At 44.0% G+C, this 144,179-nt stretch overlaps 1 protein-coding gene across 1 annotated transcript; it reads left to right on the top strand.

The window, feature by feature from the left end:
• The first annotated feature begins 101,731 nt into the window (after nt 1-101,731).
• LOC133159913 (uncharacterized protein K02A2.6-like) lies at nt 101,732-105,285 on the top strand. Its single transcript, XM_061287319.1, has one exon. The coding sequence runs from the start codon at nt 101,761-101,763 to the stop codon at nt 105,268-105,270; it is 3,510 nt and encodes a 1,169-aa protein (XP_061143303.1). The 5' UTR covers nt 101,732-101,760; the 3' UTR covers nt 105,271-105,285.
• The last annotated feature ends 38,894 nt before the right edge of the window (nt 105,286-144,179 follow it).

Below are 144,179 nucleotides of genomic sequence, written 5' to 3'. Positions count from 1 at the left end.
CTCTCTGCAGAGTATCCACCACCGTAGGGTCCACAGGAGAGTGCCGTCCATCCTTAAAGACCCCACCCCCAACATGGACTGTTCACACTTCTCCCCTCAGGCCGGAGGTACAGAAGTGTATAATGTATAATCTCCCGTTTCAAGAACTCTTTCTTCCCCACGGCCATTAGACTCTTAAACAGCTGACCAGATCACTACCTCAGTCACTGATCTGTACTTTACTGTACCCTGTTTACACTCACTTTGTTTTGCACTGCATTCTCCCCAGTTTAACAGTACATTCACTATAACTCTCACAACTGTAGCACAATGCCATTTTTGCACTATCCTATATTGGACATCCCTCACCTTCGTAGTTGTATACACTGTGTATATATTGTGGTTTTTGTATTTTTTTTTGCATTTTAACATTCTTTTAATCTCCTTACCTTGTCTGGCACTTTAACGGACAGCGAAAGAATTTCATTGCACAAAGAAAAAGTGCTTTCCTTTTGTACATATGACAATAAACGCTTTGAATCTTGAATCATAAATTGGGGTGAAAAACATCATTTGGTTCCATTTAGATTTACTTGATTCGGACATATACTAGGTTACAAACTACCGTTTTTTTTTCATGTTTAGTGCGCGAAATTTAACCAATTTATTGTCCTAAAATCTGGGGTGCGCATTATACATGGGTACAAAAAAAATTATTATTATTATTTATTTTATTTTTTTTTAAAGAAAGTCATGGTACAACAAAACCAACAACAGGACTGACCGACAAAGTCGTGGAACAAAAAGACAGGGTGACATTACCAAAGACAGGAACAGAAACCAAACAGACATCATGACAGTAACACATGCAATGATCCGACGGTGAGCGAGGGGCAGACAGGACTTAAATACAAAACACGTTACATCGATTGAGGTGACACAGGAAGAGAGGGGCGACGCGAACAGAAACTATGGCAACCTAGACACATAGCAAAACTGGGGACGAGACATGACAAATCTCCCTCGAAATAAAACTTGAAATCACCTCTCTTCTTGTTTGTTGTCAATCGCGCATCGCATTCAGCCATCCTGCCCAACATACTTAGTAAAATTCATAATTGACGACACATCGTTTGATGCGATGGTGCAATCCTTGATGGTGTGTTATTGTCAAATAGATTTAGTTTTTTAATCTCCATCGCGGACCGGACGTCATACGGAGGCCGCCATTACAGATGCGCAGAATGGATGCGCAAGACACGTCAGCTATATAAAGAGCGAGAGTTCAGTTCTCCACCTATTAGTTTCAATTCACAGTTTAATTTGCAGTTTCAATCAGCAAATAACAAAATGCGTATTACATGTAATATTTTATTTCACAACAGTTTGCCTTGATCCTTTCGTCTCTGCTGTTCACTTCAAACACGCTCCATACGACCGCAATGCTCTCGTATCAGACGCTTGCTCGATCACCTGCTCGTTTGCTGTCTGTCACAATGTACCCTACACAAATCCGAAACATTTGTTGCGGCTCCGAGTCATGACGAGGGGCAAGTTTTGGTTTCCAAGGGTGTTTTTATTCCTCTTCAACGTCTCTCCCATACAGAGCCGCCTTTTTCACGTCCGCACGCCTTTTTCACATGCGCGCACGGAGCGTGGTGGTGCGTTTACGCGCAGTCGGAGAAATCAACGCCAACAAAAGAAATTACACCCAGCCTAGTTAAGACCATACCAAAGACTATAAAAATGGGACCCATTGCCTCCCTGCGTGTGTGACGATCATTGGGACTTAACAAAAAAAAAAGAAAAATTAAAAAAAATTCATAAGAATTGGGTGCGTATTATACATGGGTACAGGCTTTTTTCCAGCATCAGCATGCCATTTTTAGGGTGCGTATTATACATGGGGGCGCACTATACACGGAAAAAAACGGTAATAGATAATTTGAATATTTTAGAGTTGAGTACTTTTTAATCATATGAAACCAAAGTTTAAGTATTTGTTTCAGGGATAGATGGCCGTGCTTCTGATACACAATTTGAATAGTTTTGTAATCTTGTCCTCAGCTCAAGATGGCGTGCATAGTTTGCAAACAAAATACAAAAGACTAACCTAAAACAAAATAACCTGATGTTTACTGGTGCGTGACGATGTATAGACAAAAGAAAGATTATTCACGCAGACTAGTTTTATGAGTACTGTTGTATTGGCAGACAGGATGGGATTTTGCATATATATGTACATATATAAATTGTCAAATGAGCTCTTCTGGCTCCAACTGTGCTCCGGTTTAGTGCACTGTGGTGCGCTGGGCACATGAAATGAAAAAATCAGGCCAAAAACCGCTTCCCTTTCTTTGCTCACACTTTACCATATCTGCACTGATGCGTATGATTGGCTGGAGGTAAGGTTTATTGAATGGACACACACGCATGCTCTAAATAAGAACAAATCACAAGAAAGTATTTGTGTCATTAAATTGGACTCCTGAGGTAATCTGTAGGTCCTTACTGAACAAAATTGTCCTTATATTTAACTGCTCATACAAAGTCAGACATCACAAATCATCACGCCCCACTTGAGCTTTTGGTCAGCAGTGGTTTCAGGAATTTTTACCTAGTAGCTTCCTCATTGTTGATTTGTTGATCATGACTGACCTTAACTGAGTTGCTCCGTGTGACCTCCTGGTTGGGTTGTTGTCGTGCTCTTGGGTTAATTTCTGTAGGCAGGCCACTCCTGTGGGTAATAGATCTCAATGTGGTTCACTTGAGTCATACTGTCACAGAACGGGGTGGAAATGGAGCAGGGCGACCAAGTGCAGCTTGGACCAAGGTTTATTGGCGGAACTCAAAATACAGACTCGGTAAACTGACATAACTAACTAACACCAACAACAGGACTGACCGAAAAAGACGTGAACCATAAAGACAGGGTGACATTACCAATAACAGCAACAATGATCCGACAGGGAGAGATACACAGACAGGACTTAAATACGCGACAGGTAACAAGAGGCAGGTGAGAATGATCACACTAATCATGGGCACACAGGAGGGGTGGGGCGAGCACACAGACAGAAACCACGGACATGAGCACACAGGAGGGGAGGGGCGAGCACACAGACATGATCGGGGACGAGTCGTGACACATACAGGTTTAGAAATGACTTTGTAAGACTTTCTAGAGACTGATCAATTATCTATCTTTTGTACTTTGGATCATGAAATTTTGTTGCAGCTTTTTGAGTACTTGTGGCCAACTTCATTTTGTCAGACAGATTAATGAGGTGATTTCCAAGATGGAATAGAACAGCTCAGGACATAATCAAGCTTGTTTTTAGAGAAAATGATTTCGCCTTTCCAATTTAATGTGATTAGCTACGGTTAATTCATGATTTAACAAGGAGGCAAATACTTTTTCATGCAGGGCCAGTTAGCTGTATTATTTTTTTCCTTAAACGAAATCAACTTTTAAAAAGATGCATTTTGTATTCACATGTCGGACATTTGCATTTCTTTGATAATCTTAAATAAATAAATAAAACTGTGGAAAAAGAATTGGGAAGACGGCAAATACCCGGCATTATAAATGCTCTGGTGCTTTATTATCGGTTTGTTAAAGAGCTGGTTGATTACCGTATTGTCCCGAATATAAGACAATGTTTTTTTGCATTGAAATAAGACTGAAAAAGTGGGGGTCGTCTTACATTCGGGGTCTAGACATTATCTCCACTCATATGTGCGCAGCGGTAAGTTAAAGGTTGCTGGTATCGACTGAGTATGTTGCTGTGATCGTGTGCGTCTTTGACACAAAGTGAGTATATACATTTCATTGATACTAATGTCTACTGTTGTGCCGTTTGTCTGATCGCGGTTTGTTTCGTGTGTGCGCGGTTTGATTGATAGCTTCGGCGCGCTCCTTTAAGTTTGCCTCGCATCGTACGAGTAGCCGTTACGCAGCGGCACGGCAACGAACGGTCGTAAGCAAATTTATTTTGTTGTCTTGATGACTTATGTTTGGTGTGTTGCCGAGAGTATTTCATTTATGGTTATTTAGTATAGTGGAACCGTTACACACAGTTACCGTTTTTTTCCGTGTATAGTGCGCAAAATTTAACTAATTTATTGTCCTAAAATCTGGGGTGCGCATTATACATGGGTACAAAAAAAAAAAATAATTTTTTATTTTATTTTTATTTATTATTATTTTTTTTTAAGTCCCAATGATCGTCACACACGCAGGGAGGCAATGGGTCCCATTTTTATAGTCTTTGGTATGGTCTTAACTAGGCTGGATGTAATTTTTTTTGTTGGCGTTGATTTCTCCGACTGCCCGTAAACGCACCACCGCGCTTCGTGCGCGCACGGGACAGCAAACGAGCAGGTGATCGAGCAAGCGTCTGATACGAGAGCATTGCGGTCGCATGGAGCGTGTTTGAAGTGAACAGCAGAGAAGAAAGGCAAAGTGTTGCGAAATAAAATGCACAGAACGGATGCGCAAGACACGTCAGCTATATAAAGAGCGAGAGTTGTTTTCTTCCTATTAGTTTCAATTCACAGTTTAATTAGCAGTTTCAATCAGCAAATAACAAAATGCGTATTACAGGTAATATTTTATTTCACAACACTTTGCCTTGTTCCTTTGGTCTCTGCTGTTCATCCTAAAACACAAAGGCGCTCTTTAAGCAATGCGACAGTGAGCGCCCGGCGCGCTGCGGTTGCGCGACCGCACCAAATTAAGCTCCCTGCGCAGTGCGCACTGAGGTCCACTTAAATTTTAGAAAGTACATCAGGACTTTAAAAATATCTTCTAAATTTCAGCGACGGCTCTGTCACAATAATCGACCAGCCCGGTGCAGTTGGGCGGTCGGCGGCGCGCTACGGTTGAGCGTTCTCTCGCGCGCTCTCTCTCTCTCTCTCTCTCGCTCTCGCACACACGCAAACCGGATATCATACGGAGGCCGCCATTACAGATGCGCAGAACGGATGAGCAAGACACGTCAGCTATATAAAGAGCGAGAGTTCAGTTCTCTACCTAAATCCGTATTACAGGTAATATTTTATTTCACAACACTTTGCCTTGTTCCTTTCTTCTCTGCTGTTCACTTCAAACACGCTCCATGCGCACGGAGCGCGGTGGTGCGTTTACGGGCAGTCGGAGAAATCACCGCCAACAAAGAAAATTACATCCAGCCTAGTTAAGACCATACCAAAGACTATAAAAATGGGACCCATTGCCTCCCTGCGTGTGTGACGATCATTGGGACTTAAAAAAGAAAAAAAAAAAAAAAAAATTAAATTTTTTTTTTAAAAAAATTCATAAAAATTGGGTGCGTATTATACATGGGTACAAGCTTTTTTCCAGCATCAGCATGCCATTTTTAGGGGTGCGTACTATACATGGGGGCGCACTATACACGGAAAAAAACGGTAATTATGTAATGTGTGCCGTCGTGTTGTGTGACGTCAGAAGTTGAGCGTTGACTTACGTGCTGTGCTGTATTTCTGTCTGTTGCAGAACCATACACACCCCACACACACGCACACACACGCACACACACACACACCCCACACACAACCTTCACACCCTTCATACAATAATCACACACACAAGAATCACATTCACACACCCAAAGACTCACCCATGTACACTACACACACCTGCTCATATATTCTTACGACCAAATGTGTGCCTATACCCTTTTGCCAGTTTGCCTGTATGCCACAGTGCCTGTTACCTTTATGCCATTCATTCAGTAAAGCAATCAAAACAGAACCACGTCTTCCCTCCTGTGTTCTGACCGACAACCGGGGGCGGAAAGAGCATAACCATCCGATTAAAAAAAAGTCTCTTTTCAAACTTGAGTCTTGAAAAAGAGGGGGTCGTCCTATAATCAGGGTCGTCTTATATTCGGGCCAGTACGATACATATCCTGCTAACCATTGACTTTCACATTTTCAGAATTTGACCATGAAACTGAACTGTTTTGCTGTGACTTAAAGCTCATCATTTTACAGTAGGACCCCGGAACTTGACGACCTCGGTACTCGACGCAAAATGACAGGAAACCTTTGCCTCTGATCTCGAACAAAGCTTCTGAATCCGACATTAGTTGGCATCGTTTTGCGGGTTTTAAACCATTGTCACGCTCGACTGCGGAAGTGTGCGATACGGTTCTGGAAAGGTGCACTGGCTTACGGGGTTTATGCTGAAGACTTGAGTTCACGCAATAACTGTGTAAAAAGAGAGCTACTGTATTTGCCAACAATAGTCATCCTTTTGTTCATATTGATTTGTACTTCCGTAGATTTGCTTTCGGGACATTATTTCTGGGAGTTTGGCTCTTCTACCATGGGTAAGTAAGTTTTGTGTTTAAATGGTGTTATTTTGTCATGTTCAATTATTTCAAGCTCATTGTTTGTCTTTTAAATGTCTGGCTCGTGTCAAGCGCTGAATACGGACCACGTACGGCTGTGCTCCAAGTTTTCGCTGTACTGTATTTGCATTTCTTTTGTGGTTTTAAGTACTGTTTTAGCCCAAACTAGACAAATTGCTGCGGAACTCGACGGTTTTACTTCTCAACGCTGCTTGCGGAACGAATTAGCGTTGAGTTCTGGGGTTCTATTGTATTATGTCACGGTAGGGAGGTAAGGTCGGTCAATCAATGTTATAAACGAAATTTTGAAAATATGTTTCATACAAAAACATTTGTTCGACAACTATAACAGGGCATCAGGACTAAATCTATTTCTGTCAAGCTGCCCTATATTAACATATCTTGGTGATCATAAAGAATTAACTCAATAAAATTGCAAATGAATATATATATGCACTTATACTGTCACTTTTACGAAATGATCAGCAAACATATGTAATTATCAAAAAATGTGTTGTACAACGATAACAAGGAATCAAGCCAAAATCTAGTTCTGTCAAACCGCCCTAAATTAGCACATCCTGGTGGTCTAAAAGAATTAACAAAATAAAGTTGCAAATTAGTATATGCACTTTTACTGCAGATGGTAATTTCTTACCAAACATATATGTATATGTACCTAAGGATGTGGGTTTGTGTGGGTGTATGTAAATGTATGCAGGCAGATGAACTTTAAAGAGGATTTATTATGAGCACAGTGTAGCCATATGCTTTGCACCGGCATTTTCTTCTGCATAGGTAGAGCAACATCTTTATATCTTGCCAAAGAGCTACATATGTATACATAGCACATCGCAGTCTGCATGCCTATGCCAAATAACTATCCAGGAATAAGCAAGATTGAAGCTTGCTATTGGAGCGTGTGACTTTCTGATTGAGTATATGCTCCATCACTCTGGACAATCCATGTTTATGTATGCTGTAAAGTGTAAAGTGATGTTTAATACGAGTGGTTCTGTGTCACAGGACTAAGTTTATTGTGGTGAACAGATAAGATGACCTCTAAACAATGGTCCCCTTTCTGAGCCAAGATGTTTGTCTGAACCTGTAAGCTGATCTGCTGCAGCACCCTGGAGCATGAAAAAGCCTTCCGCGTCTCTAACCAAGCGAAACAAAGTGACTCCAGACCCACTAACAAGAGCCAGAACTTGTTTCGCTGCACAGGGACATGTTTAGTAAAGGAGTAGGGGTCTTTCTTTTGATGATGGGGTAAATTATGTATATGTGTTTGTGTCTCATTCAATTAGCTATAATTGAGACTTGCTAAATACTCAAAAATATTAACTATTGGCATTCTTCAGTGGCATCCTAAGGTGTTTGTGATCTTGTGGCTTTTTTCTGAAGGCATACAGGATTAAAAGGAGAACCTTCAGCAAAGTAGTGGTATCTCAAAAATCTAAATTTGCACCCCTTGTTATAACACTTGCCTGTTTAGTTAAGATTGTAATTATATTCAGAAGTTAATTTTGTCATAAAGATATATGATTGTCATTCACAGTAATACCATACATCTGTCCCCATTATGAAAGTGTAGCAGAGACTGAAAGGTTTTGTGCTTTGGAAAAGTATCACTTTCTCTTATCATTTTGTTTTTGTGGGAACATTTTTAACTGTTTTTTTTCACTTGCATGACCATTAGGAATGTTAAAATGGAATTTATTCATTGACTGGCTGGTGCAGAAAACTTAGATAAAGGGCCACAAATGTTTTATGTTTCTTTTGTCATGCTTTTTTCAGGCTTTTACCATACTTCCCTTTGAGGGCTTTGTGAAACTCCAGCACAAAACTAATAAACCGCCAATGCTCAAAAAGCCTATGACTATGTGAAAATGTCAGAGTAATAGATTAATGTATGCTTCCACGTACTCCTTGCAATGTGCTCATGTACTCATTGCTTTTTGGTGCAATTCACGAGTTTTCGGACTGTGTGAGTGGTCATTGAAGGCACCTCACGCACAACGCCTCCGTCGGTCATGGTTGACCATGGATTCATCCTAGGTTTGGCTGTCTGATCGCCTGGAGCAGCGTATTTTCTGACTGTAGAGACCAATGTGGGAGTGACAGTCCCTGTCGCAGCGGTCGCATTTGTGGGTGGTCTACTGGCCCGTTGGAAACGTTGCGCTCCTTTCTGCGCGCTCGCCTGTTAGCCACTTTGTTTAACAGTTTCTCCTCCCCTGACTTCAGGTGTTTATGCAGGGCATCTCTCAGACCCTCCGAGTACTCAGTGCTGAAGGCTCTCAAGTCTCTCTTGCAAACATCATAGAATCTGCAAGAGAGACCCAAGCGTCTTTGGGTTCTTGAAAAGCGCTATACAAATTTAATGAATTATTATTATTATTATTATTATTAGAATCGCAGATATGGGTGGCCGGTGCTTCTCCTCTCGGTTATCAGTTCTCCGTAGATGTCTTTAGGGATGCAGCCATCCTCCATGCGGTGCCTGTGGCCGAGCCAGCGTAGTCTGCATTGCCTGAGGAGGGTTTACATGCTGGGAATGTGAGCAGTAGACAACACCTCTGTGTTGGCTACTTTCTCTTGCCACAATATGTTCAGGATACGGCGGTAGAAGGTATTGAGTCTTTTCTCCTGCCTTGGCATATGTGGTCCATGTCTCACTGCCGAAAAGAAGTGTACTGACAGCGCAGCCGTTGTACACTGCCATCTTGGTCTTCACGGTTAGCTTGGGGTTTGTCCACACTCTGGGTGTGAGGTGTGCAAATGTTGTAGCTGCCTTCCTGATTCTCTTATAAATCTCAGTGTCCAGGGAGAGGATGGGGAAGTCAATGTAGGTGAACTGACAGACGACGTCGAGTTTGTAGTCGTTGATGGTGATGATAGGCGGTGCTGCTCTATCCTGTCCGAGGATGTTGGTCTTCAGACTGATGGTCAACCCAAAGTCATAGCGGGCCTGGGAAAATCTGAAAATCAGCGACTGCAATTCCAGCTGGGCATGGGTGGTAACTGCTGTTTCATCAGCAAACAAATGTCTGATGAGTACTTCCCAAACCTTGGTCTTGGCTCTGAGGCGGGCGGTGCTTGACTAGGTCCGGGGGTATCCCGTTGTTGCCTGGGCCTTTGCCTATGGTCAGGTTGTCGATGGACCCCCTGAGCTCTTCTACAGTCGGCTCTGCATCTAGTTCTTTTATGGCTGGGAGACATTCGATCGCATCAAGGGCCAACGGGGCAAAAGTGTTCTCCATGGAGTAGCGATTGGAGTAGTGCTCCACCCATCTCTCCATCTGCTGGCCTTTGTCCATGATCACTTCAATGGAGGATTTGAGAGGGGCCGTCTTGCTCTGGACTGGACGAGCCTTCTTGATGCCATCGTACATTCCCCGGATGTTTCTTGTTGCAGCAGCTGTTTGGATTTTCACGCTCAGTTGAATCCAGTACTCGTTGGCACAGTTTACTGGACCCCGCTTGTCAGGTTTAATTTGCTGACTGAATAACTATTAAGAGAAGAGCAACAGCAAACAAACCACAAGTGAGACGGAATATTAATTCTTTTCTCGCGAGGAGTGCAGTACAGATCGCTTACAACAATCTCACTACACTAACTATCTGTATGAACTCCTGCTCTTTTTATTTGGATTTGCCCTACCCACAAAATGAGACAAGCCCCTAAAGGGGAGGTGGAAAGCACATGGGCTTTGTCTCGTAAGCAGAAAAATCACAAGGTGTTACATACTGATATGGAACAGTATGAGGAAGAGTATGAGTGATGAAATCAGGAAACATGAGTGATCAGCAACCATTATTTGTGTCTGTGATGAAATCAGGAAACATGAGTGATCACTTGTAGGTTCATTGGGGGGTGCGAGATAGCGATGAGGCATGTTGCTTATCAGATCAAAAGGGTCTTTGTTAAAAAGGAACTGTCTTGGTAGATGTCTTCATTTTGCTGAGTTGTCAGCTGCGACCTGTCTGACCCAGCTGTAATCTTTCTCTTCTGTGGTACATAAAAACAGCATGGCCAAACAGCAAGCATATATTGCAGTAATATTGCGGTAAAGCATTGATTAGAGAACGCATGATAACATATATATATATACATTTTTCTACCACCGCTTCTTGCATTCCTGAGAATATGCAGGTTTTTTTCCCTGGGTGAATGCTTGTATTACGCAAGAGCAATGTGGCCTCAATCCAATCTTGTGTTTCTTGGAGGTTTGATTTCCGAAGGTGGCCAAGGCTGTGCGGCGCATGGTGTCTTGCAGGGCTTCCCAGTTCTCCGTGCCAGAGTCTCCTGGCTGTGAAGCGCTGAGCTTTTGCTCGAAGGCTTCAGCAAACAGTTCTACTAGGTCCGGCTGAGACAGCTTGCTGAAGTCGATGCAAGGGTTTTCCCATTTCTTGGTGTGGTGAAACCTCTTCAGTCGCATCTTTAGCTTGCAACTAGAGATGCACCGATCCGACTTTTTCAGTTCCGATACCGATGCCGTGGCTTTGCGTATCGGTCGATACCCGATACCGATCCGATATTATGGTTGACTTAACAAGCTACATAACTCTACATGTGGAACAGAAAAGACCAAAGGCAATGGCATCAGGCAGACTACACAGTTCTTTGCTCTAAATTAGGGGTGTCCAAACTAACGGTCCAGTTTTTATTGGCCCGCAGCAAATTCTGAAAACATAATTGAATATGGCCCGCACAAGAAGCTTGAGCTCAGCTTCTCAGTTTCCACACTAGATGGAGCCCGCCACACAAAGCGTTTGACGTCCCATTAACACCCCCCCGGAAGAGAAGCGAACACGCAGCGTTTGACATCCGATTAGCCTCCGCCCCCCCCCCCCCATTCGGGAGAGAAGCGAACGCGCAGGGTTTGACGTCCGCTTAGCAACCCGGGGAAGAGAAGCGAACGTTCGCTCCATGTTTGCGTTTGTTTAGAAAACTCTCGTGGCATGCGGCACACGTGCTGCTGACGTATGACGTAGCCCGCGTCCCAATAGATTAAGGAAAGTATCGGCTCACAGATCGGCTGTATTTTCCGATACCCGATCCATCTATTTTGTTGATATCGGGGCCGATATCCGATCCAGATATCGGATCGGTGCATCTCTACTTGCAACACATCAAGAAATGGTCTGTGTCGCAGTCCGCGCTGTGGTAGGAGCGTGTGTGGAGAACTTTCTTGATGGTGGTACATTTGACCCGGACAAGATCCAGTTGATGCCAGTGCTTGGAGTGTGAGTGCCTCTAGGAAGCTTTGTGTTGTGGCTTGTATTGTGGCTACCAAATCCCAAAAAATGTTCTGAAGCCGCGGTGGGCCAAGCTGGGGAAAACAGTTGTAATCTTCGCACTTAAGGATACAATGTCCACACGATCACTAAAGTTTAGGCATTTTATTGCTCTCTCTATTCCGATCTACCAACAGTTGATTCGCGGTGCAGAGAAAAAGGATTCCAGGTGGCGATAAACATGCCATGTGCGTTGTGCTTATGTGCGGGGTTGGTGCGGTACACATAAGTGTAGCGTTCCATGTACTCAGACCAAACGGAGCACAGGTGTCAAGTGAGACTAATTAAGGCTCCTCTTGTGAACCGCCCACGCCCAACACCGTACCCATGTCCACCAGTATCCAATAAAATAAAAACAGAAAGTAAAATAAACCATCCATCCATTTTCTATACTGCTTGTCCCCACAGGTGTCGTGGATGTGCTGGAGCCTATCCCAGCAGTCATCGAGCAGTAGGAGGGGGGACACCCTGAACCAGTTGCCAGCCAATCGCAGGGCACACAGAGAAGAACAACCATCCACACTCGCACTCACAGTGAGGGGCAATTTGGAGTGCTCAGTTGGCCTACCAAGCATGTTTTGGGGATGTGGGAGGAAACCTGATTGCCCGGAGAAAACCCATGCGGAGACGGGGAGAACATGCAAATTCCACACAGGGAGGGTTGGAGGTTGAATCGAACTGGCACCCTCCTAACTGTGAGGCGCACATGCTAACAAACGTACAAACCAATATCCGAAAATTTTACTCAATAATGAAAAGCAAAAAAAAATAAAAGTATTTATGGCTCCTACAGCTTGGTTTTGAAGCAGGAGTTTGTGATGCATGATGTAACTGCACATCTCCAGCAAACGCTGTCCATTCAGATTCATTTTGCCCACAAACTGGCCGAGGCATGAAGGCCACGAGTTGTGGTCTGCATCCACTCTGGTGTTTAAGTCGCCTAGGAGAACAAGTTCCTCAGCGCTGGAGATGTTCCTGATAGTGGATGTGAAGTTCTCGTCAAACTCGTCCTTTGCATCTGGAGTGGAGGTCAGCGTTGACGAGGGTGAAGGGTCATCGGCGGTATCAAGGCGGAGAGTCAGAAGTCGCTCTGTGCCGCTGCCTAGTTCTACCGTCCTCAGCAGCCTGTTCTTCACTGTGAAGCCTACTCCATGAACTCTGTGTTCGTCAGAGCTCTTTCCCTGCCAGTGGTAAGTATAATCTTTCCCCTTCAGGCTACCGGAGGCGGCTAGCCATTTTTGTAAAGGGAAGCTATGAATATCCACGTTCAGTCTCTTGAGCTCGTTGTTAATGACAGCCATTTTTCTGGTGTTGCTGATGTCATGTATGTTTTCACAAAAGCCGGTCAGCATTGTTAGAACGTTCCAATTTCCCAGTTTAAGGCCTGGTCTTTTATGTTGTGTTCTTTTGATACTTGGTGCGATAGTTGCGGTCTGCCGTTTGGACAATTCCTGATCTCCATGCACCCAATGAAGAAAGCAAACAGTGACGGGACAGCAACTTACTGACTGGACCCAACTTAAGGCGGGTGGTAGCTGTCTATTGAGATCCGAGAAGCTCTCCCGTCGTCAGGAGGTACGCCATGCTCTACACCAATTGAGCGCTAGCTTTTTGCCGGTACTCCCCGTGTTGTATCGACGCCGAAGGCCTCTCCAGGTTGTGGGTTTAATTATGTAGTTGTGTGGGGGTGTTGGGGTGGTGGGATGTAAGCCTGGGCGGTGTGATATGGGGAACGGCTTGTTGCCCCAATTATCTTTTCTGCAGTCCTGATTGTCCGTTGCAGTCTGTGCTTGTCTTGTTTGGAGGCCGATCCAAACCAGGATAGACTGGATGATGGCAGTATAGAAGGCCTTCAGCAGCTCCTGTGGCAGGTTGAACGTCCTGAGCTGTCTCAGAAAGTACAGCCTCTGCTGGGCCTTCGTCCGGACAGAGTCTATGTGGCTGGTCCATTTCAGGTCCCGAGAGATTGTAGATCCCAGGAACTTGAAGGAGTCTGTGGAGAGAATAGTATTACTGCGGATAGTGAGGGGTGAAAGTGGTGAAGGGTCTCGCCTGAAGTCCACTGTCATCTGTACGGTCTTGAGCGGGTTCAGCTCCAGGTGGTTTTGGCTCTACCAGTGGACCAGCCCCTCCACTTCCTGTCTGTACGCAGTCTCGTCACTGTCCCGGATCACTCCGATGAGAGTGGTGTCGTCTGCATACTTCAGGAGCTTCGGCCGAGGAGCAATCGTTAGTGTAGTGAGAGAAGAGCAGTGGGGAGAGGATGAACCCCTGAGGGGCTCCAGTATTGGTGGTCCGGGTGTCAGATGTGATGCCCCCCAGCCTCACACGCTGTCTCCTGTTGGTCAGGAAGCTGGTGGAGCTCCACTGACAGGTGGAGGCGGGCACGGCGAGCCGGATGAGCTTCTGTTGGAGCATGTCAAGAGCGATGGTGTTGAACGCCGAGCTGAAGTCCACAAACAGGATCCTGGGGTACGTTCCTGGGGTGTCCAGGTGGTGCAGGATGTAGTGCAGTCTCATGTTGACCGCATCGTCCACCGACCTGTTTGCCCAGTAGGCAAACTGCAGGGAGTCAAGCAGGGGGGTTGTGACATCCTTCAGGTGGTTCAACACTAACCTCTCGCAAGATTTCATGACCACAGATGTCAGGGCGACAGGTCTATAGTAATTCAAACCTGTGATGGCGGGCTTCTTGGCCACTGGTAAGATGGTGGAGCTCTTGAAGCACGAGGGCACCTTACACAGCTCCAAGATCCATGCAAAGGTGGGTGCCAGTTGTTCAGCACAGACTTTCAAGCAGGAAGGGGACACACTGTCTGGGCCCGGTGCCTTCCTGACCTTTTGTCTCCGGAACATCTGGCACACCTCCTCCTCGCGTCAGTTTATGAAAAAGGTTTCTAGGAGAGGGCTGCAAGACAACACCGTGACATCAGTACACCAACGTTTATTAATATAGAAATATAGAACACCCCCCTTTGATTTTCCGGTCTGCCCACATTAGCCGAAACCCAGCTAGCTCCACGGCGTGGTGAGGGTGCGTCCGTCAAGCCACGTTTCAACAAACCACAGCGTGACTTCAGATCTGCTGAATTCCGTGTTCCTTGAAGTGAGAAACAGCAGTTCGTCCATTTTGTTCGCCAGGGAGCAGACATTCGCCAGATGAATTGATGGTAGGGGAGAACGGAACCCTCTCTGCCTAAGCTCCGTCGCGTTTGCCACACCGCCGTCTTTGGTATGCTAGCTTGTATAGCACCGCCGCTCCGGCTAAAATCTCCGTCAAACAGTCTGGATCAGAGAAAACTGGTGAGAAAATACCAGGAGAAGACTGTCCGATGTGTAACAGTTCTTCTCTTGTAAAAGTGATCCGGGATGGACGGCAGAAGACACAGAAAACACACAAAATAAGACAAAGTAGCAGAGAGCGACTCACCGAGGCGGCCGTCCGCGGCGCCATCAAGATTGCACATATAAAATAATAAATATATATATAGCAAATAAATATTAATATTAAATAAATATTGATATTAAATAAATAAATAAAAATAATAAAATGAACACACAAAATTAAATTTTCTGGTGCAAAGACAAAGTCTCAATCAAAATATGTACTTTCACAACTTTTTTTCCAATTAATACTGTGGAGTGGAATTAATTAAATTAAATACAACTGCTTCAAGTAACATTCACCTACCATTTTTAATTTTGGCAAGAAGAGTTTTGACACCGTTTAATTCACCTTGGTGTCTCAGTTGACACCCATGTAATGTACATAAAAAAACTTCCCAATTTTTTCGGACTATAAGTCGTGTTTTTTTTCATAGTTTGGGTGGGGTGGGCGACTTATCCTGAGGAGCAACTTATATGTGAAATTTTTCACAAATTTTCAAAATAAAAAAAAAAAAAATAAACAACGTGACACCGCGATAAACGAACCGCGATGTAGCAAGGGATTAGCTTCATTTGAAGTCCAAGTGACGTCAGCGGCGCGGCGGTTGTTTACATAAAGGACACAAGGATTCGATCACGGGATGACAAAGATGATGAAGGGCCCCACGTACTACCGGCATCATTAGAGAGAGTGAGCAGCACCAGCTTCCTGGGGGTGCACATCAGTGAGGATCTCTCCTGGTCCATCAACACCGTATCACTGGCAAAGTGTCAGGAATGAGTTGAGCCAGGGCGACCAAATGCAGCTTGGACTAGGATTTATTGAAGGGGAAGGGAGTCAGGTGGGGAAACGAAGACACAAACGGGATAGAGACTCACGGCCAGCAAACAGACAGAAGTCTTCTTGGACACTTGGATACATGGACACTTGGACAAGGATAAAATTCTGACCGTGAGCCTCCAGACAGACCGTGGAAAACCAAACGACAGGAACACTGGGCGCGGACAGGGACGGATCACAACAGTAGACACCGACAGGGAGAAATACACGGGCAGGGCTTAAATACACAGGGTAACAAGAGGAACCAGGTGACAGACATTACGGTAATGAAAGGGGTGTGGCCGAGGGAAGTGCAGGCAGCCCGTGCTCTGGCACGGTTGTGACAGTACCCCCCCACAAGGGACGGCTCCCGACGTCCCAAAATCCAATCCCTCACGACGGCACGCGGGGGGGGCGGGGGGCAGAGAGCCGCACTCGGGGGGCGGCGCCTAGGGGCAGAGAGCCGCACTCGGGGGGCGGCGACTAGGGGCAGAGAGCCGCACTCGGGGGGCGGCGACTAGGGGCAGAGAGCCGCACTCGGGCGGCGGCAACTAGGGGGACAGAACTGCACTCAGCGGAGGTCAGGGGCCCAGGGCCACACTCGCGGCCTGACGCGCAATCGGCAGCAACTTGGGGGACAGAACTGCACTCAGCGGAGGTCAGGGGCCCAGGGCCACACTCGCGGCACACACTGGGGGCCTGACGCGCAATCGGCAGGAACTTGGGGAACAGAACTGCACTCAGCGGAGGTCAGGGGCCCAGGGCCACACTCGCGGCACACACTGGGGGCCTGACGCGCAATCGGCAGCAACTTGGGGGACAGAACTGCACTCAGCGGAGGTCAGGGGCCCAGGGCCACACTCGCGGCACACACTGGGGGCCTGACGCGCAATCGGCAGGAACTTGGGGAACAGAACTGCACTCAGCGGAGGTCAGGGGCCCAGGGCCACACTCGCGGCACACACTGGGGGCCTGACGCGCAATCGGCAGGAACTTGGGGAACAGAACTGCACTCAGCGGAGGTCAGGGGCCCAGGGCCACACTCGCGGCACACACTGGGGGCCTGACGCGCAATCGGCAGGAACTTGGGGAACAGAACTGCACTCAGCGGAGGTCAGGGGCCCAGGGCCACACTCGCGGCACACACTGGGGGCCTGACGCGCAATCGGCAGGAACTTGGGGAACAGAACTGCACTCAGCGGAGGTCAGGGGCCCAGGGCCACACTCGCGGCACACACTGGGGGCCTGACGCGCAATCGGCAGCAACTTTGGGGAACATGAACATGCACTCGGGCGGCGACTTGGGGAACATGAACAAGCACTCGGGCGGCGACTTGGGGGACATGAACCGCACTCGGGTGGCGACTTGGGGGTCCGATGGCGTCGCAGATGGGGCTTGGCTTGGCTCGGCTCGGCTTTGGTTGCGGCTTTGGTTGAGGCTTTGGCTTTGGTTGCGGCTTTGGCTTTGGTTGCGGCTTGGCTCGGCTCGGCTTTGGCTTGGCTCGGCTCGGCTGTGGCTGTGGCTTTGGCTCTGGCTCGGCTCGGCTCGGCTGTGGCTTTGGCTCGGCTCGGCTGTGGCTTTGGCTCGGCTCGGCTTGGGGCTCGGCTTGGGGCTCGGCTTGGGGCTCGGCTTGGGGCTCGGCTTGGGGCTCGGCTTGGGGCTCGGCTTGGGGCTCGGCTTGGGGCTCGGCTTGGGGCTCGGCTCGGCTTTGGTTGCGGCTTGGCTCGGCTTTGGTTGCGGCTTGGCTCGGCTTTGGCTTTGGCAACGGAAGCTGGTGGTGGAGGAGGGTCCAAGCGCTGGTCGCTGTGCTGGTCAGTGTCTTCTGTCAGGAATGAGTTGAGCCAGGGCGACCAAATGCAGCTTGGACTAGGATTTATTGAAGGGGAAGGGAGTCAGGTGGGGAAACGAAGACACAAACGGGATAGAGACTCACGGCCAGCAAACAGACAGAAGTCTTCTTGGACACTTGGATACATGGACACTTGGACAAGGATAAAATTCTGACCGTGAGCCTCCAGACAGACCGTGGAAAACCAAACGACAGGAACACTGGGCGCGGACAGGGACGGATCACAACAGTAGACACCGACAGGGAGAAATACACGGGCAGGGCTTAAATACACAGGGTAACAAGAGGAACCAGGTGACAGACATTACGGTAATGAAAGGGGTGTGGCCGAGGGAAGTGCAGGCAGCCCGTGCTCTGGCACGGTTGTGACACAAAGAAAGCTCAGCGCCGTCTGTACTTCCTGCGGAAGCTCAGGCGAGCTAGTGCTCCTCCGGCCGTCATGACTACATTCTACCGTGGCACCATTGAGAGCGTCCTCTCCAATTGTATCGCTGTTTGGGGTGGTAGCTGCACTGAATACAACAGGAAGACCCTGCAGCGCATAGTGAACACGGCTGGTAAGACTATTGGTGCTTCACTCTTCTCCCTGAAGGAAATTTACACCTCCCATCTCACCCACAAAGCGACCACGATTGTGAGCGATGTGAGTCACCACGCTCACTCTTTGTTTGATCTTCTGCCCTCTGGGAAGAGGTACAGGAGCCTGCGCTCTCGCACCGCCAGGCTCACCAATATCTTCATACTCCAGGCTGTTAGGATCCTGAACTCTCTCCCCCCTTCTGCGTAGCGTCCTGTACTTTTGCGTGTGATTCTGACTGTATGCTGTATGCACACTTGCTCCATTTTTGCTCCTCTTATTTGTTATGTTATTTGTTTATTTATTCATCACTCTTATTTATTCACTGTTTGTGCCTTCTTGTTTTTATTTGTTTGTGTTGTTTACTTGTATGTACGTATATTGTGTACTATGTCTTGTCACCGTGGGATAGTGGGAACGTAATTTCGATTTCTTTGTGTGTCTTGGCATGTGAAGAAATTGACAATACAGCAGACTTAGACTTAGATTAGCGGCTTTGTTTGTAAGTGACACGGAGGACGAAGAGTTTGAAGGATTTAATGATTTGGAGTGACACAGAAGGTTTGAAAAACTATTATGGCTTTTATGCACGCCCGGTCCTACTCTACGGAGCTCTCTTTCACGTCCGTGGTTGGAAGTCAAGGGCCGGCGCTCGGCCGGGTGGCTGTTCGGGGCTGGTGGATGGGGCTCGGACATGTTTTTTACGCACGCCCGGTCCTTCTCTACGGAGCTCTCTTCCACCTTCGTGGCTGGAAGTCGGGGGTCGGCGCTCGGCAGTTGGCTGGCCGGTGACGGTGGATGGGGGTCGGACACTGCTCCTACGCACGCCCGGTCCTACTCCCAGCCTCCTCCGTGGCTGCAAGTTCCACCTCCGGTGATGGAAGTCCACGCTGCCACACGCTGCCACACGCTGCCACACGCTGCCACACGCCTGGAAGTCGACGCCGGTGCTTGGGGCCATGTGACGGTGAACTATTTGTTATAATTATTTGATATATTTTATTTCGTGTAGCAACTTGTATATGTTTTTATCATTACAGTTCAGTAGTTGTTGGCTCGTTGAACTCTTGTTTTGTTAAATAAAGAGCCGTTTACCAAACCCACGTCTTTCCTAGTACTTTGTTAACGCTGCAATATAGTTGTATACTATATCTGTGGAATAACGACGAGGCTGACGTCAGCGGCGCACGCGCAGCGTTGTTGACAAAGGACGAGGATTTTGATCGATGGATTTAATGATTTGGAGTGACACAGATGGTTTGATCATATTGTAGGGGTGTAACGATACATCGATACACATCGATTAATCGATATAATGCTCTACGATTTATTGGCATCGATGCTAAAGGTAAACATCAATTTATATCGCCGTGTTTGACCTCGGACATTAGACGCGACTTTATTTTGAAATCCAGTTCATTGTTGCTTGCTTCCTCTCTCCGGGAGCAGTGCGCCCGGCGTTGTTGTGTTGTGAGCAGAGCACGCGCGTGAAAGGGGAGGCGACAACTAGTACGCTAGTAAAATTTGAAGAGCGATTTAGATCCTGGCGAGGTACAGACAAATATTGCGATTTAGATTCAAGTTACGATTTTCTTGAAATCAAGCATCGGGTCCCCTAGCACTATCCACAATGTACATCTACTAACCGACAGTGAATGAGATCATAACTACTATTAAAATATATTTAAATTTACTAAAACGTAACTACTTCAAACAGAAGCTGAGGGTTTAGTCCAGTGGTTCTTAATTAGGGGTGCGAGAATGCTTCCTGTGGGGTGCGAGGATAACCTGGGGGAAATTTACAATTTTTCGGGGATAATACTCGGGTAACCGAAAAAAGTGAAAAATTCTGGAAATTAAGAAGTCATTGTGTTAATTGGCATTAGGGATAATGCTAATTAATAGGGGTGTAACGATACATCGATACACATCGATTAATCAATATAATGCTCTACGATTTATTGGCATCGATGCTAAACGTAAACATCGATTTATATCGCCGCGTTTGACCTCGGACATTAGACGCGACTTTATTTTGAAATCCAGTTCATTGTTGCTTGCTTCCTCTTTCCGGGAGCAGGGAGCAGTGTGCGGCGTTGTGTTGTGAGCAGAGCAGGCACGTGAAAGGGGAGTCGACAACTAGTACGCGGCTCCTGGGCTGGTGCTATGGCTAGTGTCCAAAGAGACGAGGAAATTTGCTCCCCTTTAGGCTTCAAGTCATTCGTTTGGAAGCACTATGGATTCCAAAGAAAAGATGGCTCAACGGACAAGACACGTGCAGTTTGTAAATCCTGCCATGCGGTGATCAAATATTCAGGGAGCACAAAACTCGCCGCACATTTAAAGAAAAAACACGACATCAAAGTTCAGTGTTAAAATAAGCACTTTGTATACTACAATACTCTTGTAATTTCCTAAATAAAGAGTTTGCAGTACCTTGTTGATTTTGCGTATGAATTGTTATAAATCAGGATATTGTTCTATATTTTTTATTAAAAAAAAAAAGATCGATCGTAGAGCACTATATCGCGATATATCGTGAATGAATCGCAGCAGGCTTTAAGATATCGGCAAATATCGTATCGTAGTTCTTTATATCGATATTGTATCGTATCGTGAAAAAACCCGCGATTTACACCCCTATCATATTGTTGTTTATATGATAGGTATTTGATATATACATACTTTATATGTCGTTATATGGGTCTGTGGAATATTTAGAACTGCAACTCACGACGAGGCGGACGTCAACGGCGCGGCGCATACGCGGCATCGTTTACATAAAGGACGATCGATGGATTTAATAAATTGGAGTGACACAGATGGTTTGATAAACGTGTTATTTGTGTAAAAGTTATTTGAATAACTCTGAATGTTACGCCAGGCCCGTTCTCAGCTCCTAGTTTGTGTATATGCCACTCTTAGCATACCGTATCGTTTAGCCTGTTGTTGCTGGTTCATGTCTGTTCTTGGTGTTGGATTTTGACAAAAAAAATTGCCCCAAAAGTGCGATTTAGAATCCGGTGCGATTTATATATGGTTTTTTTTCACTTTATTGTGCATTTTATGGCTGGTGCGATTTATAATCCTGAGCAATTTTTAGTCAAAAAAATACGGTACATAAATTAGGAAGAAAAATAGGCACCAGACTTCATGCACTTTCTGTCCTGAAAATAATCTCAATTTAAAAAAAAAAAAAAAAAGAGACTTATTGGTGAGAATTACCACACTGAACAAATGTGAATGTCTGGTATAAAAATGACCCCTTTCCAACTAGTGGCGGCAATCGAAGGCTTGCACTGATAGGAAATTAGACGCTTTTGTAAGCCACGGTCTATCATGTCAATGATCGGCAAGCTTTTGACTTGTTACAAAAGCACACACGTGTCAAACTACTGTGATATGACACACAGTCGCAGCCCAGCTCAGCAACACATGGTGCCCTAACCCTTCCTTCAAAGAAAATTCAAATATGTTGAAAATAAGTTATAATATGCTCAATTTTCAACTGATTTTGCGGAAGCTTACTTTCTTGTCAAAGCCAATGTGTATTCTATCAATACAGAAAATACATTTTTAAGCTTCTTCCTTCGGCTGCTCCCATTAGGGGTCGCCACAGTAGAACTCACTCTGTCCTCTGTATCTTCCTTTGTCTCACCAACCACCTGCGTGTTCTCCCGCAACACATCCTTAAACTTCCTCTTTGGCCTCCTTCTTCTCCTCTTCCCTGTTGGCTCCATCTTCAGCACCCTTTTCCCTATATCACCTAGGTCCCTCCTCAGCACACATCAAAACCAACTCAATCTCGTCCCTCTGATTTTGTCTCCAAACTTTGTACCACCTGAGCTGCTCCTCTGAAATGGATTTTTTAATATTTGGTTTTTATGCTGTTTTGATTTTTATGATGTTCTATAAGCTTTAATGTTGCCAGAGGCACAGGCATCATTGTTATAATAACAGTGCTGTTCTCATCAACTTCATCCTTTTTGTACCTTTATTTAACCATCTCAAGTAAAAGCATTCTAAGCGCAAAAGTTAAGGTTATTTGCAAAATCACCGGCGGATTCAGGACATGTGCGCACCATCCAATTATTGGAAGATTAGTATCGTTGGAAAGTTTGCTAAGAAACAGAACTTGACAACGTCTGATGATCAATTTTTAATTCATTTTTAAATACGAAAATCAAAACACAGAAAAATAAATTATGAAGTGATCAATAAACAAACATTATAAAACAGTATACTCAGATTCAGTACAGAAGCACATCTTAAGACTTGGACGGAACCAGGGTGAACGTAATAAGGGTCCCTTTTAGTCAACTAAGTTTTTTTTATTTTAGTAACCACTTTTAAAATTATGATTACCGTATTGGCCCGAATATAAAATCAAAGTCAAAGTCTGCTTTATTGTCAATCCCTTCATATGTCAAGACACACAAAGAAACCGAAATTCCGTTTCCTCTATCCCACGGTGACGAGATAGACATACAAGTAGATGACACAAAATAAAAACAAGAAGGCACAAACAATAAATAATAAATAAATTATATGAGTGATGAATAAATAAACAAATAACACAATAAATAAGAGGAGCAAAACTGAGCCAGTGTGCAAACAGCAGACAGTAAGCATAGCGCAAAGTACAGGCCGCTACGCAGAAAGGGGGAGAGAGTTCAGGGTCCTAACAGCCTGGAGTATGAAGCTGTTGGTGAGTCTGGTGGTGCGGGAGCGCAGGCACCTGTACCTCTTCCCAGAGGGCAGAAGCTCAAACAAAGAGTGAGCGGAGTGACTCACATCACTCACAATTGTGGTCGCCTTGCGGGTGAGATGGGAGATGTAAATGTCTTTTAAGGAGGAGAGTGAAGCACCAATATTCTTACTAGCCGTGTTCACTATGCGCTTCCAGGGCCTTCAAGTTGTAGTCAGTGCAGCTGCCACCCTAAACAGCAATACAGCTGGAGAGCACGCTCTCAATGGTGCCACGGTAAAATGTAGTCATGACGGCCAGAGGAGCGCTCGCTCGCCTGAGTTTCCGCAGGAAGTACAGGCGGCGCTGGGCCTTCTTCGCCAGTGATGCGGTGTTGGTGGACCAGGAGAGATTCTCACTGATGTGCACCCCCAGGAACCTGGCGCTGCTCACTCTCTCCACCACAGCACCGTCGATGGTCAGCGGCAGGTGTTGGGTGTGACCCTTCCGGAAGTCAACAACAATCTCCTTGGTCTTGTCGACGTTCAGCAGGAGGTTGTTGTCCCTGCACCACGTGGTCAGAAGGTCAACCTCCAACCTGTATTGGGTCTCGTCTCCCTTGGTGATGAGACCCACCAGAGTCGTGTCGTCAGCAAACTTCACTATGCGGTTGTCGCTGTAGGTTGCAGTGCAGTCATGCATCAGGAGGGTGAAGAACAGCGGACTGAGCACGCAGCCTTGGGGAGCCCCTGTGCTCTGCGTGATGCTGGCGGGGATTTTGTCGCCAACACGTACCACCTGTGGCCTCTGACAGAGGAAGTCCACTAGCCAGTTGCAGAGGTAGGTACTGATTAAAGGATGTTTTTGCATTGAAATAAGACTGAAAAAGTGGGGGTCGTCTGGCATTCGGGGTCTAGACATTATACCCATTCACTTGTGCGCAGTGGTAAGTTAAAGGTTGGTGGTATCGACTGAGTATGTTGCTGTGATTGTGTGCTTCGTTGACACTTTCAAGTGAGTATATACATTTCGTTGATACTAATGTCTACTGCTGTACCGTTTGTCTGATCGCGGTTTGTTTCTGTGCGCGCCGTTTGATTGATATCTTCAGCGCGCCCCTGTAAGTTTGCCTCGCATCGTACGAGTTGCCATTACGCAGCGGCACGGCGACTAACGGTCGTAAGCAAATGTATTTTGTTGTCTCAATGACTTATGTTTGGTGTGTTGCCGAGAGTATTTCATTTATTGTTATTTGGCATAGCGGAACTGTCAGAAGTTGAGCGTTGACTTATTGTATTTCTGTCTGTTACACACACACACACGCACACGCACACGCACACGCACACGCACACGCACACGCACACGCACGCGCACGCGCACGAAGCGCGGTGGTGCGTTTACGGGCAGTCGGAGAAATCAACGCCAACAAAAAAAATTACATCCAGCCTAGTTAAGACCATACCAAAGACTATAAAAATGGGACCCATTGCCTCCCTGCGTGTGTGACGATCATTGGGACTTAAAAAAAAAAAAAAAAAAAAAAAATTTTTTTTTTTTTTAAAAATTCATAAAAATTGGGTGCGTATTATACATGGGTACAAGCTTTTTTCCAGCATCAGCATGCCATTTTTAGGGGTGCGTACTATACATGGGGGCGCACTATACACGGAAAAAAACGGTATATCGCCGTGTTTGACCTCGGACATTAGACGCGACTTTATTTTGAAATCCAGTTCATTGTTGCTTGCTTCCTCTTCCGGGAGCAGGGAGCAGTGCGCGGCGTTGTTGTGTTGTGAGCAGAGCAGGCACGTGAAAGGGGAGTCGACAACTAGTACGCGGCTCCTGGGCTGGTGCTATGGCTAGTGTCCAAAAAGACGAGGAAATTGGCTCCCCTTTAGGCTTCAAGTCATTCGTTTGGAAGCACTTTGGATTCCAAAGAAAAGATGGCTCAACGGACAAGACACGTGCAGTTTGTCAATCCTGCCATGAGGTGATCAAATATTCAGGGAGCACAAATCTCGCCGCACATTTAAAGAAAAAACACCACATCAAAGTTAAGTGTTAAAGTAAGCAATTTGTATACTACAATACTCTTGTAATTTCCTAAATAAAGAGTTTGCAGTACCTTGTTGATTTTGCGTATGAATTGTTATAAATCAGGATATTGTTCTATATTTTTTATTAAAAAAAAAAAATCGATCGTAGAGCACTATATCGCGATATATCGTGATTGAATCGCAGCAGGCTTTAAGATATCGGCAAATATCGTATCGAAGTTCTTTATATCGATATTATATCGTATCGTGACAAAACCCGCGATTTACACCCCTAGTATTTACCATTTAAACAAGCCTCAGTCCAGCAGATGAGATGTTTCTTCGGGCCTTCTTAATGTTCCACCCTTCTCCCAAACATATGCAGATCAAGATGGCAACTTTCCCTGTTAGAACATCCAGAAATAGCTCACCCTTTGGGCTGTTAGTTCCAGTCCAATGACTGATAGTAGCTGGGGACTTTTTTCCTATTCTTTGAACTTCTAAACATCAGTAGTATGGCATAATATGACCTAGATTGCAAAAGTTATTCTTGACCGTCACCAAGTCAAGTTTCTCTTGCTTATAAACATATTTTCTTCAAATTATCCTCTTCCATTATTTTATTTAGAACTATTGTAATAGTGGCATTTAGATTGTTGAAAAAGCATCCAAAGCAATGAAATCAAATGGAAATGATCCATAAATACCATAGCTCCATATCATAACCAAAAGTCATACTCTTAAAAAGCAATGCAATCATGAAATTGTCGTGTTTTTTTTTTTTTGTGGGTGTTGTTTTTTGTTCTTTGCTGGCTGTATACTTGAGCAATGAATTCTATATGTGATTTTATTACTTTTATGATATTGCCTGGCTATCTCTCAATCTATTACAAATGTCTTTGAACTGCCCTAAGAGCTCACTCATTTTATGCCTCCCTCTTCCACTTTGCACAAATGACACCCTTTTCTGTTGAGCAAAATGCATTTAAACTTTTACTATTCAGAAATGATTGCATTAAATATTCTACCTTAGTATTTTCAAAACTTCTCCATTGTTTCTTTAATACCATAACCCCTTTCCAACAATATTAGGCTTTATACGAGACCTTCATTGTTGCATGTGCATTATCTTGGATTCATTGTTTACATTGATGGACATTCTGTACATACATTGAAAACAGTGATTGTAGTGAGGGACATAATGTGAAAAATTACTCATCCATGAGTCATAAAGTATACAGCAGGGGTCTCAAACTCCAGTCCTCAGGGGCCACATTCCTACATGTTTTCCAAGTTTCCCTCGTTAAACACACCTGATTCAATTATCAGGCTCCTGCAGAACGTGAGGATAAACTGATCATTTGAATCAGGTGTTTAACGAGGGAAACTTGGAAAACATGTAGGAATGCGGCCCCGAGGACTGGAGTTTGAGACCCCTGGTATACAGTATCTCACAAAAGTGACATTTCTGCAATGTTTTAATTATATCTTGTCATGGGACAACACTGAAAAAATGGCACTTTGAGACAATGTTAAGTAGTCCCTGTAGAGCTTGGATAGCAAAGTAAATTTATTGTTACTTCAAAGTAACTCAAAATATAATGATGAATGTGTAAAATGCTGGCAACAAAAGTGAGAACACCCTAACTGAAAATGTCAAAATTAGGTTTTGTGTGGCCACCATTATTTTCCAGCACTGCCGTAACCCTTTTAGGCATGGAGTTCACCAGAGCTTCACAGGTCGCCGCTGGAATCCTCGTCCATCCTTCCATGGACATTACGGAGCTGGTGGATGTTGGAGACCTTGCGCTCCTCCATCTTCTGTTTGAGGATGCCCCGCAGATGTTTAATAGGGTTTAGGTCTGGGGACATGCTTGGCCAGTCCATCACCTTCACCCTCAGTTTCTTTAGCAAGGCAGTGGTCGTCCTGGAGGTGTGTTTGGGGTCGTTATCGTGTTGGAATACTGCTCCGCGGCGCAGTGTACAGAGGGAGGGGCTCATGCTCTGCTTCAGTATTCCACAGTACATGTTGGCATTCATTGTTCCCTCAATGAACTGTAGCTCCCCAGTGCCAGCAGCATTCATACAGCCCCAGACCATGACGCTCCCACCACCATGCTCGACTGTAGGCAAGAATAATTTGTCTTTGTACTCTTCACCTGGTTGCCGCCACACACGCTGGACACTATCTGAACCAAATAAGTTTATCTTGGTCTCATCAAACCACAGGACATGGTTCCAGTATCCCAGTGCTTCTCAATTATTTCCTGTGACGCCCCCCCTAGGAAGAAGAAAACATTTTGCGCCCCCCCCCCCAAGTTATTAACATTAAAGGAAAAACAAAAAATAAATAAAAAAGAAAGATCAACTTACAATAAAGAATAACTTTATTAATAACAGTGTTTTTTAGTCTGTAACAGAACAGATTCAAAGTGCTGCTGTAGAGCAAATACTCTTCCAGTGATACCGCCACCCCCACCTACTGCAGTGGATGTGTAATTACCCTTTAATCTAATTCAGCCAAAAGAAAAACATGTTCCCGCGCCCCCCTTGGTATCGCACTACGCCCCTCTTCTCCGGCAGCCTCTCATGCGACTGAGCACCTTCTCCATGCTCACCCTGAATAGGGAGGGGCCTAGAAAGGGTGCCCTAAAAATGGTCTGTTCTGCTCAACCCGGGCAGCCTGCCGGAGTTGCCGGGTCATCCCTCTATGCCAGGGGTGGGCAATGTTTTTGACTCGCGGGCCGAACTGGGTTCTAAATTTGGACCGGAGGGCCAAACCAGGAGCAGATGGACGTAGTGTTTGTGTGAAGTAATATAAGCGACCTGTAAAGGCCATTGCATAAAAGATTTTAGCCTTTAGTAGGTACTAAAGCATGGATATTCCAAACAAGTTTTTTGAAAACAAATGCATTTATTAACAGCATTAAAAATAATAATAATAATAATTCACTAAGAAACTGCTATCAGTGATTCTCATAAAATACCACACTGTTATTTTGAATAACAGTCTCCATCACTTCAGTGCCTGCAGGTCAGATTAATGAAAGATGTTTATCTTATGAGATCACATTAAACGGCAAACATTCTGACCAAATATATCATCTTGAAGAATCGGTGAAAGCATACATCCAAATAAAGTAATCAAAACAGCAGCACAGTGAGGGGTATCTGAAAATTTTAACTCGCAAACACCTGGTAACAGAGGTGAGGAAACGGGAAACACTTAAGAACTTTACAGGTTAAGATTAGTCGCAAACAGGTGGTGTATCAATGTCCTTGAGCATCCTGCATTGTTTGAAAATGAGAATGGTCGCTAGTTTCAATCCCTGCTATGTGTACAAATCATATTCAAAATGCATTTTTTTACAATAAACTTGAGAGCCTCCCGTTCTTTTTCAGTGGGAACAGTGTTGTTGGTCTCCCTTTTTTACTAGTGCGTCATAGTCTGGAGTAAAATTTGTTGTGGCAATTCTTAGGAGAGATCCGAGGTGTTGGTCCGTTTACCTCGATCTGTGACGTGTTGATGTTCATGTGGCTGAACGTCACGTCGCATACGTCGAGCCAAATTGGCCACTCTTTTTTAAACACTCGGCACTGTGTCCACCTTGCTTTTCCTTGGGCGACTCATTTTAATAGAATGATTCCAGGGGAAGGTTTGTGGGTGGCTTTAGCATAAAACTGTATCTGAAAGCTCAGCGCGCGAGTTACAAGAATGCTGTCGTCACAGCCCACGCTCTAAATTCGGGACTGATAGAAATAGAGCGCGAGTGCGGCATGTCCGTACTACTGAATACGTACACGCACTTTCTGACACGGCTTCCGGTAGTAAATGCGCAGGCGAGCGGTTTCCCATCTACTTGGGAAACGCAGTCATTGCAGGCAAAATGACCCAAAAAAAAGTTTAATAATACAATTTATTCAGGGTTGGCGGGCCGGATTAAACGGTCCCGTGGGCCGGATGTGGCCCGCGGGCCGTAGTTTGCCCACCCCTGCTCTATGCGGTCGAAAATATAAGAATAGTAAAAGCCATGTCAATCTCATTATTGCAACCTGGAACATCCGCACACTTTTGGATGCGAGTGACGACTCTTGTCGCCCCCGAAGAAGAACAGCGCTGGTTGCCCGTGAGCTGCAAAGATACAACATCGATATTGCAGCTCTCAGCAAAACCCGCTTCCATGGAGAGGACTCTATAACATAGGTGGGAGAAGGTTACACCTTCTTCTGGCAGGGGCTACCGGAAGGCTCCCGCCGTCTCCATGGTGTAGGTTTTGCTGTGCGATCAAGCCAACATCAGAGGATCCCTGAATCTCCCGTCGACATCAGTGAAAGACCTGGCGGATTTCCCTCACAAACAACCGATATGCCACCCTCATCAGTGCATATGCTCCAACATTGGATGCTGACCCTGAGTACAAGGAACTCTTCTACGCCTCCCTGCACACCGCCATAAATAAAACGGCTCCCACCAACAAGCTCATTCTACCTGGCAATTTCAACGCGAGAGTGGGCTCTGACGGTGTTTTATGGAAGGATGTGCTTGGGCAATTGGCAAGCTCAATGTGAATGGTCTCCGCCTCCTCACTTTTTGCTCTGAGTATCAACTGGTGATCACAAACACCATGTTCCAGCTGAAGAACAAGTTCAAGACCTCCTGGCAACATCCTCACTCCAAACACTGGCATCTCCTGGATTACAACGTTGTCCGCCAACCTGACAGGAAGGAGGTGCGAGTCACCAGAGCCATGCGTGGAGCTGACTACTGGACAGATCACCGTCTAATCAGAGCCAAACTCACCCTGGAACTATATATATATATATATATATATATATATACGCATTTTTTTTATTGTCGGACTCGGTGGACTCAGTCAAAATCAGCACAGAGTCCGAGTCCGGCAAAAATGACCGAGTCCGACCGAGTCCGACCGAGTCCGACCGAGTCCGAGTCCCCGGGTCCGAGTCCACAGCCCTGTTAAAGACATGTTACACCTGTTAGATATTGTCCCCGTTCTTTGTCTTTAATGCTCGCTATGCTGACAGTAATTACCAAAAGGGAGCCTTCTCAGTTTAACTATTTAATGTATGCCAGAAAGATTGATACACAGCTGTGGAGCCTTCTCTGCGAGATTGCGGAACAAGGTCTAACTTCCACCACCAAGGTTCCTGTTCTTATACTACTCTGGCCCGGCCTCCTGCAAGGGTAAAAGGTCTGTTCTTTTATTTGATTTGAACGCAGTCGCAGCAGTCACAGTTAGCGACTGGTTACCTGCCTCGCAGTTCAGAGGTCTTAAATCCATTGTTTGTGTACGTGGGTTTTCTTCAGATACTCAAGTTTCCTTCCACATTGCCATAACATGGAACATATTTACATTTATATTTATAGGTTCATTAACTCATTCATATTTTGGGAGAACCTGAATTGAACATAGTGTATTTCTGCCTGATGTTTTCTTTTTAGTGAACATACTCATTGTGGCATCTCTGAATGTTTTTTTTAAGTTCGTTTTCATTCAGGAGTGCCAGGTTTGTCAGACTTACAGGAGAAAACTAATGTAAACACTATAAATGAGCCTTCCTATGTAAGCGGATAAACTAAGAACAGCACAGCTGTATGATCTAAGGCTTGCCAAAAAAGAGCGGTGGTTACTTCAATCTTTATTAGTTGTTGATAAATAATAAGGTAAGTACATTTTTGCTATTCTCGACTTGCACTTTGCCTTTTTCTAAGGAGTTCATTTTAGAATAAAAGTGAACGTTCCTCACATCCAAAATTATAGTGGTTTTTAACATTGAGCAACGTTAAACCTTTTTACATTGTGTTTAGACTGTACAGTGGAGCCTCGGTTTTCGAACACAAACCGTTCCAGAAGGCTGTTCGAGAAGTGAATCGTTCGAATGCTGAATCATATTTCCCATTACAAACAATGGAAAAAAATTAATCCGTTCCAAGCCCCCCCCCCAAAAAAACCTTTTTTTGAAGCATTAATTTCATTTGCGCATTTTTGTCCAGTCGCGCAACTGCAGCGCACCGCCGAACGCGCAACCGTAGCGCGTCGCCCACCGCGCTGGTCGCATTATTGTGAAAGAGCGGTCGCTGAAATTTAGAAAATATTTGTAAAGTCCTGCTGTACTTTCCAAAATTCAAGTGGACCTCAGTGCGCAGGGAGCTTAATTTTGTCTGATCGCGCAACTGCAGCGCACCGCCGAACGCGCAACGGTTGCGCGCCGCCGACCGCCCAACTCCACCGCGCTGGTCGCATTATTGTGACAGAGCGGTCGCTAAAATTTAGAAAATATTTTTAAAGTCCTAATGTCCATCCATCCATTTTCTGAACCGCTTAGTCCCCATGGGGGTCGCGGGAGTGCTGGAGCCTATCCCAGCCGTCATCGGGCAGTAGGCGGGGTACACCCGAACCGGTTGCCTGCCAATTGCAGGGCACACAGAGACAAACAACCATTTGCCCTCGCACTCACACCTAGGGACAATTTGGAGTCTTCAATCGGCCTACCAAGCATGTTTTTGGGATGTGGGAGGAAACCGGAGTCCCCGGAGAAAACCCACACAGGCCCGGGGAGAACATGCACAGGGAGGGCCGGAGGTGGAATCGAACCCGCACCTTCCTAACTGTGAGGCGGACGTGCTACCCAGTGCCCCAGCGAGCCGCTCCAAGTCCTAATGTAAAATTTAAATAGACCTCAGTGCGCAGCTTAATTTGGTCCGATCGCGCAACCGCAGCGCGCCGGGTGCTCAGTGTCGCATTGCTTTAGGAGCGTCTTTGTGTTTTAGGATAGCTTTACTGCTCCCACTTGCTTCCTTTGGAGGCATGAATAGAGTTGATGCAATCCTCAGAGTAACGAGAACGTAATAACGAACGGAGTCAGTTGGCATGCGGGTCCTCTCAGCTCATCTTGCGACATCCGAAGCAAAGAAATCTCGAACTTTTCATTCGAATACCGATTTATTCGAGAACCGGGACGTTCGAAAACCGAAGCTCCACTATATATATATATATATACAATGCCTTGCGAAAGTATTCGGCCCCCTTGAACCTTTCAACATTTCGCGACATTTCAGGCTTCAAACATAAAGATATAAAATTTTAATTTTTGTCAAGAATCAACAAGTGGGACACAATCGTGAAGTGGAACGAAATTGATTGGATAATTTAAACCTTTTTAACAAATAAAAAACTGAAAAATGGGGTAAAATTACAATTTTATATCTTTATGTTTGAAGCCGGAAATGTGGCGAAATGTTGAAAGGTTCAAGGGGGCCGAATACTTTCGCAAGGCACTGTATATATATATATATATATATATATATATATATATATATATATATATATATATATATATATATATATATATACATATATGTGTATATATATAAATATATATATATATATATGTATATATAGTTGAAAGGTTCAAGGGGGCCGAATACTTTCGCAAGGCACTGTATATATATATATATATATATATATATACATATATGTGTATATATATAAATATATATATATATATATGTATATATAGTGGAGCTTCTGATATATAGTAGGGATGGGCGATACCAATGATTTTGGATTCGATCCGATACCAAGTATTTCCTGCCCAAAATACCCGATATCGATCCGATATCGATACCGGAAGTGTAATTCCCCGCCAAAAAACCCAATTTAAATGCAGTGGCATTCTTGCTCTTGGAGAGTCATCTATTGAATTTTGTAGAATAAAGTATTACGTCATGTACATGAATTATTAACCTTTTTAGAAAAACATTAATGGAAGATGCATATTAATAGTATAACTTTAATTAAAAGGAGCTATTCTTTACTTTTTTCTTTCTCTCTCTGTTGTTGGGAAAAAGTTTTGTCTTTTAGTATATTGTAAAAAGAGACATGGTACCAACAGAGATGCAGGGCTTAATCGTCATGAGCAGCAAAACTATCAATTTGTAAAGCCACTGGATACTTGCATTTAATATTGTAATACTTTAGTGTTGTTTATGGGAAGTGGAGTTACAAATAAAACGTATGGCGTTCGACCACAAATTGAAAAGGGGAAAACTTTATTTATAAATGACTGACTAAAGCGCAGTAATTATTGCTTCAAATAGCACATCAACCACAAGTGCTTACGATTTTTGGTTAGCACCAGATACCTGGATATGTCTTGCCTTTCTGAAACGCTGCTTCTAAGGTACTTTGGTACCTTAGCCTCGGTGTGGCTGCAGGGTTTTCCGTCGCTGCCTTAGTGTCTGCGGCACGTTTCAACTGCAGCTCTTCATGAACCGTGGGGTGAATTTTACTTAAATGTTTTGTTAAGTTTGTGGTGTTGCCACAATATTTAATCGTTTTGTGACATATTTCACATCTTGCCTCGTTGTTATTAATTAAAGTATAATACCTCCAAACCAGTCTTCTCTTACGTTCGGACTGGCCCGCCGCCGTGGCCATGATTGTTTGTGTTTGGATTGGAACGGGAGGCGGAGGAGGAGGGCTTGGCTTGGGAGAAAAGGGGGCGGGAGCAGAGCAGGACACGCCGGTGCAGCAGGCGGAAGGAAAAGTAGTGCTAGCATGAGTGCAAGTCGTCAAATTGGAGCAGAAAAAAATGAGGAAAAATATAATTAAATAATTGTAAGTATCGATATTTTAGCTAGGTAGATCGATACTCAAAAATGAGCAACCTGGATCAATATATCGATATTTTGGTATCGATCCGCCCATCCCTAATATATAGGGTGTTTCATAAAGTACGCAGTTTTTAAAAATGCAATGAATCAGCCAAAATCGATTTTATTTAATTTCATTCAACATATACTTCAATTTAATAATAAAAAATGATATCGAGCATATGTCCACCTCCACTTTCTCTGCAGGCAGTCATCTGATCGTTGAAATTAACGATAACTCTTTTGCAGACGTCCCTGTCAATTTCGCCGATTACCCGTTGAATTTCCATCTTCAGTTCGGTAATCGTTTGAGGTTTGTTCACGTAAACTTGTGACTTCACATATCCCCATAAAAAAATGTCACAAGGTGTGAGGTCACATGACCTAGGAGGCCATTCTTGGTCGCCGCCGCGAAGTGAGATCAGACGCTCAGGGAATTTTTCACGAAGCAAGGTGATTGTCTCCCGGGATGTGTGGCAGGTAGCCCCGTCCTGCTGAAATCACATTTCATCAATTCCGTCATCCTCCATTTCTTCCAGAGCAGGCCACAAAAAGTTAGTGATCATGTCCCGATAAAGGTTGCCATTTACAGTAACTGAATCTCCATCATCATCTTCAAAAAAGAAGGGGCCAATCACGCCTCCTGCCCAAAAACCACACCAAACCGTGGCTCTTGGATCACTCCATGGTTTTCGTCACCCCAAATGCGGCAGTTTTGTTTGTTGACATACCCCGAGAGATGGAAATGTGCCTCGTCACTGAAGATTTTTTTTTTTGAAAAATTGTAGTCCTCTTGTTGTCTTGTCGAAATCCAATCGGCGAATCTTCGCCTTTTTGCATGATCTGCTGGTTTCAGCTCTTGTGTCAACGGAATCTTGTAGGGGTGCATATGAAGATCTTTTCTCAGTATTCGATGTACGGAAGATGTTGACATACCCAACTGTTGCGAACAACGGCGAAGCGACTTCACAGGGCTCACATTCACACTGCCTTGCACTACCGCAATGTTTTGTTGCGTTCGAACATTACGGTTTCGATCGATTTTCTGGTTGCAACTGACCCAGATTCTTCGAATTTCTGTACCAACCTCGAAATTGTTGTTGCGGTCGGGGCATTGTCACGTCCAAAGATCACGCGAAGTTTACGGACCGTCTCTGCGTAGCACTCCCCTGTTTTTTTAATGAGTTTTCACAATAAGAATGTGTTGCTCGATACTGAACCGCTCAATGGCTACAAAATGGAAAAACGACAAATCGTCTTCTAATCGGAGTGATAACGAAAATGATGGGAACAGTGCTGACAATCTTCAAACAAAAAAATCCAGCGCAATTAAAAAACTGCGTACTTTATGAAACACCCTTTATATAAAAATTCCCCTCTCACCCTCCGCGGGTGGTCTCCCACTACAAGCTCGGGTCCTCTACCAGAGGCCTGGGAGCTTGAGGGTTCTGCGCAGTATTTTGGCTGTTCCTAGCACTGCACTCTTCTGGACTGAGATGTCTGATGTTGTTCCTGGAATCTGCTGTAGCCACTCCTCCAGTTTGGGGGTCACTGCCCTAAGTGCCCCAATGACCACGGGCACCACCGAGGCCTTCACTTTCCAGGCCTTCTCAAGCTCTTCTTTGAGGCCCTGGTATTTCTCTAGCTTCTCAAGTTCTTTTTTCCTGATGTTGCCATCGCTTGGTATTGCTATATCCACTACAACGGCCTTCTTCTGCTGTTTGTCCACCACCACAATGTCCGGTTGGTTCGCCATCACCATCTTGTCAGTCTGGATCTGGAAGTCCCACAGGATCTTGGCTCGCCCGTTCTCTGCCACCTTAGGGGGTGCTTCCCACTTTCAACTTGGGGCTTCCAGTCCATAATCTGCACAGATGTTCCTGTACACTATGCCATCCACTTGGTTATGACGTTCCATGTATGCTTTCCCTGCTAGCATCTTACACTCTGCTGTTATGTGCTGGACTGTCTCAGGGGCCTCTTTGCACAGCCTACACCTTGGGTCTTGTCTGGTGTGGTAGATCTTGGCCTCTATTGCTCTGGTGTTCAGAGCCTGTTCCTGTGCAGCCATGATGAGTGCCTCTGTGCTGTCCTTCAGTCCAGCTTTTTCCAGCCATTGGTAGGATTTCTTGATGTCAGCCACTTCACTTATCTGCCGATGGTATATCCCATGTAGGGGTTTGTCCTCCCATGATGGTGTCTCTAGCCACTCTTCCTCTGTTTGCCATTGTCTGAGACATTCACTGAGCACGTCATCCGTTCGGGCCTTTTCCTTGATGTACTCATGGATCTTGGCTGTTTCATCCCGAACAGTGGCTCTCACACTCAGTAGTCCTCGGCCTCCTTCTTTACGGCTAGTGTAAAGTCTCAGGGTGCTGGACTTAGGGTGGAACCCTCCGTGCATGGTTAGGAGCTTCCGTGTCTTGACATCTGTGGTTTGCGTCTCTTCCTTTGGCCAGCTTATTATTCCTGCAGGGTATCTGATGACTGGCAGGGCGTAGCTGTTTATTGCCCGGATCTTGTTCTTGCCATTTAGCTGACTTCTGAGGACTTGCCTTACTCGTTGTAGGTATTTGGCTGTGGCTCCTCTCCTTGTGGCTTCATCGAGGTTGCCATTTGCTTGTTGGATACCAAGGTACTTGTAGCTGTCCTCAATGTCTGTTATTGTTCCTTCTGGGAGTGAGACCCCTTCTGTATGGACTACCTTCCCTCTCTTTGTCACCATGCGACCGCACTTCTCTAGTCCGAATGACATTCCAATGTCTGTGCTGTAGATCCTGGTTGTGTGGATCAGTGAATCGATGTCTCGCTCGCTCTTGGCATACAACTTTATGTCATCCATGTATAGGAGGTGACTGATGGTGGCCCCATTTTTGAGTCGGTATCTGTAGCCAGTCTTGTTGATTATTTGGCTGAGGGGGTTCAGACCTATGCAGAACAGCAGTGGGGACAGAGCATCTCCTTGGTATATGCCACATTTGATGGAGACTTGTGCAATTGGCTTGTAATTGGCCTCAAGGGTTGTTTTCCACAGTCCCATCGAGTTTGCAATGAAGGCTCTCAGGTTCCTGTTGATGTTGTACAGTTCCAAGCATTCAGTGATCCATGAGTGTGGCATGGAGTCGTAGGCTTTCTTGTAATCAATCCAGGCAGTGCACAGGTTGGTGTGTCGAGTCTTGCAGTCCCGGGCGACTGTTCCGTCAATCAGCAGCTGGTGTTTGGCTCATCTGGTATTGTAAACATAAAGATATAAAATTTTAATTTTTATCAAGAATTAACAAGTGGGACACAATCGTGAAGTGGAACGAAATTGATTGGATAATTTAAACCTTTTTAACAAATAAAAAACTGAAAAATGGGGTAAAATTACAATTTTATATCTTTATGTTTGAAGCCGGAAAAGTGGCGAAATGTTGAAAGGTTCAAGGGGGCCGAATACTTTCGCAAGGCACTGTATATATATATATATATATATATATATTTATAGTGGAGCTTCTGATATATAGTAGGGATGGGCGATACCAATGATTTTGGATTCGATCCGATACCAAGTATTTCCTGCCCAAAATACCCGATATCGATCCGATATCGATACCGGAAGTGTAATTCCCCGCCAAAAAACCCAATTTAAATGCAGTGGCATTCTTGCTCTTGGAGAGTCATCTATTGAATTTTGTAGAAAAAAGTATTACGTCATGTACATGAATTATTAACCTTTTTAGAAAAACATTAATGGAAGATGCATATTAATAGTATAACCTTAATTAAAAGGAGCTATTCTTTACTTTTTTCTTTTTACCCTTTATATATATATATATATATATATATATATATATAAAGTGGTGCCGGTGGTCATTGGGGCACTTGGGGCAGTGACCCCCAAACTGGAGGAGTGGCTACAGCAGATTCCAGGAACAACATCAGACATCTCAGTCCAGAAGAGTGCAGTGCTAGGAACAGCCAAAATACTGCGCAGAACCCTCAAGCTCCCAGGCCTCTGGTAGAGGACCCGAGCTTGGAGTGGGGGAGACCACCCGCGGAGGGTGAGAGGGGAATTTTTTTATATGTATGATATTTTCTTAGTGTTATATAATTACATTTCTTGAATCGGACAAAGTTAACAGTTCTGTGAACCGTGACTAATAAATGCCTACATAGTCAATGATGAGAATTTAGAGCTGCAGATGAAGGTTTAAGGCGGAGCAGCCAGGAGAGTGTTTTATGATAACTCCACAGACACATTGCAGGACCCACCCTATCCCAATACTACACACACAGCATGAAACGCATACACTACACTTGTTGCCATGGAGACTGGTCATGGCTGCAGATTGTGCTAATAGGATAGCAATGGGTCCAACTGAGATCAGAGACACGGCTGTTATAATTTAAGATCAATACTCCAACCTCATTGATGTTCACTGATGCAAATTTTAATGAACAAAAACATCTAATTTATTATTTATTAGTTAGCTAAATTACAGTTTATCAGTGAAAAACATGTCGTTTGTGCTCCATAAGCACCATGAAGCAAAGAACAAAAAAGCTGCCTAAACAGTCTGTAGCGTTGAATAGGAAAAAGAGGGGTAATTAGTCAAAAGTTTTCTGTCTATAAAGATGTGAAGGAACAAAACAGAAAGAATCTTTGCACATAATGAAACAAACGAGTCATTTCTTGGAATAAAAATACTACTCAATCAAAAGGATACTGTCATGTTAATTTACAATCCATAGCATCCTATCCCTTTCATGTATTTCTCTCTGTTGTCCATTTGTTTATTTTTTCATAGTTACATTGAGCAAGTCAACTGCAGTCCACCATCTACGTGGCTATTGAAGAAACCGCTAGGCAGCAATAAAGAGACTAAAACACCCCCACCCCGAAACAAAGACACCAAAGGAATAATAATGTATGCCTGGGAAAACGAGTGCTGTAATTTCAATTCATTTCCAGCCTGGGCCCCTGGGGTGCTGAGTGTGTTTGATCCCAAAGGCAAGTGAGTGGGGAGAAGGAGGGTTGCAGGCATATGTATGCAGAGGGGAAGAGAGAGAGGGGAGCCAGGGAGTTGCAGAGAAGCAGAAAGCCATTTAATATTCCAGACCATGGGTTGAGATGAGAGACTGCTCTCATACCTTCAGGTTCATGAGCATAATGAGATTTTTATTTTGCTGAGTGCAGTCTGTGTGCTTGTGTTCACTTTCTAATCACTCGTGCTTGTGAGGGTGAGTGTGGGGGAAAGAAAATCTCCCATGGGCTAACATGCCTCAATTATATTATCACAGCAGGGACTTTGTATGTATTTATTAGACAATGATTCACGTGCCAATAAGGGAGTCGGGCTCATTACTTTAACACCTCAGATAAGGTTAACCTATTACCATTGACTTAATATGACAGAAAATACACTTCTTATTAGCACACCTAGAGCACATTACTTTCAGAACACTCCCATTGGGTACTTTCCCAAACAAACATCTACAACTCCCAGACTCCTTGGGGTGAAAAAAAAGATCAGCTGAAAGTGCAAGGAAAATCTCCCTAACATTCAATACTCATACAATGTATGGGTGTGTCTTGTAGCAATCCAAAAAAAGTACCCACTCTTACTGTAAATAAGGGGAAAGAAGACCTGCACCTAAAAATGTGTATGCCCTTTCTTCAGAGCCCTTTTGTTAATCAATGATTTATTTTAAGGAGCAACACTCACATTTTGAGAAGCAGATTTTTGCAGATCCCAGGGATTCATAAAAAAATGTATATATATTTTAAATGAACAATTGCTTTTCTTTTAATCAGCAAATTTCATTTAATAAATTAATATTGTACATAGCAAACTGGGAGTGAGCGAGAGAGTGAGCGAGAGAGCGTGTAAGAGAGCGATTGAGAAAGCAAGTGAGCGCGTGAGAGATAAGAAGACAGAGATCTTTGCGTGTCATCAATCCATTGTGAAATATTGAATAAATACACCCTGTATGCATTACCCATGCATGTGATGTTTAATTCCTTGGAATGTGAAGAAAACCATTGCCCCATTGCCCAGTGTACTGGCTCAGCTCAGCTCTGTTAATCCTCAAAATGATGATCTTGTGGCCCCTACCAATTTTTTTTAGTTTTTCCTTGCCCTCCTGGGGTTAAAATCGGGAGATGTCGTTAATATTTTCCACTATTTTTTAACATTATCCACTGAGGGCACGGGAAGACTTTCATCCATCCGTTTTCTGAACTTCTTATCCTCATTGGGGTCACGAGCAAGCTGGAGCCTATCCCATCTGTCTTGGGTGGGAGGACACCCTGAGTTGGTCGCCAACCAATTGCAGGGCACATAGAGACGAACATTCACACTCACACCTACTGGCAATTTGGAGTGGTGAATTGCCCTACCATGGAAATGTGGGAGAAAACGAGAGTACCCTGAGGAAAGCCACGGGGAGAACCTGAAAACTCCACACAGGAACCTCTCAGCTCTTGACAGTGAGAAGTTTTTGTGATTAATTTGACTTAACCCAGCCGCACCTGTCTGTTCTTGGTCACTACACACCTTGCTGCCATGTGCACAAATAGATTTTTTTTAGTTAAAAGACGATTGCTTGAATGATACAGATTCTAACATATTTAGTATTCTCCTGTACAACTGTAGTATTCCACGTTTGATTTTTATTAACATTCTATGGTTTCACACACCATCCAACTATACTCAACTATACGCAATCCCGCTCTTCATCTCATTTTGCCATCTGCTCCAACGTCAGTCGTGGTTACGTCTTTTTCACGACAGGCCCCTCAGTTTCCCGTTTTCTTGTAAACATTTTGCAACGAAGGAATGTGTTTGCCACCCGAAGTGCTTTCAGCTGAGTCACCACCAGCAGATGTCCAGCACCTGTCTGTGTTTACCAAAAGTACAGTGGAGCCTCGGTTTTCGACCACAAACCGTTCCAGAAGGCTGTTCAAGAAGTGAATCGTTCGAATTCTGAATCGTGTTTTCCCATTACAAATAATGGGAAAAAAATTTGTCTGACAAAAACCCCCGCCTTTTTTAAGCATTTTTTTCATTTGCGCATATTTCAAGATTCAAGAGTTTTTATCCGCCATGTTTGAGCGTGCCAAACAACGAATTTGACTTCGGTAAATCACACCCTCTGTTCAACATTTAGGTGACTAACAACACTCAGGACATGTGAAAAATGGCACATGTTCTCAAACATCCCCTGATCTTAAACTCCCAAAAGGGCAAGGGAAAACTCAAAACTCCAGCTAGGGGAAATGAGAAACCTTGAGAAGAGACCACAGATGGGAAGCTCCCTCTTCCAGGATGACCAGGCTGCAATGGATGCAGAGAGGACACATACAGTGTAGACAAATTCAAAAAAGGTGTGGAGAGCAGGATGTTATTGCACAGTAATGACTCTGAGACTCTAAGAGTGGTGTGAGTTCATCAGAGCAACAGCCTGGGGGAAGAAGCTGTCTGCTGGTTTTGGCGTACCGAGCTCTATTACGCCGTCCGGAGGGGAGTAGTTCAAACAGACTGCAACCCGATCGTTGCCGATTTGTCCGATCGTGCAACTGCAGCGCACCGCCGAACGCGCAACCGTAGCGCGTCGCCCACCGCGCAACTGCACCGTGCTTGTCGCATTATTGTGACAGAGCCGTCGCTGAAATCTAGAAAATATTTCTAAAGTCCTGATGTACTTTCCAAAATTTAAGTGGACCTCAGTGACCAGGGAACTTAATTGGGTCCGCGCTCACTGTCGCATTGTTTCAAGAGCGTCTTTGTGTTTTAGGATGGCTTTACTGCTCCCAGTTGCTTTCTTTGCAGGCATGAATTGGGCTTAATACAATCCTCAAAGTAACAAAAATACAATAACAACGGAGTCAGTTGGCATTTGGGCCAAGCGGTCGGGTTTTCTCGGGTCCTCCGGGCTCATCTCGCGAGGTTCGACCTCCAAATTTTGTTCGACAACCGAAGCAAAAAAATCTAGAATTTTTTGTTCGAATTCCGATTTGTTTGAGAAAGCAGGACGTTCTGAAACCGAGGTTTGACTGTAAAATAAATAGATGCAGCTCACTGACAAGTGCCGCTATTTGAGCTAATTTTAGAACAGTCCTGCGGGCGACTGATGCGGTCCTCACGGGCGACCTGGTGCCCGCTGGCACCGTGTTGGTGGCCCCTGCTTTACACACTCATGTCGGTTTTTAAGGCAGTGCCGTGAGAGGATAATGTCAGGTGTATGTTAGTATTAGTGGAAAAAGGAAAGAAATATTAGAACACAAAGTAGTCTTTCTTCCTTATGTCTGTGTTTTTGTTTTATTTTAATTTATCTAGCATTGTTATTGTAAATTGAAGAAACTCTTCTGCGCCCATTGCTCTTCCTCTTCAAACATTACAGTGTTTGTCTTTTTCTGTTTGAAAAAAAAAAAAAAAACACTCCTCAAAGTCCCCTTTTTACGTAACCCCTGCCACTGAGTCTCAGCCAGACTGGAATCAGCTGTGACTGGCCGAATTTAATTTATCAGCTGTGTCAATTACACAATTACACACATTCAATTGTTAGCTTAGGTATATAGCTTTTGAACTGATACAGGAATTGCAGAAGCAGAGTTTTTTATACTGTAGCTATGGTTTGGAATATTTTTGCTATTGTGGGATGTTGTGTTAACATTTGCAAATAATACAAAAACAATCCATAATTTTGTTGGGGGTATAACTTGTCTGTTAAGGAAAGGTTTGACTGCATAGTGTCGAAATGACATGAAATGTTGAATGGTATGGCCACAAAATATCGATGCTGTGCTAAATGTGTTTTGAAAATGTGACAACTGTTTGAACAAATGCTTGTTAGCAGCTGATAAAAACTTAGTCAAAACAATTCAAGGTAGCCGCGGTGAATGACGTATACAAATGAGGCAACACTTTCCTAGGTGGCCTTATAACAATTGCACTTTTCATCGGGAGCTATATACCGTTTTTTTCCGTGTATAGTGCGCACAATTTTACTAATTTATTGTCCTAAAATCCGGGGTGCGCATTATACATGGGTACAAAAAAAAAAATTTAAAAAAAATTTTTTTTTTTTTTAATTTTTTTTTTTTTTTTAAGTCCCAATGATCGTCACACACGCAGGGAGGCAATGGGTCCCATTTTTATAGTCTTTGGTATGGTCTTAACTAGGCTGGATGTAATTTGTTTTGTTGGCGTTGATTTCTCCGACTGCCCGTAAACACACCACCGCGCTTCGTGCGCGCACGGGACAGCAAACGAGCAGGTGATCGAGCAAGCGTCTGATACGAGAGCATTGCGGTCGCATGGAGCGTGTTTGAAGTGAACAGCAGAGAAGAAAGGCAAAGTGTTGTGAAATAAAATGCACAGAACGGATGCGCAAGACACGTCAGCTATATAAAGAGCGAGAGTTGTTTTCTTCCTATTAGTTTCAATTCACAGTTTAATTAGCAGTTTCAATCAGCAAATAACAAAATGCGTTTTACAGGTAATATTTTATTTCACAACACTTTGCCTTGTTCTTTTGGTCTCTGCTGTTCATCCTAAAACACAAAGGCGCTCTTTAAGCAATGCGACAGTGAGCGCCCGGCGCGCTGCACCAAATTAAGCTCCCTGCGCAGTGCGCACTGAGGTCCACTTAAATTTTAGAAAGTACATCAGGACTTTAAAAATATCTTCTAAATTTCAGCGACGGCTCTGTCACAATAATCGACCAGCCCGGTGCAGTTGGGCGGTCGGCGGCGCGCTACGGTTGAGCGTTCTCTCGCTCTCTCTCTCTCTCGCTCTCTCTCGCTCTCGCACACACGCAAACCGGATATCATACGGAGGCCGCCATTACAGATGCGCAGAACGGATGAGCAAGACACGTCAGCTATATAAAGAGCGAGAGTTCAGTTCTCTACCTAAATCCGTATTACAGGTAATATTTTATTTCACAACACTTTGCCTTGTTCCTTTCTTCTCTGCTCTTCACTTCAAACACGCTCCATGCGCACGGAGCGCGGTGGTGCGTTTACGGGCAGTCGGAGAAATCAACGCCAACAAAAAAAATTACATCCAGCCTAGTTAAGCCCATACCAAAGACTATAAAAATGGGACCCATTGCCTCCCTGCGTGTGTGACGATCATTGGGACTTAAAAAAAAAAAAAAAAAAAAAAAAAAGAAACTAATTTTTTTTTTAAAAAAAATTCATAAAAATTGGGTGCGTATTATACATGGGTACAAGCTTTTTTCCAGCATCAGCATGCCATTTTTAGGGGTGCGTACTATACATGGGGGCGCACTATACACGGAAAAAAACGGTAGAGGTTAAAGGGTTAGGGTTTGTGAAGCACAAAACTAATGATGTTACACTGACTAACATGCACAATTGAACATTCAGGCAATATTTGTGGGAACATCTTGTTCATAAACTCATTTATGCAATAAAAACTTTTGGTGCTCTGGGTCAAACGGTACCTTAAATGTGCCATTTTTCTGACTTCACTGGTTTGGTGGTATATCTGTATATATATCTGGTGGTATAACCCGTTTTACCCCATATATATATATATATATATATATATATATATATATATATATATATATAAATATATATATATAAATATATATATATATATATTTCGAGTCATTCTCTCTCTCTCTCGACTCGAGAGAATGACTCGACTCGAGCAATCGCTACAACCACCATCACTGAAACCAATGAGTTGATATACACTTCAGCAACAGTGATCCTGGAGATGCTTGGTTACAAGAGCAATATCAAGCATGAGATACAAGACCCACCATGGAAAAGAAGGTTGGAGGCTAAGATCAAGACAGTGCGGAGAGACGTGAGCCAACTATCAGAGATCCAGAAAGGTGCAATGAAGAAACCAGCACCCAAGAAGTACAGCCAGATGAACGTACCTGAAGCACTGGAGACTGCCAAACAGAGGCTCCTAGCCCTGTCCAGTCGCCTAAAGAGATACACAAGAGAAAGTGAAGCCAGGCGAATAAACAGGCTCTTCACAACCCAACCAGGAAAAGTGTACTCTCAATGGCAGGGTAACAACAGCAGAACAGACCCACCAAGGCTGGAGACTGAGCAATACTGGAAGGGCATATGGAAGAAGGACACATCACACAACAGTGAGGCACAATGGCTAGTCTCTCAAAGAGAAGACCACAGCAACCACCCTGAGCAGAACCCAGTTACCATCACTGTGGCAGACATCCAAGAGAGAGTCTCAGGTATGAAGAACTGGACAGCACCCGGGCCAGATATGATCCATGCCTACTGGATTAAGAAGCTCACTGCACTCCATGAGCGCCTAGCAGAACAAATGAACCAGCTACTAAAAGTTGGAACTCACCCCGAATGGTTAACTGAAGGACGCACAATCCTGATCCTGAAGGATCCCACAAAGGGTACAGTCCCATCCAACTATCGGCCAATAACCTGTCTCCCTACAACATGGAAGATCATGTCAGGCATCATAGCGGCTAAGATAAGTGTACACATGGCTCAATACATGAGCACAACACAGAAAGGCATAGGCAATAATACCAGAGGAGCCAAACACCAGCTGCTGGTTGACGGAACAGTCGCCCGAGACTGCAAGACTCGACACACCAACCTGTGCACTGCCTGGATTGATTACAAGAAAGCCTACGACTCCATGCCACACTCATGGATCACTGAATGCTTGGAACTGTACAACATCAACAGGAACCTGAGAGCCTTCATTGCAAACTCGATGGGACTGTGGAAAACAACCCTTGAGGCCAATTACAAGCCAATTGCACAAGTCTCCATCAAATGTGGCATATACCAAGGAGATGCTCTGTCCCCACTGCTGTTCTGCATAGGTCTGAACCCCCTCAGCCAAATAATCAACAAGACTGGCTACGGATACCGACTCAAAAATGGGGCCACCATCAGTCACCTCCTATACATGGATGACATAAAGTTGTATGCCAAGAGCGAGCGAGACATCGATTCACTGATCCACACAACCAGGATCTACAGCACAGGCATTGGAATGTCATTCGGACTAGAGAAGTGCGGTCGCATGGTGACAAAGAGAGGGAAGGTAGTCCATACAGAAGGTGTCTCACTCCCAGAAGGAACAATAACAGACATTGAGGACAGCTACAAGTACCTTGGTATCCAACAAGCAAATGGCAACCTCGATGAAGCCACAAGGAGAGGAGCCACAGCCAAATACCTACAACGAGTAAGGCAAGTCCTCAGAAGTCAGCTAAATGGCAAGAACAAGATCCGGGCAATAAACAGCTACGCCCTGCCAGTCATCAGATACCCTGCAGGAATAATAAGCTGGCCAAAGGAAGAGACGCAGACCACAGATGTCAAGACACGGAAGCTCCTAACCATGCACGGAGGGTTCCACCCTAAGTCCAGCACCCTGAGACTGTACACTAGCTGTAAAGAAGGAGGCCGAGGACTACTGAGTGTGAGAGCCACTGTTCAGGATGAAACAGCCAAGATCCATGAGTACAGCAAGGAAAAGGCCCGAACGGATGACGTGCTCAGTGAATGTCTCAGACAATGGCAAAAAGGGGAAAAGTGGCTAGAGACACCATCATGGGATGACAAACCCCTACATGGGATGTACCATCGGCAGATAAGTGAAGTGGCTGACATCAAGAAATCCTACCAATGGCTGGAAAAAGCTGGACTGAAGGACAGCATAGAGGCACTCATCATGGCTGCACAGGAACAGGCTCTGAACACCAGAGCAATAGAGGCCAAGATCTACCACACCAGACAAGACCCAAGGTGTAGGCTGTGCAAAGAGGCCCCTGAGACAGTCCACCACATAACAGCAGGGTGTAAGATCCTAGCAGGGAAAGCATACATGGAACGTCATAACCAAGTGGCTGGCATAGTGTACAGGAACATCTGTGCAGAGTATGGACTGGAAGCCCCAAGTTCAAAGTGGGAAGCACCCCATAAGGTGGCAGAGAACGGGCGAGCCAAGATCCTGTGGGACTTTCAGATCCAGATTGACAAGATGGTGATGGCGAACCAACCAGACATTGTGGTGGTGGACAAACAGCAGAAGAAGGCCGTTGTAGTGGATATAGCAATACCAAGCGATGGCAACATCAGGAAAAAAGAACTTGAGAAGCTAGAGAAATACCAGGGCCTCAAAGAAGAGCTTGAGAAAGCCTGGAAAGTGAAGGCTTCGGTGGTGCCCGTGGTCATTGGGGCACTTGGGGCAGTGACCCCCAAACTGGAGGAGTGGCTACAGCAGATTCCAGGAACAACATCAGACATCTCAGTCCAGAAGAGTGCAGTTCTAGGAACAGCCAAAATACTGCGCAGAACCCTCAAGCTCCCAGGCCTCTGGTAGAGGACCCGAGCTTGGAGTGGGAGACCACCCGCGGAGGGTGAGAGGGGAAATTTTTCGTATCCATTCCTTCAATATATATATATATATACCGTATTTTCCGCCCTATTAGGCGCACCTGGGTATAAGGCGCACCTTCAATGAACGGCCCATTTTAAAGCTTTGTCCATATATAAGGCGCACCGGCCTATAAGGCGCATAAAATAGAAGCTTTACTGCAACAAACTGAGGTTGACTAGGGTTGCGGTATGCACCCACTAGCCAATAACCAACGAGCCCTCTGTAAACAATCGCGTTTCTCAAACGATCTCCTATAAAATGATTGGAACTGACTAAAGTTCAATCTAACGCATTGGTACTACTTACCTATGTTTCCCTTCCATATCGATCCGTAGATTTACTCGAAACATGAACAGAGCAGGCTATTTTGACATGAAATAGCCTCGCGTGTATAGCAGCTATCGTTATAGCATTAGCCATCCGCAAAAACCCATGACCCTCAGCTCGCAATCTCCCATGAGCCTCAGCAAAGTGTAAACAATCGCGTCTCTCAAACGAGCTCCTATAAAATGATCAGAACTGACTAAAGTTCGATCTAACGCATTGGTACTACTTACCTAAGTTTCCCTTCCATATCGATCCGTAGATTTACTCGAAACATTAACAGAGCAGCCTATTTTGACATGAAATAGCCTCGCGCGTATAGCAGCTATCGTTATAGCATTAGCCATCCGCAAAAACCCATGACCCTCAGCTCGCTATCTCCCATGAGCCTCAGCAAAGTGTAAACAATCGCGTCTCTCAAACGAGCTCCTATAAAATGATCAGAACTGACTAAAGTTCGATCTAACGCATTGGTACTACTTACCTATGTTTCCCTTCCATATCGATCCGTAGATTTACTCGAAACATTAACAGAGCAGCCTATTTTGACATGAAATAGCCTCGCGCGTATAGCAGCTATCGTTATAGCATTAGCCATCCGCAAAAACCCATGACCCTCAGCTCGCAATCTCCCATGAGCCTCAGCAAAGTGTAAACAATCGCGTCTCTCAAACGAGCTCCTATAAAATGATCAGAACTGACTAAAGTTCGATCTAACGCATTGGTACTACTTACCTAAGTTTCCCTTCCAGATCGATCCGTAGATTTACTCGAGACATTAACGGAGCAGCCTATTTTGAAATGAAATAGCCTCGCGGGTACAACAGCTATTCGGTGACGCCCCCTGACTACAGTTACCGTAATGCTGGGAAGCGATGCGACCTTGTAATCTACTAGTCGTACTAAAACGTACTAAAACATTTTGGCAGAGCACTGTCTACAACCAGTATGGATCAACAAATTCATCACTTGATCCATATATAAGGCGCACCGAACTATAAGGCGCACTGTTGACTTTTGATAAAAATTTAGGTTTTTAGGTGCGCCTTTTAGGGCGGAAAATACGGTACATATATATATTGAAGGAATGGATACGAAATACAAAAAGTCCTGCCTAGCTACAAAACCAGATATGCTCAAACCTCATTGAATGAAGTACATAAGCAGACACGTACGTATATTCACATATTAAAGCAATAAAAGATATATTTTAAGCATATAATTATACCTACACACCAAATCAATAAAGAAGACATAACTAGACATTTTTGATAGGTGGTAATGACAAAGGTTTTTATAACTTTATATTCTGATATTGTCACGTGCTGGCGCCACCTGTGACAGGACCACGCCCTCCCCTATCAGTGGACTCGCCGCCACCTGCCACAGGCTCATGGACAGCGCTATATCAACGCCGCCAGCGCAGACCTGAGTGTCAGTCTGTCCCGTGATGTTGCTTCGCTCTCCGGTCCACGAGAAACTGACTTCCTTAAAGATTCGAAGATCCAGCAGAATAGCCTGTTTTCCCCAGCCAGATCGCCGCTCCAGCGCCAGCTCCAGCTACTCCCACATTACCCCCGCCCGCAATAAAGTCTCTATCGCTACGCACTTGGCTGTACTGTCCAATCCCTTACAAGGAGAAGAGTACAAAGACAAGTGTGTCTTGCCTACAGTCAAGCATGGTGGTGGGACCGTCATGGTCTGGGGCTGTATGAGTGCTGCTGGCACTGGGGAGCTACAGTTCATTGAGGGAACAATGAATGCCAACATGTACTGTGGAATACTGAAGCAGAGCATGGTCCCCTCCCTCCGTAAACTGGGCCGCGGAGCAGTATTCCAACACGATAATGACCCCAAACACAACTCCAAGATGACCACTGCCTTCCTAAAGAAACTGAGGGTGAAGGTGATGGACTGGCCAAGCATGTCCCTGGACCTAAAACCTATTGAACATCTGTGGGGCATCCGGAAGGTGGAGGAGCGCAAGGTCTCCAACATCCACCAGCTCCGTGATGTCATCATGGAAGCATGGAAGAGGATTCCAGCTCCAACGTGTGAAGCTCTGGTTAACTCCATGCCTAAAAGGGTTATGGCGGTGCTGGAAAATAATGGTGGCCACACAAAATATTGACATTTGGGGTGTACTCACTTCTGTTGCCAGCATTTCACACATTCATTGTTGTATTTTGAGTTATTTTGGAGTAACAATAAATTTACTTTACTATCCAAGCTCTACAGTGACTACTTAACATTGTATCAAAGTGTTATTTCTTCAATGTTGTCCCTATGACAAGATATAATTAAAATATTGCAGAAAGGAGAGGGGTGTACTCACTTTTGTGAGATAGTGTATGTATGAGTTAGCTTAAACTGAAATTAGGGTGATGTAAATGTCTTTCAAGGAGGGGAGTGAAGCACCAATAATCTTACCAGCCGTGTTCACTATGTGCTGCAGGGCCTTCAAGTTGTAGTCAGTGCAGCTGCCACCCCAAACAGCAATACAGCTGGAAAGGACGCTTTCAATGGTGCCACGGTAAAATGTAGTCGTGACGGCCGGAGGAGCGCTCGCTCGCCTGAGTTTCCGCAGGAAGTACAGACGGCGCTGGGCCTTCTTCGCCAGTGATGCGGTGTTGGTGGACCGGGAGAGATCCTCACTGATGTGCCCCCCCAGGAACCTGGCGCTGCTCACTCTCTCCACCACAGCACCGTCGATGGTCAGCGGTAGGTGTTGGGTGTGACCCTTCCGGAAGTCAACAACAATCTCCTTGGTCTTGTCGACGTTCAGCAGGAGGTTGTTGTCCCTGCACCACGTGGTCAGAAGGTCAACCTCCAACCTGTATTGGGTCTCGTCTCCCTTGGTGATGAGACCCACCAGAGTCGTGTCGTCAGCAAACTTCACTATGCGGTTGTCGCTGTAGGTTGCAGTGCAGTCATGCGTCAGTAGGGTGAAGAGCAGCGGACTGAGCACGCAGCCTTGGGGGGCCCCTGTGCTCAGCGTGATGCTGGCGGAGATTTTGTCGCCAACACGTACCACCTGTGGCCTTTGACAGAGGAAGTCCAGTAGCCAGTTGCAGAGGTAGGTACTGAGGCCCAGCTTGTCAAGTTTGCTGATGAGACGGTGTCGCACAATGGTGTTGAAGGCAGAACTGAAGTCCACAAACAGCAATCTCACATACGAGTCCCTTCTCTCCAGGTGGGTGAGGGACGAGTGGAGGGCAGAGCAGATGGCATCCTCAGAGGACCGCTTGGCTCGGTACGCAAACTGGAAGGGGTCAATGGTGGGGGGGAGAACGGATCGGATGTGCTCCATGACAAGCCGCTCAAAGCACTTCATGATGATGGGCGTAAGTGCTACGGGGCGGTAGTCATTGAAGCAGGACGGAGCAGGTTTCTTCGACACAGGTACGATGGTGGCAGCTTTGAAACACGACGGGACGACGGCCTGCTGCAGGGAAGTGTTAAAGATATCCGTGAAGACACCCGTCAGCTCAGCAGCGCAGTCCTTCAGCGTTCGACCCGGGATGTTGTCAGGGCCCGCCGCCTTACGGATGTTGATAGCGGCAAGCGCCCTCCTCACGCTGTCGGCGTAGAGGCACAGGGGCAGCTCGTGTGAAGGGGGAGTGGCCTTCAGCGGGCAAGTGCTGTTCTGAGCGTTGAAGCGAGCAAAGAAGCGGTTAAGACCATTGAGCAGATAGATGTCGCCTTCACAGCTCTGCGGCGCGGGCTTGTAGTCCGTGATGGTGTGAATGCCCTGCCAAAGGCTCCGCGCGTCCCTGCTGTCCTTGAAGTGGGCGGTAATTTTGCAAGAGAACGCCCTCTTCGCTTCTTTGATGCCCCGGGACAGGTTGGCCCTCGCAGTCCTCAAGCCAGCCTCATCCCCCACTCTAAAGGCTTTGTAACTGGCCCTCAGCAGCCTGAAGGCAGCCGCTGTCAGCCATGGCTTCCGGTTAGCCCGCGTGACGATGGACTTTGAGTGAGTCACATCATCAATGCACTTCCTGATGTAGGAGGAAACAGAGTCAGTATACTCCTCAATGTCTGTCCGATCGTCGCAAGTGGCAGCCCTCCTAAACATGTCCCAGTCAGTAGAGCCAAAGCAGTCACAAAGCGCATCAGAGGCACCCTCAGGCCACACGCGTACCCGCTTGCGAACCGGTCTGGATGCTCTCACCATTTGTCTGTATGCGGGCAAAAGCATAACAGTGATATGGTCAGAAAGGCCAAGATGGGGGAGGGGGCGGCTTTGAAAGCTCCTTTATGCGAAGAGTAGACCAGGTCCAGGAAGCTGTCGCCACGCGTAGAAAAATTAACATGCTGGTGAAGCCTCGGAAAAACAGACTTCAGGTTAGCATGATTAAAATCCCCAGCGAAGATGGTGAAACCGTCAGGGTGCGCTTTCTGTTGTTCACACTAAGAGCCGCAATCCTGTCGCCTTCGATGTTGGAAGGCGGGATGTAAACCGCAACTAGCAGGATCGTGGTAAATTCCCTTGGCAGGTAAAAAGGACGGCACTTAATGATCACAAACTCCGCCAGTGGCGAGCAGTGCTTGCATACCACTACAGAGTCCCGACACCATTCATCACGGATGTAGACGCTTATTCCACCTCCACGAGATTTTCCCCCTTGTACAATGGCCCGGTCCGCCCGACAGCACGCTAGCCGCTCCAGATGTACAGCAGAGTCCGGAATGTTGACGGTCAACCAAGTCAGTGAACACGAGCACACAGCAGTCAGCACTGTCCGGTTTGTAGATCTCAGCAAGCGAATGTAATCCATTTTGTTGTCCAGCGATCGAACATTCGCCAGAAGAATGGAAGGCACGGCCGGGCGAGCGGGGTTGGCCGCCAGCCTGGCCCGGAGGCCCCCGCGTTTGCCCCTCTTCAGCCTCCTTGCACACCGCTTTCGACGCTTCCCAACCGGGGGAGGAATAGCAGACGAGTCCGGCGACGCTTCAGGACGTAGCAGCCCGAGCTCCATTAATGTACCCCCATCAAAGTCCAGAACTCGACAAAACTCGCTTTCGACGATGTCGAGCAGAACCTGCCTGCCGTACTTGTAGGATGACTCAGTACGAGACGAACACATAAAACTGCTGGACAAACACTCATTAGACGAACAAAACACCGTTCGGGCGGGACAGAGAGAGGTCGCTGCGTATGCACGCGCCGCCATCTTGAAATGCAATCTTACTCGCATCTCGTTTAAAAATCCTTCGATAGATACGCGCCCTGATCGACCGATTACACTTAAACTCGGTTTTGTGAATATTAAATCGCTTCATACAAAAGCAGTTCTCGTTAATGACCTCATCACGGAACTTAATCTAAACGTTTTTGGTCTTTGCGAGACCTGGTTAAAACCTAATGAACTGCTGCCGCTTAACGAGGCCTCGCCTCCAAATTTTGTGAGCTCGCATGTGGCGCGTCCTCGAAACAAGGGTTGGGGTATCGCCCTCATCTCAAATTCCGAGCTTAGATTTAGGCCTTGTTCGATCAACGTATTTAAAACCTTTGAAGTTCTCATTGTCCGATCCACCGCTTTACCGTCATTTTATCTTGCTGTTATTTACCGTCCACCCGGGGCTTACGCTGGCTTCCTGGATGAATTTTCAGAATTCGTGGCTGATCTACGTAGTGACCAATGCGGATAATATAATTAATTATCATGGACGATTTCAACATCCACATGAATTTACTGTCAGAGCCACTTACTTCGGCGTTTCAGACTTTAACTGATACGTTTGGTTTTACGGAAGCCGTACAGGCAGCAACGCATAAAAATGGAAATACCTTAGATCTGGTATTATCCCGAGGACTTGCAACCTCAAATATAGCAGTACTGCCATACACTACTGTTCTGTCTGATCATTACTTAATGCAATTTAAAATTTTAGTTCCTTGTCAAAGACGAGAGCAATCAGAATTATAGGAGCCGTAATTTTATCTCCATGACTGCGCTATCTGAGTTACTGTCGCCGGCAACCGCCATATTTCCCGCATACATCGGCTCTAATGATAATCTTACAAATGAATTCAATGCGACATTGTTAAATGTCATCGACTCTGTGGCGCCGCTACGTCTGAAAACTCGCTGTAGATTGCCTACTCTGTGGTTCACAGATGAAACTCGTACGCTTAAGGAATTATGTAGAAAGCGTGAGCGCAGATGACGTTTAACCAAACTTGAGGTTTGCCATCAGGCATGGCAGGACAGCCTCCTGAAATATAAAGATGCGCTTATCTTAGCAAAAACTCGTTATTTTTTGCAAGTTATTAATCTCAATAAAAACAATCCTAAACACCTATTTGATACAGTGGCAAAGCTGACACTACGTCAGCCGACCCCCGATAGTTCCTTCCACTCAGCTGACCAGTTCATGACATTTTTTGCTCAAAAGATTGAATCCATTAGGGACAAGATCAAGAATACCATTCCAATCGCTCAGTCGAGACCCCCGTTTACTAGCGCTGATGATCATGTAATAACCCTCTCAAATTTCAAAAGTGTGTCCCTTGAAAGGCTTACACAATTGGTTAGTGTGGCTAAACAAACAACATGTTTACTCGACCCTCTTCCAGCCAAACTACTTAAAGAATTATTTCAAATTTTAGGACCGTCCGTCTTAAATATAATCAATCTGTCTGTCTCCTCTTGTATAGTGCCAACAGCCTTTAAAACCGCTCTCGTTAAACCGTTACTTAAGCGACCAAATCTTGACCCGGACTGTCTCAGTAATTATAGACCAGTTTCAAACCTCCCATTCATAGCAAAACGTCTTGAAAAAGTAGTAGCGCAGCAGCTTATTGATTACATGGTCGCCAATAATCAATATGACTCTTTTCAGTCTGGTTTCAGAGCTAATCATTCCACTGAGACGGCACTTGCTAAAGTGACTAACAATCTCCTCTTAGCTATGGATTCAAACACTTCATCTGTATTGTTACTACTCGATCTTAGTGCTGCCTTCGACACTGTAGACTTCGATATTTTATTAGGGCGTCTTAAAAGTTGTGTTGGTAGTTCAGGGTCAGCACTAGGCTGGTTCCATTCCTATCTATCAGACAGGATGCACCGAGTGGTCCATGGCAATACGTCCTCTGAGCTCTATAATGTTACGTGTGGTGTCCCACAGGGATCGGTACTCTGACTAATTCTATTTAATATTTATATGATTCCGCTTAAGGACGTAATACGTAAATATAATATTAGTTTCCAATGCTACGCGGATGACACCCAATTAGTATATATGCCGTTATCGATGACAGATCCGCGGGATTGTTGTAATCTTGAGGCGTGCCTTGCGAAGATCAAGCAATGGATGTCTCTGAACTTCCTTCGTCTTAACCCAGATAAAACGGAGATGTTGATAATTGGTCCAACTCGTTATCAACACTTATTTAACGAAACCACTATAACTATCGATATCTGTACTATCACTCAGAGCGATACTGTAACTAATCTCGGGGTAATATTTGACCAAATGCTCTCCTTTCAAAAGCACATTAAGAATATAACCAGAATTGCGTTTTTTTCACCTTCGTAATAGTGCAAAGATTCGTCCGATCCTCTCAACCTGTGATGCAGAAACTATTATACATGCGTTCGTCACGTCGCGCCTGGACTACTGTAATGTATTATTCTCTGGTCTTCCTAAGTCCCGCATCAAAAGTCTACAGTTAGTACAAAATGCTGCTGCAAGGCTGCTCTCACGGACAAGAAAATTTGATAACATTACCCCAATATTAGCCAACTTACATTGGCTCCCGGTCCATTTAAGATGTGACTTCAAGGTTCTTTTATTAACCTATAAATCACTGCATGGCTTAGCGCGTTCATATCTCTTTGACCTAGTCGTTCCTTATGTTCTGTCTTGTAACCTTCGTTCGCAAAACGCTAGTCTTTTAGTGACACCGAGGGCCAAGAAAATGTCTGCAGGGTCTAGAGCATTTTCTATCGGGGCACCAGAGCTTTGGTATACCCTACCAATGGATATTAGAACTGCTACCTCAGTAGAAACATTTAAGACACGATTAAAGACACATTTCTATTATGTATTATTTGTGCCCTCTGTGCATCCATTGCAGCCTGGTGATCCTGAAAGGGGGATCCTTCCATCTCAAAGTCAAAGTCAGCTTTATTGTCAATCTCTCCACATGTCACAACACACAAAGAGACCGAAATTACGTTTTTCTCTATCCCACGGTGACGAGACACATAACACGATAGACATACAAGTACGCGACACAATATAAAAACAAGAAGGCAAAAATTCAAACAATCAATAGTAAGAGTGATGAATAAATAATAAATAAACAGATAACACAATAAATAAGAGGAGCAAAACGGAGCGAGAAAGCATAGCGCAAAAGTAAAAAACATCATAAACAAAAAGGCACAAACAATAAATAATAAGAGTAATAATAAATAATAAACAGATAACACAACAAATAAGTGGTCCCTTCTCAAGGTTTCTCATTTTCCCCTGGCAGTTTTTGTTTTTTGTTTTTCCTTGCCCTTTTGGGAGCTTAAGATCAGGGGATGCTTTGAGAATAATTGTCAATTTTTGTCTATGTGAAGCCCTTTGAGACTGCTTGTGATTTAGGGCTATACAAATAAACTTCACTTGACAACCTTTTAACCAGTAAAGGTTCTCCAAAAGAAGACAAGATTGCAGTGGCAGCGTGTAAAAGGGAGTTAAACAGACTGTAGAAATAAAATGCAAAGATCTTTAATGATTCAACTATTGCCAGAAAAATGTCATGTGGAATAACAGAAAAAGTGGCCTTAATTAAAAATGTCTCCTTAACAGCCAGAAGCAGCCATATTTTTCTGTCTGTTCTGACGCATCAATTTCAGGCACCACAAAACTGTATCCATCTAGTTCATCCATATATGATCTCGTCTGGTCCGATGGAATTCTCAGCTATCTTTGTTTGTGTGAATTTGTGGAAGTTTGTAACTTTTTCGTTGTAGTCGGGAGGGACTTGCTGACACACAGTCGTCCGTGCCCTGATTAACAGGCCCTTTCATAAATCTTCTTTTCGGTGGCGATTGTTTTGGCTTTCAGTCAGATCTGCAAGGTGGAAACACCTCGGCCGTCTGCTCTCTGTGTGTTCACCCAGTCTTCAACAATGTTTTCAACTTCGGGCCATCTGCTTTTATTACCTCTGAAAGCTTTTGTCGTCTTTTTGCATTGTGTCAGTTCTTCACGCTGTCGTCTCACCATCGATTCATTGATGCCAAGCCTACGTGCAGCAGCTCTAGTTCCCTCTTTGACAGCCAAATCGATTGCTTTTAACTTAAAAGCTGCAGCACATGCATTTCTTCGTGTGTTTTCCATGATGAGGGTGTGTGCATGATGCGCGAAATGTTAAAAACTCAATAAACTAGCACGTCTTCTTCGGCGCATTAACTCTTCTTCGTCTGTCTCGCTCTTGCTTCCTGCTAGAGCGCCCCCTGGAGGCCATAAAAATCCATGAATATGCCGCGCCGCCATTTAAGCCGCAGGGTTCAAAGTAACCTTCTGAATAAAATGCATTAGAAGTTCACATTCATTACAACTTGTTTTTGGTGAGCAAAATGTCAGATGAATTGAATTTAATTTTAATACAATGCAGATGGTCCAAACAGCGACACTGCTTTGTGTAATCTCTGAGTCACATGGCAGAGTAAGAGAATGGGTTTAGAGCCGTTTGACGCAGGTCACCTCGCGTGCATTCCTACTAAAGCTCATAATAGTCACAAGCAACACAGACAGAATAAACAGCAGCCATAGTAGTGTTTCAAAATAGTATTTTTGTTGTTGTTTTTTCTTCAAGATAGCGCACAACAGCAGTCCACAGCCTTTTTAGAAGTGTATAAAAGTGATCAAGTAATCACAACAATCATGGAAAAAAATCCTACATAAGCCGCACCGGACTATAAGCCGCGGGTTCAAAATTTGAGAAAAAAGTCGCGGTTTATGGTCCGACATTTACGGTAAGTAAATTAATGTAAGGAGATGTAATTAATATATATAGGCTGGAATCGAACCCCACACTTTTGAACTGTGAGAAAGTGCTAACCAAACCTGCACTGTGACACCCTTGGTTTGAATACACAAAACAACTTAAAAATAAACTTTGGGATTTGAACCCGAGATTCCAAAGAATAAAGTGAAATAAAAGTTAAAAATAAAAATAGCCGCTGCTCTTCCACTAAAGCATGTGTTTTACCTTTTATTCCACAGACAAAATAAGCGAGAATAAGTGATTTACAGTAATTAAACTCCCTTCAAAGATAGTGGCTCCAACACACACACACATGCGCGCCTGTGCAGACATTTTAACTCGTGGGATTCCATCTTTTCCAAGGGAATTTGTGTGAATTGTTGACAAAGCTCCAACCAGGATGGATAAGATGACCTTCCGCAAAGCCAGACCAGGCAAAGCACCAGCTCTACAGGTGGCCACATTATCCAATACTGACTAAACGAGAAACACCACTGAGCTGAATTTTTCTGCCTGGTCACACAGCTGTGTAATCCCCTAACCTGCCCAAAGATAGTCTGCATTCCTAGCCCTTGAGCACCATCCTTGCAATTACAATTGAGTACAGTTTGTAGTGAATGCAACACATGTTTAAAAATTAACAAACTTGTAACCCTTACACTTTTTTTATTGAAAATATTCAGGGGATTATTTTTCATCCCTCTGCCTTCATTGTGTTAAGGTTTGCAGGAAAGCTAGAGACTTTCTCAGGTGGCAAGGGGCAAAACACCCTAGATTAGTCAAATATAACAGGATGCACATTCGGTTGTTTTCAGAGCAATAGCCGTGTGTTTAATAAAGTTAGGGTCCAGCTCTAAATCATTCTATACATTGCATTGCAATTGCATTGAGAATAATGCACATTGTACACATATGTATTCCAAATCAAAACATGGATATGCAAATGCATTGGGAAAACTACACTTTTTAGTCCCAACAAAGACAGCAACAGTCTCTGGCGATGCATCCAACCCTAAGTGACTTTAAAGCTTACATATCACGTTAGTAAATTCTTCCGTTTTAATCATTCAGTTGTGGTCTATATGAAGTGGAACAGCGATGCATTTGTCTGAATTCCTTGTTTTAATAGCATCACAAGTCCCTTTTATACTTGTTCTGAGGGTTAGGGTTAGGCTCAGAGCAAGCCGTTTTGGTGCGGTCTCACATTCACACACATGCACACCGTCATATTTTATTGGTTGTTTGGTTGTATTTCAATATTGATGTTGCATTTATGACATGTCGTTGCCTTGTCGTTCGCTCAAGAAACCGAGCCAGAAGTCTAAGTTTAAAGAAACAGGTTTCTGCACCCAGTGCATTTTGATCGTCCTTTTGATCAGAACGACTTCTAGAACAATCTTGTTTATATACAGTACTATTTCTAACTTTGAAAAATGTTATTTGATATGTACAACTACCAAATACAAATACAACGTATCCAAAGGCACCAATGGGATGATTCATACTTTTACAAACAAGGCGTTTTTTTATAATCAGGAAATTCGAATTTTTTACTGATTTTTTTTTTTGTTTCATTCTTTGACAGCTGGAAGGGTATACAATAGGGGTGTAAATCGCGGGTTTTGTCACGATACGATATAAAGAACTACGATACGATATTTGCCGAAATCTTAAAGCCTGCTGCGATTCATTCACGATATATCGCGATATAGTGCTGTACGATCGATTTTTTTTTTTTTTTAATAAAAAATATAGAACAATATCCTGATTTATAACAATTCATACGCAAAATCAACAAGGTACTGCAAACTCTTTATTTAGGAAATTACAAGAGTATTGTAGTATACAAATTGCTTACTTTAACACTGAACTTTGATGTCGTGTTTTTTCTTTAAATGTGCGGCGAGATTTGTGCTCCCTGAATATTTGATCACCGCATGGCAGGATTTACAAACTGCACGTGTCTTGTCTGTTGAGCCATCTTTTCTTTGGAATCCATAGTGCTTCCAAACGAATGACTTGAAGCCTAAAGGGGAGCAAATTTTCTCGTCTCTTTGGACACTAGCCATAGCACCAGCCCAGGAGCCGCGTACTAGTTGTCGACTCCCCTTTCACGTGCCTGCTCTGCTCACAACACAACAACGCCGCGCACTGCTCCCTGCTCCCGGAAGAGGAAGCAAGCAACAATGAACTGGATTTCAAAATAAAGTCGCGTCTAATGTCCGAGGTCAAACACGGCGATATAAATCGATGTTTACCTTTAGCATCGATGCCAATAAATCGTAGAGCATTATATCGATTAATCGATGTGTATCGATGTATCGTTACACCCCTAGTATACAACTATCCCATCCCGGAGAAAAGTAAGAAAAAAGTTATTTGAAGAGATTAAACTAATTGTCATATCTGCACAAATTAATTTCTGTATGTTATTTCTGTTTCTGTGTCTCAGAGTTTCAGAAAAAAAAATTGTGGAAACTTTGGCTTCAATCCTTGAGGAACTAAAAACCCTGAATGCAAAAGATGACTGTGGAACACCGAATGGGCAGTTCCCCATTGGCTCAATGGAAATCTTCGCTATTGAGGACAGAGAATTAAAATAAAGCCACATACAACGTTAAATAAGAATGATAAAGCTTCGAATCAGTGTTTGTGAGAATTTCAGATGTTATGGTCTCTCTTTTACTCATGACGTGTTACAAAAAACTCTAAGGGGGGTCTTTTGGCTTTCAATTGTGATGTAATCCACTCATCATTCATATTATAATATCAGTTCATAATTCGTAATATACAGATTGGAAGTCACAAACTCCAGCCGAATCGGCCACCACAGGTTAATTAAAGGCCATATCATAAAAATGTGTCTTTAAACGTGTCTTAATTTTTTCTACTGAGGTAGCAGTTCTAATATCCATTGGTAGGGCATTCCAGAGCTCTGGAGCCTAAATAGAAAATGCTCTAGACCCTGCAGACCTTTTTTTGGCCCTCTGGGTCACTAAAAGACTAGCGTTTTGCGAGCGGAGGTTACGGGACGAAACGTAAGGAACAACTAAGCTGACGAGATATGAAAGCGCTAAGCCATGCAATGATTTATAGGTTAATGGGAGAACCTTGAAGTCACATCTTAAATGGACCGGGAGCCAATGTCCATCCATCCATCCATCCATCCATCCATCCATCCATCCATCCATCCATCCATCCATCCATCCATCCATCCATCTTCTTCCGCTTATCCGGGGTCGGGTCGCGGAGGCAGCAGCTTTAGGAGGGACTCCTAGACTTCCTTCTCCCCAGCCACTTCATCCAGCTCATCCCGGGGATCCCAAGGCGTTCCTAGGCCAGCTGAGAGACCTTCCAGTGCGTCCTGAGTCGTCCCCTGGGTCTCCTACCGGTGGGACATGCCCGGAACACCTCCCCGGGGAGGTGTCCAGGAGGCATCCTGATGAGATGCCCAACCCACCTCATCTGGCTCAACGTGGAGGAGCAGCGCCTCTACTCCGAGTCTCTCCCGGATGACCAAGCTTCTCACCCTATCTCTAAGGGAGAGCCTGGACACCCTGCGGAGGTAACTCATTTCGGCCGCTTGTATCCTGGATCTCGTTCTTTCGGTCACGACCAATAGCTCGTGACCATGGGTAGGAGCATAGATCGACAGGTAAATTGAGAGCTTTGCCTTTTGGCTCAGATCTCTCTTCACCACGACCTGTACATTACTGCATTACTCATTAGTCCGCATTACTGCCGACGCTGCACCGATCCGCCTGTCGATCTCATGCTCCAACCTGCCCTCGCTCGTGAACAAGACCCCAAGATACTTGAACTCCTCCACTTGGGGCAGGATCTCATCCCCGATCCGGAGAGTGCATTCCACCGTTTTCCGACCAAGGACCATGGATTCGGATTTGCTGACTCTCATCCCGACCGCTTCACACTCGGCTGCGAACCGCTCCAGTGAGTGCTGGAGATCTCGGCTTGAAGAAGGTAACAGCACCATGTCATCTGCAAAAAGCAGAGACGCGATGCTGAAGTCCCCAAACCGGTCCCCCTCAACACCTCTGCTGCGCCTAGAAATTCTATCCATAAAAATTATGAACAGAATCTGTGACAAAGGGCAGCCTTGGCGGAGTCCAGCCCTCACTGGGAATGAATCCGATTTACTGCCGGAAATGCGGACCAAACTCTGGCATTGGTGATACAGATCAAATTTTCTTCCCGTGAGAGCAGCCTTGCAGCAGCATTTTGTACGTACTAACTGTAGACTTTTAATACTGGACTTAGGAAGACCAGAGAATAATGCGTTACAGTAGTCCAGGCGCGACATAATAAACGCATGTATACCGAATTTTTTGGACTATAAGTCGTGGTTTTTTTCATAGTTTGGGTGGGAAGGCAAGTTATACTGAAGAGCGACTTATATGTGAATTTTTTCATAAATTTTCAAAATTCAAAATATAACAAAAAGTGAAACTGTGATAAACAAACAGCAATGTAGCAAGGGATTGCTGTAATTTGAATTTCAAGTGACGTCAGCAGCGCGGCGGTTGTTTACATAAAGGACAAAGATTCGATTACGGGATGACGAAGATGATGAAGGGCCCCACGCATATTAGCGGCTTTGTTTGTAAGTGACACGTAGGGCGAAGAGTTTGAAGGATTTAATGATTTGGAGTGACACAGAAGATTTAAAAAACTATTATGGCTTTTACGCACGCCCGGTCCTACTCTACGGAACTCTCTTTCACCTCCGTGGATGGAAGTCAGAGGCCGGCGCTCGGCCGGATGGCTGTCCGGGTTCGGTGGATGGGGCTCGTACATGGCTTTTACGCACGCCCGGTCCTCCTCTACGGAGCTCTCGTTCACCTCCGTGGATGGGAGTCGGGGGCTGGTGCTCGGCCGGGTGGCTGTCAGGGGACGATGGATGGGGCTCGGACATGGCTTTTACGCACGCAAGGTCCTATTCTATGGAGCTTTCTTCCACCTCCGTGGCCCGAAGTGCCACCTCCGGGGTTGGAATTCCACGTGGCCACACGCCTGGTGCTTGGGGCCGTGTGGCGGTTAACTATTTATGTTATAGTTATTTGATATACTTTATTTCGTGTAGCAACTTGTGTATGTTTTTATCGTTACAGTTCAGTAGTTGTTGGCTCGTTGAACTCTTGTTTTGTGAAATAAAGAGCCGTTTACCAAACCCACGTCTTTCCTTGTACTTTGTTAACGCTACAATATAGTTATATACTAGATCTGTGGAATAACGACGAGGCTGACGTCAGGGCGCACGCGCGGCGTTGTTGACAAAGGACGAGGCATTTGATCAATGGATTTTAGGATTTGGGGTGACACAGATGATTTGATAATATTATTGTGTGAAGGCGGTGGCCTTCACACTAGGGATGGGCGATACCAATGATTTTGGAATCGATCCGATACCAAGTATTTCCTACCCAAAATACCCGATATTCGATCCGATATCGATACCGGAAGTGTAATTTCCCGCCAAAAAACAATTTAAATGCAGTGGCATTCTTGCTCTTGGAGAGTCATCTATTGAATTTTGTAGAAAAAAGTATTACGTCATGTACATGTATTATTAACCTTTTTAGACATTAGTGCATTAGTGGAAGATGCATATTAATAGTATAACTTTAATAAAAAGGAGCTATTCTTTACTTTTTTCTCTCTCTCTCTCTCTCTCTCTCTCTGTTGTTGGGAAAAAGTTTTGTCTTTTAGTATAATCTAAAAAGAGACGTGGTACCAACAGAGATGCAGGGCTTAATCGTCATGAGCAGCAAAACTATCAATTTGTAAAGCCACTGGATACTTACATTTAATATTGTAATACTTTAGTGTTGTTTATAGGAAGTGGAGTTACAAATAAAACGTATGGCGTTCGACCACAAATTGAAAAGGGGAAAACTTTATTTATAAATGACTGACTAAAGCGTAGTAATTATTGCTTCAAATAGCACATCAACCACAAATGGTTAGCACGATTTTTGGTTAGCACCTGATACCTGGATATGTCTTGCCTTTCTGAAACTCTAAGGTACTTTGGTACCTTAGCCTCGGTGTGGCTGCAGGGTTTTCCGTCGCCGCCTTAGTGTCTGCGGCACGTTTCAACTGCAGCTCTTCATGAACCGTGGGGTGAATTTTGCTTAAATGTTTTGTCAAGTTTGTGGTGTTGCCACAATATTTAATTGTTTTGTGACATATTTCACATTTTGCCTCGTTGTTATTAAGTAAAATATAATATCCCCAAACCAGACTTCTCTTGCGTTCGGACTGGGCCGCCGCCGTGGCCATGCTTGTTTGTGTTTGTTTGGATTGGAACGGGGGGCGGAGGAGGAGGGCTTGGCTTGTGAGAAAAGGGGGCGGGAGCAGAGCAGAGCAGGACACGCCGGTGCAGCAGGCGGAAGGAAAAGTAGTGCTAGCATGAGTGCAAGTCGTCAAATTGGAGCAGAAAAAAATGAGGAAAAATATAATTAAATAATTGTAAGTATCGATATTTTAGCTAGGGAGATCGATACTCAAAAATAAGCAGCCTGGATCGATATATCGATATTTTGGTATCGATCCGCCCATCCGTACTTCACACATAGGTTATTCTACTCCAGGGGTGGCAACCAGTCAGAGACTAAGAGCCACATTTTTTACTGTGTCATCGAAAACCGTACAGCGACAACCGTATAGTGAAGTTTGCTGACGACACGACTCTGGTGGGTCTCATCACCAAGGGAGACGAGACTCAATACAGGCTGGAGGTTGACCTTCTGACCACGTGGTGCAGGGACAACAACCTCCTGCTGAACGTCGACAAGACCAAGGAGATTGTTGTGGACTTCCGGAAGGGTCACACCCAACACCTGCCGCTGACCATCGACGGTGCTGTGGTGGAGAGAGTGAGCAGCGCCAAGTTCCTGGGGGTGCACATCAGTGAGGATCTCTCCTGGTCCACCGACACCGCATCACTGACAAACAAAGCCCAGACTCTCAAACAGCTTCATACTCCAGTCGTTTACTTGTATGTCTATCGTGTAATATGTCTTGTCACCGTGGGATAGGGAAAACGTAATTTCGATCTCTTTGTGTGTCTCGGCATGTGAAGATGTTGACAATAAAGCAGACTTTGACTTTTGAAAAAAAAAAAAAAAAAGAGCCACAACATACACTTGAGCACACATGAACACCCCCCCCCACACACACACACGCACGCACAAACACACACACACACCTCTGCTCAGCCAAATTTATTGTGTGACATTATTATGTCACGCACCAACATGATAATGACAAATTGACTCCTACAGTACTAAAACCACAGACCAAAGACGACATTTTCAACAATGAACATTGTGTGCATTGTCTCACACAGACAAACTGTCAGTTCAACAAATTCCACAAACAAAAACATGCATTTTTTCACTTACTATGTGTGGCAGGACAGACCATTTGTTTTAGTTTGTCGTTTTCAGGAGACAAGATTTCAATAACGTTACTGAGGCATTTATTAACGAACTCCACTTCATTGTATGGCTTTTGTACCTATTCTTCTGCCTGACTTTTCAAAGTGTCCAAACTTGTGCTTGCGAAATTCAGTCCCTTTTGCAAAGTCCTTATCGATATTCGCATGAAGTGAGCTGAAGTGGCGCTGAACATTTGAAGCTTTTAAATGCGCTAATGACATCCGACATATCAGGCAGAATGGCTTGCCATTGCGTTCAAGAAAAAACAACTTTAACTCTGTTAAAAACGTCCTGTGTTCATCGTCATATATTCGTTTAGCTGTGCATTTTTTCCTTGCCATTTTGGCCGGGTTGGCCACCCCTGCTTAGCGTCTTGTCAGCTTTTCTGGACCTAATGGGCCCCTGTAGTCACAGTCGCCATTCATTAAAAAGCCAGCAAAACCAATCGCTCTGCCCTGTGTTCATCGTCATGTATTCGTTTAGCTGTGCATTATTTCCTTGCCATTTTGAGAGCAAAATTGACACTCCTCAAATGGGTTTGTCCCTCCTCTTTTGCGGGATTTCACTCCATTCCACTTTTGACATATTCCAAATATTCACGAGATGAGCGCTTCCATTTTTCTCGTTCCGCAAATTTTCCGTTTTCGCAAAATTCCGACAAATTTTCCCCCATTCATTCTTAATGGCACAGTCGACATTTCACATTTACGTCGTTCCAATTTGAAATTCACATCATTCAGCACATTTGAATCACATTCGGAAAGATTCTCGACATTCCCAAAATTGCCAAATTCAAAAATTTAACATTTTCCCGTTTAAAACTCAGACAGAATTTCACAAAATTTCGTTTTTCACCTCTAATTTCTACATTTTTCAACCGATTCAACCCATTCCAACTTTCAAGTGTTCATCTTTTGACTACCTATTCCACAACTTCTCACCTACCAAAAATTCCAAATTTTCAAATTTGAAATTTAACCAAATTCTCCAAAATTTTGTTTTTCTACTCTAATTTCTACATTTTCCAACCGATTCAACCCATTCCAACTTTCAACTGTTCATCTTTTGCCTACCTATTCCACAGCTTCCCACTTACCAAAAATTCCAAATTTGAAATTCAATTAAATTCTCCAAAATTTCGTTTTTCTACTCTAATTTCTACATTTTTCAACCGATTCAACCCATTCCAACTTTATTCACATTGTTCACTTTATGCTTACCACATTCACCCCCTTCACCCCCACTTCCACTATGCTTACACAATTCAACCCTTGACCCTCACTTCCAGTGTGGCGGCCATCTTGGATTGACCCTGAAGTGCCCCAATGAACCCAGAATGAACCGGTAGTGCCCCAAATCAAACCGGAAGTGAATCCAATACACCGGAAGTGACCTCGGGTAAACCGGAAGTGACCTTAAATCAAACCGGAAGTGAACTCTCGTAAACCGTAAGTGACCCAAATAAACCGGAAGTGACCCTTTTAAACAGGGAATGACCCCAAACAAACCGGAAGTGACCTCTGCTCCGAAGTGCTCCGAATAAGCCGGAATTGACCTTATTTCAACAATAAGCGCCTTAAATGAAACCAGAAGTGACCCAACATTTACTCTAACTTTTATCATTTTTGTCCGATTCAACCCGTTTCAACTTTTGAACTCCAAAGTGAACCTCTTAAACCTGTAGTTTTCGTTTTGTTACAAATTTAAAGAAAATTTTGCCGCAAATTTTTTTTAAATTCCCATTCATGATCTTCGCCTTCACACACAATTTCTCCAGAAATTGCATTTTGTAGTTGCTTATATAATAGTTATTTGATATATAATTTATATATCGTTATATGGGCCTGTGGAATTTTGTGAAGTGCAAGCGCCGTCAGCGGCGCGCACTCATTGTTGACATCAAGGACGATCGATGGATTTAATGAATTGGAGTGACACAGATGGTTTGATAAATGTGTTATTTTTGTAATAGTTATTTGAATAACTCTGAATGTTACGTCAGGCCCATTCTCAGCTTTTCGTTTGTGTTTATGTCACGTTAGCATACCTATCGTTTAGCCTGTTGCTCGTTCATGTCTGTTCTTGGTGTTGGATTTTGTCGAATAAATTGCCCCCAAAATGCAACTTATACTCCGGAGCGACTTGTATATGTTTTTTTTTCCACGTTATTGTGCATTTTATGGCTAATGCAACCTATATTCCGGAGCGACTTTTAGTCCGAAAAATACGGTAATAGTTTCCGCATCACCGGTCGAGAGAATCGGACGAATCTTAGCAATATTACGGAGGTGAAAAAACGCAATTCTAGTTATGTTCTTACCGTTTTTTTCCGTGTATAGTGCGCAAAATTTTACTAATTTATTGTCCTAAAATCCGGGGTGCGCATTATACATGGGTACAAAAAAAAAAAAAAAAAAAAAATTTTTTTTTTTTTTTAATTTTTTTTTTTTTTTAAATTTTTTTTTTTTTTTTTTTTTTAAGTCCCAATGATCGTCACACACGCAGGGAGGCAATGGGTCCCATTTTTATAGTCTTTGGTATGGTCTTAACTAGGCTGGATGTAATTTTTTTTGTTGGCGTTGATTTCTCCGACTGCCCGTAAACGCACCACCGCGCTTCGTGCGCGCACGGGACAGCAAACGAGCAGGTGATCGAGCAAGCGTCTGATACGAGAGCATTGCGGTCGCATGGAGCGTGTTTGAAGTGAACAGCAGAGAAGAAAGGCAAAGTGTTGTGAAATAAAATGCACAGAACGGATGCGCAAGACACGTCAGCTATATAAAGAGCGAGAGTTGTTTTCTTCCTATTAGTTTCAATTCACAGTTTAATTAGCAGTTTCAATCAGCAAATAACAAAATGCGTATTACAGGTAATATTTTATTTCACAACACTTTGCCTTGTTCCTTTGGTCTCTGCTGTTCATCCTAAAACACAAAGGCGCTCTTTAAGCAATGCGACAGTGAGCGCCCGGCGCGCTGCGGTTGCGCGACCGCACCAATTAAGCTCCCTGCGCAGTGCGCACTGAGGTCCACTTAAATTTTAGAAAGTACATCAGGACTTTAAAAATATCTTCTAAATTTCAGCGACGGCTCTGTCACAATAATCGGCCAGCCCGGTGCAGTTGGGCGGTCGGCGGCGCGCTACGGTTGAGCGTTCTCTCGCATGCTCTCTCTCTCGCTCTCTCTCGCTCTCGCACACACGCAAACCGGATATCATACGGAGGCCGCCATTACAGATGCGCAGAACGGATGAGCAAGACACGTCAGCTATATAAAGAGCGAGAGTTCAGTTCTCTACCTAAATCCGTATTACAGGTAATATTTTATTTCACAACACTTTGCCTTGTTCCTTTCTTCTCTGCTGTTCACTTCAAACACGCTCCATGCGCACGGAGCGCGGTGGTGCGTTTACGGGCAGTCGGAGAAATCAATGCCAACAAAAAAAATTACATCCAGCCTAGTTAAGACTATACCAAAGACTATAAAAATGGGACCCATTGCCTCCCTGCGTATGTGACGATCATTGGGACTTAAAAAAAAAAAAAAAAAAAAAAAAATTAAATTTTTTTTTAAAAAAAATTCATAAAAATTGGGTGCGTATTATACATGGGTACAAGCTTTTTTCCAGCATCAGCATGCCATTTTTAGGGGTGCGTACTATACATGGGGGCGCACTATACACGGAAAAAAACGGTAATATGCTTTTGAAAGGAGAGAGTTTGGTCAAATATTTAAAAAAATATATATATTACTCCGAGATTAGTTACAGTATCGCTCTGAGTGATCCATAGTTATAGTGGTTTCCTTAAATAAGAGGTGATAACGAGCTGGACCAATTATTAACATCTCAGTTTTATCTGGGTTAAGACGGAGGAAATTGAGTGACATCCAGTGCTTGCAAGGCACGCCTCAAGATTACAATAATCCCGCGGATTTGTCATCGATAACGGCATATATAATTGAGTGTCATCCGCGTAACATTGAAAACTTATGTTATTGGAAAGCTGTTGGAGGCAAGGATCTGCGGACCTGGACTAACAAATTCATGGACAGATTTGAATACTTATTCAAGATTAAGATATATACCATATATTAGAACAGACAACAGTGGACGGTTACAATGTGGCGGTGCATTTTTTTCTGTTGCAGACTCTTCACTATTGAACTAATAGCTTTAATATGCATAGTGGTGGCGCTCATGGAAAAAAGACCTTCAGAAAGACAGCCTTCTACGATATCGTTACAGGTAAATTTAATAAATCAACTTTTCACTTGTTATTTGCGGATCGTTCCATGTTACTGTAACTGACATGGTATGATTTTATGCATTTGTCAAGACTGAACTGGGTAATCAATATTTGTCATACTGACAGGTACATAATTAATATGGTCTTTCTTCATTTAAGTACCACAGTTAGAATCAGACTTTATTTCTTCGTTAAAAAAGTTAAAAGTTAAACTCCCAATGATTGTTAAACACACATCTAGGTGTGTTGAAATTTGTCCTCTCCATTTAACCCATCCGTGTGTGATTTTGATCCATCCCCTGGGGGAGAGGGGAGCAATGAGCAGCAGCGGTACCGCGCTCGGGAGTCATTTAGTGATCTAACCCCACAATTCCAACCCTTAATGCTGAGTGCCAAGCAGGGAGGCAATGGGTCCCATTTTTATAGTCTTTGGTATGACGCTGCCGGGGTTTGAACCCACAACCTTCCAGTCACAGGGCGGACACGCTACCACTAAGCCTCTGAGCTGGTTCGTAAGTATGATGGGTGGTGCCCGATGGCTATTGAGCCAAGTCCCTTGAAACCATGTTTAACTTTAATCTTACCTTGAAATGTTATGCATATGGGAAACATAGTCGCAAAATACCTTAAATTTCACTTTTTTAATAAAAGTATTCATTAACCTTTACTGCGCCCTGCCAAACTTCATGCATCTTCATCTAAAATTGTAAATTTACAATTTATCCTCATTCTACTCCTATGTTTAACTCCTATGTATAGACGTCTAATAGACAACTTTTAGACCGCAAAATGCTCAGTGCGAACTGAATGAGTAAAATCCAAGAGACTACTTGTCGACACTAGCTATTTTCTACCATTTTTACCAGCTAACTGTTCTGTGTGTAAGGCACCTTTGTGCATGTTGTTCCAAGTTGTATATTTGTGTTCACCACCAGTAAAATGAAATTATTAGTTATCACAGTTACACTGAACTCTATTATTTGATTGCACATTGACTGTGTGAACACAGTGAATATGGCAATTTCCCACTTCACCTTTCTGTCTTAAAGGGACATGCAAATAAAACCTGGCTGGACTGCTTGCTTCTGATGCTCTGATTGATCGGGAATGCAGTGTTTACAGCCAGTGTGAAGATCATCATCTTCAGAATCAACCCACACAAGACGGCTGGACCAAATGAATACTCAGGGAAGTGCAAGATGTCAGCACATGGCTGACATGTCTGCTCATCAGTGAGTATTTAGAGTTATTAAGCTGATAGTAGGGATGGAATGAGACAACTCCAAGAGACGAGATGTCTCACAAGAACGAGACGACCAGAGATAAATTTTTGCAAAATTTCTAATATAAAATAATGCTTTCTTTTTACTACACAATGTACTGTATAAGTTGTATTTTAACAACCTTACATTATGAAATTTTAATTTGTTATGTGGGATACACCCTAAACTGCTCGCCAGCCAATCGCAGGGTACACCTAGACCAGTCTTTACCCAAGGCCGCATTTGGCCCGTGTCTAAATTTAAACTGGCCCAAAACATTGTGTCGTAAAATCAATAATAAGTGGCCTGCTGGTACTGTCACGGCGACCTGCGCGCCCCAGAGAGAGCCACAGAAATGAAACTTGTCCTAACAGGAATGCGCACATGAGCGCTCATGATCGGTTGCGAGCTAGTTCACGCGCACACAAGTGTCCGTTTGCAAGATAATCAGTGACACAGACACTTCCTCATTCAAATGGCCACACACCAAGGACTAAGGCAATGCTAAAATCACAGATGCTGCAAGTGACGCTGCACAGGGAAAGGCAAAAAACAAACAAAACACTGACTACTGGTGAGAGCTGTCTACTTCGTACTAACTCTACACACTACTACGCGTCCGCGCCGCCCACTCACAGTGATCGCAAACAACAAAAAGACTATGGATTATTATTTTGTGATTATGAAGTAATTTGTTGCGTATGAAGTTGAAATAAAAAAGATAAAATGGAGAATGTTTTAATTTCGATTAAAAATCTGATATGATGAAACCTGGCCTGTTAACAGCAGTCACAAACACCAATATCACCCTTCTTATTTATACAACAATAACAATAAGACAAACAGAATACATTTAATAAAAACTCATTCAGATTTCATAGAATTGTTCATTTGTATTTAATTTATTATTATTTTAATCTTTAACTTTTCTAGTAGTGCAATTGACAACGGATTCTCATTTGCAATATCACCCTAACTGCAGACAGCGAAGGATATAGTTACATATTTACAAGTTCATTTACAATGGTAATAGTTCAAGGGATGTCGGTGCAAATGGTCGGCCCCTATAGATTTTCATCTAACCAAATCTGGCCCGCTTTGCAAAAAAGTTTGGACACCCCTGACATAGACTCACACCTACTTATAATTTATTGTGGTCAGTTATGATGCATGTCTTTGGAATGTGGGAGGAAACCAGTCTATGCAATCGAAGGAAAACCCATGCAGGCACAGTGAGAACATGCAAACTTCACCAGTGGGTGGGACTAGCGGTGCTAGAAGTAACGGTTATAGTTATACCGTATTGGCCCGCATATAAGACGACCCCTATTATAAGACGACCCCCTCTTTTTCAAGACTCAAGTTTGAAAAGACTTTCGACTCAAGTTTAAAAAAATACTTTTTGAACACCAAATTTAATTTTTATACAGAAAATAATTACAGTACATCTGAAACAAATGATTATAACAATATATTCAAGAGAAAAAGCATGATAGTTTAGGCCAGTGGTTCCCAAAGTGGGCGGTACCGCCCCCCTGGGGGCGGTGGAAAGCTCTGGGGGGGCGGTGAGGAAGAAAGGGGCGGTAGGGGGGCGGTAGGGGGGCGGCAGTCGATTTGTACACAACACGCACGCCGCTCTGGCCCAGTCAGATACGACAGCATAGCTACAAAAGCAAAAGCTCAGGTTTGTAATTTCAAGCTTGTAATGTTCCGAATTTTATCTTATAATAAAAACCGCATTCTGGCGGTCAACATCATCTTGAGTTCAAGTCAACATGAAATTGGGGACTCGCCAGAACGCGCCGTGTTGTGTTGTGTTGAGCTGGTTAGGGCAATGGTCCCCAACCACCGGGCCGCGGCCCGGTACCGGTCCGTGGGTCACTTGGTACCGGGCCGCCAAGCCGCACAGAATTTTTTTTTATCGACGATCAATTAATTCAGGTCAAGACGCTCGTCCCGGTCACGTGACATGTTTCCCCAGTCGAGCCCGCAAAGCTAATATGTGGCGACAGGCTAACTAACCAGGCAGTGAAGCATTCACAGTTTAATTTGCAGTTTCAATCAGCAAATAACAAAATGCGTATTACAGGTCGGTCATATTTTATTTCACAACACTTTGCCTTGTTCCTTTCGTCTCTGCTGTTCACTTCAAACACGCTCCATACGAGCGCAATGCTCTCGTATCAGACAAGGCTTGCTCGATCACCTGCTCGTTTGCTGTCTGTCACAATGTACCCTACACAAATCCGAAACATTTGTTGCGGCTCCGAGTCACGACGAGGAGCAAGTTTTGGTTTCCAAGGGTGTTATTATTCCTCTTCAACGTCTCTCCCATACAGAGCCGCCTTTTTCACGTCCGCACGCCTCTTTCCCGTGCGCGCACGGAGCGCGGTGGTGCGTTTACGGGCAGTCGGAGAAATCAACGCCAACAAAAAAAATTACATCCAGCCTAGTTAAGACCATACCAAAGACTATAAAAATGGGACCCATTGCCTCCCTGCGTGTGTGACGATCATTGGGACTTAAAAAAAAAAAGAATTTCATAAAAAAAATTCATAAAGGGAAGCCCATGCTCATCGTTGGTTAATGAGAATGAGACATGTTAATCACAGTTAGAGTAAGCTGCTATATACTTTTTTTTATTCTGCTTTAAAATATTGTATTGTTAGCAGCAACTAGAGCAGCATCATAGCACTGATGTTTCATTTACACATGAATGTATTAAGAGTTGAGTAAGGACAAGGGGTTGACAGTGATACCGTGGGTGGAAGACTGCAATCCCACGCTTGAGCTTGACCTAGAGGTCACCAGTTTATCAAAATACGTTTTGAAGATGCTTGAGTGTTGTAATCTGTTAACTAAGAGAACCCACGATCATAGTTCTGATTGTGTTAAAATGACTATTGTGAAAGTATGTGTTATTATTGTCACGATGTTTAATCAGTATCAAACGTATGTAGGGTTGCAAAATTCCGGGAATTTTCAAACTTGGAAACTTTCCATGGGAATTAACGGGAATTAACGGGAATAAACGGGAATAAACGGGAATAAACGGGAATAAACCGGGAATTTACTAAACTGAAGGTATGTTCTTATTAGGGAACTTAAATATAGTTGTGTAAAATAATATTTTAGCATAATCCTGACTAAAACAACCAGATATCATGCAGCACAGTTGAATATCTTTGCTATCACATGCTCACATAGCTGCAGGGCCACTGAGACCACGCCCCCTACATGTGCTGTTCATTCCTCCATCACATGCACAGATGATTTATACAATTCTGGACCACACTTTTGAGTCCAGAGCACACAAATTGAAGCCAGACTTTTGAGCCTGTGGACTGCATGAAGTGAAGTAAGTTTTGATGACATTATATGGTAATATATTTAGAGATATTTTTATATGTAAGTGCTATATTTAGCCTTATGGTGGAAAAAATAAAACTGGTCAAAACCAAATAAACCACAATTTATACAGTAAATATCACTTTAACAGACAGGAGTGGAACTTTGATGTTGCTAGATATCATTTGCACCTAAGTAAATAACAATAACTAATAGTTTTAAAAACATCTTGTATATTTTGGATTTTATGAGTTGTATCTCCACCAGGATACATTGGACACATCCCCAGGGATGTGTAGCTTCACAGACACATTGTTGTATTTTTTCAGAGTTGTGGGTTAAGAATTAAGAACAATAACATTTAGTTGTTTTTTTATATTAAATTATAAACAATTTAATAATTTTAATATAACTTCAACAGCTCAGGGACATCAAAGAGAGAAAAATGCCACGTGCGCCATCCGATGTGTGGAGATTTCACACAAGCTAATTTGCAAGGAAAGTCTTTGTATATCTGCAAATATTGTGAAAAGGCATACACAAAAAATGCCACAAAAATGCAGCAGCATATTGCAAAGTGCAACAAACTTCCTCAAGGCTCAACACGTGCAACAGATGGGAGTTCCACTACAGATGAAAATAAATCTGCATCAGCCGCATCAGAGTCAGATACCCTCTCATCAGCTCCTGGTCCCTCTGGCATCAGAGGATTCTTTGATCATATGGATGAACAAAGCAAGAGACGTGCAGATGAGTGTATCGCTCGTGCAGTCTATGCAACTGGCTCACCCCTGATGCTAACGGCCAATGTGTACTGGAAGAGATTTTTGAATGTTCTCCGGCCAGCATACACCCCCCCAACCAGACATGCGCTATCCACTCATTTGCTGGATGAAGAGTTTGGCAGGGTGCAGACAAAAGTCAAGGAAACTATTGACAAAGCAGACTGTATTTCAGTCATCTCAGATGGATGGTCAAATATCCGTGGACAGGGTATCATGAACTACATTGTCACCACTCCTAAACCTGTATTCTTCAAGAGTGTAGACACAAAGAACAACAGACACACAGGCATCTACATTGCTGATCAGCTGAAAGTGGTCATCAATGATCTTGGACCAGAGAAGGTTTTTGCACTTGTGACTGATAATGCGGCAAATATGAAGGTTGCCTGGGAACACGTGGAGGAGACCTTCCCTCATATAACAACCATTGGCTGTGCTGCCCATGCTCTCAATCTTCTCCTTAAAGACATAATGGCACTAAAGACAATGGACACTCTATACAAGCGAGTGAAGCAAGTTGTCAAGTATGTGAAGGGCAAACAAGTAGCTTCAGCAACTTATCTGTCAAAGCAAAAGGAAAAAAACAAAAATACCACGCTGAAGCTCCCCAGCATCACACGATGGGGTGGCGTTGTCATCATGTATGACAGTCTTTTGGATGGAAAGGAGTCCCTGCAAGAGATGGCCATATCCCAGACTGCAGGCATCGAAAGTGACATAAAGAAAGTCATGTTAGATGATGTGTTTTGGGAAAGATTGTCCAGCAGTCTGGGAATCCTCAAACCAATTGCAGCAGCAATAGCCAAGATAGAGGGTGATGGTGCCATCTTATCAGATGTCCAGTGTCTTTTTGCAGACCTCAAAGTTGCTAGAAAAGCGCAGGGAGTTCTGCATGAAGCCGTTGCATGCAGCAGCATACATGCTGGACCCAAAATATGACAGGGATTTACTCTCTGGGGAAGAGATGAGCAGTGCTTACACCGTTATTACAGCCTTGTCAGACCACCTGGGCCTTGATAAAGGCAAAGTACTTGGCAGTTTGGCAAAGTACAGAACAAAGCAAGGCCTTTGGGAAGGGGATGCAATCTGGCAGTCATGCCAGCATATATCTGCAGCCACCTGGTGGAAGGGACTTTGTGGATCGGAGGCTCTTGCACCTATAGCCTCCATCATACTCCAGATCCCACCATCATCAGCTGCCTCAGAGCGAAACTGGTCCATGTTTGGGAACACACACACAAAGGTGCGCAACAGGCTCACAAATCTGAGAGTGGAAAAATTGGTTGCTATTCGGGCTAACCTGAGGCTCTTTGAGCCTGACAAAGAGCCATCCTCCACAAGGCTGGACAGTGACTCTGAAGAGGAAGAGTTAGAGTCCGATGTTGAGGAAGTGGACATGCAGGATGTTGAGACCCACGAATGCCTACTGCCTGAAAGGGTTTAGCAAGAAAATGAGAAGCTTGAGAAGCTCTAGGGAAGCTGACTTTTTTTTATGTGCATGTGGATTGGGACTTTTTTGGAGAGATTTATTTAACATTTTGAATGGGACTTTGTTTGGATTTTTGGATTAGGGGGATGCATTTGTGTTCATTTTTGAGTAAAATTTAACTCCACGTTCATGTGTTTGTTCTGTTTGATTGTTCAACTTATAAATAAATCTGTTTTAATTGTATCTGCTTTAATTGTATTATTTTGCTTATAACTAAACAATTATTTTTGCTTAGATATGATACCTTTCCACTAAATTACCCTCAATTCCCATAAATTCCCATTAAATTCCCATGAATTCCCATAAATTCCCATAAATTCCCATAATTCCCATGGAAAGTTTCCAATTTGGAATATTTCCAAAATTCCCGAGCTTAACTTCCCATGGAAATTTACCGGAAACTTTCCGGAAATTTACCGGAAATTTTCCACCCCTTTGCAACCCTACTAGGAATTCACTGGGGAGCCAAAGGGGGCGCCAGCCTGCAAAAGTTTGGGAACCACTGGTTTAGGCTCATTCAAATCATACAAAAACTGTCTATCATATCTTAATATCGGAACATTTAAAAATGTAAACTAAAGTGCAATCACATTTGTAAATGAATGCCTTCTGGTTTTTGAAATGTAAATAAATCAATCTACTGTGATAAAACAACAAATTTGCAATAACTGCATTAACCATCAAAGTGAAGTCTAACTGTAACTAGTCTTGAAACAAATCTGGATAAGGAAAAACATTGCAATAAAATAATGCAAACTGCTACCGCTATTGTTGGGGAACCTGAGGACTGTATATGGTTGGCTCGGATGGTTATGCTCTTTTCGCCCCCGGGTGTCGGTCAGAACACAGGAGGGAAGACGTGGTTCAGTTTTGATTGCTTTACTGAATTATTGGCAAAAAATATGAATGAATAACCATAAATGAAATACTCTCGGCAACATAAAACATAAGTCATCGATCGAGACAACAAAATATATTTGCTGGCGACCGTTAGTTGCCGTGGCGCTCCGTAACGGCTACTCGTACGATGCGAGGCAAACTTTAAGGAGCGCGCCGAAGCTGTCAATCAAATGGCGTGCACGCGAAGCAAACCGCGATCGGACAAACGGCACAACAGTGGACAGTAGTAATGAAATGTATATACTCACTTTGTGTCAAAGACGCACACGATCACAGCAACATTCTCAGTCGATTATGAGCGTGCTGGAGCTGTCAATCAAACGGCGCGCACACGAAGCAAACCGCGATCGGACAACACCGATACCAGCAACCTTTAACTTACCGCTGCGCACAAGTGAAAATGGGTATAATGTCTAGACCCTGAATGTAAGACGACCCCCACTTTTTCAGTCTTATTTCAATGCAAAAATAACATCGTCATATATTCGAGTTTTCCCGAAACGAATGATCTACTCAATTACTATGTTAATTGTTATAACACTGTTACCATTATTTACAGTGAGGTGTGGCAAGCAACTTATCGTGCTTCACACCCAATTTCTTTCCTCGTGTTCCTGGTGACACTCATCCTACCTCTTAGCGGGATATGAAGTGAGTCAACGTTTGACGCGCTATGCCTCGCGTCATCCAATCAGCCTCCTTTTCAACACCAAAGATAGGTGAGCCCATTTCAGAGGCCCCCTTCCTAAAAGGAAGGTGTGTTGGTGGAAGTGAGGTCTTCTCCCAAACTAGTCTCCCTATCGGGTCACAACATACCGAGTCGAAGTCAGCAGAGCCCCATCTCCACTATAGTGTTAATGGGGTAATGTTTTCCTTCATAAGACGCCGGATGTTGAACCAAAATTTTCTCAAAGTTGTCTGGAAGTCATTTGCCATAGGTATCACACAACTACTCCTATGACCGTGTTTTTCCTTTAGAGACCACCGATGCTGCGTTCCAGTTTGCAAACCGATGATTGTCAACTTCTTCCAGAGTCCTACAGGCCAAAAAGGCCCGATAGGACTCTTCAGCTTGACAGCATCCATTACCGCTAGTGTCCACCGGCGGATTCGGGGAATGCTGCCACAAAGGGTACAAAGGGACCACCTCTGCTGGCCCACTTCAAAAATGGAGGCCGAAACATGTTCCACTCAGACTCAATGTCCGGCGCCTCCCCCGGGACATGGCTATAGCTCAGCCAAAGGTAGAAGTTAAAGCGCTTTCTGACAGGGGATTCCACCAGCCGTTCCTAATAAACCCTCACAATATATTTGGGTCTGAATAATCTTCCCCCACCATCTGAGCCAACACACTGCTGTTTAGCGAGAGCCAACTTGAACCGTGCCATAAGGTTGGCGAAGCGAAGCCACAGTAAAAAAATACAGGATTTTTTTCCACAACGCAAATAACACCAGGAGTATGTGGCAAGGCATACGGGCGATTACTGGCTACAACTTACCCCCCCCCCCCCCGGTGGGTGAGGTTGATGCTGACTTCCTGAATGGTCTGAACAACTTCTTTGGGCGGTTTGAGGCACTGAACGGCACTCCGGCAGTTAAATCTGTCCCCCATCAGGATGAGAAGGCACTCTGCCTTGACTCAGCCGACGTGTTGAAGACTCTGAGGAGAGTCAACCCACGTAAGGCCCCAGGCCCTGATAGCATACCTGGGCGGGTGTTAAAGGAATGTGCAGGTCAGCTGGCTGGTGTCATCACAGACATTTTAACATCTCGCTGGGCTAAGCCACGGTGCCTGTATGCTTCAAGGCTGCCTCCATCATTCCGGTGCCAAAGAAACCTCAAATCACCTCATTCAATGACTACAGACCTGTGGCACTGACTCCCATCATGATGAAGTGCTTCGAAAGGCTGGTCAAAGACCACATCGTCTCCAGACTCCCCCCGACATTCGACCCGTTCCAGTTTGCCTACCGGAAGAATCGCTCTACTGAGGATGCCATCTCCTCCGTTCTTCACCTGAGCCTGGCTCACCTGGAGGAGAGGAACACCCACGTGCGGTTGCTGTTCCTGGACTTCAGTTCAGCGTTTAACACCATCATTCCACAGCATCTGGTGGGAAAACTGGAACGCCTGGGCTTCGGCACTCCCCTTTGGAACTGGCTGCTAGACTTCCTCACCAACAGACCTCAGTCAGTCCGGGTCGGACAGAACACCTCAGATGTCATCACCCTCAGCACAGGCTCCCCTCAGGGCTGCGTCCTGAGCCCTTTGCTGTTCACCCTGATGACACACGACTGCGGCCCCAGGTTTACCACCAATCACATCGTGAAGTTTGCAGACGACACAACAGTGGTGGGCCTCATCAGCGATAACGACGACCTGGACTATAGAGAGGAGGTGGAGCAGTTGGTGGGCTGGTGCAGAGACAATGGCCTGATCCTGAATGTGGAGAAGACGAAGGAGATCATCGTCGACTTCAGGAAGAACCAGGCTTACCACGCTCCACTGATCATCAACAGCTCAGATGTGGAGGTGGTCAGCAGCACTAAATTCCTGGGGGTCCACATCACAGACGACCTCACCTGGACTGGGACCACCACGACACTGGTCAAGAGGGCACAGAAGCGATTGTACTTCCTGCGGAGGATAAGGAGAGCCCACCTGCCCCCACCCATCATGAGGACGTTCTACCGAAGCACCATAGAGAGCATTCTGACGAGCTGTCTCTCGGTGTGGTGTGGGGGTTGCAGCGCCTCCGATTGGAAGAACGTAAGGAGAGTGGTGAGGACAGCAGAGAGGATCATCGGGGCTCCTCTTCCCTCCATTCAGGACTTGTCATCCCAGCGCTGCGTGTCCCGAGCCCGAAATATTATTAGTGACCCATCACACCCCCACCAAGGACTGTTCTCCCTGCTACCCTCTGGGAAGAGGTTTCGCAGCATCCGCTGCAGGTCTACCAGGTTCTGCAAAGGTTTTTTCCCTACTGTCGTCAGACTGTTGAACAGTCAACCTAGCATTCCCCTGCGCACTTTGTAAATACTGTTTTTGTTTCCTTCATTGCTGCACTTTATATTTATCTTATTTATCTTATCTTATTTCATATTTATATAGAAATGTCACTTTTTATCCAGCCGAAATGTCATTCCTTTGTTGAGAGCCGTATGCAACGTAATTTCGTTTTGTGTGCACTGAGTGTTTACAAAATAACAATAAAGTCTGTCTAAGTCTAAGTCTAAGCAGTAAGGACCCGTTTCCCACTCAAAGGCAGAAGGAAGTTACCCTCCACTGGGGTGAACCGCAATTTACAGCCGGGGGGGGTAAAAAGTGTGCCCACCCCTACTTGGAGTCTCTTACTGTGGGCAACTCCAGAGTGGAAGAGAGTCCAACCCGTCTCGAGAGGACTGTTACCAGAGCCCAAGATGTGTGTGCAGACGAACCCGACTATGTCTAGTCAGAACCGCTCTGCCTCACACACCCACTCAGGCTCCTTCCCTGCCAGAGAGGTGACATTCCATGTCCCTAGAGCTAGCTTCTGTAGCTGGGGATCGGACCACTAAGGTCACCACCGCCTTTGGCAGACGCCCCGCTCACAAAGCACCCAACCCCATTGACCCTTCCCACCGGTCTTGAGCCCATGGGAAGAGGACCCACGATGCCTTTTCGGGCTGTGCCAGGCCATGGGTGCAGGCCCGCCATCAAGCTCCACCTCCAGGCCTGGCTCTAGAGGGAGGCCCTGGTGGCAAGGCAATGCCAAGCCAATTTATTTTTCTCACCTCATGTCATTTATGGGGGCTCTGGTGATCTGCGTCCAAGCAAGGCAAAATTGTTCATTTATGTTAGCAGAGCTGGCCAGAAAATCCGATGAGGAACTGCAAACATCGGCCAGATGATCACCTGCATCCAACACAGGCAGCAGCGCTGGCCAGAAAAGCCGGGTGGGTTATAGAAGGTTGAGATGCGGGCAGTGGGTCCAAGGCCGCGCTTACTGGATGAGCAGGACAGCTGGTTTGTGTCAGTCCTGACCAAGGTGTGCAGCTATCCTGACGGCTCAGGCCAAGATCAGGAAGCACACACTGAGGTGCAGGCAGTAGGACCCAGGTGGCGCAGAGTTGAAGGGATGGATGACTGGCTTGGGACGGTCCTGACCGTAGCGCGCAGCCCTGGCAGGCTGAAGGATCCGGGCAGCGCTGAGTGGTCGGGCAGGAACGCTTGTGGCGTTTTGAGCCTGGCTCACCGTCACCCTGTGAGTGGACAACCGTGGCGGAGTAGGCAGCCGTGGAGGGAGAGCATCCAGTGGGGAAACTGCGCAGCTGGTCCTTGCAAAGGTGCGCTGCAGCCATCCTTGGTGAATGGCAGGAATTAATCTGTCGTCTTTACCGACATTATGTCAGCGTCTCACCAATGTGGCACCAATGTGAGGAATACATCTTTATTCCATGGCTATCATCAAAACGACAAAGACAGCATAATGTCACAAAGGACAAGCATCTCACTTCACCCCTAACTGCAGGCCTGTTGGGTGTGAGGCCTGGTCCTGTGGTCCACCACAATATTAGAATATTATATACAAGTGTTCCTTTTCTGAGAGGGCCAACATGCTTGACTGACTTTAAACAAAGCAAACCTCTAGTAATTTAATCTTCCAATCCAACAAATGACACTCCTCCACCAATCTGGCTACAGGAATAGCCTTCTTTAGGGAAAACTTTGAGTTTCTTCATGCAAAGCTCACAGCCTGTCTTTAATAATTATACACGTATTCTTCTGCCAAAATAATGGAATCTTCAATCAACTAACGATTGAAAGATTAATATATTTTTTAACTAAATCTCTGTCTGTGTTTCTCAAGGGGACAGCAGGGCGCAGGCATTTCATCATTTACATATATTACTAGTGAAGAGAGAGCAACAGCATATTTTTGTTAGTTTATACAAATTTATATACTTTTCATACTTTTATGCTGTTGTATTTATGTCAATCAATGTGTACATATTCCTTTTCATTTCTATATTTTATCATGTCAATCAATGTGTAAATACTCTGAATAATTTGTACACACAGTTATTCAATCAGAACACTGACAGCACACAGAGCTTGGTAACTTTTCCATTACACATAAGGCACATTAGCTCATTAACTTCATGACCCAGAGATACAAAACATTCAGTAGATAACAAGACATTCACGTGATAACAGAACTAATGTATGCCTTATAAGGATATGTTTTTCCTTCTTTTCCCCTCCCTTTTCTTCTCTTCCTTATTCCCGCTTCCGGACACTATATAGCCTTCTGACCGGAACTTTGAGGTTGTTGTTTCATCTACTGAAGTGCATTGTGTACTGACTGCCGTAAAACAACCCAAGATCTTGCAAATAAAGAACCAACTATTACTCCACATCTCTGTTTTCCTTGCTCAACGACGGCATCTTGAACAAAATGCAACACTAGGTTTAATCATAACATGGTACATCCCAGTTTTCACTTCTACCTTGATGGCACAGTTGTGTACTACTGTGCATCTGTGTTAAGATTAAACATGTATCCCATCACTGACTACCAACAAGTTAGTGATGACACAAGTGAACAAAGAGAATATTACGCAACAAAGAATTTACGTATGACCTGGTCCCAATCCTCGCCACACAGCCCCTACCCTCCTCCCAAATACCCAGAAGGACACTCATAACAAAAAAACTCAAAGGGTCCAGTATCCGGCATAGAGGCAGTATTTGGTACAGAGGCAGGTGAAAGTCTGCGCTGAGCAGCTGGTGCCCACCTTTGCATGGATCTTCAACCGTTCTCTGGAGCTGTGTGAGGTGCCCTCGTGCTTCAAGAGCTCCACCATCGTTCCAGTGGCCAAGAAGCCCGCCATCACAGGTTTGAATGACTATAGACCCGTCGCACTGACATCTGTGGTCATGAAATCTTTCATGAGAGGCTAGTGCTGAACCACCTGAAGGAGGTCACGGGCCCCCTGCTTGACCCCCTCCAGTTTTCCTACCGGGCAAACAGGTCAGTGGATGATGCGGTCAACATGGGACTGCACTACATCCTGCACCACCTGGACACCCCAGGAACGTACGCCAGGATACTGTTCGGGGACTTCAGCTCGGCGTTCAACACCATCGCTCCTGACATCCTCCAACAGAAGCTCATCCAGCTTGGGGTGCCTGCCTCCACCTGTCAGTGGATCACCAGCTTCCTGACCAACAGGAGACAGCGTGTGAGGCTGGGGGGCATCACATCTGACACCTGGACCACCAATACTGGAGCCCCTCAGGGGTGCGTCCTCTCCCCACTGCTCTTCTCTCTCTACACCAATGATTTCTCCTTAGGTGACTCTCCTGTGAAGCTCCTGAAGTATGCAGACGACACCACTCTCATCGGACTGATCCAGGATGGTAATGAGACTGCGTACAGACAGGAGGTGCAGCGACTGGTCCACTGGTGCAGCCAAAACCACCTGGAGCTGAACCCGCTCAAGACCGTGGAGATGACAGTGGATTTCAGGCGAGTCCCTTCACCACTTTTACCTCTCACTACCGCAGTAATACTATTCTCTCCACAGACACCTTCAAGTTCCTGGGAACCACAATCTCTCGGGCCCTGAAATGGACCGGCCACATCGACTCTGTCCGGAAGAAGGCCAAGCAGAGGCTGTACTTCCTGAGACAGCTCAAGAAGTTCGACCTGCCGCGAGAGCTTCTGAAGACCTTCTACATTGCCATCATCTGTCACTGTCTGGTTTGGATCGGCCTCCAAACAAGACATGCACAGACTGCAACGGACAATCAGTACTGCAGAAAAGATCATTGGAATCAACCTCCCATCTATCCAAGACTTGTACCTGTCCAGGACCAGGAAACGTGCAAGGAACATCTCTATAGACCCTTCTCACCCAGGTTGCAGTCTGTTCAAACTACTCCCCTCCGGACGGCGTTACAGAGCTTGGTACGCCAAAACCAGCAGACACAGAGACAGCTTCTTCCCCCAGGCTGTTGCTCTGATGAACTCACACCACTCTTAGAGTCTCAGAGTCATTACTGTGCAATAACATCCTTTTCTCCACGCCTTTTTTGAATTTGTCTACACTGTTTGTACTATGTGTCCTCTCTGCATCCATTGCAGCCTGGTCATCCTGGAAGAGGGACCTTCCCATCAGTGGTCTCTTCTCAAGGTTTCTCATTTCCCCTAGCTGGAGTTTTGAGTTTTTCCTTGGCCTTTTGGGAGTTTAAGATCAGGGGATGTTTGAGAATATTTGCCATTTTTCACGTGTCCTGTGTTGTTAGTCACCTAAATGTTGAACAGAGGGTGTGATTTACCAAAGTCAAACTCCTTGTTTGGCACGCTCAAACATGGCGAATAAAAACTCTTGAATCTCTTGAATCTTGAATAACCTGGACAGCGCGAGTTGCCGTCTACGATGCGAGCAATTTGGCGGGGGGATGACTCTTACTGTGCCAGTTGCAGTCAATAGTGTGAGTCCATGGACTGTGGGCATCAATCCTCACAAAAACAGGAGAATGTGTTCACAGTGTCCTGGGTAGTTGGGTGGGGTGTTTGTTGATGTGCGTCTGCACCACCGAGTAGTACCTAACAGGAGTCAATATTGCGGATGTCAGGTGGAAGTGTGTTCCAAAGTTTGGGGGCAGAGCTTTCAGCTAAAGCTCTGCTCCCTATGGTGTTGAGCCGGGCATAGGGTACAGTGAGGTGGATGGAAGATGAGGATCTGAGGGAGCGGGTGGAGGTGGCTGTGTGGAGGAGTTGAAACAGGTAGGGAGGGGCAAGGTTATGCATAGCTTCGAAGGTATGGAGGAGGATTTAGAAAATGATGCAGTATTGAATCGGAAGCCAATGCAAGTTCTGTAAGACGGGGGTGATGTGATGGAAGGAGGGGGTTTGGGAATTGATTCGAGCGGCTGAATTCTGGAACAGTTGGAGCTTACGAATAGATTTCTGGGGGACACCGAAAAGGAGAGAGTTTACAGAGGGCTCATTGGTTATTGGCTTGTGGATGCATACCGCAACCCTAGTCAACCTCAGTTTGTGGCAGTATAGCTTCTATTTCATGCGCTTTTTACTCCGGTGCACCCTATATATGAAATAATTTCTAAAATAGAAAATTCAATGAGGGTGCACTTTATAATTCAGTGAGCCTTTTGGTGCGAAACATACGGTACATACATACGTACATATATACATACATACATAGATACATTTTCTGTACCGCTTGTCCCCATGGGGGTTGCGGGCGTGCTGGAGCCTATCCCAACAATCATCGGGCAGTAGGCGCAGGACACCCTGTTGCCAGCCAATCGCGGTGCAGACAGAGACGAACAATCACGCGAGTCTTGAACTGACACCTCGGGGCAATTTGGAGTGCTCAATCAGCCTACCATGCATGTTTTGGGGATGTGGGAGGAAACAGGAGTGCCCAGAAACGGGAAGAACACACAAACTCCACACAGGGAGGGCCGAATCCGCACTCTCTGAACTGTGAGGCGGACGTGCTAACCAGTAATCCACCGTGCCACCCCAGGTAGATAGATAGATAGATAGATAGATAGATAGATAGATAGATAGATAGATAGATAGATAGATAGATAGATAGATAGATAGATAGATAGATAGATAGATAGATAGATAGATAGATAAATAAATAAATGAATGAATGAATGAATGAATGAATGAATGAATGGATGAATGAATGGATGAATGAATGGATGAATGAGTGAATGAAACACTTACATTATGTCTAACATAGGCCCCTAGATAAAAATACTTAATTGCAACATCTGAAACTTGGATTATAGACTCTAATGAACTTCAAAGAATCTTGATCATTCAGACACTTGGACAAAAAAATAAATATATGAACTGCCATGTTGTTGCTGTATACAAATTAGAATGTCACTCTTGTTTTTTTTTTTTTTTTGTGGTAGCAAAAGTAACATATAGAAGTGTAATTATGGAGCTAGGGAATCTAAATTCCTGCTATGCGCTTTATTTATTGTTCTCTTATTTGTTTGTTACTCATGTGCAATGTTCTCTTTTGTACTATTTCTATGTGGGCTACCGGAACCTGAATGAGGGAGCAATCCTATGGGATGAATAAAGTTGAGTCTAAGTTTAAGTCTAAGTGCATATGCAATACAGTAAAACAAGAAGGCATCAGTGGAGTCGTGTGTTGATGAAATTAAAAATAATTAATAATAAGGTGGCATAAACAGAGTACCCATCGTACACAAAAACGACATCAAGGAAGCATCACACAAAACTGAGTTTTCATACACACCAAAAATATTATATTTTGTGACTGAAATGCACAACAGGTTGTTCAGTGATACCGGAGCATCAAGACGACAACAACATGCAAGTGTGTTGCTTTGAGACTGAGCTGGTGTGGGAGCATTTGAAGAGTCAGGTCATCTTACAATGGAGTCAGACTTCACTGTAACCTAAACCTGGCACTCCTTTTCCTTTTACTGCTCAACTCATTCTCAAATATACACACACTTTCACAAACACTTCACAATACGATAGGCAGAATTGAGGGTTTTGTTACAGGGAGAGCCTATACAGATGAGGCTGGATTTCACATTATAATTCAAGATCTCACAAAATATTTTTTTAAAGGTAAAAAAGGTAAAGACCCAATGATTGTCAGACACACATCTGGGTGTGGTGAGATTTGTCTCTGCATTTAACCCATCCCCTGGGGGAGAGGGGAGCAGTGAGCAGCAGCGGTGCCGCGCTCGGAAACCATTTGGTGATCTAACCCCCCAATTCCAACCCTTAATGCTGAGTGCCAAGCAGGGAGGCAATTACTTTTTATTTTATTTAGTTTGAAATGACATTTAAGCATATAATGAGGTTCCCTCAAGGAAAGCACCGTTTGGCTCTGGTGAAAAGCCCCCATGAATATTCATGGGGGCTTTTCAATGACAGCTTTACAAACCTTTCGTCAATATTGATGCTGCAAAATTGGGAGAGTAACTCTGATTTGTTAGAAACGGGTGTTGTCTACTGCCCTAGCGGTGTGGATTTTATTCATTATCTTATTATTATATATTATATTATTTTTATTCAAGCCGAACAACGAAGCGACAGCGAGGAGTTTACTCGGCGGCCTGCCTGGCGTACAGTGTACTTTCTATCCCATATGGCGGCTTATTAAAGTCACCTAATGAAAATATTAAAGTCACCTAGTGAAAAGAAAAAGACCATCCACTCAATAACAGGTGGTGGGTGAAAGGGACGTCTTTCTCAAAATCATGACGTGATATAGAAGAGAAAGAACATACTTAGCCTGGTTGGATTGCTTAATATTTTGTTTTTGCTGCATATAGTCATAGTCATTACAGAAGTTTCTCTCCTGCATAATAGTTATCTTATGCTCAAGCTATGTAAAGAGATACGAGACTTGTATCTCTTAATAGTGACTCTCCTGTGTTTGTAAATTGGCAAGACACTCAAATGAGCACGGGGTAAGGGTGAGGGGTCTGAAGTTATACGGACATGATTATTATAGCTGCGGCACAAACATGTCATCTATAACACTGTACAGATACCTAAGTGACAATATTGTTTGCAATAAATAACAAGCTATTTTGTTAGACAACTACAATTTGTAATTTTGTTTACCAAAGAACGCTTGAGAAATTGATCGGCTGCACAATTCAACAGAGTTGTATGCTTGTTTGTGTCTTGCTATTGAGTGTGTATGATGAAAGACAGTTCTCAACTGCTGGTGAGCATATAATGCACTTCAGAGGCTGGTTGGAGAGCAGAATTTTGGGGTAGGTCAAAGGTTGGATTGCAGCGAATCCCTGGAGGGATATTAACCTTTGAGCCCTGTCTGCATAATTGTGTGTGTGTGAAAGAGAGAGAATAGGAAAGGGGTGGGCATTGGAAATTGATGTGTTTTTGAAATATAATGATGAAAGTGATTTGGTTTATTTTCCTGTTGACTTAAAAAAATGAATTTCAGACAAGAGGCCAACATTTAAGCTTTTATTTATTTTTATTATTATATTTATATTAGATATTATTTATTTATTTATTTATTTAAGCTTTTACTTTATATTTCCATCTGTATCAGATACACACACATCGTAGACTCTAAGACTTAGAGGTTATGTGTCAATGTTTTGTAGGTAATTACAGTACCATCATTTTAAGTGAATGCAGCTGAGTATTTCGTGCCTTAATGTTTGCTTGCAGTGACTGCATTAAGTCAGTGATCTGCTAAAATCAACTTTTGCATTCTTCTTTGGAGAAGCTTTTCCTGGTTTCCAGCACAGCCTCTTTCAGTTGTTGCTTGATGTGATGTAGGAATGGGTACTGTTTTTGACACTGACATGGCCTGTTACATATTTGCCTACCTGCAAAGTGTATACATTTTAAGTGTCCTAATACACAACGTGGGCATCATCCTCAGTCCCCAAGTCAGTGGTTCTTAACCTATTTGGAGGTACCGAACCCCATCCGTTTCATATGCGCATTCACCGAACCCCTCTTTAGTATTGTGTGTGTGTGGGGGGGGGGGGGGGGATGACATACAAACTCACACCAAATTACATACCTGGAAATCAATGTGTCTTCTGGTGTTGCCTTTGAGAGATCAGTTCAGATATGCGTGGCTTCACCTTGGCAAGTGCCAGTCTCATGTCGTTTTCACAGCAAAGTCTTTTCCTTTTCTTCGTTTTTATGTACAGCATCTTCGAAAAGGTTTGCTCACAAAGATACTATGTTGTAACAAATGGCATAAAAAAATCCAGGGCTTTCTTCGCAATAACTGGATACTTGTTCATTTGTCGACACCAAAACGTTGAGAGCGTTGTTGTTCTGAAGAGTTGCTGTTGAACCTGGCTCTGCTGAATTTCAATGATTTTGTCGAGGAATTCATCATTGCTGTTTCAACAGCAAACGTGAACGGCTGTGTCACCCATCCTGGATATGACTCTATTGTAGGGAAATATCCGTCGAGAGACTTTGCAAGCTCATCTAAGTGCGTGGCAAATGTTTGCTTCAGTTCCGTGGATACAGAAATATCTCAGATTCCAGACACATCTTCGATCTTACTTGCACTTGTCCAGAAGCGGGAAGTTTGCGAAGTTATTGTTCTCTGTTCGTCGTTTCCATAACGGTAGCTTTTTTTGAAAATCCTTCAGGTGTTCTTCCGCTTCTATGATATTGACTCCACCACCCTGCATCTGCTGATTGAGATGATTGAGAGCTGCAAATATATCAGCCATGTACGCTAAAATGAGAATGAACTCAGGATTTCTGAAGCAATCTGCATGGCTGTGTTGGTGCTCTTGCAAAAACAGGGCTAATTCCACACGCATGGCAAAAACACAATTCAGCACCTGTCCCCGGGATAACCACCGAATATTAGAATGGAACAGAAGTACCTCAAATTCAGACCCCATTTCTTCACACAGCTCACTGAAGATGCGGTGCCTCAGAGCACTTTTTCGCACATAGCTCACACATTCCACCACAGTTTTTAATACTTCTGCCATTTTTGGAGGTAAGATTTTTGTTGCCAACGCATGCCTGTGCAGAATACAATGCGTCACAATGATGTGTGGTGCATCGGCCTTTACTAGCGCACCAAAACCAGACTTTCTTCCCAGCATGACTGGAGCTCCGTCCGTACAAACTGCAGAAACCATATCCCATGAAAGATTGTTGTCTCTGAAGAAGTCATCCACAAGCTTCTTCACATCGGCTGCCTTCGTTGTTGTTGTAAGAGGCTTACAAAATAAAAACTCTTCATTTATCATGTCGTCTTTCACATAGCGTACAAAAACAGCAAGCTGGCTTAGATCAGAAACGTCTGTGGTTTCGTCGAGTTGAAGACTGAATTTTGCCGGGCTTGAAATCAGATCCGCGACTACTTGAGCCAAGATGTCTTTACTCATGTCTTCTATTTTGTCACTGACGGTGTCATTTGAAAGGGGAATTTGGCATAATTTACCTTCGGCCGCTGTTCCGAGTATCAGATTTGCCATCTTTAATGCAGCTGGTTTCACAAGTGTTTCACCAATGGTGCGTGGCTTGCCCTGCTTTGCGATCAGGTGCGCAACTTTGTACGATGCTGTCAGGATCGGTTTGTTAACAGGTACAAATCCAAGAGCAGGCAGAGCGGCCCTTTCATCGAATCTGGCTCTCTTCAGCCTGAATTCAGCAAGTGTTGTGTTCTTGTATTCCTCGTCTCCATGCACCTTCAAGAAGTGTTCCTTCAGTTTTGCCGGTGCAAGACTAGAGTTGCTCAACTTGGCATTGCAAATCATGCAGATAGGACGCGCACTCCCATCACGTTCCGTGATACATGAGAATCCATGTTTTACATATTCGTCCGACCACTTTCTTCTTTTGCCCGACATAGTTAGTATGGATAAAATATTAAAGAAATCACACGACGTACGACAACAACAGTCACACGTTGACTACTGAGTACGCACTAAATTCCCCGCAGCGCTGATTGGCCAAGCAGTGTAGCATGATCATTTGCAGACGGTGATGGCCAAGCGGGCTGTGTGTGTCATCACAAATTTACACAATAATTCAAATGTGTCCGGACCTCCGTGGCGGGGGCTCTACAGAACCCCTGAGATCCACTCACTGAACCCCTGGGGTTCGATCGAACCCAGGTTAAGAACCACTGCCCTAAGTCCCCATCGTCAAACTTACTGGCACCACATTAGTTAATTAGTTAGTTAGTTAGTTAGTTAGTTAGTTAGTTAGTTAGTTAGTTAGTTAGTTAGTTAGTTAGTTAGTTAAAGTTAAAGTCCCAATGATCGTCACACACACATCTGGGTGTGGTGAAATTTGTCCTCTGCATTTAACCCATCCCCATGTGATTTTGATCCATCCCCTGGGGAAGAGGGGAGCAGTGAGCAGCAGCGGTGCCGCGCTCGGGAATCATTTGGTGATCTAACCCCCCAACTCCAACCCTTAATGCTGAGTGCCAAGCAGGGAAGCAATGGGTCCAATTTTTATAGTCTTTGGTATGACCCGGCCGGGGTTTGAACCCACAACCTTCCAGTCGGCGGACACTCTACCCCTAGGCCACTGAGGTAACTTAGTTAGTTAGTCAGTTAGTTAGTTAATTAGTTAGTTAGTTCCTATTTGAACATTGTGCGTCGAGTTGTCTCCATTTGCTATGGCGGATGAGCGTGGACGCCCTACATTGTTCCACCCATTTTACTCTTTCTGTGATGTGGAAATTAGGTTTGAAATGCTGATTGGCTCCTGCCAATGGGGAACGAACTGGAGCGACGTGGATCAAAGACCCCTCTGCTAACACATACCTGTTACAAAGTTAACATTTTTTTCAACAGTGTAACACCATAGTCGTAATAATTACATTAGATGTTTAAGAAATACTTCTACCTCTAGGCAAGGGGTTAGGAACTATGGTCGTACAAGGGCCATATACTGCCTGATTTCCATGACTCCATGCTGCAACACATTTGCCTGATCAGTTCATATGCAATTTCTGTAGAAACCTGAAATGATCCTGATCTGCAGCAGGGAAAGATGGAAAACGGGCAGGATATGGCTCTTGTACCCCGAGACCATAAACAATTCAATGATTGTGTCGTTGGGGCATGCAGTACAAGGAGGGCCTCAAACTGTTTTGTGTCATGATATTTTTAAAACAAGTTTTTCATTGCAAAAAAACCCACAGTTTTACTGAAGAGACTTACTGATTAGCTTAGTACATGCGATGTCATGCTGAGTGTACTGAATTGTACAGTCAGTTGGGTGTGTTGGCTTTGAAACATTTGTCAGCATGCTTGTCATAAGGTGAATTAGCTGTGGTCTGTAGAGTGTGATTCAAGACTCAAGAAGATTCAAGAATTTTTATTCGCCATGTTTGAGCATGCCAAACAAGGAATTTGACTTCGGTACATCACAGCCTCTGTTCAACATTTAGGTGACAAACAACACTCAGGACATGTGCGAAAATTGACAAATATTCTCAAACATCCCCTGATCTTAAACGCCCAGGAGGGCAAGGAAAAACTCAAAACTCCAACTAGGGGAAATGAGAAACCTTGAGAAGAGACCACAGATGGGAGGATCCCTCTTTTAGGATGACCAGGCTGCAATGGATGTAGAGTGGACACATAGTACACATACGTAATACAGACAATTCAAAAAAGGCATGGAGAGCAGGATGTTATTGCACAGCAATGAAACGTTAAGAGTGGTGTGAGTTCATCAGAGCGACAGCCTGGGGGTAGAAACTGTCTCTGTGTCTGCTGGTTTTGGCGTACAGGGCTCTATAACGCCGTCCGGAGGGGAGTAGTTCGAACAGACTGCAACCTGGGTGAGAAGGGTCTGTAGAGATGTTCCTTGCACGTTTCCTGGTCCTGGACAAGTACAAATCTTGGATAGATGGAAGGTTGATTCCAACTATCTTTTCTGCAGTCCTGATTGTCCGTTGCAGTCTGTGCTTGTCTTGTTTGGAGGCCGATCCAAACCAGACAGTGATGGAGGTGCAGAGGAGCTGTCTCAGAAAGTACAGCCTCTGCTGGGCCTTCTTACGGACAGAGTCTATGTGGCTGGTCCATTTCAGGTCCTGAGAGATTGTGGTTCCCAGGAACTTGAAGGTGTCTGTGGAGAGAATAGTATTACTGCGGATAGTCAGGGATGAAAGTGGTGAAGGGTCTCGCCTGAAGTCCACTGTTAACTCTACAGTCTTGAGCGGGTTCAGCTCCAGGTGGTTTTGGCTGCACCAGTGGACCAGCCGTTCCACCTCCTGTCTGTACGCTCGTCACCGTCCCGTATCAGTAAGAGTGGTGTCATCTGCATATTTCAGGAGCTTCACAGGAGAGTCACCTGAGGAGCAATCATTAGTGTAGAGAGAGAAGAGCAGTGGGGAAAGGACGCACCCCTGAGGAGCGCCAGTATTGGTGGTCCAGGTGTCGGATGTAATGATCCCCAGCCTCACAAGCTGTCTCTTGTTGGTCAGGAAGCTAGTGATCCACTGACAGGTGGAGGCAGGCACTGCGAGCTGGATGAGCTTCTGTTGGAGGATGTCGGGAGCGATGGTGTTGAACGCCGAGCTGAAGTCCACAAACAGGATCCTGGCGTACGTTCCTGGGGTGTCCAGGTGGTGCAGGATGTAGTGCAGTCCCGTGTTGACCGCACCGTCCACCGACCTGTTTGCCCTGTAGGCAAACTGGAGGGGGTCAAGCAGGGAGCCCGTGACGTCCTTCAGGTGGTTCAACACTAACTTCTCAAAAGATTTCATGACCACAGATTTCAGGGCGAGAGGTCTATAGTCCTTCAAACCTGTGATGGCGGGCTTCTTGGCCACCGGTACGATGGTGGAGCTCTTGAAGCACGAAGGCATCTCACACAGCTCCAGGGAACGGTTGAAGATCCGTGCAAAGGTAGGTGCCAGTTGTTCTGCACAGACTTTCAAGCAGGAAGGTGACACGCCATCTGGGCCCGGTTCCTTCCTGATCTTTTGTCTCCGGAACATCCGGCGCACTTCCTCCTCGCGGATCTGGAGTGCGGGCGCGTCTTCTGCAAGAGAGAGAGTAGGTGACAACGGTGATGGAGGTGTGGACAGAGCGGTTGTGGGGGAAGTGAGTATGTTGGTTGCGCTGCAGGAGGTCCTGTTGTGTTGCAGGACTGATCAAACCTGCAGTAAAACCTGTTTAGCTGGTTTGCAAGCCTTGGGCTCTCTACAGGACGGGGGGTTGGTTTCTTGAATTCTGTGATGCTCCGCAGACCTTTCCACACTGTTGAGGGATCAGGATTGGCAGAGAGGTGTCTCTCCAGGCTCTCCCCGTAACACCTCTTGGCTTTCCTGACCTCTCGGTTCAGTGTGTTTCTCGTCTGCTTGAACAGGTCCCGGTCGCCACTGCTGTAGACCTCCTCCTTGACTTTGCGCAGCCTCCTGTGGTTCGGTGTAAACCAAGGTTTGTCGTTGTTGTATGTGCAGAAGGTCTTAGTCTGCACACACAGATCCTCATAAAATCTGATGTATGATGTGACAATGTCAGTGAGTTCATGCAGGTCAGAAATTGGAGCTTCAAAAATTCCCCAATCGGTGCAGTCAAAGCAGGCTTGGAGGTCCTGCTTTGACTCCACTGTCCACTTCCTCACAGTCCTCACCACAGGCTTAGAGGTTTTTAATTTCTGCCTGTAGGCAGGGATCAGATGAACTAGACAGTAGTCCGAGAGTCCTAAAGCTGCACGAGCCACAGAGTGGTATGAATCCTTTATTACGGTGTAGCAGTGGTCCAGTGTCTGTGCCCCTCTGGTGGGACACGTTATGTGCTGTCTGTATTTGGGGAGTTCGTGTACAAGGGTCGGCCTGTACAAATCACCCAGAACAATGATTAGTGAATTTGGTAGAAGTTTCTTCATGTCTGTCACCTGGTCACCCAGCATCTGCGTGGCTTCACTCGCACGTGTGTGTGGTGGAATGTAATTAGCCGCCACGATGATCGAGGAGAATAAAACATCCGGCAGTTTATGAAAAGTGTTTCTAGGAGAGGGCTGCAAGACTCTTTCAACACCGTGACATCAGTACACTAACAATCATTAATATAGAAACATATACCACCTCCCTTTGATTTTCCGGTGAGCTCCGCGCTGCGGTCTGCACGCATTAGCCGAAACCCAGCTAGCTCCACGGCGTGGTGGGGGGTGCGTTCGTCAAGCCACGTTTCAACAAAGCACAGCATGGCGGATCTGCTGAAGTCCGTGTTTCTTGAAGTGAGAATCAGCAGTTCGTCCATTTTGTTCGCTAGGAAGCGGACATTCGCCAGATGAATTGAAGGTAGGGCAGAACGGAACCCTCTCTGCCTAAGCTTTACGAGGGCTCCGGCGCGTTTGCCACGTCGTCTTCGGCATGCTAGCTTGTATACCACCACCGCTCCGGCTAAAATCTCCATCAAACAGTCTGAATCAGAGAGAACTGGAGAGAAAATACCAGGAGAAGACTGTCCAATATTTAACAGGTCTTCTCTGGTAAAAGTAATGGACAGCAGAGGACACAGAAAACACACAAAATCAGTAGCAGAGGGCGACTCACCGTGGCAGCCATCCGTGGCGCTATTATGACGTCATCATGTGTGTTACAAAGAGCAGATATTTACTGAACTAAATCATTTTTAGTGCACTTTTCTCTGCTCAGAATGACTGATCTCAACGGTCGAATTTAAAACCTTGTATGTTGATGTTTTTCTTGATTTCATAAAAAACAATAATTGAATTCAAGGACTTATTTGGCAACAACAAATAAAAGGCATGACTTTGATTTTGTCTTCACAATACATTTTGACTTACTTCAAACACATGGCTTGAAGAATGACCACCTGTCCTGCTTTACGTTGGTGTGTACATCAATTTCACCCTTTGTCCTATGCCATGTGTCAAATCTGCACTTATTTTAGCGACCGGCTTCCCAAAGGGTTAAATGAGACGGGGGTGAAGAGACTTGTCCGAGTTGCTAACCACCTTTATTAAATTAATTCTGAAAGAATCGATCTGATCTCTTTGTGACGCCAATCCCGTTGAAGTCAAACGACGCTCGCATGCTGAGTAACTAAAATTGAGACACGTCGTCAGAATGACCGCACCCTACTGGTGGCTTCCTTCTGATTTGAGTTTTTTGTTAAATCTCGGATATATTTAGATGTCTTTGCTAAGACCTCAGGGATTTGTTATTTACACTAACGTGCATTCGCCCTAGCTGAGTTTAAGATAAGTATTTCGAACCAGATCTGACAATACCTGATGTTAAGGATTAAAGCTGTCTTCACTTTAAAAAGAATTGAGCGGATTTAAAGAATGACTATGATAGGGAAATAAAGACAATTTAAAGTTCTAGTTACTGCATATAAAACCATGGTCAACATAGTTAACACGAAATAATCGATAACCGAATTAAGGATTAAGAAGACATTTAATGAATGAGCAAGAAAAAGAATTACAAGTAAAAAAAAACAACAATAATTCCATTCACCAATCTCTGAACAAAAGAGGAGACAAAAGGTCTAAAATCCTATTTGGCTGAATAAGTCGAGTGATCGGCTCTCCTTTGTTCCAAAATCCGAATTTTGTTTAAAAAGAGGAAGGTCTGCCGATGACGAGATTAGCCAACGCTGTTACATTGGCTTCTTCTCCTTTCTGGCAGAAGCAGCTGTCTCCTCTGCTGCTGTTTCCTGTTTTGCTCATTCTTTCACTATTAACTCTTGATGTCTCCTCTCAACTTAATACATTCAGGTATGGATGGAACACCAATGTTATATACAGGTTGGCTAAAACATTGCAACATTAATAACGTATTTCTTGACTTGTAAATATCAATCTTAACACATGATCATACTTAACCATAATAATGGGTTATTCTAACTTTAACATATATATTGATATTGCTCAAACTGTTACATCTTAAAATTATGGCATAGCAAACTCATATTCCAAAATTGTGTGTTGCTACGTGTTTGAACAGGTCGTTTCCTCCCAATTGCTAACAATTTAATTCATTAGATTTGTTAGTTCCCATCAGGTCACCCCTATGTCAATCTTTAACACCATCTCCCGGTGAAATTTTGGAACTACTACATGTTTTGGGATAGCTAGTGTGCCTGGGACAAATTCGATACCCAATTTTACACCATCTTGTACCACCATGCCACTTGACACATGCAAATTGTCCCACTTTTTCATTCGACATTGTCTAAATATAAACATGAATAAAGTGGAGCCTCGGTTTTCGACCACAATCCAGCTGTTCGAGAAGTGAATCGTTCGAATTCCGTATCATGTTTTCCTATTACAAATAATGGAATAAAATTTAATCCGTTACAAGCAAAAAAAAAAAAACGCCTTTTTTAAGCGTTTTTTTCATTTGCACATTTTTGTCCGAATGCGCAACTGCAGCGCACCGCCGAACGCGCGACCGTAGCGCGTCGCCGACCGCGCAACTACACCGCGCTGGTCGCATTATTGTGACAGAGCCGTCGCTGAAATTTAGAAAATATTTTTAAAGTCCTGATGTACTTTCCAAAAGTTAAGTGGACCTCAGTGCGCAGGGAGCTTAATTTTGTTCGATCGCGCAACTGCAGCGCACCGCCGAACGCGCAACCGTAGCGCGTCGCCGACCGCGCAATTACACCGCGCTGGGCACATTATTGTGACAAAGCCGTACAGTAGCGCGTCGCCGACCGTACAACTGAAAAAAAATCTCGAATTTTTTGTTCGAATACCGATTTGTTCGAGAACCGGGACGTTCGAAAACCGAGGCTTCACTGTACTTCCATTGACACAGGCTACTGCTAGCTTATAATCAGATGAGAGGAATACACGCAGTAGTTGTTTGGCTGGGTTGTACGTCATCAAAATATTTGACGCCTGAATGATTTCTCACATTGACCCATCCATCCATTTTCTGTATCGCTAGTCCCCACGGGGGTAGCAGTCATTGGGCAGTAGGCGGGGATACCCTGAACCGGTTACCAGCCAATCACAGGGCACACAGAGACGAACAAACATCCGCACTCGCACTTCTGGGCAATTTGGAGTGCTCAATCAGCCTACCATGCATGTTTTTGGGATGTGAAAGACAATTGGAGTGCCTGGAGAAAACCCACGCAGGCACAGGGAGAACATGCAAATTCCACACAAGGAGGGCCGGAGGGAGACTCAAACCCGCACTCTCTGAACTGTGAGATGGAGGAGCCCCATCGTGCTGCTCCTCACATTAACCAGTAGTCTCAAATGGGAGAGTCAGTCATATCAGCAGCCAAAGTGCCGGGAAATTTTGTTGGCCAGAGGCTATCATCTGGATTTCTAGATGCCTTGACATAGTATAAGCAAAGTTGAGTTGTGTCGTTCGTGAGCGATTCGTTCAAAAAGAACAAATCTTTGCAGTGAACGTAAGTGAACGGATCACTTTCTGAATTGATTCGTTCTTTTCTCAGTTAATTTGAGCTTAACCAACGAGCATGTTTTCAACCTCCGACCAACGACCAGCCAGCGTCTGACTTCACCGAACTTACTGCCACGTTATTGGTTTCATTTTTCCCATCAGATTTGGACAACCATTGGTTGTAACGCCTAGCAGTCTGTACCATCTCAGTCCCAGCTCATCCATGCATGCGTTTACCTCTGTAAACAGATTACTCTGACTGTTTTTGTCCTTATCATTGAGCCCACTGCAGTCAGGTCCTCCATAATCTTTTGTTATCCCATGAAGAAATACAAGTAACTGAGCTGTGTTATAACATATAAATAATAATAGTTATTTTGTTATGTAAAACTTGGTACACTCTTATTATTCATTGTTTGTGCCTTCTTGTTTTTATTTTGTGTTGTTTGCTTGTATGTAGGTCGTGTGTCTTGGCATGTGAAGAGATTGACAATAAAGCAGACTTTGACTTTTGACTTTGACTTGTTGCTTTTGTAGTTTAGCTAGCAAAGCTTCTAATGTCTGTGCCTGTTCAGCATCAGTCAATTTTATGCGCATGCTTCATCTTGTAATGTTGAATCAAATTGTAGTCCTTAAAAATGGCAAACTGTTCTCCGCAAACTAAACACATGGCTCTATCTCTGACTCCAGTAAATAAATACTTCTTCTCAGTCCATGTTTTGTTAAAACCGCTTCATTCGGCATTGGCTTTTCGAGTTTTAGGATGGCTGGACATTTTTTATTATGAAATGGAAATAAAAAACAATCCTTGCTATCAGTAACACTGTAATAATGCAGTCATAAAGATCAAACAGCCCGACTTCTTATTATCAAATGCCTTTGAATTGGTCACGGAATTCATCAAATCACTTGCGCTAAAGTTTACGCGCAAGGCATTTAGCAACGTACATTCGATATTGTTCATTTAAAATACTACTTGAAAATGTATTTATGACAAAAAAAGTTGGGGTCCATTACCAAACAGTGTTAGACAGAAAGTCGCATAGGATCGACGCGAGTAAAAATCGAGATTTAGGTGTACTAATTAAAAAAAAGTTAAAGTTAAAGTCCCAATGATCGTCACACACACATCTGGGTGTGGTGAAATTTGTCCTCTGCATTTAACCCATCCCCATGTGATTTTGATCCATCCCCTGGGGGAGAGGGGAGCAGTAAGCAGCAGCGGTGCCGCGCTCGGGAATCATTTGGTGACCTAACCCCCCAATTCCAAGCCTTAATGCTAAGTGCCAAACAGGGAGGCAATGGGTCCCATTTCTATTGTCTTTGGTATGACCCGGCCGGGGTTTGAACCCACAACCTTCCAGTCTCAGGTCGGACACTCTACCACTAGGCCACTGATCTGGTTGCTTGTGTTGAGATGTTTCAATTGTTGGATTATTCCTCAAGAAGAATTCTCTCCAATTCACTGATGTAGTCCAGGTTATAGACATCACATGACTTACCACTGATGTAGCCACATTGACAGTGAAGTTGCTCCAGCATGCCACTGATTCAATTCACATCTCATTTTGGTGGAAATGACGAGATATACGCACAATCTGGACTGGATATTGGATATTACTGATCGACCACGAGTGCTTTTTTCAACTATGCCGACAGCAGATGGCAAGTTAGAATCCTCCTGCCGGATTGGCAGTACACTAATCTCTACAATCTTCTCTTCGGGTTTCCTCTTCACTACACAGGTGAGAGCTTGCGATCATACAAAAGCTTGGCAGTTTAAAAATTAGCTTACGGGTGGTGTGTACTTATAAGACATGCATGGCTTTATCGTTGAGAAGTATAATGCTACTACCAGGTAGCCTCGTAGCTAGAGGTAGTCTGACTTTCGGCCCGGGAGCACTGCGAGTGGGCAGCTATTTAGTCGCCAAAACATGCCCGATTAGGTTTTTCCCTGCGGAAAATATGTGGAATAACAAAAAAAAGTGGCCTTAATTAACAATGTCTCCTTCACAGCCAGAAGCAGCCATATTTTTCTGTCTGTTCTGACGCATCAATTTCAGGCAACACAAAACTGTATCCATCCAGTTCAGCACTTGCTCCTTTAAATATGCTTTAAATATGGACTGTTTAAATTTAATGAGGAACCCATTAAACTATGGAGGACCGACAATGCCATCATGAAATGATTAATTCAAAATGTCATAAATTAATAAAACGTTTTATTAATTCAATAAATAAATGTAATTAGTTAAATCCAAAAAATAAATAAATGCACCATTACATAATTAAACATGTGTTTTGTTGATTAAATTATTCATTAATTAATTAAATGTGCAAGTAAATTAATGTTAGGAGATGTAATTGATATATATAGGCTGGAATCGAACCCCACACTTTTGAACTGTGAGGAAGTGCTAACCAAACCTGCACCGTGACACCCTTGGTTTGAATACACAAAACAACTTAAAAATAAACTTTGGGATTTGAACCCGAGATTCCAAAGAATAAAGTGAAATAAAAGTTAAAAATAAAAATAGCCGCTGCTCTTCCACTAAAGCATGTGTTTTACCTTTTATTCCACAGACAAAATAAGCGAGAATAAGTGATTTACAGTAATTAAACTCCCTTCAAAGATAGTTGCTCCAACACATACACACACACACACACACACACACATGTGCGCGCCCGTGCAGAAATTTTAACTCGTGGGATTCCATCTTTTCTAAGGGAATTTGTGTGAATTGTTGACAAAGCTCCAACCAGGATGGATAAGCTGACCTTCCGCAAAGCCAGACCAGGCAAAGCACCAGCTCTACAGGTGGCCACATTATCCAGTACTGACTAAATGAAAAACACCACTCAGCTGAGTTTTTCTGCCTGGTCACACAGCTGTGTAATCCCCTAACCTGCCCAAGGATAGTCTGCATTCCTAGCCCCTGAGCACCATCCTTGCAATTACAATTGAGTAAAGTTTGTAGTGAATGCAACACATTTTTAAAAATAAACGAACTTGTAACCCATACACTTTTTTTATTGAAAATATTCAGGGGATTATTTTTCATCCCTTTGCCTTCATTGTGTTAAGGTTTGCAGGAAAGCTAGAGACTTTCTCAGGTGGCAAGGGGCAAAACACCCTAGATTAGTCAAATATAACAGGATGCACATTCGGTTGTTTTCAGAGCAATAGCCGTGTGTTTAATAAAGTAAGTCTGTTGTATATTTTGGGCTAACGCATGTTCCGTAGGGGGGAAACTCTGGGAGTGGGAGGGGCAGCTTCGGGGACGTTTAGTGTTGTGATGTACGGCCTGTGAACGGACGGTGTTGAAGAAATAAAGCAGTATTCATCACGCCGTTGCCCGAACCTTCCTTGCTACCTAAGAACCCGGAAAGTAGTAAGGACATAACAAAACTGGCGACGAGGACGTCTGGACTGACGCGTGTTGGCCGGATTCGTCTCGACGGGTGGAGTGGATTGGTGGACTGTGGCAACGTCGTGAGTAGTGTGGCGAAGAAAAAAAAAAAAAAAAAAGAGTGGCCTGCTGAGGGGAGACGTCTGTAGGGCAAGCAGTGCCATACAAACAGGAACTTGTAATGGCCGGAATGATTGGCTCAATTGGTCCCTTTGACGAAAGTGTTGAACAATGGGGCTCGTATACTGAGCGTTTCGATTACTTCGCCATGGCTAATGATATAAAGGAGGAGAAGCTGGTGCCCACGTTTTTGAGTGTAATGGGGCCGAAAACGTTTACCTTGCTACGTGACCTACTGCAACCAGAAAAGCCCGGCAGTAAAACATACCGAGAAATAGTGGATGTACTGGCAAACCATCTTTCACCGAAACCCCTGGTAATCGCAGAGAGATTCCGATTTCACAGACGCAGCCAAGAAGAGGGCGAGTCGGTCACCCAGTTTGGAGAAGGCCATTAACATCAGTGTAACAATGGAAATGGCGAAAAAGGAGGCCCAGCAACTAAGTGCTACAGAAAGAGTGCACCAACTCAACAATGATAAACCGAACGCGCAAGGGCCATGTTTTCGCTGTGGTAGATCTGGACATCTTGCATCGACGTGCTGGTGCAAAGAGATGGACTGTCGTAACTGTGGAAAAAAAGGGCACATAGAGCGGGCGTGCCGAAGTAAACAGGACATGGACAAAAGCTCAAGGGCTGGGAACAGAAGTGACAATATGAAATATAAACAAAAAAGGCATGTGCGCACCGTTTGCCATGATGATGGAAGAAATAGTGATTCTTCGGAGGAAGAAGTGCCTGTAAATACTATACGAGCGATGAATGTAGGTGAGAGCTCAGATGGCTACTGGGCTGAACCCAAGTTGGAGGGACATGTGGTGAAAATGCAGATAGACACAGGATCAAAGGCATCACTAGTGTCACACAAGATCTACAGGAAACTCATGAGGCACCTTCCACTACGTCCATCAGACACAGTGTTTAAGGCATATACGGGACATCGAGTGCACATGGAAGGGATGACGGATGTGACTGTTCAGTACCATGGGCGGACAAAAAGGCTTCCCCTTTATGTGACCAAGGGAAATCATCCTGCCATAATGGGGCGTACATGGCTACAGGGAATCCGGCTGGACTGGCAAGCGATAAGGAAACTGTCACACAGTTCCTCTCTGCTACAAGAAATACTCGAGAAACACAAAGAGGTTTTCTGTGATGAATTAGGCAGCATGAAAGATATAACCGTTAAGTTACATGTCAAACCTGGTAGCAAGCCTGTGTTTATGAAAGCTAGACCAGTACCATACGCCATCCGATCCAAGGTAGAAGCTGACTTGGACGCCCTGGTCAAGAATGGGGTTTTGGAGCCGGTGACCATCAGTGAGTGGGCCACACCCATCGTTCCCGTACCAAAAAAAGATGGGGGAATTCGGACCTGTGGAGATTTCAAGGTAACACTTAACCCGGTGTTAGCAGCGGAGCAATATCCACTTCCCCTAATTGATGACTTGTTTGCTGGACTGAGTGGGGGACAAAAATTCAGTAAGGTAGATCTCAGTCAGGCTTACCTACAAATGCATGTAGAAAAAGAGTCACGTGAAATGTTGACCATTAACACACACAAGGGTCTCTTCAGATACTGCAGACTGCCGTTCGGCATCACGTCAGCCCCGGCACTTTTTCAGCGAGCGATGGATCAGATCCTTAGTGGGTTGCCTGGGGTACAGTGCTACCTTGACGATATCCTGTGCACTGGATCTACCGATGACGAGCACCTGCGCAACTTGGATGCTACCCTTCAAAGGCTGAAGGACTACGGCTTAAGAGTCCGTAAGGACAAATGTGACTTCTTCAAGCCATCTGTGGAATATCTGGGGCATGTGATAGATGCAGAAGGACTGCACACTGCACCATCAAAAGTGGCAGCTGTCGTGGACGCGCCCCCACCCCAAAACATCAGCCAGCTACGATCTTTCTTAGGTCTGCTGAACTATTACGGACGCTTCATCTCCAATCTGTCATCACTGCTTCAACCCCTGCACGAACTGTTACGCCGAGACAAAACGTGGAAGTGGACAGCCAGCTGTCAGGAGGCTTTTGAAAAGGCTAAAGGAGCGCTGACTACGTCCAAAGTCCTGACGCACTTCAACCCATCACTTCCACTGCAGCTCGCCTGTGACGCCTCTCCTTACGGAGTAGGGGCGATTCTCTCTCATGTCCTGCCGGGTGGTGAGGAAAAGCCAATCGCTTTTGCATCGAGGACATTGAACAAAACAGAGTCTAACTATGCTCAACTGGAACGAGAGGCACTGAGCATTGTTTTTGGAGTTAGGAAGTTCCATCAATACTTATATGGGAGGAAGTTTACGCTCCTGACGGACCATCGGCCCCTCACCACCATCCTCGGTCCACACACTGGAATACCGTCTCTTGCTGCATGCCGACTGCAGAGGTGGGCTTTGTTGTTGTCGGCGCATGCATATGACATCAGGTATCGAAAATCAGACTTCCACTGCAATGCGGATGGCTTGTCCCGATTGCCCTTGCCTGTCACAAGGCCGGAGTCGGACACGGTGGACCTTTTCTACTTCAGGGAGGTGGAGAGAGCACCTGTCTCTGCGGTGCAGGTAAAAAGGGAAACTCGGAATGACCCGGAGTTATCTGCGGTCGTGGACATTGTCGTTAAGGGTCGATCTGCTGGCGATAATGCGAGTCTGAAGCCTTTCCTCGGGAGGAGATTGCAACTGTCTGTCCAGTCTGGGTGTCTACTCTGGGGTAGGAGGGTGGTCATACCACGGTCACTTCGCTCAAAAGTGCTGCAGCAACTGCATTCGGGACACAGCGGAATAGTCCGAATGAAAGAAATAGCGAGAAGCTATTTTTGGTGGCCGAACATGGATCAACAAATTGAAGAGTTGGCCAAAAGCTGTCCATCATGCCACCGAGTCAGGAACAATCCTCCACTAGCGCCTCTTCACCCCTGGGAATTCCCACAAGGACCATGGCACCGGGTGCACATTGATTTTGCGGGACCAGTGGAGGACAGGATGTTCCTTATTGCTGTGGATGCACACAGCAAATGGCCAGAGGTGGCTATCATGAGATCAACCACTGCAGAAAAGACTATCGAAAAGTTAGGGGAACTGTTTAGTCGGTTTGGATCTCCTGCCCAGCTAGTCTCTGACAATGGACCCCAATTTGTCTCACAAGAAATGGCAGTGTTCCTGCAAGCTAACGGTGTCCAACACATTAAGTCGGCCCCCTACCACCCCGCAACAAATGGGCTTGCTGAGAGATTTGTTCAAACCATGAAGCATGCCTTGAAAACATCACAAGGACAAGGAACACTACATCAGAGGCTGCACCACTTCCTACTAACCTATCGGAACAGTCCACATGCCACCACCAAGACATCTCCTGCTAGCCTGATGCTAAAGAGAGAACTGCGCACCACGTTTGACCTCTTGAAGCCCTCAGCAATGAAGGACATTGTCCAAGGTCAGCAGGAAAAACAGGTTAGGTGCAGAGGACAGGAGGGCAAAGGAAGAGTTTTCAAGCCAGGAGACTCTGTGTTGGCAAGGAACTACCGTGGCGAACCAAAGTGGATTCCTGCCACTGTTATTGCGCAAACGGGACCAGTATCTTATACTGTCCAAACGTCTGATGGTGTATGGAGAAGACATGTTGATCAACTCCTGCAGACTCAGTTAGGGCCAGCAGAGCTGTCCCTCAAAGATCTTCCTGATAGCTCTGCCCACGTCAAAACGCCGGTTCCCATACCCTCCCAAGTGCAGGACTCAATCACACTCGCGCCACCAGTCCCAGCTGAGGATGCGCATGAGACAGAGACTCTGACTTCTCCCTTTGCAGAAGCTCCTGCAACAAGTTCACCATTGATCGACCGTGGAGCTGATCCTGTGCCCCCAGATAGGAGATATCCTATCAGAGAGCGGCGAGCTCCCGCGCGCTTGGACTTATAGGTTCGCGGTTGACCCGAGTTATGGGGATGTCTAGTTCTAGGTGCGTAATTCCGTGTTGTTCATGCATGTTCATTGTAAGGGGGGAGGAGATGTTGTATATTTTGGGCTAACGCATGTTCCGTAGGGGGGAAACTCCGGGAGTGGGAGGGGCAGCTTCGGGGACGTTTAGTGTTGTGATGTACGGCCTGTGAACGGACGGTGTTGAAGAAATAAAGCAGTATTCATCACGCCGTTGCCCGAACCTTCCTTGCTACCTAAGAACCCGGAAAGTAGTAAGGACATAACAAAGTCCAGCTCTAAATCATTCTATACATTGCATTGCAATTGCATTGAGAATAATGCACATTGTACACATATGTATTCCAAATCAAAACATGGATGTGCAAATGCTTTGGGAAAACTACACTTTTTAGTCCCAACAAAGACAGCAACAGTCTCTGGCGATGCATCCAACCCTAAGTGACTTTAAAGCTTACATATCACGTTCGTAAATTCTAATGTTTTAATCATTCAGTTGCGGTCTATATGAAGTGGAACAGCGATGCTTTTGTCTGAATTCCTCGTTTTAATAGCATCACAGGTCCCTTTTATACTTGTTCTGAGGGTTAGCGTTAGGCTCAGAGCAAGCCGTTTTGGTGCGCTCACATTCACACACATGCACACCGTCCTATTTTATTGGTTGTTTGGTTGTATTTCAATATTGATGTTGCATTTATGACATGTAGTTGCCTTGTCGTTCGCTCAAGAAACCGAGCCAGAAGTCTAAGTGTAAAGAACCAGGTTTACCCAGTGCATTTTGATCGTCCTTTTGATCAGAACGACTTCTAGAAGAATCTTGTTTATATACAGTACTATTTCTAACTTTGAAAAACGTTATTTGATATGTACAACTACCAAATACAAATACAACGTATCCAAAGGCACCAATGGGATGATTCATACTTTTACAAACAAGGCAGTTTTTTATAATCAGGAAATTTTAAATTTTTACTGATATATATATAATTTTTTCATTCTTTGACAGCTAGAAGGGTATACAACTATCCCTTGCCAGAGAAAAGTAAGAAAAGAGTTATTTGAAGGGATTAAACTAATTGTCATATCTGCACTAATTCATTTTTGTATGTTATTTCTGTTTCTGTGTATCTCAGAGTTTCAGAAAAAAATTGTGGAAACTTTGGCTTCAATCCTAGAGGAACTAAAAACCTTGAATGCAAAAGATGACTGTGGAACACCGAATGGGCAGTTCCCCATTCGCTCAATGGAAATCTTCGCTATTAAGGACAGAGAATTAAAATAAAGCCACGTACGATGTTAAATAAGAACGATAAAGCTTCGAATCAGTGTTTGTGAAAGTTTCGGATGTTATGGTCTCTCTTTTACTCATGACGTGTTACAAAAAACTCTAAGGGGGGTCTTTTGGCTTTCAATTGTGATGTAATCCACTCATAATTCATATCATAATATCAGTTCATAATTCGTAATATACAGATTGGAAGTCACAAACTCCAGCCGAATCGGCCACCACAGGTTAATTAAAGGCCATATCATAAAAATGCGTCTTTAAACGTGTCCTAGATTTTTCTACTGATGTAGCAGTTCTAATATCCACTTGTAGGGCATTCCAGAGCTCTGGAGCCCAAATAGAAAATGCTCTGGACCCTGCAGACATTTCTTTGGCCCTCGGGGTCACTAAAAGACTAGCGTTTTGCGAGCAGAGGTTACGGGACGGAACGTAAGGAACAACTAAGATGACGAGATATGAAAGTGCTAAGCCATGCAATGATTTATCGGTTAATGGGAGAAGCTTGAAGTCACATCTTAGATGGACCGGGAGCCAATGTAAGTTGGCTAATATTGGGGTAATGTGATCAAATGTTCTTGCCCGTGAGAGCAGCCTCGCGGCAGCATTTTGTGCTAACTGTAGACTTTTGATGCTGGATTTAGGAGGACCAGAGAATAATGCATTACAGTAGTCCAAGCACGACGTGATGAACGTATGTATAATAGTTTCCGCATCACCGGTCGAGAGGATCGGACGAATCTTAGCCGAATATGAAAAAATGCAATTCTGGTTATATTCTTAATGTGCTTTTGAAAGGAGAGCGTTTGGTCAAATATTACCCCGAGATTAGTTACAGTATCGCTCTGAGTGATAGTACGGATATCTATAGTTATAGTGGTTTCCTTAAATAAGTGTTGATAACGAGCTGGATCAATTATCAACATGTCAGTTTTATCTGGGTTAAGACGAAGGAAGTTGAGAGACATCCATTTCTTGATCTTTGCAAGGCACGACTCAAGATTACAACAGTCCCGCGGATCTGTCATAGATAACGGCATATATGTATATATAATTGGGTGTCATCCGCGTAACATTGAAAACTAATATTATATTTACGTGTCATGTCCCCAAGCGGAATCATATAATCGAGTAGGTGTGGGACACCACACGTAACATTATAGAGCTCAGAGGACGTATTGCCATGGACCACTTAGTGCGTTAGAACGTGCCTAGTGCTGACTCTGAAATACCAACACAACTTTTAAGACGCTCTAATAAAATACCGAAGTCAACAGTGTCGAAGGCAGCACTAAGATCGAGTATAACAATACTGATGAAGTGTTTGAATCCATAGCTATGAGGAGATCATTAGTCACTTTAGCAAGTGCTGTCTCAGTGGAATGATTGGGTCTAAAACCAGACTGAAAAGATTCATATCGATTAGTGGCGACCATGTAATCAATAAGCTGCTGCGCTACTACTTTTTCAAGAAGTTTTGCTATGAATGGGATGTTTGAAACTGGCCTATAATTACTGAGACAGTCCGGGTCAAGATTTGGCCACTTAAGTAACGGTTTAATGATAGCGGTTTTAAAGGCTGTTGGCACTATACAAGAGGAGACAGACAGATTAATTATATTTAAGACGGATGGTCCTAAAATTTGAAATTATTTTTTAAATAGTTTGCCTGGAAGCGGGTAGAGTAAACATGTTTTTTGTTTAGCCGCAGTAACCAATTATGTAAACCTTTCAAGGGACACACTTTTAAAATTTGAAAGGATTATTGCATGATCGTCAGCGCCGGTAATTGGCGGTCTCGACTGAGCGATTGGAATGGTTATCTTGATCTCATCCCCCATGGATTAAATCTTTCGAGCGAAAAATTTCATGAACTCGTCAGCTGAGTGGAAGGAACTATCGGGGGTCGGCTGGCGTAGTGTTAGCTTTGCCATTGTATCAAATAGGTATTTAGGATTGTTTTTATTGAGATTAATGACGCTAAGATAAGCGCATATTTATATTTCAGGAGGCTGTCACGCCATGCCTGATGGAAAACGTCAAGTTTGGTTAAACGCCATTTGCGCTCATGCTTAAGCGTACGTGTTTCATCTGTGAATCACGGAGTAGACAATCTACGGCGAGTTTTCAGACGTAGCGGCGCCACAGAGTCGATGGCATTTAACAATGTCGTATTGAATTCATTCGTAAGATTATCAAAAGAGCCGATATATGCGGGAAATATGGCAGTTGCCGGCGACAGTAACTCAGATAGCGCGGTTGCAGTCAGGGAGTTAATATTACGGCTGCTATAATTCTGATTGTCTCTTGTCTTTGACAAAGAACTAAAATTTCTAATTTTATTAAGTAATGATCAGACAAAACAGTAGTGTATGGCAGTATTGTTATATTTGAGGTTGCCAGTCCTCGGGATAATACCAGATCTAAGGTATTTCCATTCTTATGCGTTGCTGCCTGTACGGCTTGCGTAAAACCAAACGTATCAGTTAAAGTCTGAAACGCCGAAGTAAGTGGCTCTGATGGTAAATTCATGTGTATATTGAAATCGCCCATGATTATTATATTATCCGCATTTGTCACTAGATCAGCCACGAATTCTGAAAATTCATCCAGGAAGCCAAAGTAAGCCCCGGGTGGACGGTAAATAACAGCAAGATAAAATGACGGTAAAGCGGTGGATCAGACAGTGAGAACTTCAAATGTTTTAAATACGTTAATCGAACGAGGCCTAAATCTAAGATCGGCATTTTAGATGAGGGTGACACCCCCACCCTTTTTTCGAGGACACGCCACATGCTAGCTCACAAAATTTGAAGGCGAGGCCTCATTAAGGGGCAGCAGTTCATTAGGTTTTAACCAGGTCTCGCAAAGACCAAAAACGTTTAGATTATGTTCCGTGATGAGGTCATTAACGAGAACTGCTTTCGTATTAAGTGATCTAATATTCATAAAACCGAGTTTAAGTGTAATCGGTCGATCAGGGTTCGTATCTATCCAAGGATTTTTAAACGAAATGCGAGTAAGATTGTGTTCTCGAGGCCTGATATCACCTCTCAAATGTTTATTAACGCGGTGGGACAATACGACCGTGGGAATTTGATAGTAAATATTTGGTACACATAATATTATCTGAAACAGGCACCGTTTCATCAGCGATACCGGTCGGGGTGGAGTGATTGGATTTGTCTCAGTAGAAAGTGTGTTCACGTGTACTGTAGCACTATTCAAACTGTGATGCTCTAGTCTACACAATGAGCTTTGTGCATGCTGGAAGTCTAGCCTAGCGCTAGTTAATTTTAACTTAACAGACTCCAAACCCATCCTAACAGGTGGTCTAGTCACCTGTGCCCCGGCCTGCTCTAAAGTGACCTGCCATGATTGGCTCAGACAGTAATCTATATTCCTAGAGTGAGAGTGAAGGCGCCTTCAAGGTTAGGATGAACGCCGTCTTTCCTCAGCAGGTCAGGGCGGCCCCAGAAGGAGGACCAGTTATCTGTAAAATACAGTCCCTGCTTTTTATAGAACCCAGCCATCCATTGATTAAGGGAGACCAATCTACTAAACCTCTCATCAATGCCTTTCCCAGGCAGGGGGCCAGAGACAAATACTCGATGCCGACTCATCTTTCAGGCGAGATCACAAGTCCTCGCTATGTTTTTCTTTGTCATCTCTGATTGCCTCATCCTAACATCATCATTGGCGTCGACGTGTATCACTATGTCCGAGTAGCTAGTGTAGTTGGAACTACGCTGTTGACTAGGCCTATTGCGAGTCAGCTCCCTAAGATAAGCTTCTATGTATGGCTGGATTTTTAAGCGTGATATTTGGGGTAATGGAGTCACCTATGACCAAAGTGCGAGGGCCAGTAGACCGAGATGAATTTTGGACGGCTATGCGTCTTACCTGGCTCATCGCGATTAGCAAGCCGCTTGGGGCTAATGCTAACTGGGCTAGCGGGCTGACTACAGTCCGCGTCTGTGTCCGCCCTATCTACTGTTATCGCACTATTCTGCTTTAGGAAGTGCGCATGCATTGAATGAAAGGCGGAAGACAGTACAGCAGACAGTACCAGTTTGTTTTTAATAAAAACATGAACACACAGTTTTGTTTGTCAATTTTCAGCTTTAGAAGTTGGGTTCCTTTCACTTTATTTTTTTTTAGTTCTGACCTGCAGAACGCGAGGTGCGTTGGATGGTACGGTCGGAAAATTCCCGAATTGCACCAAAAAGTAATGACGAGTATGTGAGCACATTGCAGGGAGTACGTGGAAGCATACAATAATTTATTAGCCTGACTTTTTCCGCGTCTTCTCAGGGTATTTTTAGCAAGTGTAGAAAATTTGAACAGGTGCCCCCCTCCCTCAGCAAAGTTAGGTCAAGAATAAAGTGACATTATTTTTCGTTATAAAGGTTTGAAAAATAAAAAATAAAACTGTTTTGGTTTTCTGTGTGTTTTACACGGAATAATAGGGCGAAAATTTGACTTTTGGGATGGTCTGGAACGCATTATTTTCTTTTATATTGATTTCTATGGGAAACGTTGCTTCTACTTTCTACTTACAAACCCGATCGTGGAGGAAATTTAGTTCGTAAGTAGAGGTACCACTCTGGACCTATTATAGTGCCAATGTTCACCCCACTTAGTGTCCCTTTATGATTCCACAGTGCAAAATGTAAATTCATGCAAGTTTTCAACTGGTTTTAAGATTTTGATCAGGAGTGTAGATTAGGTGTGTTTTCTGATTTTACTGTGCAGTCATGACCAAATGATATTGGCTGGGAAGTAAATAGAGAGGGTCATGGATACATGGATGGCGGTGGTTGTGTAATTAACATTTTGATTGTGATCCGATTCAACATTTTTCCCTTAGAGGTCCAGGAAGTGCTCCTCTTTGTCTCTTTTTTCAGACTGTCTATTTTCCATTGGGACAGATAATGAAAAGGAAAGGAAATATTGCTGAAGAGGCACAAATCAGGCCCAGCCAGACCCCATCAACCCAAACAGTCCAGCATCGCAGTCCAATAGTATTATGATTATTATCATAAATATAATTGTCAGCAGAGATGAGGTTTTTTTCCTCACATGTCCCCGTTTCTAAAGGGTGTTTATTTCTGGACTTAAACAAAAATGAATATTACCAGCAGTGTTGGGTAAATTCATTTTCTCCATGAACTAGTTCAAAGTTCAATTCACAAATTGTAAAATAAAGTTCACTTCATTGTCCGTAATTGAAATATTTTGAACTAATTTCATCATTCCAAAAATGAAAAGTTCCAAGTTCTTTTCTTCCCCCAAATCAAAAAAAGGTTGCTGCGAGCTATTACCCTCTGGCATGTTGGCATTTTCTCATTGTTTTCACCCATTCAATTCAGTATTAATTAAGTACCATATTTTCCGGACTATAACTCGCTCCAGAGTATAAGTCGCACCAGCCATAAAATGCATAATAAAGAAGAAAAGAAACATATATAAGTCGCACCGGAGTATAAATCGCATTTTGGGGGGAATTTTATTTGACAAAATCCAACACCAAGAACAGACATGAATAGGCAACAACAGCCTAAAGGATACGGTATGCTAACATTACATAAATACAAACGAGGAACTGACGTAACATATTAACAGTTATATATAAGATAAATAACAACTCCAAATCATTAAATCCATCGATATCTTCGTCATTTGTGTCACTTATAAACAACGCCGCTGCTGACTCCGGAAGTATATGTGGCACTGACGTTGGACTCGTCATCAGTTCCGGTTCCAATCACTCCACAGGCCTATATAACTATATATAAACTATATATCAATTAACTATGACATAAATCTTTTTTATCGACCCATCTGTGTCACTACAAATCATTAAATCCATCGAAATCATCGCCCTCTGTGTCACTTAAAAAAAACACCACTGCTGACCCCGGAAGTACATGTGGCGCTGACGTCGGATTCATCGTTCGTTGTGGTTACAATTATTCCACAGGGCTATATAACTAGATATAAACTCTATATCAAATAACTATAACATAAATAACACATTTATAGAACCATCCGTGTCACTCAAAATCATTAAATCCATCGAAATTGTTGTTGTCTGTGTCACTTACAAACAACTCCGCTGACTCCGGACGTCAGTGGATGGTGGAAGTCAGTGGATGTCAAACTCATCGTCAGTTGCACTTCCAATTATTCCACAGGCATATAGCGCCCTCATGTGGTTTAAAGTGAAGATAACACATGAAGTGTACTAGTAAGTAAGTAATGTGTTAATGATCAAGAAATAATGAGTCAATAATTTCACATATAAGTCGCTCCTGATTATAAGTCTCACCCCCGGCCAAACTATGAAAAAAACTGTGACTTATAGTCCGGAAAATACAGTAATTGTGAAATCACAAACAATCTGTTGTAGGTGCCAGACTAAGGTAGGAAACAAAGGATGTACACTATTCATTGTGCAAAACATTTAAAGTAAGATAAGATAAGATAAGAGGAACTTTATTAATCTCACGTGTGAGAAACTGCATGTAACAACAGCTCGATTTACAGGAAGGTACAAGTAGGGGGACAAAGGTGCAAAAAGAGACTTCTGGACCGTAGTCCTCGGGCATAAAAAAATAGAATACAATATAAAAAGAAAAATATGGAGAAATAACAGCAATTGTAGTAAAACTAAAAATATAAGCTATGAATATTTACAAAAAAAAGAAGAAGATAAAATGGTGGTCGTAAACATTTACTTTAACTAGCTTTTCATTTTTAGTGAATGTATTATTTCTTAACTTGTTTGCTCAAAGAACTAGAAAACAAGGTAAAGGCGCAAACCCCAAATAAATTAATAAAACAACAACAAATAGAAAGGTACAAAGCCCAAATAGTAATTACTAAAACAACAAAAAACAATCTTATTAAGAGTAATTTGTGTTCAACGCCATTGAGCGCACTACAACTTCTCATAAAGTTACTGAATGCTCTCATAAGAGGTTATCTTATCATTGCCGTTTGACAAGAATGGGCGACAGTGCGTCATTGCATTTTGTTCGCTCCTCCAAGCACGCCTCGTAGTTTGACATTTTGTGGCCGGGGTTGCCAGACATTTTTTCTCTCCGTAATTAAGCCTTGTTTACAGTGTGTTTAGTGGGGTTTTATTTTGAAGTCTAAGAAGAGAAAACCTGGCACCCTTGACTGAAAATGAACTGCCATTTAAAAACCATTCATTGGGCACAGAATGAGCGCGTTCACAAAAATGTTTGCCAAGCAAAATGCGCTCTGTTTAGTTCACATTCGTCCAAAGTATGAAAGAGTTCATGAACTTTCGTTCATTGAACACGTTCAGGTACAACACTGATTCCCAGTTTACCTAATTCTCCAGGCACCACGACTCCACTGGTGGTCAATATCAAGGAGTTAACTTAAGATGGCAAATCCCAGATGTAAGAAATAGGCCTCTAAAACATAACTCATATTTGGTCAAAAGTGAGCAAAAAAAAAAGGCTGGGGCGTCAAACTCATTTTTGTTGCGGTCCGCATCGTAGTCATAGTTTTCTTTGGCGAGCCATTATTACTGTCAACCCAAATAAATGCATGAATGTCTCGTATTATATACAGTATTGGCTAAACTGATGAATAACTAGTTTCTAAACAAGAGACAAGCAAAAACTGTTCAAATTTATATAAATATAAATGTGATAAAATAATACCAACATCTCTATTTTTTTAAAAGAGAATACAATTTGCAATTTTAGTATTGACACCAAGTCGATGTACAATTTGTCTTTGCGGGCCAAATATAATTACACTGCAGGCCAAATTTGGTTTGACACCCTTGGCGTAAGGGCTCTGACTTAGTTTGCCTTGGGCATCCAAATGACTGCTCACTGAGCCAGCCAGCTGCGACATCTCATGTGAATTGCACAAAGCGTTGGCCATCATTACCTGTGGTAATTTGGTTCAATTGCGCAGAGGTATTCACAGTCAAACTTCAGGGTACCGTATTTTCCGCCCTACAAGGCGCACCTAAAAACCTAAATTTTTATCAAAAGTCGACAGTGCGCCTTATGGTCCGGTGCGCCTTATATATGGATCAATACAGTGCGCAGCCGCTGGCTGATTTCATTTTCCCCCGTAGAAGAAGAAGCGCGCGGTAGAAGAAGAAGCGCGCGGTAGAAGAAGAAGCGCGCGGTAGAAGAAGAAGCGCGCGGTAGAAGAAGAAGCGCGCGGTAGATTCAAATTCCATTTGTTTGTTTACGTGCAGACCCCAAAATAGCTCCTACTAAGAGACACGCCTACGACGCAGAGTTCAAACTCAAGGCGATCAGTCACGCAGTAGAACACGGGAATAGAGCAGCAGCCAGGGAATTTAACATTAAGGAATCAATGGTGCAGAAGTGGAGGAAGCAAGAAGACGACGAAAACTAAACGGAGTTTCCGAGGGTGCAAGGCGAGATGGCTAACGTTGGAGGACAAACTCGAACAGTGGGTTGTTGAACAGAGAGCAGCAAGTAGAAGTGTCAGTACAATCACTATTCGAATGAAGGCAACAGCGCTAGCAAGCGAACTTAACATTAACGATTTTAAAGGCGGTCCTTCTTGATGCTTTCGGTTCATGAAAAGACGTAATCTCTCCATCCGCACACGGACTACTGTTTCACAGCAACTGCCAAAAGACTACCAAGAAAAGCTGACCACTTTCCGCGCATATTACTAAAACAACATTACTGAAAAAAACATCCGGCCAGAGCACATCACCAACATGGACGAGGCTCCACTCACCTTCGATATTCCTGTGAACCCCACTGTGGATAAAACGGGAGCACGCACGGTAAACGTTCGCACCACAGGGAATGAGAAGTCCTCCTTCACTGTGGTTCTCGCTTGCCAGGCTAATGGCGATAAACTTCCACCCATGGTCATTTTCAAGAGGAAGACCTTGCCAAAAGACAACTTTCCAGCCAGCGTCGTCATCAAAGCTAACTCGAAGGGATGGATGGATGAAGAAAAGATGAGCGAATGGTTGAGAGAAATTTACGTGAAGAGGCCGGGTGGCTTTTTTCACACAGCTCCGTCCCTATTGGTCTACGACTCCATGCGCTCCCACATCACAGATGGTGTCAAAAAACAAGTGAAGCACACTAATTTGATACTCGCCGTCATTCCGGGTGGATTGACAAAAGAACTCCAGCCGCTAGATATTGGTGTCAACAGGGCATTCAAAGCTAGACTGCGAACTGCGTGGGAACAGTGGATGACAGAAGGCAAACACACGTTCACCAAGACAGGGAGACAGCGCCGGACGACATACGCCAATATCTGCCAGTGGATTGTAAATGCCTGGGCTGATATATCAGTCTCAACTGTGGTCCGAGCTTTCAGGAAGGCAGGAATTGTCACTGAACTGCTAGACAACAGCAGCGACATTGACTCGATTAGTGACGACGCCGACGAGACGGAGCCGGGCATATTGGATCCCGTAATCGCCCCACTGTTTAATTCGGACAGTGAAGATGAAGAATTCAAGGGATTCACGGATGAGGAATAACTTTATAAAGTGAGCTTTACACGTTTATTTTGTGTGCTGTGTTGTGTGACGTTTGACGTTAACGTTTGAACAACGTTGAGTTATTTATATATTGTTATTGCTTTGCAGTGCACTATTTCGAGTGTTACTATATTGTGATAGCGCTAACGTTTGATTTACCTTAACAGTATCAGACTGTTTCTTACGTGTTTATTGAATCCAAGAAAAGTTCCCCTCCATTATGTGATATAAATGTTGCACTACATGTTATACCCTACTGTTGTTAAAAGATAAACGAAATACCTCATCACATAAAACAGCTGTTTATTCATATTGGAAGTAAACGGAGTTGTCAGAACGCTGGTTTGTAATCTATAAATAAAGTTTAACTGACCTATCTGACTGTTTTGTTGACATTCCCTGTAGCGTAGCTCCTTCTAATGAATGCATAACGTAACCCCAGCCTCTACTGTAGCGTTTATTCTATGCGCCTTATAGGCCGGTGCGCCTTATATATGGATAAAGTTTTAAAATTAGCCATTCATTGAAGGTGCGCCTTATGGGGCGGAAAATACGGTACTTTTCTCTGGTCTGTTGTGAGCAAATTGGTGAGATGGTGAGTGGACAGCATGAATGCTGGACAACGTTGCATTTCCAATTAATCTGCTGTCAAACACTAGCTACTTGGCAGATCTCTGGGTCGCATGGTGTACGTTTTATGTGTAAGGTAATTGTTTTGGGAACCATCTTGAGATTCAAAATTATTGCACATCAGCAGAGAAATTCTCCGGACGAGAATGGTGGATTACAGCGGAGCACAATATGGCAAACAGAGTCTGGCGGGGAGGACATCCATCTCAGGTAGACAGTTCTCTGACACCATTCATGCCATCTAGTGACATTCTCGCAAATGCAGGAATTTCTGTCCCACCAAATCTAGACTCTTTATTACTTAATTCATTTGATCTAGAGAATGTTAATGCTGGTATCTATGAGTCCTTCTTTAACCCAGATACTAATTACACTCCCCTAAAATCTGTTGAATTGTCATGTGAATATTTTTCTGAAGAAATGTTTAACAAATTGTGCAATACTCCTCCTGGCCACTGCCAAACAAATGTATTCTCCACTGTCCACTTCAATATACAGAGTATCTCTAAAAATTATGATGATCTAAAAACCTACCGTTTTTTTCCGTGTATAGTGCGCAAAATTTAACTAATTTATTGTCCTAAAATCTGGGGTGCGCATTATACATGGGTACAAAAAAATTTTTAATTTTTTTTTTTTTTAATTTTTTTTTTTCTTTTTTTTTTTTTTAAGTCCCAATGATCGTCACACACGTAGGGAGGCAATGGGTCTCATTTTTATAGTCTTTGGTATGGTCTTAACTAGGCTGGATGTAATTTTTTTTATTGGCGTTGATTTCTCCGACTGCCCGTAAACGCACCACCGCGCTCCGTGCGCGCACGGGACAGCAAACGAGCAGGTGATCAAGCAAGCGTCTGATACGAGAGCATTGCGGTCGCATGGAGCGTGTTTGAAGTGAACAGCAAAGAAGAAAGGCAAAGTGTTGTGAAATAAAATGCACAGAACGGATGCGCAAGACACGTCAGCTATATAAAGAGCGAGAGTTGTTTTCTTCCTATTAGTTTCAATTCACAGTTTAATTAGCAGTTTCAATCAGCAAATAACAAAATGCGTATTACAGGTAATATTTTATTTCACAACACTTTGCCTTGTTCCTTTGGTCTCTGCTGTTCATCCTAAAACACAAAGGCGCTCTTTAAGCAATGCGACAGTGAGCGCCCGGCGCGCTGCGGTTGCGCGACCGCACCAAATTAAGCTCCCTGCGCAGTGCGCACTGAGGTCCACTTAAATTTTAGAAAGTACATCAGGACTTTAAAAATATCTTCTAAATTTCAGCGACGGCTCTGTCACAATAATCAACCAGCGCGGTGCAGTTGGGCGGTCGGCGGCGCGCTACGGTTGAGCGTTCTCTCTCGCTCTCTCTCGCTCTCGCACACACGCAAACCGGATATCATACGGAGGGCCGCCATTACAGATGCGCAGAACGCATGCGCAAGACACGTCAGCTATATAAAGAGCGAGAGTTCAGTTCTCTACCTAAATCCGTATTACAGGTAATATTTTATTTCACAACACTTTGCCTTGTTCCTTTCTTCTCTGCTGTTCACTTCAAACACGCTCCATGCGACCGCAATGCTCTCGTATCAGACGCTTGCTCGATCACCTGCTCGTTTGCTGTCCCGTGCGCGCACATAGCGCGGTGGTGCGTTTACGGGCAGTCGGAGAAATCAACGCCAACAAAAAAAAATACATCCAGCCTAGTTAAGACCATACCAAAGACTATAAAAATGGGACCCATTGCCTCCCTCCATGTGTGACGATCATTGGGACTTAAAAAAAAAAAAAAAAAAATTAAATTTTTTTTAAAATTTTTTTTTATAAAAATTGGGTGCGTATTATACATGGGTACAAGCTTTTTTCCAGCATCAGCATGCCATTTTTAGGGGTGCGTACTATACATGGGGGCGCACTATACACGGAAAAAAACGGTATTTATCAACCTTAACACATTCCTTTTCAGTAATAGCTCTTACTGAAACCTGGATGATTGATAATACATCTAGCTACCCTCTCTCTCTCACTACACTCCTATACACTCTTGCAGACCAAACAAGCAAGGTGGAGGAGTCTCACTGTATGTAATTGACAACTTCAAATTCTCACCCAGAAAGGATCTAAGTGTTAACTTTGATATGACTGTAGCAGAATCTGTGTTTATAGAACTCTCATCTTGCTCACTTATAAACAACAAAAACGTAATAATTGGATGTATATATAGTCAAAAGTCAAAGTCTGCTTTATTGTCAACATCTTCACATGCCGAGACACACAAAGAGATCGAAATTACGTTTTCCCTATCCCACAATAAATAATAAATAAATAGATAACACAACGAATAAAAGCCAGTGTGCATACAGACAGTAAAACTACAGGACGCTACGCAGAACGGGGAAGCGAGTTCAGGATCCTGACAGCCTGGAGTATGAAGCTGTTTGAGAGTCTGGTGGTGCGGGAGCGCAGGCTTCTGTACCTCTTCCCAGAGGGCAGAAGCTCGAACAAAGAGTCACATCACTCACAATCGTGGTCGCCTTGCGGGTGAGATGGGAGGTGTAAATGTCCTTCAAGGAGGGGAGCGAAGCACCAATAATCTTACCAGCCGTGTTCACTATGCGCTGCAGGGCCTTCAAGTTGTAGTCAGTGCAGCCGCCACCCCAAACAGCAATACAGCTGGAGAGGACGCTCTCAATGGTGCCGCGGTAAAATGTAGTCATGACGGCCGGAGGGGCGCTCGCTCGCCTGAGTTTCCGCAGGAAGTACAGGCGGCGCTGGGCTTTCTTAGTCAGTGATGCGGTGTTGGTGGACCAGGAGAGATCCTCACTGATGTGCACCCCCAGGAACTTGGCGCTGCTCACTCTCTCCACCACAGCACCGTCGATGGTCAGCGGCAGGTGTTGGGTGTGACCCTTCCGGAAGTCCACAACAATCTCCTTGGTCTAGTCGACGTTCAGCAGGAGGTTGTTGTCCCTACACCACGTGGTCAGAAGGTCAACCTCCAGCCTGTATTGAGTCTCGTCTCCCTTGGTGATGAGACCCACCAGAGTCGTGTCGTCAGCAAACTTCACTATACGGTTGTCGCTGTAGGTTGCAGTGCAGTCATGCCTCAGGAGGGTGAACAGCAGCGGACTGAGCACACAGCCTCAGTCCGCTGCTCTTTCACCACCAGATTCTGATAAAATTACCTTCAATGAAGCCCTCGACTCTACTCTAGAAATCATAAATAAAGAAAACAAATAATGTGTCCTACTTGGTGACTATAATATTAATTTGCTTGAAACTAAGCAGTCACATACAGCAGACTTTCTTAATATATTATATTCCAGTAACTTTTTCCCTCTTATTAACAAACCCTCCAGGATCACAAGCTCAACGGCCACTCTCATTGACAACATTTTATTTAATTCTCTAGACTACAAGATAACATCTGGCCTGTTGATCTGTGATGTATCTGATCATCTTCCTGTCTTCCATTTCATCCACAGTGATAGTGGTCCGAAAATCAAAGGTCATATTGGTGATCAAATGAAATTCCGTAAATTTACTGAGGAAAACATGGTATCCTTTGTATCTATTAGGGGTGTAAATCGCGGGTTTTGTCACGATACGATATAATATCGATACAAAGAAATACGATACGATATTTGCCGATATCTTAAAGCCTGTTGCGATTCATTCACGATATATCGCGATATAGTGCTCTACGATCGATTTTTTTTTAATAAAAAATATAGAACAATAACCTGATTTATAACAATTCATACGCAAAATCAACAAGGTACTGCAAACTCTTTATTTAGGAAATAACAAGAGTATTGTAGTATACAAAGTGCTTATTTTAACACTAAACTTTGATGTCGTGTTTTTTCTTTAAATGTGCGGCGAGATTTGTGCTCCCTGAATATTTGATCACCGCATGGCAGGATTTACAAACTGCACGTGTCTTGTCCGTTGAGCCATCTTTTCTTTGGAATCCAAAGTGCTTCCAAACGAATGACTTGAAGCCTAAAGGGGAGCAAATTTCCTCGTCTTTTTGGACACTAGCCATAGCACCAGCCCAGGAGCCGCGTACTAGTTGTCGACTCCCCTTTCACGTGCGTGCTCTGCTCACAACACAACACGCGCAGTGCGCTCCCGGAAAGAGGAAGCAAGCAACAATGAACTGGATTTCAAAATAAAGTCGCGTCTAATGTCCGAGGTCAAACACGGCGATATAAATCGATGTTTATGTTTAGCATCGATGCCAATAAATCGTAGAGCATTATATCGATTAATCGATGTGTATCGATGTATTGTTACACCCCTAGTATCTATCATCAGTTCTGTATCATGGAATGAGGTTATTCTGTTGCAAGATGTCAACAAAGCCTATCACTCCTTTCAAACAATACTCACAAATGCATTAGACTCCTCATTTCCTTTAATTTCTAGTCGTAAAAATAACTCTAAGGGGAAACCTTGGATAACGGATGAACTTAAAAAATCCTCACGTAAAAAGAATAAACTATATAGAAAATCTATTGCAAATCCCACCCCTATAAATATAGAAACATACAAGAAATATAAAAATAATTTTACAGTATTATTAAGGAAAACCAAACAAACTTACTATGCTGATAAATTTACACAAGCCTCTGGTGACATCAAAACAACATGGAATCTTATCAACCATTTATTACATCGCAAAAAAACTAAAACATCTACCCCAAGTGAGATGTTGGGGAAGAATGGAGCCCATTCTAACCCAATAGATATCTCTAATGGTTTCAATGATTTCTTTGTAAATGTTGGCGCTACTTTGGCATCTAGCTTCTCAACCTCTGATACAAGCCCCTGTTGCCTAATTACAGGGCAGTTTCCTTCACTCTCTATTCTTGACCCTCCTAGTGTTGAGGAAGTTTACAGCATCGTCATGAGCTTGAAAAACACAGCCCCTGGCCATGACGAGATCAGAAGCATACTTATTAAGAAAATCATTCATTCAATAAAAATTCCACTGACACACATTTTCTCCGTATCTTTAAAGTTTGGCATTGTACCCCAAGAACTAAAAATTGCGAAAGTCATTCCTATTTTCAAAGCTGGTGAGACAAATGAATATGGTAATTATCGACGTATATCCATTCTTCCATGCTTTTCCAAGATTCTAGAAAAAATGGTTTATTCAAGATTGGCAAAGCACCTAGAAACAAACAATATTCTCTATAAACATCAATATGGTTTCCGCAAAAAATTCTCTACTGAGCATGCACTGCTTCAGCTTGTCAACCACATCTCAACAGCTCTTGACAATAAGAATTTCGCTCTTGGTGTCTTCCTAGATTTAAGTAAAGCATTTGATACCGTCGACCATAAGATCCTTATTGCTAAGCTAGAGAGATATGGAGTGAACAATTCTGCCCTGAAATGGTTCACACACTATCTCTCTAACAGAGAACAATATGTATATATAAATGGTTGTTCTTACAACAGATCGAAAATACTATCTGGGGTCCCGCAGGGCTCAATATTGGGTCCTCTATTATTTTTGGTGTACATAAATGATTTTTCCTTGTCTTGTTCAAATTTTCTCCCTTTTTTATTTGCGGACGATACTAATCTTATTGCCACCCACGATGATTTTAATTTCCTCATTGCAAGTGTGAATAGTGAATTGCACGCTGTTACAAAATGGTTCAAAATAAATAAGTTGTCACTCAATATAAAAAAATGTAACTTCATGAGCTTCTGCAATATAAAAAAATCTTACCCCAAAGAACAGACCAAAATTTACATAAACAATAACGAAATCCATCAAGTTGCTAGCACCAAATTCTTAGGGAGTTATAGTAGACAAACAATTAAACTGGTCTGAACACATTGATTTGGTTTGCAAAAGGTCTATGAAAATGCTAGGTATTTTACGAAAAGTTTGTCCCTTGGTCCATCCTTCTGCTCATCTCACTCTGTATTATAGCTTCCTGTTTCCTTTTCTCAATGACTGCAACACAGTCTGGGCAGCCACATATCCAACATACCTCAACAAATTACTCATCATACAAAAGAAGTTCCTAAGAATGATCTCTTTCTCGAATAGATATGAACCAACGGCACCGCTGTTTAAAAATTATTCACTATTGCCAATTGATAAAGTAAACATTCATCAAACCTGTCTACTCATCCATAAATATATATATAGGAAACACTGTCTTCCAGCCACCTTTTATAATCTCTTCACATTTGTATCTGATCTTCATTCTTATCCAACAAGACAGAGGGACAATCTCTACCCACCTTCCTGTCGAACATCACGCCATCAATACAATATCTCCTTTAGAGGGCCCTCACTCTGGAATCAGCTACCAATCCATATCCGATCCATATCTTCACAGGCTGTTTTTAGAAAGCAGCTGAAATACCAGCTTCTCTACTCATGATCCTACCAGTCCATAATTACTCCACCGCACTAAGCTGATTCATACTAAGAACATCAACTTAAACCACAATTTATACTCTGATTCTTCCTTGTTTTTGTTATTTTCTGCTTGCAGTTTCTTCTGTCCCCTCTAAGCTATTCCTACTTGGTGTCTCTTTGATTGTTTCAACATCGCTATGTGACTATTTTGTTCTCTTGTTTCTCATTTTGTATAGTGTATTTGTTTATGTATGTATACATACACATTTCGTAGTATGTATGCATGTATAAATATGACGAATTAATATATAGCTTGTTATGCTTTTGTTTATTTACTTGTGTATGTGTGTGTGTGTATGTGTAGGTGTATGTGTGTATGTATATGTATATATATATATATTTATATATATGTAAGTGTGTGTGTGTGTGTGTATGTGTGTGTATGTGTGTATGTGTGTATGTATGTGTATGTATGTATATGTATATATATGTGTATATGTGTGTATATATATATATATATATATGTATATATATATTTCTAAACACTTGAATGACGTTTGACGACACAGCACTTTGTTTGCTTTGTTTGTTTTTGCACTTTGTTTGTACCGGAGTGGAGCTCTTTACAAGCCCTAGGCTTCGTCTCTCTCCTTGCACTGTTATTGCTATAATAATATGTGCTAAACAATAAACTAAACTAAACTAAAGCTGTGGACCAATTCCTGCTGAAAAGTTTGTCTTTTATTTCATATATTTTAAAAATGCACATCTTGTGTTGTTTGACACTCCGTACACGGATCACCCTCTCCTGGGACGCGACAGTTAAGCTTAGTTTAGTTTTCAATGACATTTAACTGGATGTGTTTAGCAAGACAGAAGTGCAAATACAAGGAACATTGGAACGTGAGAATGACAGGGGTAGAAAGACAATTCTGGTCATTTCCTTTACCCCGGTGCAAGGGGATTTTTAATGTTGACTGCACTTTCTTCTCTTGGCGCTCCAAAAATATGTCATGGGTCTGCAAAAAAAAAATAAAAAAATACAAACCCCCCAAATTCTTCAGAAAACGCTGAGGTTCATTATACGCATGTTTCCTTTGAGAGATGGGTGGGATTTTGGAAATATGTTCCCAGAAAAATTGGAAAATACTAAAAAATTATCTAGTCTAGCATCTGGGAGGATTCCAAGCATATTTCAATGGATGGGGGTTCCCGGGGATGGTCCCCATCTAGCTCTGCCACTGGATGACAGCATATAATGAAATGTTATAGCGCACTGACCATACTTTTATATATATTGCATTACTGTACTGAGTGGCTAAGAAATTTGACGCAAGTTTAGCAATGCCTTATTCCCAAAACAGTTTTGCCCACAATGTGAGTGAAGTGATTGATTTTGAACAGTAATTAAAATTTCATCTTTACTCATTAAAAGTTGTAACAATTTTGTGTGCCAACTATGCCAACGATAATTGGAAAGTTCAATATTATTGACAGTGATATACAGTAATTCCTCATTTATCGTATTGTAACAATTTTGTGTGCAACCTGAACTGTGATTTCTGGTGAAGACTCACAAACGTGTAGCGATAATTGGACAGTTCAATACTATTGACAGTGATACACAGCAATCCCTCGTTCATCATGGATAATTGGTTCCAAGACCACCCGTGAAAATCCGCGAAGTAGTGTCACCCTCTCAAATGTAAATTTTTTTGTGCATCAATAAAAGCAACATTAAAAAAGCAACATTTGTGCTGTTATGCTTAGGAAATAATGATCTACAGTAATCCCTCATTTATCACGGATAATTGGTTCCAAAAACCACCCACGATAGGTGAAATCCGCAGAGTACGGTCACCTGCTCATCTGTACATTTTTCTTTATCTGTACATTTTTTGTGTGTCAATAAATGTATATGAAACCATATACCGTTTTTTTCCGTGGTACAACAAAACCAACAACAGGACTGACCGACAAAGTCGTGGAACAAAAAGACAGGGTGACATTACCAAAGACAGGAACAGAAACCAAACAGACATCATGACAGTAACACATGCAATGTATTCCTCTTCAACGTCTCTCCCATACAGAGCCGCCTTTTTCACGTCCGCATGCCTTTTTCACATGTGCGCACGGAGCGCGGTGGTGCCTTCACGGGCAGTCGGAGAAATCAACGCCAACAAAAAAAATACATCCAGCCTATTTAAGACCATACCAAAGACTATAAAAATGGGACCCATTGCCTCCCTGCGTGTGTGACGATCATTGGGACTTAAAAAAAAAAAAAAAAATTAAAAAAAGTTTTTTTTAAAAATTGGGTGCGCATTATACATGGGTACAGGCTTTTTTCCAGCATCAACATGCCATTTTTAGGGTGCGTATTATACATGGGGGCGCATTATACACGGAAAAAAACGGTAAGTGCATATGTTATTATTAAAACATTAAATAATGGTTTCAAACATCTAAATAATATATTTAGTATGACAGCTTCATACTCCAGGCTGTCAGGATCCTGAACTCGCTTCCCCGTTCTGCGTAGCGTCCTGTACTTTTACTGTCTGTATGCACACTGGCTCTTATTTGTTGTGTTATCTGTTTATTTATTATTTATCATTACTCTTATTATTTATTGTTTGTGCCTTCTTGTTTTTTAGATTGCGACGTTTACTTGTATGGCTATCGTGTAATATGTCTTGTCACCGTGGGATAGAGAAAACGTAATTTCGGTTTCTTTGTGTGTCTTGACATGTGAAGGAATTGACAATAAAGCTGACTTTGACTTTGACTTTACTAGTATAAATAACATACAGAAAATAATGTATAAATATTAAAAATATAAATATATGTGTGTGTAACAAATATGTCGATGTAGCTAAAGGTAATCATCGCTTTTGTGTCCTTTTATTCTTTTAGTGGCGTGAATTTTACTGCTGACATCATTTTTACATACAGACTACTATGATATAGTATAGTGCCAAAGCAAAATCCATTTTTCTTGCTGATTGACATCAAATCAACACTACCATTATTATAAAGGTAACATTTCAAAATAACTCACTAAAATTCATTTAGTTTCAAGTAATTCACATTCAACTGTGTACAAATTTGTTGAAAACAGGCAACTTAATATATTTGGATAATGCATTACAAAGCAAATTGTGTACACAAATCACTTAAATACATATAACAGTGTTTAAATTCTCTGTGAATCTGAGCCAATTTTACAACCTTTGTTGAGCTAGTGGCCAGCGGCCACATTGATCAGTAATTGGCTTTATGTAGGCAAACTCCTCACAAGTATTGATGCCTTTCACACTACTCTTGTGACACTAAGACAAATACAGTATGTCACAGTTTGTTGAGGCATGACTGTAAACACCACTGCTGAAAACAAAACTCAAGTTTTTCATCAACGACTCAGATTTATACTCAAACTCAATTGCCATAGTTTTATCGTGAGAGTGGATTTAGTCAATAAAGCTTTCAACTTGACCCGTGGGAGGCCCTCTAACAGGGACAGCAGTTTTATTGTAGTGGAGTGTCACTTTATGGAGTCAAGCAGAAGTGAAGTACAGCTTAAATAGGAAGCATAAAGCGGGTTTCTCGGGAGAGAGGGTAAAGGACAAGCAGGTGAGCTCGACTGGTGAGATCGCTTTAGGGTTGGAAATGTCTGTCAGGATGATGTCAGCCAGCAGATTATTGAAAGGAGCCTTTATTCTTCAAAGCACTTTGCATCATAGGCCACACATACACAAACACGGATGCAGGTTTAAAGACACTCTGTTCTCTCTTCCTGCTTCTCTTCTCACGTTTCTTGGACGATTGCAAACTGGATTTTCACGCGAGTCATTTAACCCTTTACAAGGTTGACAGAAACAGATAACAATCCACAATGATTTTGAACTGACAGTTCAAGAATCTTATTTACCAAATATGTTAAGGCCCAGGGAACAAATTGTAGTAAAATGTAGTAACTCTAAATGGCTATAGTGAAACCTGCCACGTTAATTCTGGGGGGAAAACTAATGATTTGATGGTGTCCAGTTTTAGACTCAAAACTGCACAAAACTCAACAAATATTACAACACAATACTCAGTGAGGCTTGTTGTTTAGAGCAGCTATGACTTGGGGAGCTAGGTAGTGGGGTGAGGGATCAAAGTAATGGGTTTATAGCGGTCCTATGTTATTGAAGTGCCTGCCTGAAGCGTGTCTATAAGAACACAAAAGCCAGGTTCCGTATTTATAGTTATCATGTTCTACTTTATTCATTCATTTTGGAGAAATAATTAATGAGGAATATGGCCACACCCACCCTCCTCTATTAATATCTTGGTGGGAGTCACTTGAGGGGGCGATCACAGTTTATCCATTGGAGCCCTTATTCAGCCTGTTTTATGTGTATCCTTTCTCCAACACAGCCTCTCAGCAGCCTTTGCAAAAGCCTGATAACAATCCTGATGATTTGAACCAGGTGTAATGCAGGCTATAAGAGGCTGGATAGGAGCTCGAGGGCTGGACTTGGGCAGCCCTGATGTAGTCTTACGCCAGGCACTTCAATTCCAGTCACAGTCAGGATTCAAAATGCTGCACTAATATCTAAATAAATCTATCTAAATAAGTATCTAATATGTCCAATATAAAATGTCTAATAAAATATGTCTACTGCCTTGCGTAAAGGGCATTATCCCACTGCGGGGAACTGGACCGTCATTAAATAAATGCTGGGCTTCATCCCAGCCATCGGACGCTCAGCGTCCCTGGGGATCTATCAGGCAGTGAGCTCCACTAAGGAAGATAAGCGCCTGGATTCAAATCACCAACTTCACAATGGCGATGCTGATGTGCTACTTGTCAACTGTGCCACTTAATATTTAATAATTGACATTAAAGTGGACTTGGAGACAGGGACCCTATGCATTGTTCCAATTGACATGAACGTTGGTGTACTGATGTCACGGTGTTGAAAGAGTCTTGCAGCCCTCTCCTAGAAACACTTTTCATAAATTGCCGGCTGTTTGATTCACCACGTGAGCTCTCCTTGATCGTCATGGCGGCTGTTTACATTCCACCACACGTACATGCGATCGAAGCCACGCAGCTGCTGGCTGATCAGGTAAATAAGCAAAATACTACCAAACTCACTAATCATTGTTTTGGGTGATTTTAACTGGGCGAACCTCACTCATGAGCTCCCCAAACACAGACAGCACATAACGTGTCCCACCAGAGGGACGCAGACACTGGACCACTGCTCCACCATAATAATAAAGGACGCATACCGCTCTGCGCCACATGCAGCTTTGGGACTCTTGGACCACTGTCATTTGATACCAACCTATAGGCAGAAATTAAAAACTTCTCAGCCTGTGGTGAGGACTGTGAGGAAGTGGAAAGTGGAGTCAAAGCAGGTCATCCAAGCCTGCTTTGACTGCACCAATTGGAATGTTTTTGAAGCTGCAACTTCAGACCTGCATGAACTCACCGATACTGTCACATCATACATGCGCTTTTGTGAGGACTTGTGTGTGCAGACTAAGACCTTCTGCACGTACAAGAACGACAAACCCTGGTTTACACCGAAGCTCAGGAGGCTGCGCAGAACCAAGGAGGAGGCCTAAAGGAGTGGGGACCGGGACCTGTTCAAGCAGACCAGGAACACACTGAACCGAGAGATTAGAAAAGCCAAGAGGTGTTATGGGGAGAGCCTGGATGGACACCTCTCTGCCAATCCTGATCCCTCAACAATGTGGAGAGGGCTGTAGAGCATCACGGGCTACAAGAAACCAACCCCCCGTCCTGTGGAGAACCCAAGGCTTGCAAACCAGCTAAACAGGTTTTACTGCAGGTTTGAACGGTCCACCCACACAACAGGAACTTCTGCATCACAATCAACATTCACACCATACACACTTTCCCCCACAACCCCTCTGTCCACACCTCCATCATCGTCATCACCTACCGTAATTTTCGGACTATAAGTCGCTCCGGAGTACAAGTCCCATCAGCCATAAAATGGCCCAAAAAGTGAAAAAAAACATATATAAGTTGCTCCGGAGTATAAGTCGGATTTTGGGGGGCAATTTATTTGACAAAATCCAACACCAAGAACAGTCATGAACGAGCAACAACAGGCTAAACGATAGTTATGCTAACGTGACATAAACACAAACGAAGAGCTGAGAACGGCCCTGACGTAAAATTCAGAGTTATTCCAAAAAATATTACATAAATAACACGTTAATAAAACCATCTGTGTCACTCCAATTCATTAAATCCATCGATCGTCCTTTGTCAAAAATGCGTGCGCGCCGCTGACGGTGCTTGCACTTCAAAATATTCCACAGGCCCATATAACGATATATAAATTATATATCAGATAACTATTATATAAGCAATAATATTATCAAACCATCTGTGTCACTCCAAATCAATGAATCTATCGATCGTCTTTTGTCAACAATGGGTGCGCGCAGTTGACGGCGCTTGCACTTCAAAATATTACGCAGGCCCATATAACGATATATAAATTAGAAATCAAATAACTATTATATAAGCAATAATATTATCAAACCATCTGTGCACTCTAAATCATTAAATCCATTGATCAAATTCCTCGTCCTTTGTCAACAACGCCGCGCGTGAGCCCTGACGTCAGCCTCGTCGTTATTCCACATATCTAGTATATAACTATATTGTAGCCTTAACAAAGTACAAGGAAAGACGTGGGTTTGGTAAACGGCTCTTTATTTAACAAAACAAACTTCCAGGCGTGTGGCGGCGTGGACTTCCAGCCTAGGACCGGGCGTGCGTAAAAGCCATGACCGAGCCCCATCCACCGTCCTCGGACAGCCACAGGGCCGAGCGCCGGCCCTCGACTTCCATCCACGGAGGTGAAAGAGAGCTCCCGAGAGTAGGACCAGGCGTGCGTAAAAGCCATGTCCGAGCCCCATCCACCGTCCCTGGACAGCCACCCGACCAAGCGCCGGCCCCCGACTTCAATCCACGGTGGTGAAAGAGAGCTCCTTAGAGTAGGACCGGGCGTGGGTAAAAGCCATAATAGTTTTTCAAACCTTCTGTGTCACTCCAAATCCTTAAATCCTTCAGACTCTTCGTCCGCCGTGTCACTTAGAAACAAAGCCACTAATGATGCCGGTAGTACGTGGGGCCCTTCGTCAACTTCGTCATCCCGTGATCAATCTTTGTCCTTTATGTAAACAACCGCCGCGCCACGCCGCGCTGCTGACGTCACTTGAAATTCAAATTACAGTAATCCCTTGCTACATCGCGGTTTCACTTTTTTTGGGGGGGGAAATTTTTTGAGAAAAAACATATATAAGTCGCTCCTTATTATAAGTCGCCCACCCCACCCAAACTATGAAAAAAAAACGCAATTTATAGTCCGAAAATTACGGTACTCTCTCTCTTACAGAAGCCGCGTCCGCACTTCAGATTCGCGAGGAGGAGGTGTGTCACATGTTCCGGAGACAAAATGTCAAGAAGGCACCAGGCCCAGACGGCGTGTCACCCTCCTGCCTGAAAGTCTGTGCTGAACAGCTGGCACCCACCTTTGCACGGATCTTCAACCTTTCCCTGGAGCTGTGTGAGCCTCCCTTGTGATTCAAGAACTCCATCATCGTACCGGTGGCCAAGAACCCGCCATCACAGGTTTGAATGACTATAGACCTGTCGCCCTGACATCGGTGGTCATGAAATCCTTCAAGAGGTTAGCGTTGAACCACCTGAAGGTCATCACGGGCCCCCTGCTCGACCCCCTGCAGTTTGCCTACCGGGCAAACAGGTCGGTGGACGATGCGGTCAACATGGGGCTGCACTACATTCTGCACCACCTGGACACCACAGGGACGTACACCAGGATCCAGTTTGTGGACTTCAGCTCGGCGTTCAACACTATCGCTTTCTAACACTTTCTGAGACAGCTCAGGAAGTTCAACCTGCCACAGGAGCTGCTGAAGACCTTCAATACTGCCATCATCCAGTCCATCCTCTGCACCTCCAACACTGTCTGGTTTGGATTGGCCACCAAACCAGACAAGCACAGACTGCAACGGACAATCAGGACTGCATAAGATAATCGGGACCAACCTCGTATCTATCTGGGACTTGTACCTGTCTAGGACCAGGAAACGTGCAAGTAACATCTCTACAGACCCTTCTCACCCAGGTTGCAGTCTGTTCGAACTACTTCCCTCCGGTCGGCGTTACCGAGCGCTGTACGCCAAAACCAGCAGACATAGAGACAGCTTCTTCCCCCAGTGTTGGGGAGGGTAAAACGCTAGATCTTATGTGTATATAGTGTACAAGATGGTGTATCGGTCAGAATACAGGAGGCCGCAAAGGACGCAGGACACAGGGAATGGCCAAAAGGTAGATGGATGGATGGACAGGTTTATTGAGTTGCAGAATTGAAGGTTTATAGAATGGCGGAATTTTTTGGTCGTCATGAACTCGGCTTTACTTTGCTTCAACTGTGACTAGCGAACTTCTACACCACCATACCGTGAACTGCTCTCTTCCAGACTGCCCTGCTCATGCGCAGAGAATGCCGCGTCACCCCATGGAGTCACGTGACATGCGGAGCGGGAACACAAGGCAGAGCCGCTGCCAACACAAACATGCACAAAGAACAGCACAACATGCAAACAATGTTACAGCCTTTTGTACACCCAGGCTGTCGCTTTGATGAACACACCACTCTTAGGGTCTCAGAGACATTGCTGTGCAATAACATCCTGCTCTTGATGCTTCATCTTTGAATTGTCTATATTATTTGTACTACGTGTCCTCTTTGCATCCATTGCAGCCTGGTCATCCTGGAAGAGGGATCCTCCCATCTGTGGCCTCTTCTTAAGGTTTCTCATTTCCCCTAGTAGGAGTTTTGAGTTTTTCCTTGCCCTCCTGGGCGTTTAAGATCAGGGGATGTTTGAGAATATTGTCAATTTTTGCACATGTTGTCCTGAATGTTGTTAGCTACCTAAATGTTGTACAGAGAACGAGATGTACCGGAGTCAAATTCCTTGTTGGCATGCTCAAACTTGGCAAATAAAAATTGATTTGATTTGACATCACACGTGGGTGGGCCGTGGACACACACACAACACACGCACGCACGCACACACACACACGCACACACACATGTGCACCCACACATTACTGTAGTGCAGTAACACCAGGCCTTGTTGAGCACAAAAGCCTGCTGTTGTGACCTATGTGAGCTGAATGCTAACAGAGAGAGTAAGGAATGCTCACCACAGGGGCAAATTCAATTGACACTAACACAACACACACACATTTAATGACACACTAAGACACACACACACATACGCACGCACACACACACACACACACTGCTTTTTAAGAGAACCACTTAAAAATGCAGTCAGAGTTGTTGACTTGTAACAGCTTTTGGGATAGACCTGGAGTGCCTGAGAGCTCAGATTTTTTCCCTCTTTAATGCCAACGGGCAAAATCAATGAGGGACACATGGAACGATTATTGGCTGTACAATTTCTGGAATTTTTGTTTGAGTTTTGTCCCAAGTTGATTTACCGTTGTTAAAAAAGCAACATTTGTGCTGTTATGCTTAGGAAATAATGATCTAAAGTAACCCCTCTTTTATTGCGGATAATTGGTTCCAAAAACCACCACGATAGGTGAAATCCGCAAAGTACGGTCACCTGCTCATCTGTACATTTTTCTTTATCTGTACATTTTTTGTGTCAATAAATGTATAAGAAACCATTTAAGTGCACATTTTATTATTAGAACAATTGTTTCAAACGTGTAAATAGTACATTAATAGTACAAATAACATACAGAAAAGTTTGTATACATATTGAAAATATAAATATTATACATGTGTGCGTGTAACATGTTAACAAGAAGTACTGGGCAGGCTAACAAATTAGCGGAAAGATGCTAATTCGCGATCGTGCTAACACGCAAAAACTAACTTCTAATGGAATTTAAACGAACATTTGGAGCAATACTATATTATCTTAAAGGTTAGACCAGGGGTGGGCAAACTTTTTTACTCGCGCGCCGAACTGGGTTCTAAATTTGGACCGGAGGGCCGAACCAGGAGCAGATGGACGTACCGTTTTTTTCCGTGTATAGTGCGCCCCCATGTATAGTACGCACCCCTAACAATGGCATGCTGATGCTGGAAAAAAGCTTGTACCCATGTATAATACGCACCCAATTTTTATGAATTTTTTTAAAAAAAAAATTTAATATATATATATATTTTTTTTAAGTCCCAAAGATCGTCACACACGCAGGGAGGCAATGGGTCCCATTTTTAAAGTCTTTGGTATGGTCTTAACTAGGCTGGATGTCATTTTTTTTGTTGGCGTTGATTTCTCCGACTGCCCCTAAACGCACCACCGCGCTCCGTGCGCACACGGCGGCTCTGTATGGGAGAGACGTTGAAGAGGAATAAAAACACCCTTGGAAACCAAAACTTGCCCCTCGTCGTGACTCGGAGCCGCAACAAATGTTTCGGATTTGTGTAGGGTACATTGTGACAGACGGCAAACTAGCAGGTGATCGAGCGAGCGTCTGATACAAGAGCATTGCGGTCGTATGGAGCGTGTTTGAAATGAACAGCAGAGACGAAAGGAACAAGGCAAAGTGTTGTGAAATAAAATATTACCTGTAATACGCATTTTGTTATTTGCTGATTGAAACTGCTAATTAAACTGTGAATTGAAACTAATAGGTGGAGAACTGAACTCTCGCTCTTTATATAGCTGACGTGTCTTGCGCAACCGTTCTGCGCATCTGTAATGGCGGCCTCCGTATGACGTCCGGTCCGCGATGGAGATTAAAAAACAAACAATATTTGACAATAACACACCATCGAGGATTGCACCATCGCATCAAACGATGTGTCGTCAATTATGAATTTTACTAAGTGTGTTGGGCAGGATGGCTGAATGCGATGCGCGATTGACAACAAACAAGAAGAAAGGTGAGTTTTATTTCGGGGGAGATTTGTCATGTCTCGTCCCCAGTTTTGCTATGTGTCTAGGTTGCCATAGTTTCTGTTCGTGTCACCCCGCTCTTCCTGTGTCACCTCAATCGATGTAACGTGTTTTGTATTTAAGTCCTGTCTGCCCCTCGCTCACCGTTGGATCATTGCATGTGTTACTGTCATTCTGTTCCTGTCTTTGGTAATGTCACCCTGTCTTTTTGTTCCACGACTTTGTCGGTCAGTCCTGTTGTTGGTTTTGTTGTACCATGACTTTATTTAAAAAAAAAAAAAAATTAAAAAAAAAAATTTAAATTTTTCTTTCTTTGTACCCATGTATAATACGCACCCCAGATTTTAGGACAATAAATTAGTAAAATATTGCGCACTATACACGGAAAAAAACGGTAGGCTTTGTGTGAAGTAATATAAGCGACCTGTAAAGGTCATTGCAATAAAAGATTTTAGCCTTTAGTAGGTAGTAAAGCATAGATATTCCAAACAACAAGTTTTTTGAAAACAAATGCTTTAACTCACAAACACCTGGTAACAGAGGTGAGGAAACGGGAAACACTTCCTTAAAGTAAGCCTTAAGAACTTTACAGGTTAAGATTAGTCGCAAACAGGTGGTGCATCAATGTCCTTGAGCATCCTGCATTGTTTGAAAATGAGTATGGTCGCTAGTTTCAATCTCTGCTATGTGTACAAAATTTGTACTACAAATCATATTCAAAATGCATTTTTTTACAATAAACTTGAGAGACTCCCGTTCATTTTCAGTGGGAACAGTGTTGTTGGTCTCCCTTTTTTACTAGTGCGTCATAGTCTGGAGTAAAATTTGTTGTGGCAATTCTTAGGAGAGATCCGAGGTGTTGGTCTGTTTACCTCGATCTGTGACTGGTTGATGTTCATGTGGCTGAACGTCACGTCGCGTACGTCGAGCCAAATTGGCCACTATTTTTTTAAACACTCGGCACTCAGTGTCCACCTTGCTTTTCCTTGGGCGACTCATTTTAATAGAATGATTCCAGGGAAAGGTTTGTGGGTGGCTTTAGCATAAAACTGTATCTGAAAGCTCAGCGCGCGAATTACAAGAATGCTGTCGTCACAGCCCACGCTCTAAATTCGGGACTGATACAAATAGAGCGCGAGTGCGCCATGTCCGTACTACTGAGTACGTACACGCACTTGTGAGTGTGCGCCGAGCTTTCTGACACGGCTTCCGGTAGTAAATGCGCAGGCGAGCGGTTCCCCATCTACTGGGGAAACGCAGTCATTGCAGGCAAAATGACCAAAAAAAAAGTTTATTAATACAATTTATTCAGGGTTGGCGGGCCGGATTAAACGGTCCCGTGGGCCGGATGTGGCCCGCGGGCCGTAGTTTGCCCACCCCTGGGTTAGACATATGTGATTGATTAAATGAATGTCGAACTCTGTGTCTGTGTTTTCTGTCTTGCATAGTGAGTTGTACTTCAGGAATAGTTGCCACAGCACCCTGAAATATTTCAACTACTTTCAACTACAACTGCAAGACTGCCCACAGTCTGAGAACATTAAGCTTTGACTTTTGGCCCAAATAATCATCTGGGTGGACTGCGGGAACACAGCAGGCTGATGATTTCAAGGCTCACCCAGTCATCTACCATAAAAGGCTCATGGGGGTGAGTTATTGGTGGGGTGGAGGAAGCTGGTGGCAGGTTAAGGAAACAGTATAAAATGGCATGGAAAAAAAGTGTCATGCATTGTTTTGTTGTTAGCCAAGAGGGAACAGTTTTGCGTTACCTTTCCTTACATTCTCTGTATCTATTCTTTTACTTTATTTACTTTATTTACATAGTTTGTTGCATCTTTTATTATTTGTTAGCAGGCGTCATAAAATTTGTGGTATCCAAACCTGGTCTACAATCACTGGTCATTGTACCATGTTTGACGAGAGATTAAAACTCAGTGAAGTAAATTTGACCAATCATATCTTAACGGCTTAAACTATTTTAAGCATACTTTTATTTTCATTGATTTTTTTAAGTTATTTTTGGGAGCCCAGAGCAGGTATGGGGAAACTACGGCCCGCGAGGCACATCCGGCCCACGAGACCGTTTAATCCAACCCTAAATAAATTGGATTATTAAACATTTTTTTGGGTCATTTTGCCTGCAATGACTGCGTTTCCCCATTAGATGAGTCACAATCTCCTGAGCATTTACTACCGGAAGCCGTGTCAGAAAGCTCGGTGCACACTCACAAGTGCGTGTACGTACTCAGTAGTACGGACATGGCGCACTCGCGCTCTATTTGTATCAGTGCCGAATTTAGAGCATGGGCTGTGACAACAGCATTCTTGTAATTCGCGCGCTGAGGTTTCAGATACAGTTTTACGCTAGAGCATATGTGTCAAACTCAAGGCCCGCGGGCCACATCCGGCCCGGCATGCAATTATATCCGGCCCGCGAGATCATTTTATATTATTGTTACTAATGGCCCGACGATATGAAGCGATGATAACACAATAAACTACAGGTCCCATAATGCAGTGCTTTAGCTGCCTTGCCGAGCGTTCTTCCGCGGCAATCAGGACAAGTGCTTGTTGCTGCAAGTTATTGCGAAGCTAGCCCCTCATGATGCCGAAGAGAAAAGTTGATTCTGAAAGCAGAGCCTTTAAAAACCGATGGGAGGTTGAGTATATGTTTACTGACATTGCCGGTAAGCCCGTTTGTCTCATTTGTGGCGCTAATGTGGCTGTATTGAAAGATTTTAATCTAAGACGGCACTATGAAACAAAACATCTGGATAACCTGAAAGACCTGAATGCAGAGCAGAAGATACAGAAGGTAGAAGAGTTAAAGAAGAAGCTGACATTCCAGCAGACGTTTTTCACCTGTGCAAAATCACAAAGTGAAGCTGCTGTGAAAGCGAATTTTATCGTGGCAGAGGAGGTCGCCAAAGCAGGTTGTTATTGCTGAAAAGCACATTGTTTTTATATTTCCAGGTTTTGTTTTGTTTTGCAGCATGTTCATATTTCTATCTTGTATAATTTTGACAGGAGATATTTTTATGGAGAGTAAAATCATTTGGGATATTTAAAATGTAGTTTTCTTATTTAAAATGACATAAAACCAAAGAAAATCAAACGTTTTGATTTATTATTTTAATGTTTACTTGAAGTACAAGCACTGTCACCATTTTAATTAATTTTTTCGGGCGTTTTTTTTGCAGCATGTTCCAATTTCTAACTTGTATAATTTTAACTGGATATATTTTTATGGAGATCAAGATATTTTAAGTTATTTAAAGTTTAAGTTTATTTATTCCAGAATAACATTCCTGTCCGTTTGTATTTATATTTATGTTAAAAGTTAGTTTTAGTGTGTTCAATAAATGTTTATTCTGTTCGGCCCGCGACCTGAAGTGTGTTTTGAATTTTGGCCCCCTGTGCAATTGAGTTTGACACCCCTGCGCTAGAGCCACCCACAAACCTTCCCCTGGAATCCTTCCATTAAAATGAGTCGCCCAAGGAAAAGCAAGGTGGACACTGAGTGCCGAGTGTTTAAAAAAATAGTGGCCAATTTGGCTCGACGTACGCGACGTGACGTTCAGCCACATCAACATCAACCCGTCACAGATCGAGGTAAACGGACCAACACCTCGGATCTCTCCTAAGAATTGCCACAACAAATTTTACTCCAGACTATGACGCACTAGCAAAAAAGGGAGACCAACAACACTGTTCCCACTGAAAATGAAGGGAAGGCTCTCAAGTTTGTTGTAAAAAAATGCATTTTGAATATGATTTGTACAAATAGCAGGGATTGAAACTAGCGACCATTCTCATTTTCAAACAATGCAGGATGCTCAAGGACATTGATGCACCACCAGTTTCCGACTAATCTTAACCTATAAAGTTCTTAAGGCTTACTTTAAGGAAGTGTTTCCCGTTTTCTCACCTCTGTTACCAGGTGTTTGAGTTAAAACTCTGCTCTGATTTTCAGATACCCCTCACCGTGTTGCCGTTTTGATTACTTTATTTGGATGTATGTTTTCACCGATTCTTCAAGATTATATATTTGGTCATAATGTTTGCCGTTTGATGTGATCTCATAAGATTCAAGATTCAAGAGTTTTTATTCGCCATGTTTGAACGTGCCAAACAAGGAATTTGACTTCGGTAAATCACACCCTCTGTTCAACATTGAGGTGACTAACAACACTCAGGACATGTGAAAATTGGCACATATTCTCAAACATCCCCTGATCTTAAACTCCCAAAAGGGCAAGGAAAAACTCAAAACTCCAGCTAGGGGAAATGAGAAACCTTGAGAAGAGACCACAGATGGGAAGTTCCCTTTTCCAGGATGACCAGGCTGCAATGGATGCAGAGAGGACACATAGTACAAACAGTGTAGACAAATTCGAAAAAGGTGTGGAGAGCAGGATGTTATTGCACAGTAGTGACTCTGAGACTCTAAGAGTGGTGTGAGTTCATCAGAGCAACAGCCTGGGGGAAGAAGCTGTCTCTGTGTCTGCTGGTTTTGGCGTACCGAGCTCTATACGCCGTCCGGAGGGGAGTAGTTCAAACAGACTGCAACCTGGGTGAGAAGGGTCTGTAAAGATGTTCCTTGCACGTTTCCTGGTCCTGGACAGGTACAAGTCTTGGATAGATGGGAGGTTGATTCCAATGATCTTTTCTGCAGCCCTGATTGTCCGTTGCAGTCTGTGCTTGTCTTGTTTGGAGGCCGATCCAAACCAGACAGTGATGGAGGTGCAGAGGACAGACTGGATGATGGCAGTGTAGAAGGTCTTTAGAAGCTCTCGCGGCAGGTTTAACCTTTTGAGCTGTCTCAGGAAGTACAGCCTCTGCTGGGCCTTCTTCCGGACAGAGTCTATGTGGTCGGTCCATTTCAGGTCCCGAGAGATTGTGGTTCCTAGGAACTTGAAGGTGTCTGTGGAGAGAATAGTATTACTGCGGATATTGAGGGGTAAAAGTGGCGAAGGGTCTCGCCTGAAGTCCACTGTCATCTCCACGGTCTTGAGCTGGTTCAGCTCCAGGTGGTTTTGGCTGCACCAGTGGACCAGCTGCTCCACCTCCTGTCTGTACGCAGTCTCATCACCGTCCTGGTGATGATAAGATAAACATCTTTCATTAATCTGACCTTCATGCACTGAAGTGATGGAGACTGTTATTCATAATAACAGTGTCGTATTTTATGAGAATCGTTGATGGCAGTTTTTTAGTGAATTCTTTTTTTTTTTTTTAATGCTGTTAATAAATGCATTTGTTTTCCAAAAACTTTTTTTGAATATCCATGCTTTACTACCTACTAAAGGCCAAAACCTTTTATGCAATGGCCTTTACAGGTCGTTTATATTACTTCACACAAACACCACATCCATCTGCTCCTGGTTCGGCCCTCCGGTCCAAATTAAGAACCCAGTTCGGCCCGCAAGTCAAAACGTTTGCCCACCCCTGGTCTAGAGAAACCTTTTCTGCCCTTATTCGCCCCAACCAGGAGCAGCGATGGAAAGATACTTATGCATAGATATAGGCAGGTAGGACGTCCTGCACAAGAAAACACACAGAGGCAGATTCAATAAAAGATTGTGTCGCTTTTTTATGGCGCAAACAGGAAAATAGAGCAAAAACACAACATCTAATTCACAAAGCACGCGCAAATGCTGAAATGTGTCACAAACTCCAATGCCAGGCAGAATGCATCTCAGTGAGCCGGTGGTATTTGAGCATGTTTAAATTAGGTAATTGTCTGAGAAATTGTGCACCTCTATGTAAACGAGCCTCATTGCCAAACCTCTAATTTACTAACACCAGCTCTAATACCACACAGTTTTGGGTGCGCAAATAACGCCTACTGGAAGAAGGTGTAAAAGTGCTGCTAGTCCGTAGAAGCCCCTTCTCACGTTACCAAAGCAATGTGAGGGAGCACTTTGAGTCCGACATGCAAGACATCCATCCATTCATCCATCCGTGTTATTTATCCACGCGAGGGCAAGGCATGCTGTCTGAAATTACGTGCCCCCCTCCCCTAAACTCTGTCGACCTGATCATTGCTGCGATCTACAAACCGGACAGTGCGGGACTGCTGTGTGCTCGTGTTCACTGAGACTTGGTTGACTGTCAACATTCTGGACTCTGCCGTACATCTGGAGCGGCTAGCGTGCTATCGAGCGGACCGGGCCATTGTACAAGGGGGGAAATCTCGTGGAGGTGGAATATGCGTCTACATCCGTGACGAATGGTGCTGGGACTCTGTAGTGGTATGCAAGCATTGCTCACCACTGGCGGAGTTCGTGATCATTAAGTGCCGTCCTTTTTACCTGCCAAGGGAATTTACCGCGATTTTGCTAGTCGCAGTTTACATCCCGCCTTCCAACATCGAAGGCGACAGGATCGCGGCTCTTAGTGAACTGTACCAGGCTGTCAGTGAACAAGAGACAGCGCACCCTGACGGTTTCACCATCTTCGCTGGGGATTTTAATCATGCTAACCTGAAGTCTGTTTTTCCGAGGCTTCACCAGCATGTTAATTTTCCTACGCGTGGCGACAGCTTCCTGGACCGGGTCTACTCTTCGCATAAAGGAGCTTTCAAAGCCGCCCCCCTCCCCCATCTTGGACTTTCTGACCATATCACTGTTATGCTTTTGCCCGCATACAGACAAATGGTGAGAGCGTCCAGGCCGGTTCGCAAGCAAGTTCGGGTGTGGCCTGAGGGTGCCTCTGATGCACTGCGTGACTGCTTTGGCTCTACTGACTGGGACATGTTTAGGAGGGCTGCCACTTGCGACGATCGGACAGACATTGAGGAGTACACTGACTCTGTTTCCTCCTACATCAGGAAGTGCATTGATGATGTGACTCTCTCAAAATCCATCGTCACTCGGGCTAACCGGAAGCCATGGCTGACAGGGGCTGTCTTCAGGCTGCTGAGGGCCAGGGACAAAGCCTTTAGAGCAGGGGATGAGGCTGGCTTGAGGACTGCGCGGGCCGACCTGTCCCGGGGCATCAAAGAAGCAAAGAGGGCGTTCTCGTGCAAAATTACCGCCCACTTCAAGGACAGCAGGGACGCACGAAGCCTTTGGCAGGGCATTCAGACCATCACGGATTACAAGCCCGCGCCGCAGAGCTGTGAAGGTGACGTCCGTCTGCTCAATGACCTCAACCGCTTCTTTGCTCGCTTCGACGCTCAGAACAGCACTTTCCCGCTGAAGGCCACTCCCCCTTCACACGAGCTGCCCCTGTGCCTCTCCGCCGACAGCGTGAGGAGGGCGCTTGCCGCTATCAACATCCGTAAGGCGGCGGGCCCTGACAACATCCCCGGTCGGGCGCTGAAGGACTGCGCTGGTGAGCTGACGGATGTCTTCACAGACATCTTTAACACTTCCCTGCAGCAGGCCATCGTCCCGTCGTGTTTCAAGGCTGCCACCATCGTACCTGTGCCGAAGAAACCCGCTCCGTCCTGCTTCAATGACTACCGCCCCGTGGCACTCACGCCCATCATCATGAAGTGCTTTGACGGCTTGTCATGGACCACATCCGATCCGTCCTCCCCCCCACCATTGACCCCTTCCAATTTGCGTACCGAGCCAAACGGTTTTCTGAGGATGCCATCTGCTCTGCCCTCCACTCGGCTCTCACCCATCTGGAGAGAAGGGACTCGTATGTGAGATTGCTGTTTGTGGACTTCAGTTCTGCCTTCAACACCATTGTGCCACAACGCCTCATCAGCAAACTTGACGCGCTGGGCCTCAGTACCTACCTCTGCAACTGGCTACTGGACTTCCTCTGTCAGAGGCCACAGGTAGTACGTGTTGGCGACAAAATCTCCGCCAGCATCACGCTGAGCACGGGGGCCCCCCAAGGCTGCGTGCTCAGTCCGCTGCTCTTCACCCTCCTGACGCATGACTGCACTGCAACCTACAGCGACAACCGTATAGTGAAGTTTGCTGACGACACGACTCTGGTGGGTCTCATCACCAAGGGAGACGAGACTCAATACAGGCTGGAGGTTGACCTTCTGACCACGTGGTGCAGGGACAACAACCTCCTGCTGAACGTCGACAAGACCAAGGAGATTGTTGTGGACTTCCGGAAGGGTCACACCCAACACCTGCCGCTGACCATCGACGGTGCTGTGGTGGAGAGAGTGAGCAGCGCCAAGTTCCTGGGGGTGCACATCAGTGAGGATCTATCCTGGTCCACCAACACCGCAGCACTGGCAAAGAAAGCCCAGCGCCGCCTGTACTTCCTGCGGAAACTCAGGCGAGCGAGCGCTCCTCCGGCCGTCATGACTGCATTTTACCGCGGCACCATTGAGAGCGTCCTCTCCAGCTGTATTGCTGTTTGGGGTGGCGGCTGCACTGACTACAACTTGAAGGCCCTGCAGCGCATAGTGAACACGGCTGGTAAGATTGCTGGTGCTTCGCTCCCCTCCTTGAAGGACATTTACACCTCCCATCTCACCCGCAAGGCGACCACGATTGTGAGTGATGTGAGTCACCCCGCTCACTCTTTGTTCGAGCTTCTGCCCTCTGGGAAGAGGTACAGAAGCCTGCGCTCCCGCACCACCAGACTCTCAAACAGCTTCATACTCCAGGCTGTTAGGATCCTGAACTCGCTCCCCCGTTCTGCGTAGCGTCCTGTACTTTTACTGTCTGTACTGTCTGTATGCACACTGGCTCTTATTTGTTGTGTTATCTGTTTATTTATTATTTATTATTACTCGTATTATTTATTGTTTGTGCCTTTTTGTTTATGATGTTTTTTACTTTTGCGCTATGCTTGCTGGCTCCATTTTGCTCCTCTTATTTATTGTGTTATCTGTTTATTTATTATTTATTCATCACTCTTACTATTGATTGTTTGACTTTTTGCCTTCTTGTTTTTATATTGTGTCGCGTACATGTATGTCTATCGTGTTAGGTGTCTCGTCACCGTGGGATAGAGTAAACGTAATTTCGGTCTCTTTGTGTGTTGTGACATGTGGAGAGATTGACAATAAAGCTGACTTTGACTTTGACTTTGAATTTCATGCCATTACAGAAGACAGTTTCACCCAGAATAATAATAAAATTGTACAACCACAAACAATTGGAATCAGAGAGAGAGAGAGAGACCGTAATTTCCGGACTATAAACCGCAACCTTTTTCCCAAATTTTTTCCCAAATTTTTTTTGTGATTTTTGTGATGACTTGATCACTTTTATACACTGCGGTATCTTGAAGAAAAAAACAACAAAAAGACTATTTTGAAACACTACTATGGCTCCTGCTTATTCTGGCTGTGTTGCTTGTGACTATTATGAGCTATAGTAGGAATGCACGCTAGGTGACCTGCGTCAAAGGGCTCTAAACCCTTTCTCTTACTCTGCCATGTGACTCAGAGATTACACAAAACAGTGGCGCTGCTTTTAAATTAAATTCTTCTGACATTTTGCTCACCAAAAACAAGTTGTAATGAACGTGAACTTTTAATGCATTTTATTCAGAAGGTTACTTTGAACCCCGAGGCTTAAATGGTGGTATTTATGGATTTTTACGGCCTCCAGGGGGCGCTCTAGCAGGAAGCAAGAACGATACCGACGAAGAAGAGATAATGCGCCGAAGAAGACGCGCTAGTTTGTCAAGACGGACATTACTGAAAGGAAGCTTTTATACACAAACCGTCATTATGTGGGACAAAAGAAATGCATATGATGCCGCTTTTAAGCTAAAGGCAGTCGATGTTGATGACATTGTGTTGCGTCACCCTTTTCTTTATTTCGTGGTCCCGTCTACTCTGGAGCTATACGTGTCGTTCGCTAGTTTAATGTAATTTAGCGCTTCGTGCATGAATAAAATTAGCATGAACAGACCCTCATCACACGCGAAGAAATGCATAAAAGCGACGACGAAAGAGAGACTGAGAAAGTGTGAGGCGAAGGATATCTAACGCTATTCCAATCGGACACTGAGGAGGAAGACTTCGATGGTTTCAGTGCACAGGAGGAAGATGAAGATGGCTCTTTTTTACTTTTACTGGTACGTTTTTTAACGAGCCCTGTTGG

Source organism: Syngnathus typhle, linkage group LG9 (assembly GCF_033458585.1).
Source record: "Syngnathus typhle isolate RoL2023-S1 ecotype Sweden linkage group LG9, RoL_Styp_1.0, whole genome shotgun sequence".
Taxonomy (NCBI): domain Eukaryota; kingdom Metazoa; phylum Chordata; class Actinopteri; order Syngnathiformes; family Syngnathidae; genus Syngnathus; species Syngnathus typhle.
This window is presented reverse-complemented; position numbering and strand designations above follow the sequence as displayed.

What these genes read in the sequence shown, in the direction of transcription:
- LOC133159913 (XM_061287319.1), top strand. Translation starts at nt 101,761, where the DNA reads ATGGAAATGGCGAAAAAGGAGGCCCAGCAACTAAGTGCTACAGAAAGA.